At 37.6% G+C, this 130159-nt stretch overlaps 5 protein-coding genes and 1 long non-coding RNA gene across 12 annotated transcripts; 2 read left to right on the top strand and 4 right to left on the bottom strand.

The window, feature by feature from the left end:
- Nucleotides 1-5507: 5507 nt before the first annotated feature.
- On the top strand, nucleotides 5508-9141 carry LOC136251912 (neural cell adhesion molecule 1-A-like). Its single transcript, XM_066044306.1, has 8 exons — nucleotides 5508-5647; nucleotides 5735-5911; nucleotides 6003-6116; nucleotides 6272-6553; nucleotides 6649-6909; nucleotides 7086-7412; nucleotides 8643-8774; nucleotides 8845-9141. Exons 1-8 carry the CDS (start codon nucleotides 5614-5616, stop codon nucleotides 8970-8972), a joined length of 1455 nt encoding a protein of 484 aa, XP_065900378.1. The 5' UTR covers nucleotides 5508-5613; the 3' UTR covers nucleotides 8973-9141.
- Nucleotides 9142-11988: 2847 nt separating this feature from the next.
- Nucleotides 11989-69012, top strand: LOC136250748 (uncharacterized). Its single transcript, XM_066043021.1, has 9 exons — nucleotides 11989-12164; nucleotides 17918-17996; nucleotides 28247-28555; nucleotides 28882-28997; nucleotides 38685-38761; nucleotides 44146-44262; nucleotides 46298-46943; nucleotides 56543-56819; nucleotides 68612-69012. The coding sequence occupies exons 2-9, from the start codon at nucleotides 17924-17926 to the stop codon at nucleotides 68827-68829; spliced, it is 1833 nt and encodes a 610-aa protein (XP_065899093.1). The 5' UTR covers nucleotides 11989-12164; nucleotides 17918-17923; the 3' UTR covers nucleotides 68830-69012.
- Nucleotides 24529-26829, bottom strand: LOC136250749 (uncharacterized). 2 transcript variants are annotated; one of them, XR_010698705.1, is made up of 6 exons: nucleotides 26178-26829; nucleotides 26050-26127; nucleotides 25923-25996; nucleotides 24863-24963; nucleotides 24734-24802; nucleotides 24529-24676 (listed from the first exon to the last, which is right to left on the bottom strand). It is a non-coding gene; the product is annotated as an uncharacterized lncRNA (long non-coding RNA). The 2 variants fall into 2 exon arrangements; XR_010698704.1 differs by having other exon boundaries at nucleotides 26050-26132.
- A 2420-nt stretch (nucleotides 69013-71432) lies between the features above and the next one.
- On the bottom strand, nucleotides 71433-87475 carry LOC136250753 (uncharacterized). 3 transcript variants are annotated; one of them, XM_066043029.1, is made up of 11 exons: nucleotides 86818-87475; nucleotides 86672-86763; nucleotides 85422-85648; nucleotides 85052-85374; nucleotides 83680-84068; nucleotides 81182-81334; nucleotides 80903-81026; nucleotides 71968-72043; nucleotides 71887-71912; nucleotides 71781-71833; nucleotides 71433-71726 (listed from the first exon to the last, which is right to left on the bottom strand). In XM_066043029.1, the coding sequence occupies exons 2-11, from the start codon at nucleotides 86711-86713 to the stop codon at nucleotides 71499-71501; spliced, it is 1641 nt and encodes a 546-aa protein (XP_065899101.1). In that variant the 5' UTR covers nucleotides 86714-86763; nucleotides 86818-87475; the 3' UTR covers nucleotides 71433-71498. The 3 variants fall into 3 exon arrangements, with proteins under 3 accessions (XP_065899101.1, XP_065899102.1, XP_065899100.1); XM_066043030.1 differs by lacking the exon at nucleotides 86672-86763 and having other exon boundaries at nucleotides 85422-85670; nucleotides 86818-87473; XM_066043028.1 differs by lacking the exon at nucleotides 86672-86763 and having other exon boundaries at nucleotides 86818-87471.
- Nucleotides 87476-88687: 1212 nt separating this feature from the next.
- LOC136250750 (uncharacterized) lies at nucleotides 88688-107928 on the bottom strand. Of its 4 annotated transcripts, XM_066043022.1 has the most exons (22): nucleotides 107772-107927; nucleotides 104955-105406; nucleotides 104120-104869; nucleotides 103827-103938; nucleotides 103611-103765; nucleotides 103363-103495; nucleotides 103023-103165; nucleotides 102697-102796; nucleotides 102315-102422; nucleotides 100695-100835; nucleotides 100503-100643; nucleotides 100285-100447; nucleotides 98766-98804; nucleotides 98415-98516; nucleotides 97996-98084; nucleotides 97857-97913; nucleotides 97167-97315; nucleotides 96972-97113; nucleotides 96771-96908; nucleotides 89533-89661; nucleotides 89135-89469; nucleotides 88688-88960 (listed from the first exon to the last, which is right to left on the bottom strand). In XM_066043022.1, the coding sequence occupies exons 1-22, from the start codon at nucleotides 107841-107843 to the stop codon at nucleotides 88828-88830; spliced, it is 3783 nt and encodes a 1260-aa protein (XP_065899094.1). In that variant the 5' UTR covers nucleotides 107844-107927; the 3' UTR covers nucleotides 88688-88827. The 4 variants fall into 4 exon arrangements, with proteins under 4 accessions (XP_065899094.1, XP_065899097.1, XP_065899095.1 ...); XM_066043025.1 differs by lacking the exon at nucleotides 89135-89469 and having other exon boundaries at nucleotides 107772-107928; XM_066043023.1 differs by lacking the exon at nucleotides 98766-98804.
- A 4475-nt stretch (nucleotides 107929-112403) lies between these two features.
- On the bottom strand, nucleotides 112404-119169 carry LOC136250752 (NACHT, LRR and PYD domains-containing protein 3-like). Its single transcript, XM_066043026.1, has 3 exons — nucleotides 119063-119169; nucleotides 118748-119014; nucleotides 112404-114706 (listed from the first exon to the last, which is right to left on the bottom strand). The coding sequence occupies exons 1-3, from the start codon at nucleotides 119103-119105 to the stop codon at nucleotides 112476-112478; spliced, it is 2541 nt and encodes an 846-aa protein (XP_065899098.1). The 5' UTR covers nucleotides 119106-119169; the 3' UTR covers nucleotides 112404-112475.
- Nucleotides 119170-130159: the final 10990 nt, after the last annotated feature.

Below are 130159 nucleotides of genomic sequence, written 5' to 3' on the forward strand. Positions count from 1 at the left end.
TACTGAGTCACAGCCCAACTAGGCTACAACTAGCTATATGAGACTAATTTCTTACACATGCAAAATACGTGCACATCTATATATAGTTGTTTTCGTTTTACTCGTAATTTTGTACATATATATATATATATATATATGTAGAGCTATAAGTAGAGCTAAGATAGCTAGCTAATTTTGTACATAAGTAATCTATAGTAGGCATTCCAGTATCCGAGATTTTTTAATAAAAAAATTCTCCGTATATTCCCCAATAGAACCCTGGCACAAAATGACAACTCGTGTTTAACTTGGGATTGCTCCGTCGTCCGAGCTCCAATGAGGGTGAAAATCGCTGTGGGGTTTGTCCACACGCTGATCATCATGAAAATCTTAGTTTTATCGTGCGCGTTACATATAAGTAAGTTTTGTGTTGTTTTGTAATCTTTTCAAGCCTTGTAATGTATGTAGAATACTTTAAAACTTTAAAAAACGTACGGTCGGGTGGAAGGTAGTCACTGGCGCTTACTTTAAAGTGCGTAGTTACTTCGCTCGGGTTAGCGATTTTCAGCTCCAGAGCAATTTTCTGATGGTTGTGTCATCAACTCAAAAGTATAAACCACTTCAAAGTCGGCATAACAATGCCATTATTGAAACCACAACTCCACCTTAGGTATTGTTGCATCATTGTAGCACCTCCACTTTAGTTGTTTACCTTTATAAGTTGTTAACTTGATCTTTTTACCAACTTGAGATAGCCACTTGCCTATGGGCATACACCATTGTATTGAGAAGTGTGCAGTAGGTGAAACATATTTGCTCACCACAAAGCATACAAAGATCGCTGAGATCCAATAAGACCTGAAGTTACTCTCATTACATGTACAAACTTGCAGCTAGAAGCAACTGCAGTTTCAAGATAGTCCAGATTGCTAGATGGCTTCCTGATTCAATTGTGCCATTTTCCCCTGTAAAATGTATGGGGAGCCCTGGAGAAAAAATGTACCTTTTTTCAGTTTTTAAGCACTGTGCATGCCAAAGTAGCTAATTCCAACCCAACAAACTATATATTTCTGAGATCAGCAATCAATACTCTATCTATTGAGCATATAAAAATCCTGTTTTTCCAAAATTTTAAGATCAGTCTGGAATGCCTATCTATAGGCTATAAATGCACTGGTAGTCACACACTCCTGGTCTAGCTAGCTATAACTAGCACTCTCTATAATTGAACACCATGCACATGTACATTAATTATTCAGCATGATTAGACTAGCTACATTTTTATATTTTTCCATTTTATAAAAAAAGAGATTAATAACATGAGCTAAAGCTGCAGATAGACAGTATAGTGGTCCATGCTTGAGAAGTGTGCATGCTATATACACCAAATCCATATGGGACCAACTGTTCTCTTCTATATTATGCATATATCCAAGCATATACATATTACATGCATATACAATTATAGTTATGAACCCACCTTGTAGAGGGTATGTATATAGCTTCTCTATAGTGCCCAAGACACTACACAAATAACAATATCCTGCATGTGTCAGATCAATTTTTCTGCATAAACACAGATTTGTATGCGAGTGAATGCTTAAATGTGTTACAATGTACATGTTTTACAATGTACATGTTTAACTATATTTAGACACAATTTAGAAACCAAGTTTGTCAGAAATGTGATGTAATGTAGCTAAATGCACTCAATAGCATGTTATTGCAATTCCTAAACAAATCATCTTTAGTGTACATTGTGGTTTTCACATCTTCACGTAATGTTATTGTAATGTGTAATTAACCATTAACATGTTTGATCTTCTTTAAATAAACATTCATCTGTAGAATTGTGTTAACTAAGCACATACTAAGTGGTTACATGGAGTGCAATGAAAATGCTGCACCCAGCTGCATCTGTATATATGTATCTATGGGCATATGTATCTGTGTAGTGGATATATGCATGTATACTGCACAAATGTAGCTATACAAAATACGTATACTGAATGACTTTCATTGCAGCACTTGTGCTATAAAGCCTTAATAAATGAATAAATAAAATATAAAAAAGACTATAAACATGCTATATTCTGTATGTACATATGTGACTGGGCCTGTGAAAATAGGGCATGTGGACACATGACTTTTGCCTACTTTTTCAACCTTTCGTCACTCATAACTTTTAGTATCATTATGCTATGGCAATACCATTTTCAGCTCTTAGTAAGCATTTAATTGGCTTTATGATGCAAGTAACAGAATACAAATATTCTGTTCCATTACTGCGATATGGCCTGTAGAGTGACAGGGCATAGTTTGTGCTCACATGCCCTGTTTTTGCAGGTCTGGTCACATATATAGACACATGTGTACATCTATTTAAATAATGCCACATGTTTATACATAAAATACCAATAATAAACATTTTTACAAAGTAAACATTTACCTTTCATTACACAGCTGTTTATTGAGTTGTTTACTTATTTTGTGGTAAAGTTATAGGTCATAAAACTACAATCATGCATTTCTGGTTTCTTGTCAGGTCATTAGATGTTGTGTCAGCAGTGAAAGTTAAAAGTGTGGTCATAACCTACTGCTGCAACATTTTAAACATGCAGGACTTTTGCTATGTTGAGATGTACAAACTTTCTATATCAACTACTTTTGCTTAACATTCCATGCCCTACAATTTGATGCCAAGTAAAGTGCACCAATAAAAAAAGAATAGAAGTTAATTGGTTACCAGGTCAATTTTGGGAAGTTGAATGGTAGGACCAGAAACATAACTTAGCTAGAGTATACTGAGTAAAAATGTTGTAGTTAAACCACACCATGAGTATGATATTGTTATCAATTATGCAACCTGCTGAGGTGTTGATAACAAAGATGTCCTACAAGTGTAGGCGCAGTTTATTCTACACTTAGAAAATGGTATGCATAAAATCCTTTGATCTTTGGGAGATAATGAGATCCTTAAAATCACTAAGAGACCTCTGGAGAGGTTCTCTAAAATGGTTAGAGACTTATATAGCAGATAGGTATCTTCATATCTCCAGTTGAGGGAGTCAACACACAGAATACCTGACTAATGATCACTGATGTGCTGCGTGGCATTGCAGATCTCATATATAGCAGATCAGGGAGCTTTCTTTTATAGATAGCAATGTGGAAAGTGATTGTGGGTTTATATATTTGTGCAAGATATGATGACATGATTATGTTTAACTCAACCCACAATCAATCAATCTATATATCTACTAGCATAAATACACCCACCATTTTCTAAGTCAGTTAAGGACTGAAAAATAAGAGACTACCCACTCATGCATGGCTTTTAAAAATTCAGGATTTGCCTTGGGTTTTTTAAATCATGAAGGTAGGTCTCCAGCTATTACTTTGAAGCACTTGACTTCATAAACAACGTGACAATTGCTGAAACTGAGATGCTGAATATACAATGTGACAATGTGGTTAGATAAACAAGTAAGCTGTGTATGGTTTCAATTTTTGCTGTTTAGAGTATAATTTGCCTTTGATCTAAATGAATTTGTGTAAATCATGTTACATTTCATCTAATGTTTAATTTCCATTCCTGAAGTTATCAACTATCCATTTTATTTATTTATTTAAAAAAAGATTTTGCTGCAGTTACAGTATGTACATACACACATCAAAGTAAACAATGTAGGAGTATATGGTAGTTAAACCTAACAGTGTGCAATATGGTTCAACTACTTTTTCCAGAAGCCTCTTTCCAGTACACGTGGTCACAACTTAAGATGCAGGCAAGTCTCTACCTGAATTGACACACACCTTCATTCCTACCTACCCTCAGCCATCCGGCTATGGAATTTACTACCTCCCGATGTTATACACTCACAATCTTTAACTGATATTAAGAACAATCTATATAATATACACTATACTCAGTAAATGATTACCTCAAATTAAATTAAACATCTATGCAGCCAGTTTTGGAAATTTTTTTCACTAAAACAGCTTCTGTGTAGTGTGCAGCTGGAATTACATTAACAAGTATGTATATCATACAGTAGGCTGCAAAAAAAGTTTACATTTCATAATTGTAATTACGTTGTAGTAGCGTAATTAAAAAAGTGTAATTACGAATTATAAATTATGAATATATTGTAAATATGGCTGGTGAAAAACCACTTTTTTGCATAATTATGGATTATGGTCATAATTTAATTACAGTACAAACATGCGTAATTACTTAGTAATTACACTGTAATTACATAGTAATTACAATTAATTACAATTACAAAACGTAAACTTTATTTTGCAACCTACTGTATGTCATTCTTATGCTAAATCTGTACAGCGGTGCATGTATGGATGTATGAAATGTTGTTAGACAGTAGCATATAATCTTCTTGAACTATTGTTATAGTGATACATGATTAGCTACATGTGTACACATGTTGTCGTTGTGTTGCTTATGATATGCAGCAAAAACATAGCCATGTTCCTAGTTACATGAAGTTAAAAACTGTTGACATGTTGCAATATAAATGAAACATGTGTGTTCATACATATATGCAATATACAGAATAAAAACAAACAGTTAATGCATACCACTGATATAAGAATTGTATGCTTAAGGGATAACACTGTTTGTGAACATCTGGGTGGTTACATCAAATTAAGCTACCTTATCACACAAGACTGATCATGATTATTAATAAAGATCTTCATATAATTACACCTTATCATATCACAGTAGCTCCCTTCAATGGTGTGCATGCTTATGAGTAGTAAGTATGAAAGTGATAAGGGAGTAATAATATCATTATTGATAACCCTATATAAACACTTAGTCATGCAAGATTATACTACATATGTTTGTATTTCTGCAGAATATTGCGTGAGTCACTCCACATTCAGAAATTAAAGTGGCTGTTAATGCAAGATGCAGTATATGCACCAATTTGTGTACTTCAAGATGTGCACAAACTTTCCATACAAATGTGTAAGGAATCAATTCAAATTAATTATTCATGAATCATGTTTACATCAGTATGTATACATATACAATTTTAATCTGTAAATGGATCCCAATGGATAACACACTACAGTTGTTATTCACTGCAGACACATATTTTAGTGATCCATGACTTACATGCATGGTAGCTATACGGTTAAGTCTAAATCAGTGAGTAAATTATTACTTTAACTCTCCATACTAATCAACCACGCTTACATAATTGCAACAATATACTGTACGCTTTAAAATTCTTCCTAAGGTTGAAAATCTGACATGTTGTTATGCTTATTCATAAACATGTGTATATGTATATGCATCCATGTACAACTTCAGTAGGAATGTACATGTATATTGCAATGTTATGAATGAAAATGAAAGTCTGTAATGGTACACAGGCTTTCATAGCAGTAAACAGGTTATATATGTACTCCATATAGATTTGTATTAATTTAATAAATTAATATTTGCGCATAAGCAACACACAGTCACACACATATATAAAACTGCCAAAATAGTATAATTGTACATCTGAGACTCTACATTTATCTTGCTACATTTGAGACTCCCCCTCCATCCTACTTTCAGTAGTAGAAGCTGTCTGGTCAACTGATATAGTGACTACCATCATGTTTTACAAGTATATCATCTTCACTATACTAGGTTAGTTTTATTTGCAAGCTACGTACAGTGTTTGGGTTAACTACGACTACATACCCTATAACATATACATGTATAATGCTCACATAGGATGCTTTGTAAACACTACCTGCTCGCTAACAATAATACCACATGTCACACATGTGATGTGCAGTTTTCCTACTAACTGTGGTAAGATGAATTTAGTGTGCATTAGTGAAAATCTGGTGGAATGGCTCAATCCTATCTCTGAAGTGATTAGTGCAAATAATAAAGAAAGAATTCATGGTAAGTTATTTTAACAGTTCCATGTTTTATATATGCTATGACTATAAGTGCCTCATCTCCTGGTCTTTTTATATCCACTGTACTTTCACAGTTCAGCACACATCACTAATATTCCACAATCGTTCAAAAATGGACGAGGGAATGTATACATGCAGAAGTATGAGTAATCATAGTATTAAAGATGAAGTGATGATAAAAGTTAATGGTATGTATGTATATGCCATAAATTATGCAATACTGTACATCATTTGCTGTACATCAACATTCACCAGTGCATATCTATGTATGTATGTATATTTTATATGTAATTAACTATCATTTAATCATGCACCATACAATTTTTATTTCTGGATTTTACAGATGAACCAAGATTCATCTACACCAGTGCATTCAATTATTACTATGAAGAAGTGGCACTGTGGCATCGGAATAAATTCATTAACTGTTCAGTTAAATCAGATGGTGTAAAAATACATTGGGAACACAATGGTGAACTGCTGTGGGCAAACCATCACCCAAAATACAGTCAGAATAATTCAGGATTGTTAATTCACAACGTCACTACAGACGATCAAGGACAATACAGCTGTTTGGTTGGCAATGTGAACCCACTGAATGCTACAGTAAAATTGAATGTTGTCTGTAAGATATAATATAATACATATCTAACTGGTTGAGTATAATTTCTGCAGTTTGCAAAACTTTGTTAAACCTTGCATCTGGTAATTTTATTTTAGGGCCTCCAGAGTTGCTGTCTTCACAAAACCAAACAGTGTTGGTGAATGTCAGTGAACAAGTGGTACTCAATTGTACTGTGTCATCTTCACCAGGTCCAGTGTACAACTGGTCCATCCCAGACACTTGTTCGTCTTGTCCACACACCAACAAAGATAGTGTTATGATCTTTACTGCTGATAGTACTGATAGTGGGGAATATGTCTGTGAAGCTGGAAACCAATATGGAAGTGTTTATCACAAGTTTACTGTCCTTGTAACCTGTAAGTAGTAAGTAATTGCATGATTTGCATCATGAACAGATGAAAAAAGCTGAAAAGCGCAATAATGCAATGAAACTAACACATGCACTGCCATTATAAGAACAAAGATATAACCAACTAAATAATTATGATTATCACAATACATTGTCCTTTATATGCATGTACTTTAAACACAGCAAAGCCTTTAACTACTGGCAATATTACCACAATCATCAAGGAAAATGATAGGAAGAACAACAATGTGGTGCTCAGCTGTGGTGTGTACTATGCTCATCCAATCATTACTTGGACTATTATGACTGAGTCATCCAGTGTGTATCACAGTGTAGCAGAAAGTTCCACTGGACAGTACACTGTACATAAGAATGGAAGTCTTGAAGTTTTCCATCACTTTATATTGGAAAGTGATCATTTGATTTGTATGTGCACATGTACAGGAGATAATATTTATGGATCTGTTGAACAAACATTCCATCTCTGGGATCACAATATCTTCTATCAAGGTTTGCAATGCAAGTACATAAACAATTCATTGTAGAAACTGTAGATGTAGGGTGTATGAATTCACTATTACTAACATTGAACGAGCTTCCCAACTATATAAAAACACAGCCATGAGTACAATATTAATTTTTCCTTTATATTTTGCATGAACTTTGTCATTTAATGCTCACTCTTTTCTTCAACAATGATGTATAATATAACAATCTGTGGCACGAGCAATTTGGGTATAGCTGTGCCACGGTTCATAATTAAACCATAGCCAGTGAGAGCAAAGACTTTAAAAAACTTTTCACAGAAAGCTTCAGTCAATGTTAAGTTGAATACTATTCCATACATATATTAATTTCATTGTTATTGCTTGTCATAGGCGGATCTGAGGGGGGGCCAAGGGGTGCTGTGCCCCCCCTGGCCCTTCCCTTGCCCCCCTTGGACTCACAGTACTATATTGATACCAGAAACTGGAATCATGCATTCACACTGTATTCAGAAGTATAGAAAGCCAATGGGCAAATAGAAGACAACAGTTATAAATGTACTTTACAGTTATACTGTACACTGTAAAGAAAGTAAGTTTAAGTTTTTGTGCCAAGATCGAGATACTCTAATAGAGCAGTCACTACTCTAATAGAACAGTCACAATTCTAATGTCATAACAATACTAGCTACACCTTTATATTTTGATTTATTACACTTTACCATCAAACAGGTTTTATCTCAGATAGGCTAACTAATCTTTATATAAATTGCAAGCATACACTTTTAAGCTAAATGTTACCAAAAATGCTCCCAAATTCAAACCTAGGAGGTCTAATTTTTAAAAATTTTCTCTAACTACGATCTTAAAATTGTATGTCTATTATTCATCCAGCTATACTGAATATAGTTATACAACTGAATATAACCTGTGTACTATAATTCCTCTTAGTGGAATAGATGCTGTTGTACACTAAAACTTCTTGCCCCCCCCTTGGCCCCCCCTGACAGTGCCTCCTAGATCCGCCTATGTTGCTTGTCTTATTCATACATATCATAGAAATCCAAACAATCTTGTTTTAGAAAATTTATTAGTCTAAGCTATATTATTGAGTCTATCTGTAGTAAGTGAAGGTGAATCTAAATTCATAATGTACCTGAAAATTTCTCTTATGTAGAGCAATCATAATTATGTAGTTCAGACTTGTGGAAAACCATACGTATGTTTACAAATCTGTGTCTTGTATTATACTTAGTCTGCACAATACAATCAGTGAGAATCAACGTTAAAACAGTTGGACAAAATGCAACAGTTACATTTTCTGTTATTCCACCTCATCCCGATGTACAGTTTCATTGCAAGATTGACAACAGCAGATACACACCTTGTAAGTAGCAGTGATAGCATGTTTATAATTAGTCATTATACTGCTTTTGTGTAATGTATTGCATGCGTAGGTTCAAGTCCACTCACTTACTACAAGTTATCCATAAAAAGTCATCATGTTATTTTACAAGCTGCTTGTCTTGGTCAATTGTCATGGCAAAGGAGGAAAGTGAGATTTAGAATTGGTGATGGAAAATAATGACTGTATAATGATCCTTGTGTTAATGACAGCTGTATTTCATGTGTAGCTCTAGCTGGACTTCAAAACATTTTTTTGCAAACAATTTTCACTATCATGTAAACAAATGATAGCTACTGTATACAAGTATTGTTTTGACTTTTTTGTTATTGATTTCAGTATATGTGCAGGCTAGTCAATTGTTACGGAAGCAGCCAGCCATATGTTTAGCCCCACATATGCCACCTTGCAACATTAGACTTTTAATAGTACTTGTAAAAGGCATGCTATAGCTAGTAGTATATAGTAGTATAGTAAGAGCATATAGCTATATGATAATGCTCATCTTGTGCACCACCTGGTGAAAATGTATGCAGAGTATGTAATAAATTGTTATTTATGGGTTGCATATTTATTCCGATGATAATTAGTGAAATAATTTTCATAATTTGATAAGTGAAATGATTTTTATAATTTGGCCTAGCTCATGTGTGTTCATGTATTACAATAGTTCATGGGTAAGTACTAAATTACTGATGGTCAATTTTGCGCAACTTGTAAGTCATAATGGTACTAATGGTGTTCAGCTGTACATGTAGCACTTCCCATTGTAAGTTCTCGGTAGAGTATGCAGGCAAGCCAGTGTTGTACAAACAAAGGTGACATAGCTGTAACATTATCAGCCTCTGCTTTCATAAACATACTCAGCAGCGCCTTGTTGTTGCTCTTTCCGGCGGCATTATCCACAATCGAAATTCACATGGCCCCATATAAATGCATCCGCAAAGCATTCCTGCAGTTTCCATGTACACTTGCAGGTGAGTCACCCAAGTGGAATATATTAGTTGTAACATTGGCACTTGTGATTTGCCTGAAATATATGCACTCGCACTCAGGCTGCGCCCTTGCGCTCGTGCGTATGTTTCAGGCAAATCACTCATGCCCATGTTACAACTACTACATATATTATCACAATAATGTGGGAAGCTGAGGAAACTCTGCATGGAGATCACTGGGTAAGAGGTCTACACCCTGCTGTGATATAAGCAACAAGAATAAGTATGGTGGTCTTGAGTGAGCTGTATGGATAAGGATGCATGGCTTATCTTGTAGTAACATCCCATGCAAGTATAGCTACTTTGCCGATCATAGAATAATGAATCAAGGGTGGTCACCTACACCTCCAGGTATACCAGTGGACATTTAATTCTTACTTCAGTCATATGTATACATGTTTCATTGCTTTTCAAATTCAAATTTTTTGGATTTTTCCCTTATACGTACTTGTTTGTTTACTTTTTGTAATTACCGGTGAGCCATGCAGTGCATACAGCAACAAGGAAGAATAATGCCAGATGTATTATAAGAATTAATTGGTTGAGTGAACGCATGCCTCAACTATCAATTACTGAATAGCAAAGTAGCCATTCTGCTTTAGTTTCAGCATAGATAATAGACACCCCATACTATGGTTTCAGCTATGTTCCACCTGTGCAGTATCAAAGAACAGTATGAGTATATAGCACCTCTGCAATCAATGCAGTCACACTATGAAAGTATATAGCACTGAAGCCTTGAGGTGTTACCATCAACACCTACACAGTCAGTGAAAGCCCCTCAATATCACCAGCACTAGTCCAATCAGCTACATATATACCTCATCAGAGTTTCATAATGAATCTACCTCCTTCAACCAGTTTTCTTTCTTATAATCAGGTTAACAATCCATATGGTCATCTTCTTTCTACTCAACTCAGCCATCTTACTAACTAAATCTGGTCTGGCCATATTACTACAGTAAAGTAATACTTCCTGTCAGAGACACTGAATCGCACTAACATCATGTACAGCTTATTTGTAGATTTTTTTGACATACATGCACAAAATAATGTTGCCAGAGCAGCAACTAACTTTTCTTTTCCAACCACACCCCTCCCCTCCCAAACCTTTCCATACTACTTATAGTGGTACCATAGAACATTAAATTTTTGCTTTGTATGTATATTAAATTAATATTTAAATTAACTTATGTTACTGTTATGCTGACTTTGAAGTGCTTTATAGCTAGCTAGCTAGCTACTTATGAGTTAGTGACACAACTTCAGACAGAAAATTGTTGTGTAGCTGAATATCGCCATGCAAAATATAATCAACCCACCTTAAAGTAAACATTATAGTGAATATCAGGGGTGGGTGCACAGGGCACAAGTGAACCCCTCCTACAATGCCTAATAGAGATTGATGTTCAGCCAGTGGTGTACTTAAAGATAGGGGGAGGGCAGAAGGGGAATCAAAGACGGGGGAGGATACAAGGGAATGTGCCCACTTCCCACCTGCCCATGAATCCTCAAGCCAAAAAATATATATTTGAAATCCGAGATACTCTAGTCTAATAGAACAGTCAAATACTCCAATAGAACATTCATCGCATCCAATTACACCAAGTGTTCAAGTTCCCATTTGTAAAATTATCTAGGGAGCTATTTAGTAAAATGTGCCCATGACAGTGCTGCAAATGATGTCACACTGAGTATTGACTGTCTTTTAGATGCCATGACTGTACAACAAAACACTTTAGTGTCACTGTGATGCTGTTAACTACTCATGATATCAGCACTAGTCCTCATGCAGTATTATGGCTACACTGCCGGAATTCACGTTTAAAGACCATTCAGAATCTGCAAGTTACAGAAAAAAACTATCCTGCACAAAAAAATATATAATAATTTGATAATATAAGTTACCTATAGTTTCTAGGGGGGGGGGGGGGGGGGGGGGGGTTGTTTCCCCATACCCTCTGGCTTATGCTGGGCCCTTGTGCTCCCTCTCTTTCCATACCTTGGATCCGCCTGAGTATAGCTACGCGTTCCGGCTAGCTACAAGTCTTGAAAAGATTACAAAACGACGCGGAACGTGTGCGATGCAGACGATGTTGCCCGGTTGGGTTCAACGTTCAGATGACGGCTTTTTGCCATGGAAATTTACGGAGAATTTTAAAATTAAAATCTCGGATACTGGAACACCTTAACGGGGAATTTTCCGAAAAGTCGAGGGGGCGTTTGACTGTGACCAAATTGAAACCGAATGTATATCGAGTGGATATCGAGGTGGATATAGACAATTTTTTCTCCACACTGCGCTAGACAACGCCCTATTAGTGTTCTGAGACTAAGGAGTACTCGAAGAAGTGTACTGTCCAAGCCATATAGAGCCGTGAGTAATAATTTACGTAGTCGTATTAAATTGTGTGTAATCAGCAGAAGCCGAGGGGTTCGACATTTCACAACAAAGTGTCGGACCCCTCGGCAGAAGCCCAAGTTTCACGGATGTAGCAGGTCCGTATAAAACGACCCGGTATAAAATTATAAATCATGTGACCCCTTAAAAAGACAAGGCAACAGGCAGCCACTTAAGATATGAGTTGTGGTAGGTCGTGCACACCAGCCCACAAAGGGAGCATTTTGCATCACATTGAATATGCCAACGTTGCGAGTTCACAGCAGTCGACACTATCCAAGTTTTACATTGCCTGGCTTCAGAGAGTTTTTAGCCGCACAGCCAAGTGGCATCTGTATTTATGCAGATTTACCAGCTATAGCCAGTCTCTGCAGGGTACCATTCCACCATCTTTAATAATTTCTCCTTACCATCCTGACATCGTCATCTACTTGTAATTCAGTGGCATTATTGGAGTTAACTTGTCCACTGGACACCTTCGAGTCTGCGAGAAACTGCAAAACAATCTAAGGAAGAATATCTCCAAATCTTGATAGTATTAGATCGCCTAGGAATCCCATCACATTATGACGCCATTGAGCTTAGTGTTCTGGGCCACTATTTACTATCATCATTAGCAGCACTTTATAAAACCTTGAATTTCTTTGATCAGTTAATCTCAAAGTCACAATGTGGGAAGCTTCTTGATGGAGCTGCCATCTCAACATCAAGGAAGGTATTTCTAATAATTAATTTTATTCTTTTTTATTGTAATTTTCCTTGCCACACCCATTTTTGGCATTTGCCATATGTGGTTGTGTGAGTCCGAGGACACATCACGTGCATTATTTATTTTTGTTTTTAGGTGTACCGTTCATGCCTTATACATCAAATAATGATGGTTTTTCTCTTTCTGACTTCCTGTGCCACAGGCTAACTTGTTACCTCCCCGCAGGTCCCTAGAGGGATGATAAACCCTAATGAAAAAATGAGAAGTCATGATTATTAAGTACTGGCTGAATGCACATGTAATCCTAGATCTCAGGCTGTGTGGCTCCTCAGGCACTTGCCTAGACTGCAAGCTGTCTGTGGATCAAGTCACCACCTGGGCTGGGATTTTTTTCTGGATTCATCATAGTTTTCAGGTTCAGGTTTCTGACTCCCTGTGCCACAGGCTACCTCCCTACAGGTCCCTAGATGGATAGTTGAACAATGAATGATACATTTGGCCGAATGGGCGGTTCATATCATTCATGTATGTAAGCCTGGAGAAAGAACTTAACAACTGCAAGCCCATATCACTAGTTTTATCCAATGCATGAGAAACTTGTGTCAGATGATTAAACAATCAACTTTGTTTTTAAGTCTACTTGTTTTGGTGCACTCAAGGGCAGACCAACTGCCTTTGTTAGCTGGTTTCTCACCGTCCACTTCCTTAATTTTGATGCAGGTGGGTGGTCATTTTTCATTATTAATTATTAAAGAAAGTGCCAAAATCACAGCAACAGCAGCACTACAAGGATTATCAAAAGCTTTCTTAAAGCTTATTCTTACACTTTGCCACCTTTCTGAAACAGGAAGAAACATTTTTCTTAGATGTCTAGTTCGTCTAATTGTATAATTACTAGCATGCACAATCAATTATAGCAGTATTGAATTTAGAGGCGGCAGGGTGGAAGGTGATGCGGGCGGCTGATAAATCAATTTTGCCTGGCCTTATTAGAATTTTTGGACTATGTTTACAATAACTCTGACAAGCAAGTTGATGTATCATTTACTGAGATACAAAGAAAGCATTTGACAGCATTCCCCATAATGAGTTAGCTTCTAGTAAGCTTTACAGTTGTGGTATTCAAGGAAATTTGTGAAGTGGTTTAGGAGCTACTTGTCTGGTACAATCAAGCAGTCATTATCTACTCCCTTGCCAGTCCTATCTGTAGAGTGCGCATGCATTTTGGGGCCCTTACTTTTTATTTACATGAATGATTTACCATCCGTGCTACCATCTGTAAAACTCTATTATTCATTGAAGACTGGGTACTGCTCCATGATATTACTGCCCTCAAAATGATTTAAATACAGCGACTTTGTGGAGTAAGAGATGGGATATGTGCTTTAATCCTAAGAAGACCGCACACCTTAGCGTTAATGCAAAGGTCATGACCAAGTGTGAAATAGCTGATACTGAGATCTTAACAAACAGTATATATAAGGTCCTCAGCATTATAATATCATCAGACCTGTCTTGGGATCATGCAGCACTACACAAAAATATAATTCCTAAGACCTATAGAATGTTTGGGTTGCTCTGTCACAGCTTTAGCTGGTATCAAATATTGTCAGTCAAGAGATCATTGTACCTATCTTTTGTGAGATCACAAGTCAATGATATGGAGACCAAACCTTATCAAGAATATTACTTATTGAACAGATCCAAAGGAGAGCAACAAAATTTATTTTAAATGATTACATCTCCAATTATTTTGATAGACTCAAAAAACTTTAATTTGCTACCCTTTAGTGTGTACTTTTGAACTTAACGATATTAGTCACTTAAGTATCTCTCTCCTTCCTTCAATGTCACAAACTACATCACCTTTGCTAATAAAACTACTAGGTCTTCTACAAGTGGTAGAATGAATATGTTTGTAACAGTAGTACTATAAGTAGACATTTCTTCTATTTCTCCTTCAATAGAATCACTCAATTCTGGAATGCCCTATATATCCCCAATTGATTTATCTATCAAGACTATTTTTTTAGTATGGACACATCTAACTTTAGACATGACAACCCATATGTTTATACCATTTTGTATGCCCATTCATTAGATGTTCCAATACTCCCCGACCCCTTTAAATCTAATTTTCATAAGTAAGTAAGTTAAATATTGTAAGTATGTTTTCTTTTTATAGCCACTAGCCCAAGCTAGTGCACCTTCAGTACTGTACGCCCAATACCATTGATTGTAATTGTTGTGTACCTGTATGGAATACTGTAAAGTCATAAACAAATCAAGCAACAAAGTGAAGGGAAATTCAGGGACATATAGTTTTCCCACTTCATTTCATAAAGACTTCAGCTCCTGCATTTGTAAAGATTGAGATACTAATAGAGCAGTCATATATACTCTGCTAAGTCATATTCCAGAATATTTATATTTTATTTACTTTTCAACCTGCCGGGTCACTTGTAGAGGGTAAATAATCCATGAAACATCTGATTAATTTGGAGTGACTTGAAGAGTATCACCAGTGTTGTAACGCGTTACATAATATTATTACTTTTGTGGTAACTAAGTAATATTATATAGTTATACAACGGCCTTCAACTTATAGCTGGCCTGTCCCCCCCACTCTTTATTAGCCTGCTCCACCGCCCCTGAGTATATCTTACTCAACTTCCACAGAAAATGTGGTGCTTTTATCACAAAGTGAACGATTTCATCAAAATTTGTTGCATAGCCACTCTACTATATAAGAGTGTCTAAATTTTGGCACACTAATTATAGTCGGTTTGTGTTTACCTGAGCCCTCGTTTCTTGTTAATAACTCTTGTTACATGGGCTAGCTGCCCAACGTATGGTAGCACTGTGATACCCTTTAAGCACCTGAAATGTTCATCAAAAAAGAGCTTTGATACAGGCAAGAACAAGTGAGTTACGAGGCTTTAAAAATATCCCATACATTTAGTATGGATGATTCAGGCGCGCAAGCATGTTTAAAACATGAAAACATGCTTGTTCCAGTACAAAAGCATTGCACATGTTTACCTCTTGATATTACTGTATTTGGTGGGGCTCAGGTGAACGTGTACGAACTATAGCATGATAATTTTATTTACCATGTTTTTCAGGTTTTTGGTTAAAATCAAAGCATTAATGTGATCAAACATGTGATCCGTGCTTTGAACTAACAAGGCTTACATAGCTTGCAGCATACTAGCAATACTTGAACATGTACAATGATCGGCAAAAGGTTCAAATATTCACTTTAAATGTCTTGCAAGTTCGAGATATTTGAAGTGCTGGAGAGGATTATTTTCAATAAATTTTATGAGTTGTTGGAGTCTCATCAAGTTCTTTGTGATGCTCAGTTTGGGTTTTGTAAAATGCGCTCCACTACCTCATTGCTGCTGTCTGCCGCTAATGATTAAGCATCTAACTTAAGTAATCGACTGTATTTTCATTGACTTTGCTAAGGCTTTTGACTCTGTGCCTCATCAACACCTTTTACTGAAGCTTAAAGCTTACGGTGTTTGCAAATCTATGCTAAAGTGGTTCTCATCATTTCTTATGACTAGGCAGCAATGTGTAGTGATCAATGGTTGTGCTTCAGACTGGTCCAATGTCCTATCCAGAGTACCGCAAGGCTCTCCACCTTTGCTCTTTATCTTATATATCAATGATCTCCCATCAGTTGTCTCATCTCCTATAAAGATTTTTGCAGATAATGTTGCAATTTACTGCCCAGTGGGTTCTACAGCTGACTGTAAAGATTTACAAAAAGATCTGGATTTAATATCATATTGGTGTTCCGCATGGCAAAAGAGGCTGAATCCTTCAAAATGTGAGTTTTTTATGTATTTCTAATAAACGTTCACCTATCCATCATTCTTACTACCTGAACAACCATCTTCTTCAGTGTTCGTCATCTGTCAAGTATCTAGGAGTTATTGTAGACTCTAAACTATCTTGGAATAAACATGTCTCACATGTTTCATTGAAAGCTTCTCGAACTTTAAATTTGCTGTGTCGTAACATGTACACATGTAATCCTTCAGCCAAGAGGAAGGCATTCAGAGCACTTGTCCTACCAGTTTTAGATTATGCAAGTACCGTTTGGAATTCTCACTCTCAGAAAAACATTTCTGCTCTGGAGAAAATCCAAAATCGTGGGGCTCGTTGGGTGTGTGGCAGCAGGTACAACTGTCATAGTCACATGTGGTCAAAGTCATTTAGTGAATGTTGTCACGAGCTTCACTGGCCATCTCTTTCTACTCGTCAGAAGTATCTTACAATAGTTACCATTTATGATATTTATCACTGCCACATTTCCTTACCTTTTTCAAGCTCCTTTTCATTTACCAATTCTTGTACAAGATCTCACTCCCTTTTGTTACAGTGTAAGCAGTCATCAATAAACTCTTATAGGTTTTCTTTTTTTTGTTAATGGTATCTTTTTATGGAATTCTGTCCCACATGATATTCTCTCTCTTCCTCATCAGTCTCACTTTAGGCAAGAGTTGCATAAATTATTATAACACTTTAGTTTTTGTTTTTTTTCCGTCTTGCTACAGTATTTAGTTATTTGTTCTGTATTGTACTAATGTGCTTGTAATGTTTGTTGTTCTCTGTTTTTGTATCTTGTGTTTTTGTAGGTGTTACTCCTATAGGCATTTGCCTTTTGTAATTACCTTAGTAACCCTTATGGTTAACAAATAAAAATAAATAAATAAATTACAGGTCACATGTTTGATCACATTTATGCTTTGATTTTGCAAGAAACCTGAAAAACACAGTAGTATTTCTAATTTTGTGGCTTTGCTAATATGGTTTTTTATAATGCATAGTTCGTGCTTGCTGTATGATATTTGTTCAAAGGTATCAATAGATCCCAGATGGTGTATATGTTTTATATCAACATACCAAATTCCACGAGTCGCTAAAATCAATCCATTATACTGGAAATTATCTACATATTAATAAAGATAAACATACATATGTACGTACTGGATGGTTTTGTTTTCAGGCTGAGATGTTACTTTTGCTATTACTACTAAGCCTTTGTTCCTCAAGTTGGCAAGTGACGAACAGCAATGGCACTTTTCGTAAGTTGTGGGTTTACTACTTAATTTAGGCTTACATTTTCTTTTACAAGTTATGCATAATGATACATTTATATATTGTGTATGTTCGTAATATTACAATATGTGTAATGTTACTGTAGGAGATTAAGATGTTTGTGTATGCATATAGTTTGTAGCTGATTTCATTTGAATTCCTAGTAAGTGATCATTGCTTTCATGCATTATAGTAGTCTCTGTAGTAGGGATCATAAAAATTTCTTTGTGATTACTGCAAAAATTATTGATTAGAAATTGGCCTCACAGTGCCTTGGCAGCACTGGAGTAGTGGAGTAGTGGAGTAGTGTACAATATTAGGGTAAATTGTGTACTTTGTGATAAAGTATGAAGCCTTCCATAATAGGTAGTACACCTCGCGACATGAAATTTTATAGGTGGAGCCATGCAAATCTGATCCTTGGTGACCTTGTAGCTCATTTTATAGTGACCTTTACTACCACCCACATCACCATTTTTATTATTTTTGTACCATTGGTGGCTGAGTGAAGCCATCCAGCATCTTGTAAAGTTGGTAGCTATTTAAGGAAACTGCTTTCCGAGTAATTTTAGCTAGATTCAGCTATCCAATTAACAAAAAAGAAAATACATGTCTGCCCTCCTGCAATACTAGAGGACGAGGAACTAATAATTAAGTTCATGTGGCTTAAAATAGTGAGGTGAACATCCAAGATAGCAGTGGCTCAGTGGTTAAGGATCTGTGTGTTAGTTCAGTGGTTTAAACCTTTGTAAGATTGTTTTGGACTTATTTGTGTGCAGTTTTTATCCAGCAGTGACTGCTCTATTAGAGTATCTTGACCCTGCCATTGTAAATGGCTGGCATGATTTTATTAAATTTGCTGTGTGATCTGTCCTACCTGGTGGAGTGCTATAATTGTACTTACACTTGTTATAACTCTGTAGCATTGTTTTTCAAAGCATCAAAAGGCACTGCACTGCTATGATGATTGACCTATGTAGACACCAAATTGCAAGTTATTCCCATACGTAGTTTATACCCTGTAGCTGACAAAAAAATTTTTACATGAATAAATGTTCATAGCGTAAGTGACCGATTATCGAACAAAGTTTATACTTTACTTCATAAACATCTCCAGGAAAGTAGTATCAACCTTGACTTTTCACCAGGAGGTAGCGCCTTTCTTGTAGAATACCTCACGTAAGTTTGAGTAATAGTATCCGATTAGTGTCCGTGTTATGAGTGGATTTCTGCATGCCGTAAAATATGAATTATCGAACACCGATACCTATTATCAAACGCCCATTAATTTGCGTTAATCAATTATCGAACGTTTTGCACCTTTTCTACTGTGGCAACTTCAGTGCACCCTACACACTCTTAATTATTATATCAACGTGTTATCTGAAGTACCATGATACTGTAACTGAAGTATAGTTCTGATACAAGCATGCACTTGTGAGTTACAACAGCGAATCGTTTAGTGTAAAATGCGTACAGTGAAAAATCAGCACATTACAACCAATAACAGTCTTATTATCCTTGTTTACAACAACCCCTTCTGTACAGTCTTCGTGGATACATCTTTTACTCAGGTAAATGACAAACAGTCAGCCCAATTCTGCCACCAAAGTTACGCTCGAGTTGCACTTCTTTTACGGCGATTCCTGTGTTCTTTTTCTTCATTTCTTCGTCAGTGGTGATGAGTATCAAGACTGCTGTGACGTCCACACATAAACTCTAAAGGATGGAAAGCTCATTAAGAATAGGCTACACTATTGGAATTCTCCATATAAACACCTTACGAGTATGCGGAATAAAATTGTAAACTTCCAAATACGTTACGTGATTTTTATGTTCGATAATAGGTACCGTTCGATAATAGGTCACTTACGCTACCACCGTGTATATTTATCAGATTCATAGCAAATTAGTATGTGAATTCACCTTTTCATTTGTACCCAAATCAAGTTATACACCTTTGTGTTTTTAGCAATTTTTGCACAAAGTGTGTGAAAAGAATTAAATTAAAATAATGAAAAAAGTATGTGAACACCCTAGAGCTATGCATTTTTATCTTTTTGCTTCCTGTGAATATACGTATATATACACAGTATGATGTGCCTACTTTCTTGACCACACGACACACTACCATGTATCTCAAACCCACCAGAGTCTAACATTGAATTTGATAGATGTTATATAGATTAGATTAGTGCAGTACATAAGCCCTTAAAATCGACATAATCGTTCACTTTTTGATAAAAGCACCCATTTTTTTACAAAGTATATGGAGTGTGCACTAAGTGTTTTAAGAAGGGGAGGCATGTAAAAAGTCCTCAGGAACACCCTTTTTTGCACCCTGACAAGAAACTATTTGTTACTATTAAAAATCAATCATGTTTCTATCAAGTTAACTGCTGGGCCTAGTATCATAGTAGTACAAAGCATACAGCTGGAACACAATAGCGTATTAGTAATCTATAAAAAAACAAATGGTTTTCTCACCTAGGCAGTAAACAAAATCACTAAAATTTCCATTTGCAGGGATTCTGTTAAAGTTTTGGACCTTCAATGCTGACGATTGTGTAGTGCTATGTACAAGGATCATCCTGATGTGTATCGTTTCTTTATTAAAGAGGTATAACAAAAGTTATTTAATGCTAAAGTTTAAATAGGTCACGGGTGGATATCTCAACAGAAAACCATGAACTACAGCAGTTCAATTATCAAGCACAGAGCTCGAACAAAAGGTCCCTTGTCCTTATACTGGGCACCATATGAATGGTAATTAAATTTTTAGTTTGATGAAGGCAGTTGCAAGTTGTTTCAACATCTTGTTCTCAAGTTACAGCGCTTTCAATTCAGTGTAATATAGCATAAGCAAGAAAAGCACACGGATGGGTATTAAGGTATTTCTTAGTGCAGTGATAATGCTCAAAATAAGCATAAAGGAGCTGGATTCCAATGAAGTGAGATTTTGAGCACTAAGAAGTACCTTATGACACATCCTTGTAAAACACTTAATACAACCAGAGCTGTGAATGGATGCTTGGGAGGTATGAGATAGGGGAATCTGTCAGAGGTGCATTATGGATCCGGCCTCCACACCTGATAATACCTTCTTTGTCGAGAAATAGACAGAGCTGTATTACTAGTAGTAGTAGTAGTCATTTCTTGTTCTTTGAGGCGCTTGTAAGACTGGATAGTTATTGCTTTCTGACGATACCTTACCCATGCTGTCCTGGTATTGTTAATTTCAGTGGCTGTGAGGGGACCAGTTTGCTTGCGTCCTGAGTTGAAAATGAATCTACAAACATATGCTGTGGTTGCAAGAAGCCAACTTAAAGCGCCGTGTTTAGACACACCGATGATCTGATGTAAACTAATTGTGAATAGTGATTTTTCTTGGGGTTGAAATTCATCACTGATAGCTGCTACAGCATGTAGGTGTGAAACTGAGGAATGATGCCATGTGGGCCACTGTTGTTGGTCATGTATCCAAGTCGGACCATGCATCCAGAGGTTGATATTAGCACTGAATTGTTCATTTGTGAGTCCTCTAGTAAGGAGGTCAGCTGGATTGTCACTGGTCGGACAATATTTCCATGATGTTGATGGAGCTGATTGCTGGATTTCTGTTACACAATGAGATACAAACTGCGGTAAATGTTTTGAGTTATGAGTCCAGTGTAGAACTATTTGGCTATCTGCCACATGTGGATGGGTGTCTCAGACCAGAGGGGTGACAGTGAATCTAGTATAAATTTGAGTAGTCTGGTGCCAATCACTGCTGCCATGAGTTCCAGCTTCAGTAGAGTCAACTCTTTAATAGGTGCAACACGGGTCTTTGACATGATGAAGGATGACTGTCCATCTAAGCAAAGATAAGTGACAGCATCATAGCCTTTCTTGCTGGCATCCACAAACACGTGCAATTGTCTAGAAACAGCATCTGGATTGAGATAGTGTCTGGCAATAGAAAGCTTGTAGCACGATTGAAAATTACTAGCAATAGTCAGCCACTGTTCTCTGAGGTCATCAGGTAGGGGTTCTTCCCAGTGGAGTTTGTGTTGCCACAGCTCTTGTAAAAAACTTTAAATAACATTGTGATAGGTGTAACAAATCCAAGGGGATCAAACAGTCTGGATACATTCTTAAGAACATTTCTCTTTGTAATCAAGGTGTGCTGTGTAGATGTTGACTCCTTTGGATTAAGGGATAACGTGTCTGTGTCTGTGGTCCACAATAAGCCTAATACATTAACAGTGGTACGGTTGTCTGCAATCCTGTCTTGCTGAGCTAGAGTAGTTGTGGTTGGATGCGCAGCTGTGTAAATTGAATCTGGCTGCTGACATAATCTTATGCAACTTATGGTAGTAGTCTGTGGCAGCATCTGCATTTGAGAAACCTGAGACAACGTTGTCACCATAAATGTTCTGCAGGATATCCTTTGCAACTGCTGAGCCATCTGTAAGAAGCAACAAGCATGAATGGGGAATTCACTGACCCAAACAGTACAACTCTGAAATGATAAACAATCAACTCACATTCTGGGTCATTGGGCTGGGATAGCCAAACAAAGTATGTGAAATGTCCATCCTTCTCAGCAAGGTGTACATGGAGAAACGCCTTCTCAATATCAGTGACAATGTCAATACTGTGAGCACGGAATCTGATGAGGATTGCGCATAGGTCATTGATAAAGAGTGGACCTGCTTGAAGGCAGTCATTCAGACTTGGTTGTGTTTGAGATTGATGACAACTGCGGTCGTAGCCAATGCTCAAGGGTGTCGTGGTAGAGTCTTTCTTTATAGGATGGTGAGGAATCTTCCGGGATGTGGGATACTTCAACTTGTTCAATAAAGCCACGGTTGATCAGCTATTATGTCCCCATACAGTGTCATTAGGTCTGGAGTGTGGCTAAGCTTGTGAGCTAGGGATCGAGCTCGACCTTCGCGTACATTGCTGTTAGAAGGTATTGTCCTTTCACGGGAACTTAACAACAAAGGAACCACCTGGTGTGTGACTGATAGAGGACTTGAGATACGAAGTGAAAAGTGAATTGACTGGTATTGGCTTTGGTGATGGCAATGTACCTGCTGATTCAACATCCCAGAATTGTGAAATCCTGAAACTGTCTTCAATGGCTGTATGAAACACTTGAAGATCTCTGGTATTCTCAGATGATGGTATAGGGCCAGAGAGTAGATAACCTAGCTTCGACCGGACTGCAGTTGAGTGTACTAAGACTTGGGGCCCCTCCAAATGATTTTTATTGCTGTTGTGACACTTCCTTTTGAGCGGATGTTCAATTGGTCAGCTAGCTCTTGAGAAATAAATGACTGTTGTGCACCCTCATCAAATAATATGTTAGCGCTGCATTGACTATGACCAGCCTGCACATCTGCAATAGCTGTCTTCAGTAAGCATTTGGTGGCACTTGGTGACATCAGACTATGTGTGGAGGTGTTGTCTAGAGGTGTGACAGGAGTTATGAGGGAAGCTATTGTGTCTGTCCCAGTAGCAGTAGTATTGGCTGATTCTGGAGGTTTGTCTGATGGTGATTCTTGTTTTAAGTGTGGTCTTGGTATCACAAAGGGTGGTATGGTGTTTCCGTTTACAGGACTTGCACCGATATTTGGATTGGCACTGTGATATCTTATGATGGCCTAGGCAATTGAAACAAAGATTCTCTTTCCTGACCACCTCAATCCATTTCTGTGTATCCGTTACTACATCACATCTTGTTGTCAAGTGGCAAGGTGATTTGCAAAATGTGCAAGGCTTCGAGAACTGTGCTACTTGTATGACTGTCGTTGGTCTACATTAGTTAGAAATGCACCAGTTGTGGTGTAAAGGTACTGGAGTAGTCTGCTCCCATTTTACAATTCTTGAACTCTGTAGTTCAGTCAATGTCCACGTCTCTGTTCCATGAGATCTGGCAAGGTTCCTGCGTACTTCAGCTGGTAGTTTCCTTAGAATGATGGGAACAAGCATGGATCCATACATTTCTTGTGGGGTTCCCAGGGACTGCAGACTTCGGATATGACTCTGGACAGAATCATAAAACAGCTGGAGTGATGATAAGTTGTTGCTTAACTCCACCAGTGCCTGCATGTGTGCATCAGTAAGCTTGTGATTTCACTGTACCTTTCTTTGAGAAGTGCTACTGAACGGTTGTAATTCTCAATAGTTAGGGGAAGTCCAGCAATGACTCTAAGTGCTGCTCTTTGCAACTGTGCTTGTAGGTAATTCAATTTCTGGACACCAGTAATCGAAGGCACTACAAAAAAGAATTGATTTCCTTACCTTTAAGAGACTATGGAAAGGTATGGAAATGTCAGATTTCCACAATATTACCTAACCTTTCCTTTTGTCAGGAACAATCATATTTCCTCAACTTTCCTGAAAAGATTCAGCCGTCTTTTGTATCTTTCCTTACCACTTAAAGGCTAGGAAAGGTAATTTTTCCCAACAGTAAATGTAAGGAAATGTCACATTTTTTTACCCCCGTCCCACCCCTATATTCTGTATAAATTGGTTTAAATGCAAAATCAACAAAACGTCATCCATCCATATACAAAGTACACCAGTCAAAGTACAAAAATGTCTGTCATTGGTGTTCATCAATAAAGTTGTTGATCTTGACAAATGGCAGACTCCTTGCCCTAACGTTTTCTGTGCACTGTAAATGGAAAGAAATAGATGTAATGCCAAAACATCATACAGTACGATTAAATACCTGTTAGTATTGTATCTTTCTCCAAACAACGTTCCACCTCTTAAAGTCGTATCCTTCTAATAGTCATACCTAACAAAAATATTATAATCTTTATTACTGTACTATAAAATTATCCTTCAAGAAACTTACTAGGAAATAATCAATCTAGATGCCACAACAGCTTGTCCTGGGCAGCAATCAATACCTGAACAATAATTTATTACATGCTGAATGGTCTGATGCAGAGAATGCTATTGAAAAGAAGATACGCATGTGAACTACTGCCGGTAATAGAAAAAACACATCATAATACAACAGTACACAACATTTATAGCTATATGAAGTGATGAACTAGGAATCCTCCTTGTACTTTGATATTCTATTGTTGTAGCAATAAGGGTTCACCTAACTACCATAGTCAACCTAGTAAATGCAACTGTCTCATGAAAACCTACCTAATTCGTACAATTCCTGAAGTTCTTTTGATTTTCTCAGCATTGAAAATTTTAATAAAACATATAAAGTGAGTATGAATATATAAGCATAGAACTGCATACAGTAGTACTACACAAAAGCAACCTAAAATACCTGCCTTTTTAACATTGGACTACAGTAGTGTACATTTTTGTGTAGGCTAATGGCAATAAGGATAATTTTATCTGATGTTTAGTAAAAAATGATATGTATGCAACTAGCTCAGTTTCTGAAACCACCTTACGAATTTTTTTTTGGTGGATAATATAGATAGCTGCTATTTTCACGTCACTGTATCCACAAGCAATCAAGCCGAATGTCACAGTATGGTGAATGCTACACAAACCATTAGCATCAGAAATGTCAAACAATTATGCTGCATCCTAAACTTCTAAAGGTCAAGCAAAATAAAATCACTATATTTCTATAAACACTCTGGTTGGTGGTAAGCACCTCATACAATCTGTACCTTCTGTGTTTACACTTGAGCCATGGGTATGTGTTATTACAGATTTTTTGGATCAAGAATTGGATTACCGGATAGATACACAATACTTAGAGGAGACACTCACATTCCACACTAACAACCAATACAGGTTTTTGGATCAAGAATTGGATTAGAGGATACAGATACACAAATTTAAAGTGCCACATCATTTACACTTAGAGGAGACACACTTATTGACATACATTCCACACTAACAACCAATAATCACATTAATAAAAAACCACTAACCTGAAACTTTAAAAGTTCTCATGTGGTTAGCCCATTCTTTGTCTTGTATATATCTCCCCGAGATATCTCCATCCCTAAAAAAATCAATGCAAAGGAGTACGTGCAATATCTGATACATAAAACTTACCTCCAGCATTACCCTCAATGTCATTTGCTCAGTAAAACTGCAGTTGGCTAACTCTCATCTCACGATCTGTGTTGCTAGCTACACTAAAGCAAACTATAACAAACAAACACTGGCAAATTAATACTTGCCTCTATTGTACTTGGGTGTCAAAAGGCGGCACAGCGGTACTGAAAGTCGGGAAACAGAGTCGGTACAAGGTAATGGCACCACAGTAGTCTGAAGGCAATGGCAGAATTTCGGGTCGGCAAGCCGCAATCTTTCTTCTCCATCCGTGCACGCCACCATCACGCCACTTCATCGTTCAGCCTGAGCGTTAACTGCTCTACCTGTATCATACATCACCCGACACCATCAGCAGCTTCGTTACAACTTCCGTAAACTATAATAAACTAACATTTCCAAGAAACATTAGCACAATGATGCGCTGCTGCAAGTTTTTGAGGTGAGGCTAAGTTACTCTGCGATGGCGATAACGACTTCAACTAGATTACCTCGTGATAATAGCCGAATAGGTAGACTAGATCTAACTCAGAGTGGCCCTGCAGAGCGCCCTGTACCAGTAATCCTTGGCATGGCTGCTTGTCGCGATCATCTAGCAGTCTAGCTAGCTCGCGCGTTGTAGTCTCATTCAGTAGTATCCATCAGTAATGAAATTCTTAGCTAAATAACTTCCATTGCATACATTTTAAAAACTTAACAACTTTACATATGTTTACTGTACAATGTAAATATATGGAAAGTTAGAGGGCTTTGAAAGATCGTCTTTCCATGAGTTTCCTGAAACAAGGAAATATACGTAAATCCGATCCGATCCATTTTTGTAGTGAGGGTTACGATGCACTGCAGCATCAAAGCAGTCCCAAAAGTACTGCCATTCTAGTGTGTCCCTTGCAAATGTTGGAATGCTGAGCTTAGGAAGTCTTGTTATATCATGACTTACTGAGATTACTGCAAGTGACACAACATGGGTAACTGAATCACTTGGAGGGGGTTACTCAACATTTGTGTGCTCAGCACTTGTGGGGTCTGCAGTTGGAGGCTTGACTAACATTTGTGTTGTACCGGTGTCAGATCGAGTACTTATTGGATTGGGCTCACTAACAGTAGCAGAGAGTATATCAATGATATGCGTGACATGAGCAATGCTAGTTAAGATGGATTCTTTGATGTCTTCTACATCACTAACCTCCATTACTAGCTCTTCTTCCTCATTAGTATGTCTTTAATATTTCAGAGTCCAAAGCAAAGATGAGTTCATCTTTCCTTTGAAGTTGATCATGAAGGTCACTTATTTCAGTAACGGAGGGCAAATCAGATTCTGATAGTTTGTCATGATGATGCTCAATCAGGTCGGCAGCCTTCTAAAGGAGTTTCTTCAGATGTATCTGAAAGCCCTTGCATGAGTTTGCAAGTTTCTTGAATTCTTCCATCTCCTACGTGTGATAACGAAACAAACAATAATTCTATAACACAGGATATTGATTGCCTTTTGTGGTACCATTAAGAGTAATGCCATGGTCCATGACTTCTAAGTGATTGGTTAGAAAAAATCAGGAGACAAGCGAATATCTTGGTCACAGCACCAGAAAATGTAGGGATGGAGGAAGGAGGCTGCGATGAGAGCCAGGATCACCAAACAGTGGAGCAATACAATCACACCAGATATAACAATATAATGCGCACTACTCAAAGTCTCACATGAACTACAACAATATTAGCCTAAGCATGTGATGTGTGTGCATATTTAAGTATTCAGCATTCTACTTCATGACAGGTTGTACAATTATAGCCTTGTTCATCTGGCACTGTTCAGTCTTTCCTTTGATGCAATGCTGTAAAGTTTGCTAATGAAGAGTTATGTTACAAAAGTTAACTAACAAGTATAATAAGCTAGTATAGACAATGGCAACATAATCCAAATTAAATAAGAAATCATAATTTAGGGGTAAAGTGCTGGAAGGGATTTTACACTTATGTAGGAAACATGGTTCCTACACGTGTAGAGCTTTATTGAGAATTTTTGTAGTAAATATTCTCACACTGTTGAATTTTGTAAGAGAGATTCCTACACATGGCACAAAGTGTAAGACATCTTCTTGCAGTGTAGAAATAATTCCTACAAGTGTAGAAATTATTCCCCTTGGGCAAATTATAGTTTGAGTAATTAATATTTTTGTTCATATGTTTATTGCTACAGGATTTTTAACATCAGCAAGTGGTCCACATCGTGTCTGTAAAAATAACAATGCAAAGTTTCACTGCATTGTCACACTTGTACTTGATAATGGCTCAGCTATTTTGCAGGATGCAGTTTGGAAAAAAAATGGAATAAAATTATTTCCAGGGACACCTGGTCATTCCTTTATAAGAAGTTCTAAATCTCCAAGGCGAATAATAGGGGTGGAGGTTATAAAAGTACAATTAAGTGATAATGGAACTGTGTACACTTGTACAGCTGAACAGTCTCCTACTGATTTCACTTCTAATGCAACATTGAATGTTACAGGTATTAACTATTAAGAGGATTGTGTCTAATGACATTAACACCAATTAATTACATTGGAGACCATTGCACTTCTAATATACTGCTCCTATGATTTACAAAATTATTGTACATGTGTGTAACTACGCCTACCAATCCGATTGTGACAATTATGAATGGATTACACAAGTAGTTTTGCAACAGTTTTCACAATGGCAATAGCATGGCAAGCACCGATCAAGAACACTCATTTAAAGAATGTAACTAAGTTCATGCAATATAAACTTATAAAACATCTGTGTAAATGTTTCTCTTGACAGTAATTAGTGCTATATTTTGTTGCTATTCAGGTTCTGGTTGTAAAAAAAGTGATGAACTTCAGACTGCTGCAACAATCATTGGAATAGTAACTTTTGTTGCATTTGCTGCAATATTTATTGTTGTTGCATTCATTCTGTTGTTTAAGGTAAGCAATATCCAGTTTATATTAGACCTGTAACTATTAAGTCTATCTATCCATTAAAGATAAAGGAGAAATTGTAGGGTCCATGCCACCAATATGTCTCTTCAGAAAGTAAATAAATCATATGTCGCATACCAAAAGATACTTCTGATCAAGATTATATCAAGAGTTCATAATATTGATATGGGGGAGAGTGTCTAACTTCATTGCACACATCAAACAAGTAATGCCCTTGGCCTGTTATCAGAATGAAGGCCTGCCCTCATCAACACCAATCAACATTTTTCTATCACCAGTAGAGGTGTTAATTTGATCAAAAGGGAACTCTACACTCTCCAAACCATACTGACAGTTAGACACTCCCCATTAATATTAATTATACTATATATGAATTACTGAACTGGTAAAAATGCATTAACTAGCTTAAAATTATGGTGAATGATTAATATCAGGACACACAATAGTGTGTCGTGCAGCCAAGTACAGCTAGTGTAGAAGCGTGACAGACAAGTGTGTATTTCAAGAAAACACTATTTTCATGCATTTGTAGCTCAATAGTGCGCGAACAGAAATTAACCGGTTTTGCTGTGGAACTCCCTCAGGGTAGGGCACCTCCTATGCCAAATTTGAGTTGAATTTACCCAGCCATCACTGAGATATGCGCCTTCAAAGTTCATCTTATTTTCCTCATATTTTTCTTCGTCTTCTGCTGTTATTTTCTTCTTTTTGCTCCACTTGCTATAACTTGCACATGCTTTAGTTGATTGACTTCAAATTTGGAGGGCAATAAGAGAATAATGCAGTACATTTACAGCCAAATTGTCATAGGGATCGAATTAAGAACAACGAAATTATGAGCAATTTTGAAAATTGCAAAAGCGATTAAATTTTGTTGTCACATCTACAGGGTAATCTGCTTGACAAAATAACTTGAAAATCGGTCTTTACATGAAGTTACTATCGTAGTGTAAGCCTTTTATGGTTTGAAACCACTGAGACTATTAGGCATGTTAGGTAAGGAAAAGCGTGTTCGAAATACTCTAATAGAACAGTCACAGAATGTAAAAAAAGGTGCACAAAAAATGTTGGAAAAAATTGTCCAGGTTTTGAACCAGGGACCTCCACACCTATATACCCAAGCCCTTACTACTACTGTCAGTTGCTCACTTCATTTAATTTCTACCATATAAATGAAAGTTCTGGTTTAGTACACTAGAATGATAACTCGTAGTTCTATCAGTGGAAATTCTAGAACATTCTGTATACATTGTATTGAAGTGCTCAGAAAAAATGTGTGCTCTACTAGAGTACTACAAAAGTTATGAAAATTTTTTATCAAGTGTGTCATGCGTCCAAGTACAGCTGGTGCGGGCAAGCAACATATACTCGTTTATAGATCAATAGCGCTTGAGGGAATTAATCATTTCTGCTGTGGAAACTTAGGGCATTTCCCATGATTTGCAGCTATCTTCGTGCCTTCGTAAATACATATAAGCTAGCCATGCAGTCTTCGACAATTAGTTACTGTAGTAAAGGGGAAAAAGTTCAAAGGTGAGTAAAAAGGAAGTGCCAAGGCCAACCATATAGGCTGGCTTTGGAACTTGCAATTACAAAAAGAAGTGATATCCACACAAAAACAGCCAAGCTGTGAAAAAAGATGTGGCCTTAAAAAGCCTGGGTAAAAAAGTTGTGAAACAAGTCAAAAGTAGCGGCCAAGAAATGGCTGCAATGATGTTAATGCTAATTAATTTTAACAATGCAGTGTTAAAAGTTATTAGCATTAGCATCATTGCAGCCATTTCTGCAGTGTTAAAATTAATTAGCATTAACATCATTGCAGCCATTTCTTGGCCGCCACTTTTGATATCACAACTTTTTACCTAGGCTTTTTAAGGCCACACCTTTTTTTCACAGCTTGGTTATTTTTGTGTGAATGGATTATTACAAAATTGGGAATCAGTGTGATGTCTCTTTAAAGTACTAATCTTATGTGAAAAAACTGAAATACTCAAATTGAATAAACAATTCCCTGGCAAATCTACTTTGTAATACTAAAAGTCATACAAAGTTCCTGGATACCTAACCCTGTAGTAAGGGTTTCTGAAAGATGGCTGACTACATAATTTGACACACTTGACAATCAATAATTATTTTACTTTCCAGCAAAAGCAGCTTTCCTGCCTAATTAATACAACTACATTCATTGCCCTAAAGCCCCACCGAAGACCGCGATCACAAAGCAGAAAAAAATGCTAAGCATTTGGTCTGCTGACTGATTAACTGCCGTACAGCATTCAGGCAAGTGCAACTCAATAACGGCTAGAGTAAGGGCTTGATTTTTTTCTGTGATAGAGTTCACTTCAGCCCAATAGGTATCTTTTAGCATACTGCAGTACATACAATGCACACATCGTGAACTTCAAACTGAACATAGCTGTAAACAAAGTGTGTCTGCTGCCATTCTTTCTTTTGATGCTGATGAAGTGGTCTATAGATTGGCAAAAGTCATTTGTCTCCAAATTACGAATAAAATTAATCACATATTATCTGCTTACTACTTATGCACCTATCAATGTATTGCCCCACCACCCCCCCCCCCCCCCCCCCCCTCGGGTGTAAGTAGGGCTTTACAGGGGGAATTGACATGAAACTGTTGCCCCACTATGGGGCATTTGACGATCGTTCAGTAAGCACCCAAGTATTTTTTGTTGTAACTTCCTTCGCTTTGTCAAATCCAGAGTAAATCCCGCCTTGCAACTGGGGCCAACGGTGGGGATTTGACACAATAGGTTTGCCCTACTATGGGGCATTTGACATTTGGCTGTGTCAAATCCCCACTATAGCCTCATATATGCCCGAGGGGGGGGGGGGTAGTGGGGCAACACATTGATAGGTGCATTGCACTAGTATATTTAATTTGAAAATGAAGTAGGAATTCAAGCGATAAAAGTAGTGAAACAAGAGATGAACAATGGTATTACAGCATAACTCAGTGGGTGTCGAGATGAACTAGTAACATTTATTATTGTTAGTAGTAATTATAGAATACGTAATGTAAGTTATTTATAGATTGTAATCACGTGATTATGCCACGCTTATACATGTGATCAATAAGAGTTGTAGTGTGATATTTGTATCGTCTTCCTCCCGAGTAATCCTACACGTATCGAGCGAACCAGTGTTCTTATCGTGACATTCCCTCACATTTTTTGGTGCTGTGAGCAGTCCGCTACACATTCAACAGTTTGTTCATGGAGGAACTCAAGAAACTTTGCGCCTCTCGTCACGCACACCGATCACATCTTACGAAGACTCTCACAAGTGTCACAGAAGTACTAGAGAAGGGCAGTAGTGAGCCACTAACAGACCTTCAAGCGATCACTTTGACCACCACGTTGGAAGGTTTACAACGCAGGAAAGAAATTTTGATGAACCTCGATGGAAAAATAACAGTGCTGATTGAACAAGAAGAAGAATTAGAGACAGATATCTACGAGTGCGAAGAAATTCAAACCAATATCGTCAAAAAGATTGTTCAACTTCAGTTTCTACTTCACTCTCAAACAACTCGTCCTTCAAAACCAGTATCGCCTGCAGTTACAGATGTTTCGACGACCTCAATACTGCCAGTCACCCCTCAACCTACAAACACTAGTTCACAGTCTGCCACTGAACAAGGAGACTTAACTCACATAGAAGACACTTCACAACAGCCACCCACTGATTCAACAGCCACTACACCTCCACAGAACTCAGTCTCTGGATACAATGTGAGTCGTCTACCTAAGCTTAACATTCCAATGTTTACCGGAGACCCCCTAATGTGGCAACCATTTTGGGACAGTTTTGATGCGGCCATCAACTCAAACCCTGTATTAAGCAATGTACAGAAACTGAATTATCTCAGAGCTCAATTACAAGGGGACGCGGCCAGAGTGATATCAGGTTTTCCTCTCACCAATAACAATTATTTACAATCAGTTGAACTGCTTCGTAGTCGATTTGCTCAACCTCACAAGTTGGTCAATGCTCATATGCAGGCACTCATCGACCTACCAAGCCCTAGTAACTCTCTCACTAGCCTGCAACAGTTTCACGATTCTATTGAGAGCCACACCAGAAGCCTTACTGCACTTGGAAAGAACAGTGACTCCTACGGTGATTTACTTGTGCCCATCACTCTTGGGAAACTGCCTACTGAGATTAAGAGAAACCTAGCCAGAGAGCGGCAAAGTGAAGAATGGACACTTGGTGAGCTACAATGAGCACTACTTGTGAAAATTCGTATTCTAGAAACCACTACGTCTACTTCCCACAAGTATCCTACTGCTTCTTTCCTTGCTAACGCCCATAACACTAGTAACCCAGAGATCAAGAGAAAGTATCCGTGTGTTTATTGTTCTGGTTCTCACCCCCCATCCAATTGTGTAGCCATTACTGACCCTAAGAAACATTTGAAGATAGTCAAACAACAACGACTGTGCTTTAACTGCCTAGCTCATCACAAGGGCTCACAGTGCCAATCGAAGAACCGGTGCCGCAACTGCAAGCGTAAGCACCACACAAGTCTTTGCACAGCTGTTGATAGTGAGATAAGTTCCAAGCAACGACAATCACCACCAACTGTAGTACCACCTCCTACCACTGAGACTACCACACAGAATCCAGTTTTGCCAAGCACTGCAGTTACCACTATTTCCTCTACCTCACAAGAGACAATTCTTCACTCTAACAACAGAAACTTATGTTTACTCAAAACTGCTGTTGCCACTGTTTCCAGTTCTAATTGTCGTGCCGAAGCAAATGTTTATTTGATGAAGGCTCACAATGATCTTTCATGTCACAGTCTCTGGCGAACACTTTACAGTTACAGTTACAGCCACTCAAGAAAGAGATGATTTATCTATCAGCATTTGCGTCACAGACACCATCACCTCAACATTTGGAAGTAGCAAAAATCTATCTTGAAACTAAGACTGGCATCAAGCTACCATTATCTGTTCTGATCGTACCAACCATTGCTGCCCCTCTTCAGAACGCTGTTCAAATCGTAACTTACCCAGTTACCATACCTACAAGGGCTTACACTTGCCCACCCAGTTACCTCTGAGAATGAATTTGAGCTGTCATTATTTATTGGAGCAGATCTTTACTGGGATGTCATTGAGGATCACATCATCCGAGGAAATGGACCCACAGTCATGAAATCGAAATTAGGATATGTACTTTCAGGGCCACTCCCACAATCTGTTGACACAACCACAAGTGGTCTCCGCATTGCTGCTCTACAGACCAACTAATAAAACTTGCAAAGGTTCTGGGCTATTGAGGCATCTGGTACATCACCTTCCTGTATCACTGACAATGAACCCATACAGTCCTACATTGACTCTTGTATTTCGAGAAATGATGATGGATCAAATACTGCAAGATTTCCGTGGAAGGAAAATCATCCTCCCTTACCAAGTAACAGATCTATATGTGAGAAAAGAACATGCTCCTTCATCAACAAGTTGGTGCAAACTCCTAAACTGTTACATGTTTATGACAGCATCCTGAACGAACAAGAACAACGAGGTTTTATTGAACAAGTACCAACACCAACGTTCACCAAGAATTGTCACTACATACCACATCATGCAGTCAGAAAGGACTCAACTACAACGCCAATAAGAATCGTTTATGACTGCAGCTGTCTTGAATCCAAGGACTCACCAAGCTTAAATGACTGTTTAGAGGTTGGCCCACCATTTCTTACTGACATGTGTTCTGTTCTCCTTAGGTTCAGAGGTCACAGTTTTGGTATCTCAGCAGACATTGAGAAGGCCTTCCTTCACGTCCAGCTCCACCCCCATGACAGGGACTTCACAAGATTCCTATGGCTGTCAGATGTAACCAACCCCAACAGTGAGTTCAAGGTGTACCGTTTCAAAGTAGTATTGCTTGGTGCAACTAGTTCACCATTTATGTTACATGCTGTACTGTTTCACCACCTACAACAGTCACACACTCTAACAGCAGCTAACATGCTAAGAAATCTGTATGTTGATAACATAATCACAGGATGTACTACACCACAGCAAGCTACTCAGTTTTATCGTGAATCTAGATCCATCATGTCTGAGGCAAGATTTAATCTTCGAGCTTAGGCATCCAATTGTACCCAACTCAACACTCTAGCACAACAGGAGAACGTGGCTGATAGCACTACTTTAGTCAATGTACTTGGCTTGCAGTGGGACACCGTTACTGATAAACTTCACTTTATCCCAAAGATGATCCTTCCTCAGAACCACACTACCATTGTAATCACAAAGCGTCAGGTACTCCAGCAATCATCAAGAGTGTTTGATCCCTTAGGTTACTTGGCTCCAGTCACAGTCCAGGCTAAACTGTTCCTTAAGAAACTCTGGCAACACAAGATCAGTTGGGATGACACCACAAGAACTGTATCATGCCAAGATGAAATGGGTAAAGAGCTGTCAACTTCAAGTGTACAGAAAAGAGATATCCAGTCTCATGTCCACCTCCCAAAGAAGCAAACAATTGACATTGCTGCGACAGTTACGTCTTTTCCTTGATGATGATGGTTTTATCCGATGTGGAGGGAGGATTCATAATGCACCGCTGAGTCAACTTACCAAGTTTCTGTACCTATTACCACCTAAACACCATCTTACCGCCCTCATCGTACTCAATACTCACATCAAACTGTACCACACTGGTGTCAATAGCACAGTTACTGCTATAAGACAAGAGTATTGGATTCCCACAGCAAGACAATATGTTAAGAGCTTACTGCGCTGCTGTACCATATGTAAGAGACATCAGGGAAAGCCATACATGGCACCAGATCCAGCACCTCTTCCACAATCTAGAACACAAGATTTACCCCCATTTACAGTATCTGGAGTAGACTTTGCTGGGGCACTCTATGTCCAACAAGGCAGAGATGAGGTGAAAGTTTATATCTGCTTATTTACGTGTGCCACAACCAGAGCTATACACCTGGAAGTAGTCACCGATCTGTCAACTGAAACATTTTTACTTGCTTTTCGCAGATTTACCAGTCGCAAGGGTTTACCTCAAATTGTTATTTCCGACAATGCATCCACTTATCTGTCGGCTGCAGAGGAATTAACTGAGCTGTTCAATTCAGTAGATCTAGCAAACACTCTGAGTAAACAAGGAATAACCTGGAAGTTCATACCAAAGAGGGCCCCCTGGTATGGGGGGTTCTGGGAGAGGTTGATCGGGCTAACGAAGAGCTGTCTTAAGAAAGTCTTGGGTAGAGCACACATTAATCTCCTAACCCTACAAACTCTAGTGGTAGAAATTGAAGCCATTCTAAATGACCGACCGCTCACCTATGTCTCAAGTGATGCCCAGGACCCAGATCCATTAACACCAGCTGATTTACTTTATGGAAGACATATCACCTCTCTACCCTACAGACATGTTGAGGAAGATGAGCTGACAGATCCTACTATTGGAGATGAAGCACAGATCCAGAAGAGAGCTAAGAAACAGTCACTGATCATAGAACATTTTCGTTCCAGATGGAAGCACGAATATCTGACATCGTTAAGAGAATCCCATAAGACTTCTGGCAACAACCAACAGAAGGTCAAGACAGGTGACATTGTGCTAATACATGATGATAAACCCCGTGTGGACTGGAGATTAGCTGTCATTGAAGAGTTAATACCTGGTGGTGATGGACTGATTCGTGCAGCAAACTTACGCACCTCAACCGGTAAAACAAACAGACCGATCACTAAGTTATACCCACTAGAAGTCAACACTAATGTGGATTCTACTGTACCTGAAATTACCAATGCAGAATCTGATGATCCTACTTCTAGCAACAAGAGATGTACTACCGACTCCTCCACTTTACCTGATAGTCGTCCTCAGAGAGTTGCAGCCAGAAGGGAAGAATGTGAATTTCAGAGTGGAACAAAATTCTACGTGCCCCCCCCGGAGGATGTCGAGATGAACTAGTAACATTTATTATTATTAATAGTAATTATAGAATACGTAATGTAAGTTATTTATAGATTGTAATCACGTGATTATGCCACGCTTGTATGTGTGATCAATAAGAGTTGTAGTGTGATATTTGTATCGTCTTCCTCCTGAGTAATCCTACGCATATCGAGCGAACCAGTGTTCTTATCGTGACATTCCCTCACAGTGGGAAATCCCTGCATATTATTACTTTTTGTTGCCTAAGTAGGGATTTTCCCACCGAGCTATGCTGTAATACCATCATTCATCTCTTGTTTCACTACTTATTATCATTTGGATCCCTACTTCATTTTTAAGTAACAATTTTAAAATATATACTAGCTTTCTTGTTATAGCAATAGCATACAGCTATACACATGTGACTGTTCTATTAGGGTTACTGCTGTATTAGAGTATCTCAAGTCAGCCTTTCACCTACCAGGGGTGTGTTACTATTTTATAGTTTCACTATGCTAGCATTATAAAATACAGCTAAACCAATAATAAAGGGGTGTGGTCATCGTGATTTAGTAAAATATATTGTTATGAGGTATGGTCTTTGCACTTGATCATTATTAATCAACCAAGATCGGTAATGGGCGTGATCTCAAACCTACCATGAAATTACAGGTATCTACTGGATGTCCAGTATCTCCTACAGTAGTGTAACTACCTTAAGTAATTTTGTGGCATCTAAATATGCTGCTCAAGAAAGTGTTGAGATAAAAGTGTTAAAATCATTCACAGATGGAAAACATCAGATATTATCACATGATCACTGCATGCTGTAGGTGAAGTACATCCTGGCCTGTCACATAGTCTCACAATTTGTACAACATCTTCAATAAATATGCACCAACCATGGTTGTGTGCTAGATCAAAGCATCTTATCTAAGGCCAAATAGTGTATATTTAAAAGACTATGCTTAAATGTTTCAAGACATTTCACTTAATGAGCCTGTTTGCCAATGTTGGTGTGCGGTTTGATGACTATACTTTCCCTATGATCCCTATCTACTTTCCATATTGCAGTAACCTCTCAAACTGTCACAATCACCATAGGGTAATAACTCACTCATAGAGTTTAATTTCAATTTTGTTACAATTTCTGTATAATTATGTGTTATAATGCAGTATGTTTATCATGAAATGTCCATGTACACATTATCCCAGTAAGTAAATCATTGCAGATTATTGCATGATAGTTATGTGATCATGAGAAATGTTTGTTTTGAAAGAAGACTACAGTGAAACCCCTCGAAAACGGTATCCTCAAATCCTTGATAATCAGAAGACGTATCCATTTGTACACATGCTGTATACTGAGTCTCCTGAAATCAGAACACTTCACCAACAATGATTTGAATAAGAGCCTATAATGCTGAGCATTGCTAAAAGTCTAGCCTGTTATGCTCAAAATTATAGGGATCAAACTAGTAGAGATGATAAAATAAAATTTGGGAGATTTTCACCTGAAGTGTCCCTACACTTTGGTCAATATGAATAGCTTAAAACAAGAACTAATAATGTAAGGCTAAGGGTAGGGATTAGATTTATGATTATGATTTAAGCTCTTTTTACTGTGAATTTTCTATACAATTGATGATATGGTTATGACATACAGGCTGTATATGCAACTGTTAGTTTCATTGCCATTGTTTTTATTATTGTTGATTACAGTTGGGTTTGTTGCCAAAATGTAAAGCTCGCAGAGGACGATATCATCGTCTTCATTCAGGAGATGCTGGTACACAAAGGTAAATTGGTAGTTTGTGGTATTGCTTTTGGAAAAGTCAAGTATAGAACAAAAATTCTCTGAATGTTTAGTTACAATGTTTGAAACTCACCAAGGCTACTAAAATGTGACAAGCCCTTGGATTTATTTGTTTCACCAACAGTCAATAGTTCCTAATTTACAAAGCTGAGTATTTGAGCTAGATCATCCTTTGGTTTCTAGAAGAAAGAAATGTAACCCATCATAAAGAATTCAATTATATACATAATTGTATAAATGTCACTTCTACCGTACTGTTTGATTATATTCACAGCTAACTGTGTGATATCTTGAGATATATACACTACCTTAACTGCCTTAACAGATATGCACCTTAATGCAGTGTGCCTTGCCCAGTATGTGTGTATGTACGTATGTATGTAATAGATATTAAACCACATACCCTGCCTGGTATATATGCACTTGCCCTGGGGCCTGTAGGCCTTAGGAAAATGCATAGTATGTAATTATTTATACCATGGGCACTTGTGCTTTCCCAGTATATATGCACTTTACCAGGCAAAGCATGAGTGCCTGTGGTATAACTAATATATGCCACATGGGTTAATCACCTACATGTATGGGAAACTGCTGGCATGCTTCACAAGCTTATTGATGTTGGGTTTGATATTGGACACTGAAAATAATGTAAGAATAATGACAAGGCATTGCAGCTGTGCTAAGAGTTCAGATGTACGTGTAATGACACAAGCATACAAAAAGTTTGATTGTGGGTTTATACAGTGAGCAAAGAGATGTAGGATATCTTGATAGTGATGGTTTAATGCTGTTATAAGTGCTGCCAGGTAGTCACTATAATATCCATGGATAAAATTGCAGTCATGCATGAATACCAATTCTTCACTAATGGCTCAATCTATTTAGCGTGTTATGTAACACTAAGACAGGTGCTAGAACTTATCAAAACAGAATTTATTAGAAATAGCCAAGCTGTAAAGTAAGCATGTGGTCATCATAGTGTCAAAACAATATTAAATCGAAGGGCAAGAACCAAGAAATGGCTGCAAAGATATTAACTCTCTAATCATCATAATCGCCATAATTATGGCAGATCGACCTAATAACTTACGCGCTGAGTACAATTTTGACTTCGCTACAGCTTGTTTGTGCACACTCACCATCTGCAGTAGCTATGTATAGTACATATATCACAGACTTACCTTTGTGTCCCATTTTTCTCCACTGCTCATTTTTAACACTGTGTAATGGATAGAACATACTGTAGTTGAAATTGAAGATAAATGGCTACATACTTTGTGTTTCAATAATTGATAGTTAGGGCACAAAATTACTTGTTCACTTGTAATTTCTGTAGTGGCTGAGTTGATTACAGAGGTGCTTCTCATGCAACAAGTACAAAAAAATTAGGAATTTTCAACTAGAGTAGGGACCATAGCACATCAATAAAAAGTACTGAAATAAGCTGGAGTAGTGCACGATATTTAATCACAGTAAAACAATAAAAAGTGCTACCATACAGCGTGTTATTTTCGAAACAGAAATTTTCGCACAAGAAGCTAAATCTGAATTTCGAAAGATTTTAATTTCGAAAGATCTTAATTTCGAAGAGTGCCATATTTCGAAGTCCGGATGGATTTCAAATAAACGGAAATTCGTGTCACAAACTATGAAGATGCGTGAATGTTTTCCGAAAATTGACTTACTGATGGAATAATCCCCATTCCTGTGCACTGGAGAGAAAACTGAGGGAATCTCGGGTGGAGTGAATTCACTGGCACGATCACGCTCGATCATAGCTAGCTATCCTACCATAGAGCAGACGGCATCAATTCCCATTCTGGATCACCTATTTTCTGGTTATTGGTACAGTAATGATACAGTTTACCCATTATCATCAGCAATACTGAGCTAAAACTCGAGGAATACACGAACGAATCGCCGAAAGTTGGACGATTGCTTTCACTTGTGGGAATTTATTTTACGAAAACAACCGGACATGGGAATTTATTTTTGAAGAGAAGGGCCTCTTCGAAATATCCGAAAATAAAACCTTTCGAAAATTACCAGCTATACGGTATATCTCTGCTGTGCATTTCCGCTAGCACGGTAGGGATATAATACTTCTTATTGTTTTACTGTGATCTAATATCGTGCACTATTCCAGCTTGTTTCAGTACTTTTTATTGATGTGCTATGGTCCCTACTCTAGTCAAAAATTCCTAATTTTTGTGTACTTGTTTGTTAGCTTATTTTGTAAAATAGAATTGTTATGACTGGTGAACCCATGCATACCGCATCAAAAGAACTAAATGGTGCTGCGCACCCCAGCTACCTATTATTATCTGAAAAGTGAAGTATCCATTACACTTCATTGTAAGCTATGTTCAACTGATTACACAGCATTACGAATCAAGAACTGTTAGAAAAGCACCTCTGCAATCAAAGTAGCCACAATGAAAAATACAGACGATTTCCGTTATGAAGGGAAGCCATCATGTGCTACCGCCACATCGACACTTTTCGCTGTCAGCAAAGATGAATGGGATACAAAGGAGGACACTGGTAAGTCCATGAAGAATGCATTGTACATACTGTGGTATGCGAAAAAGCACCTCTCTGGCCAAAATGACATCAAATAGTGAAAAAATCAAGCCCGTAGCCTTAGCCGTTATCAAAGTTTGCTTGTCTGAAGGCATCAGTCAGTCAGTTATTCTTCAGTCAGTAGAAAATTCATGTAATAATTTTTTTTAATTCCGTAGCAATTTGTTGAAAGCATTTAGGGTTGATCTAAAGACTTGTTTGAGCTTAGTTTTATGTAATCAATACTGCTTCATCATCATTAGGGGAAAAAGAGGCTGGTTTTTTGGGTGATGTTTTTTCATGGGCCATTCCCACACCTTTGTGTTCCCTACTATACAGCACCATCATGCTGTATGATAACTATATAGCAGGTTGAAGATGAAGCAGAATAGCCACTTCGTGTTTCAATAATTGATAGTTGGGGCACTTGTTCAGTCATACCATAAAGTCGGGTTGTTAAGCGCATGCACTTATAATTTTCGGAGGAAACTTTTGTAAAAATAATCTATCTGTTAGGTGCATACGCCTAAGTAATAATCACGGTGTGTTTAACACTGAATCACTAGAGTAGTTTGTGATCACCACACCAGTGTTTAAGGATATTTGACTCCATTTCTGGGTGAAATCCTTCGTGATGAACAAGAATATTGCAATCCAGAAGGCTGATTTGCTGTATACATAGCGAAGGGAGACCTCAAGGAAGATATAAGCACTTGAGGAGACATTAATTTTCCAGTATTTTCAGCTTTTCTTCCCGTGCATAGCTTTGTCGTGCGTAAGGGACTATGTGTGCTTATCAGCCATGGTTAGTCACAAGAAATATATATGCGCTTAACAAATAATATGCGCTTAATAGACACATGCGCTTAACAACCCAACTCTACAGTAATTTCTGTAGTGACTGCAGAGGTGCTTCTCGTTCTGTTCTTCACTTTTAATACATTAACTATATAGCAGGTTGAAGATGAAACAGAAGGCCACTTCGTGTTTCAGTAAGATTAGTTGCACAATTGATTTTTACAATGAATCTGGCACCTTTCTTTCCTTTGATAAAGTATGCAATGGTTCACCAGTCATACAAAAAAGTAAAAAAACTAGTGTAAAGAAAAATAACTTTATATAGGGATCATAGAAATAAAAAGTAATGAAACAAGGAAGGTCAAACTATAGCTACTAGACTTACTAGTGGACATTTAATCCCTACTTCATTCATGGCTATACAATGTGACTGAAGTAGGGTTTAGCTGCAGGTGTAGATGATCCCTATTCAAATTACAGTTGTTAGTGTAGCAATAGAGTTGTGGTAATAAAATGGATCTAACTTTTTTGTAACCTGAGGTCTCTCACGTCTGGTCTAGTTACTGATTTCTTTTTGTTACTTTCCATTTATCCATGTAACACAATGAAATTAGGTTAGGTAATCCTAAGGCTGCAGCACATGTTGCTGTCAGACCTTCAGTGCTGGTCACTGTAAAGTGCTAATAATAAATACTTTAGGTTACTGGATGAAGACTGAGTGTGGCCCCGACTAGACATTGGGTGACCTGCAGTTCGAATCCTGGGGTTGGAGGAATTTTTTCCTTACTTTGACCACTTTTCTGTTACATCTTATCAGTCAGTAAGTCAAGTCATTAGGTCTAAGTCCCTCAAATTAGGTTAGGTAATTCTAAGGCTGCAGCACATGTTGCTGTCAGACCTTCAGTGCTAGTCACTGTAAAGTGCTAATTATACAACCAAGTAATAAAGATAATGCGAAATGCGGTTAAAATTACATTATAACTAAATAAATAATACTGAATAATAATAAATTAATAATTAATGTTCTCGAAAACTACGAGGCCTAGAGACATGAACCAACCGGGGATAGATTCACCTGTGAATGAAGGCACAAACGCACCCTTTTGTGCTGATGACCTGACCATACATGTAATTCTATATAACGCCCAGTACCGCACCCTTGCTTATTTACAGATTGCGCGAAGGAGAAGATTAGCGATGTCCGTGGAGTGACATAAACAAGAAGATTACAAGTAAGTTTTTATGTTTGTAACATCTCAAGTCTCCATGCCAGCTGCCAGTGGATTCATTCACACAATTAAACAATGCAAGAAAACATTAAAACATATGCCACGCTCTTTACAATACAGTTACATATAAAATACAAGTAAACAACCTTGTCTTGTGCAGCTGGCATGGTGAACTTCCTTTGTATTGATGTCAGACAATTCAATACGTGCTTAATCTTTTTTGCCTTCACCTGGCTTAGCTACTAGGCTCTGGCTGGCTTGGCTGTCTTCCTTTATCTGGTTCATCAGGCTTGCATACTCCTACAGTATTGTGTAGCTATTTCCTGCAAGTTGTGTATGCATAATTATAGTGTGTCACCCATCACTAGCTGTACCATTGCTACACCACTGATGAACCTTATTTAGCTCTAGTTGATGTTGATATACTGTGCTGTATATTGGCTAATAATTTTTATCTGGTGATGTTGCCTATAATGTATTGCTGCATACAATACTGCAATACTCTCCTGTATGTTTTGTATACATATACTGTGTACACATCACTGTGCCATTACCACACCAATGATGTACTGGCACTTAGCTACTGGTGGCCTTTAGTTACGATGCCACTACTGTGTTATATCTGTCACTACTGTGACATATTCAGTTGATTTGGGGATCATGTCTTCACCACCTAATAGCCTCACCAGGGGCTGTCACGTTGGTGTATGTACTTGGTTGTATGTGACGCGGTCCTAGTAATAATAATAATAACAATCTTACCTCATTATATACTCAGAGATGATAATGATGATGTGGCAACCCAAGATTCACAAAATGATGCAGAGTTAGCCAAAAATTCTGAAACTGAGAGCACATGTAGCCAAAACTCAGAATCTGCAAGCCTCCAAGCAAGGTTAGCTGCAATACCCATAATACTATGGATGTATGAATTATATGAAATAAGTATGCTTAGTGGTATGTATTATTATATACTTGATTGTTTAGACAACATAAGTTAGTCTTGGTGCTTTGTATGCAAAAGTGTTCTTCACTTGCAAATATGGAAACATGAGGAGTGCTCTGAGGCATTGGAAGGTTGATTATTGGTCTTGTACCTTCCATAATCTTCCTCCTCTATTTTTGTACTACATGTACAGTGGAACCTGTGTTAACGGTCACCTGGATTAAGCAGTCACCTCTATAAAACAGCCATTGTCACGAGGTCCCAAACACTTACCAATACAAACGTATGCATTGTGGTCTGTGTTAAGCAGTCACCTGTCTAACGTGTATAATGGCCATAGCTTCAACTCTTATATGGTGGTCGCTGCCTTATAAAGAACAGTTGGTGGTTTGTTCGCCCATAAACTGCCACCATGATGACAATTGGCATTGTTTAAATAAACTCACAATTATCACACTTCCTGCCTTTCAGTGAATATTATATAATCTGTTTGGCTTCATTGTTTAAAAGTATTCAGTGGCCAAGAGCCATATCTGAAATTACATCACAGACATAAAAATGGCCGCTGTAGTGTGGGGACGCTCGTAAAATTTGTATGTGTGACTATGGGGAGAAAATTTTTGAATGTCAATATCTCAGCCAAGACAAAAGATATCGAGCTCTAACCAACAGGTATGGTGATAAATTAGCTGAAAAATAGGGAATCTAGCATTGTTTTGAAAATCAACTGAAAATCGCTTTTACGTACTTATTGTACCTGCTAGTTAGAATTCAATATCTTCCTTCTTGGCTGAGATATTGCTGTTCAAAATTTTCTTCCCATAGTCACCCATACAAATTTTACGAACATCCCCACACTACAGCAGCCACTTTTATGTCTGTGACGTAATTTCGGATAAGGCTCATTAGCAACATTCACAACAACACCAACAAGCTCACCTTGCCATTTTTCTTTACTGATCAGCAAAATGGAATATTACGGTTCTTAATGATAATTACAACAGTCATAGCCACTAAAATCCTGCTGACTGCCTTATGCAGGTTTTTCTCTATAACAGCCACCTGTATATAAAGGAGCGTTGGAGCTTGATTTGTTCCAGAACTGACAAAAAACACATTAAAATTCGTCGTGCCAAACTCTATGTTAAAGGCCAAATTTATAGTGAAGTCATTAATTCAACTTTCATACCTAAACCCAGAACTGAATCACTGAATTCTTCCAGCGACAATTCTACTATGGAAATTGGAGATGGATCCACATCCAACAATGATACACCTGCATTTTATGTCCAACCATTTACTAACAAATATCGGATGTACAAACCCTAAATGTCAAACAGTGTCAAGAATATAAACTCTTTTTCCTTCACTGTAAATTTATGACACTTGGCTAATGTTTTGTAATTATGATTAATATCTGTGCGTTACAATCTTTTGTAGACTTCTGCACAGTACCTATAATAATAAAGGCCAACACTTCCTGGTCCAATGGTGACCGTTATACACAGGTTCCACTGTATTTATTTCCGATCCATAACTCTTACCAGCTATGTGGTTTTTGTGCTTGGAAGTTCACATATCACATCAATCCCAGTATAGAAAGACTGCTATGAACCTGCACATGAAATGTGAAATATAAAATATTTTTCAGATGCTTTCACTGACACAAACTAAAACCAGTGAAGAGTGATTCCAAATACAAAAGTTTTAATAAATCAGTAACATCATTTTAACAACTAAGTCTTCCAAAGCAGGTTATTTTAGAACTCTTATAGAGTTGTTTGTTTGAGTATTGAAAACTCACACAAGTTTGAGTGAGTGAGTGCTTGATTCAAGCCAGCACTTGTGCTCAAAGGAAATGTTGAGTAGAGGAGAATGGTGCATTTGTATGGACTCACATGTAAGGGGGACATTATTGCATAATATCTGTACCTTACAATATAGTCGTAAATTTTTTTGTAATTTTTTAATGTTTTTGTGTTAGTGAGAGAATTGGTGAAACAGTTGGTAGCTCAACCACTTTTCAGCCACAACTTAATCGACTTCAGTTGATGTTTAGCTCACAGTTTTCAGAGATTCAAATATTTGCTATCTTTAATCTTACCAATCATGAAATTTATAAAGCCATTGAGTGCCTATCATCAGGTCCTACACTAGAAAAAATGATGAAATTAATTTTGGAAAAGTCTAAAAACCTTAAAACAAAGTTTGTTGATATCCGTGAGCACAATGCCTTTTCTAAGCTACTGTCATTTTACAAGTCATTCAGAGTGGATATTTCAAGTTGCCAAACAGTGATTCGACTGAATAAGCAGATGCCCACTGATGTGCGGAGTTTAAGACACCAAATATACACTAGAGTATTGGAGCAGTGTGCTGAAAATAAGCGTGACCACTACTTTGATGGCCCAAATGCACATTTACAACCACATTTCAGTGCAAAAACTGCATCTTCTAGAGTGTTTAAAGCTTTGGGTAGAATGGTAGGACATAGTATTGTACAGAATGGAATTGGATTTCCTTACTTCAGTTCACTCTGCTATTGGTATATTGCTGGAAATGAAAGCATAGCTGCAAAATTTATATCTGAGGTACATGTGGACATTGACTGCTGTGATGATGTCAAGAATGTAAGTTTCCTATGTATGTATATGTTAGTGAGTCATGCAGCCAAGAAAGTAAAACGTAAACTTCTCCAATAAATAAGCGCAAGCCACTACTCTGAGTTATTTACATGCAGCAACGATTTCAGAATCCTCACCACAACTCATGGTTGTATGCAGAGTTGGGGAAGTTACTTCATGAAAGTAATATCTAATCAAACACAGCCAAGCTGTAAAAAAAGTGCGGCCCCTAAAAGGCCATGGTGAAAAAGATGTGAAATCCAAGGTGGCGACCAAGAAATGGCTGTGATGGTAGGTTGACGGTAAAAATTTTAATAACAACAATTCATGTGAATTTGTTGCCGAAGCTTGGCTGTTTTTGATTAGATATAACTTCTTTTTGTATTTGTATACCCCAAAGCTGGCCACAGGCCAGCTTTGGGGCATTTTAAACCTATCTTTTTTCTTTACCACGGGAAGAACAAAAAGACAAAGCAGATTTTTAATACTTCAACTGTTTTTGATTTTATCAGTAATTATACAAATTATATACATATATTTGTTACACGTCTATTATTCCCTACTGGGTAACTTGTTCGCAACTGATCTCTCTACTAAGGGACTTGAAATGTAGCTGAACTCTCTACAGGGTGATTTTCTTGTAGCTGAACTCTACACGGGATTCTTCTAGAGGGTGAATTGTTTCTAGCTGATCTCTTTACAGGGTGATTTGTTTTGTAGCTAAACTCTCTACAGGGTGATTTGTTTCTGCTGATCTCTCTACAGTGTGATTTGTTTGTAGTTGAACTCTCTACAGGGTGATTTGCTTGTAGCTGAACTCTCTATAGGGTGATTTGTTTGTAGCTGAACTCTCCACAGGATGGTTTCTTTGTAACTGGTTTCTACAAGTGACTTCTCCTACTACAGGGTGACTTGTATCTATAGCTGAACTATTTACAGGATGATTTGTTTGTAGCTGAAATCTCTACAGGGTGATTTGTTTGTAGCTGAATTCTCTACAGAATGACTTGTTTCTAGCTGATCTCTCTATAGGGTAACTTGTTTCTAGCTGAACTCTCTACGGAGTGGGTTCTTTGTAGCTGAACTCTCTACAAGGTGACTTCTTCTAGCTGATCTCTCTATAGGGTGACCTGATCTCTCTGCAGTGTGACTTTTATCTTGCTGAACTCTCTGCAGGGTGATTTGCTTGTATCCAAACTATCTACAGGATGATTTTTTTTATACCTGAACTTTCAACAGGATGATTTGTTTGTAGCTGAACTCTCTACAGGGTGATCTGATCTCACTACAGGGAGTGATTTGTTTGTAACTGATATCTCTACAGGGGGTGATTTGTTTGTAACTGATATCTCTACAGGTAGATTAGTTTGTAAGTGAACTCTCTACAAGGTGATTTGTTTGTAGCTGAACTCTCTACAGGGTGATGTGTTTCTAGCTGATCTCTCTACAGGGTGATTTTTGTAGCTTAACTCTCTACACAGTGATTGTTTCTAGCTGATCTCTCTACAGGGTGATTTTTTTTGCAGCTGAACTCCCTACAGGATGATTTGTTTGGAGCTGATCTCTCTATAGGGTGATTTGGTTGTAGCTGATCTCTCTACAGTGGGTGATTTGTTTGCAACTGAAACCTCTACAGGTTGATTTGTTTGTAGCTGAAGTCTCTACAAGGTGTTTTGTTTGTAGCTGATCTCTCTACAGGGTAATTTGTTTGTAGCTGATCTCTCTACTAGGTGATTTGTTTGTAGCTGAACTCTCTACAGGGTGATTTGCTTGTAACTGAATTCCGTATATTGTGTCTAGTTTCTAGCTGATCTCTCTACAGGGTGATTTGTTTGTAGCTGAACTCTCTACAGGGTGATTTGTTTCTAGCTGATCTCTCTACAGGATGGTTTCTTTGTCACTGAACTCTCTACAAGGTGACTTGTTTCTAGCTGATCGCTCTACAAGATGACTTCCTCTATCTGATCTCTCTACAAGGTGACTTGTATCTAGCTAAACTATCTACAGGATGATCTGTTTGTAACTGAAATCTCTACAAGGTGACTTGTTTCTAGCTTATCTCTCTATAGGGTAGCTTGTTTCTAACTGAACTCTGTACACAGTGGGTTCTTTGTAGCTGAACTCTCTAACTTCTTCTAGCTGATCTCTCTATAGGGTGACCTGATCTCTCTGTAGGGTGACTTTTATCTAGTTGAACTCTCTACAGGGTGGTTTGTTTGTAGCTGAACTCTCTACAGGGTAATTTATTTGCAGCTGAACTCTATGCAGGGTGATCTGTTTGTAGCTGAACTCTCTACAGGATGGTTTCTTTGTACTACAAGGTGACTTGCTTCTAGCTGATCTCTCTAGATGGTGACTTCTTCTAGCTGATCTCTCTACAGGGTGTCTTGTATAGCTGAACTCTCTACAGGGTGATTTGTTTGTAGCTGAAATCTTTTGTTTCAAACTGATCTCACTGTAGGGTAACTTGTTTGTAGCTGAACTCTCTACAGGATCTAGGATGGTTTCTTTGTAGCTGAACTCTCTACAGAGTGATTTTTTTTGTAGCTGAACTCTATATAGGGTGATTTGCCTGTACCTTGAACTTTCTATGGGGTGATTTGTTTATAGCTGAATGCTCTGTAGGGTGATTTGTTTGTAGTTGATCTCTCTACAGGGTTTCTTTGCAGCTGAGATCTCTACAGAGTGACTTCTTCTAGCCAGTGGCATAGCCAGACTTTTTGCCATGCCAGGGAACTGGGTGGGCAAGCCCTTCAACCATGCAACACACATAAACATGCCCATCTTCATATGGACATCAATACAGCATTTAAAAACATGTATGCATCGCTACGTATACTTTACCTACACTACTGTACTAATGTACTTTAACCTTACTCTAGGTGAACGCTAGCTATTGGCCTTCTTATTCCATATACACATCTCCGTCTTAATACCAGACTTGGAAGAAACCTTAATTAAAGCATGATGCGCTTTTGGTGTTGTATCATGTGATGACTGTGCTCTGCCAGTGTCACAGCCTAGAAATAAAAAGAGAAAACAATTGCTGACTGAATAAGCATCCCATACCGTTTGAACTGTCACTTAGTAGTATCTATGTGGCTAGGCAGGTGCTAATGCCTTAAATATCTCGCCTCTATTCTCTGATTCAAATTTTGACTGCACCAGTAGTTATACAAGTTAATCCAATTGTTAACTGTCCATCCCACTATACTGGAAGAGTTAATAATAATCCTTGTCCTTCACTCCTTGTCACAATGCTGCATGGTTTTTTTGTAATCACATGATCTCACTTCTATTTATTGCCTCCTATTATCTGTACACAATCGAGTTACTTAAAGGGAAAATCCCTTGGATAATCCCATCTCCGTCCATCGACTACGGAAAGAAAGACATTGGTGAAAATGACACGGTTAGTAAGTTATGCTATCTACTGGTATTCTTGTACAATAATGGAGTAGCTAACTTTAATCCAGCCCACGTCATTAATTGCTTAGGGCTCTGGGTGGCTGATGGTGGGGCAAAATAGTCTAATGCCAGGGCAATGCCCTGGCTTGCCCGGGTTTGGCTACGCCACTGCTTCTATCTGAGCTCTCTCTTGTTTCTAGCTGATCTCTCTACAGAGTAACTTGTTTGTATAGCTGAACTCTTTACAGGGTGGTTTTTTGGTTGCTGAACTCTTTACAGGGTGGTTTTTTGGTTGCTGAACTCTTTGCACAGTGACTTGTTTGTAGCAAATTTCTCTACAGATTGACTTGTATGTAGCTGAATTCTCTACAGAGTGACTTACTTGTAGCCGAACATTGTATAAACTATAAAGTGACTTGTCTGTAGCTGAAATCTCTACAGGGTTACTTGTTTGCAGCTGATCTCTATAGGGTAACTTGTTTGTATAGATGAACTCTGTACAGGGTAGTTTCTTTGTAGCTGAACTCTCTCCATAGTGACTTGTTTGTAGCTGAATTCTCTAGAGAGTGTAGCCGAACTCTCCACAGGGTACATGACTTGTTTATAGCTGAACTCTCTTCAGTGTGACTTGTAATGTTCTGATTCTTCTGAATCACTACAGCGATATATTTGTAGCTGAACTCTCTATAGGGTGACTTGCTTCTTGCTGAACTGTCTATAAGATTAACTGTTTGCAGCTAAACTCCCTACAGAATGACTTGCAATGTAATAGAATTCTATAATGGAGTAATTAAATTAGTTGAATGCTCTATTAGGGTGACTGTTCTATTAGAGTATCTCGATCTCGCATTTGCTACACGGAGTTGGCTTTTGAATCATAACTCAGTGGTTTGTAATCCGATTCTTCTGTACTACTGCAAGGACTTTCTATGAATATTATTCCAACTATATACTGATTTTCAGCTCATTGCTCTAAGCGGTTTGCCTAGTAGGCGTGAAAACTAATACTTTTTTGGTAGAGGCTATTCGTCCGGTTCCGGATGCCGATTTTACCAAGCTATTCGTCCAACTGGGTCCACGTGATCCGGTTCACGTGAAAGGTTCTCAAACAAAAAAATAATCATGACCTCTCCGGGAATCAAACCCGGGACCTTCAGTGTGTGAGGCAAGGATCGTAACCACTATGCTACGTGGCTCCCAGCTACCGACCTCTGTTAGTTTCTATCTTATATACATCACTCAAGAAGAAACCTATATAAGAAGAAATCCCAGTAAAGAAGAAACCAAAGCTGAACTCGACCCTAACCCTAACACTAACGTGACATTTGCCTGTTACGCACAATGATGACTTTCACTGTCTGTATGAAGGTAAGTTTTTGGGTGAGTTCGAGACGAGCTAGGGTTGGCCCAGCTTTGCTGGGATGCTCGCTCCAACCCTAGCAGCCGGGCCAACCCTAGCAGCCGGGCCAACCCTAGCTCGCCTTGAACTCACCCAAAAACTTACCTTCATACAACTAGTGTGTTTGATACTCAAGTTATGGGTGACACTGTGAGACGAATAGTACCGGACGAACAGGACCACGTGATCTGAACCGGATGAATAGCCTGGTTAAATCAGCATCCGGAACCGGACAAATAGCCACTACATACTTTTTTTATTCATAAAACTTTTTATTCATAAAAATCGATCTCGTGATTGTGACACAGGTTGGGTTTTGTGTCATATCTCCATGGTCTTTATCTCGATTCCTTTCAAACCACCAAAAGGTACTCCTACGATGGTTACTTCATCTACATAGCAATTTTCAACTCATTCCATGAAGCGGTTTACCCTGTAGGCATGACAACAAATCGATCTTGTTTTACGTGAATAATTGGTCATAAATCCTGAACCATTCATTGGATTTCCACCAAATTTGATACTAGAATTTGCCTTTGGACTCCCTTACTGTGTGCCAAAGTTCAAGGCGATTGGAGTATGGGTTTGCATTTTATAGCAATTTTTGCAAGTGTGCAAAAAGACGAAGAAGAAAAAAAACAAAGAAATAAAATTGAAACTTTGGAAGCTCGTATCTCGAAAATGGCTAGAGCGATTTCCTTCCAATTTGGAATGTAGACTCCTCTAGCTGGTGGGAAACTCTGTAGTAAATTTGGTTCCAATCGGATAAGGGATCACCGAGATACAAAGGTGTGAAAATCGCATTTACTTTCTTCCTGCTAATACACTCACGGTGTGGCGCACCGGCTTCTTGGGCAGCACAACATACCGTGTGTCTTGATATTACATATTATTACTTTTATATCAGTATAATGCATTACAATTACATATTACTTAGAATAAAGAGTAACTTAATATATTACATATTACTTCATTATATTAGCTACAAATATTAAGTTACTAATTTATATTCATGCTATTATTAAGACAGCTAAGTTAAAGTTAACATATAAACCAAATGCAGTCACGTGATGCACATTAGTCACGTGTACATGCAACACCTGAGCACCATTATAGATGAAAGGTTAATGGATTAAGGTAATTAATTAATAGTAGAATGGATAATTGGCAGTAAAATCCATTTATCATGCATTTACTTATTCATTGTATCTCTTGTTACATCGTGGTAAAGTTACTCGTTACTTTTCATTTCTAGCTACTTGTTATGCAATAATATTTTTTTTTTTTGTTACTAGTAATGAATTATAGTTTCCAAAAGTAACTTAAAGTTATATTACTGCATTTCCAAAAGTAACGCGTTACATTACTCAGAATTGTGAATTGTAATATATTACATAACGCGTTATATTATGTAATGCGTTACCCCATCTCTGGTTGCATGACAAGCTTTCAACTCAAAATCACACACAAGCAATCCATACTAAGTAGGCATAGGGCGAAGTACATTGAAAAGTGTTTAAGTAAAGTACTTGTATACTTAAATACAATGCAAGTACTTTTGATAGTATTTAAGTACAAGTATACATTTAAAGGGAAATTACAATTGAACTACTCTTATCACTTAGTGTTTGATTGTGCATGTACGTGTAGTTTTTACAAACATAAACTGTGCATGATAAGTGGCGTATTTAAAGAGTGAACACCATTGCTATACAGTGGTGTGAAAAATTGATATCGTAATAATTTCACGTTGGTTGTCCATGAAATCCAAAATACACAAATCGTCACACTTATGGAAATGAACTTGTCAGACTACAGTTAGCTGTGCTATTGGCTATACTTTCAAGTATGGAGTGCTTTTACACATTTAGATTTTTTTGGTCAACCAACCTGAAATACTGTAGGTAGTATGATAGTACTGTACAGTAGTGACCACAAAGGTGTGGGAAAAAACATGAAAAAAACATCACCCAGAAAACAGCCTCACTTTTCCCTTGTAATGATGAAGCAGTATCGGTTAGGTAAAACTAAGCCCAAATAAGTCTTCAGATCGACCCGAAATGCTTTCAACAAGTTGCTACAGAATATTTTTTTAAATTATTAACAGAATTTTTACTGAGTGACTGACTGACTGATGCCTTCAGACAAGCGTAACTTGATAACAGCTAAGGCTACAGGCTGGATTTTTTCACTGTTCGATGTTACTTCGTCCTAGAGACCATCGCACATGGATAAAAAGTACTGAAACAAGCTGGAGTAGTGCACGATATTAAAACCTATCCCTACTGTGCTACTTTTTATCAATGTGCTATGGTCCCTACTCTAGTTGAAAATTCCTAATTTTTTGTATACTTGCCTCAGAAGTAGAGGGACTAAGGTCAGTCCTTATTGCACTTTGACCATTAATTCCAATGTCAGCTTCTTCATTTCACATGTATATATACACATATGAAAGGACTTCAAGTACCTTAATTACATTGCTTAGGACTTAAGTATAAGTACAAGTACATCACATTTGTACAAAAAGTATTTAAGTAAAAGTACAAGTACTCTAAAAGGTGTACTTAAGTGAACTTAAGTACAAGTACCAATGTATTTTGCCCCAAGCCTGATACTAAGTCACTCACCTAATCTGAAGCAAGTGTCAAGAAAATAGGGCAGTTATATTACTGTCATCTATGCCCAGCCGGTTAGTACTACCATAGTTTATACTAGGTGTTTTGGCAAGTTTTCCATGAAGTTGGAAATTCATAGTCCACGTACATGCAACAATTGTTTTGAACAAGACTGTACCAGGACATGATTGGCATTGTTATACACTGTAAGAAAATCTGATGATTGAATTCTTAACATGCATACTCTGATAAACTAATAGAGCAGTCAGAAAAGAATATCAGGCTTTTGTAAAGCAGCAACAGTGACACAATGAAATAGTCTACAATAGTTTTTCAGATCAAAAATTTTCCTGAGTCTAGACTCCAAAGAATGACATCTGTCTCTATTGTTCTATTGTGTAACTTTCATTGCCAAAGTTGCCCTTTTATTCACTGTGCCTAGTTCCATCACCTTTGTTTCAGGGTTTTCACTTGAGAACTTCATTGAGAATGAGCTCAAGCCTTGTTACCAATTTGAAAGTGCCTATATTGATGATAATGAAGATAGTTATACAAGTGTATAGTATAGTTAACATTGGTGATTTAAGGGATCTAGCAATAAAAATGAGACAAGATTATATGAATGGTGGTATTGCAACATAGGCCTGTGGGAAAATTCCTAGCACTGTGCAAAAATCCCTACATTGGCATATCGTACCATACCAATTAATGCCAAAGCAGGGATTTTCTCATGGGGTTATGTTACAATACCATCATTCATATAATATTGTCTCACTAGTTTTCTAGATCCCTACTTCATTTTTAAATTAATAATTATTAGTTTTTTGCTATAGCTACAGTACATGTGTGACTATTCTAGCTATTAGAATATCGAACTTGGTTGTTGTATTAGGGTGACTGCTTTATTAGAGTATCTCAAGTGGATCTCGCGAAATTTAGGGGTGTGGTCTTTATGTCTCTTGTTTTTCATTGTGCTACCAACAAGAGGCATGTATTGTATGATCAATCTCTATGAGTACAGCTAGATCATTAAGGGGTGTGACCCTCAATTGTTATTGGTCCAACTAGATGCATGTCGATCAATTGGTATTGGTCCAACTAGTTGTCAAGGCTGAATGTAGAACACAAGTTAATGATGAAAAACCAATCATCAGTCTTTAGTAGTTGTATTTATGTTTATTCATGGCCATGCCAGGTATCAACTTGCCAGCTACTTTTACTTGTGGCTTCCATCTTCGGGCATACATACTACACAATATTGTTGCTCCAACGTATTGGAATACACGTGTTTGAAGTTCAGTGTAGTACTCTCGCTAGCCAGCCTCCTGACCAAATGACAAGAAAAATGTAAGCTGCAGTGAACTGTTCTCCAAGTGCCACCAGGGAATGGCTGCTTTTAGAATGGTATGCACAAAGCATGCAAGGGTGTTAGTGGTTTAGCTAGAGACAATGTCTCAATAAAAACTACTGAAATAAGCTGGATTTGAGCTGTGCATAATGGTATAGTGGCGTAGCCCCCAAAATTAGCCAAATTGTGCAAAAAGTATGAAACTTTCCACATAAATAGTATTCCTCATGACATGTATTTTTTGATATAGTGCCATCAGAGATTTGACCTTTGGTGACCTTTGTGGCCACTTTTGCACATAAATTCGACCATTTCTGTCTTTATCTCCCTGAGGTATTAATTGACATGTTAAAACATGGTACCATAGTAAAGGTCTTGTTGAACAAAACAACTTGGTTTTCATTGAAGTTAATAGGTAATTCCATTTGAAGTTATGATCGCTTTTAGTAGCTGCAAAATTCTTTTGAGTTTGGGGTATAAATTATACACATGGGGAGGTAAATTATCTCAAAATTCATGAGTAATATAAATGATCATAACTTTGAAAAGAAATCACCTATATTAATTTCAAATAAAAACTAATTGGTGCTATACTATAATGTTCAATTATTGTAAAAAAAATAAGAAGTGATGTCCCTACTGTGCATTTCAATTATAGAATCTCCACAGCATAGTAGGGATATTCACTCCTTATTAGTTGAACATTACACACTACTCAAATTCAGCTTAAGTCTTGTCAAAGTACTATAGGATACATCCATTCCTAGTATTCCTACATCAGTAATTATTCTGTATGTGTATGTGTAATTAGACGTAACCATTTATTATTTATCAGGTGGGTGCAAAAGTTTACCAGGTGCCATCAACACTACGACAACAAGAAGAATTTCAGAAAATAAAGATACTCCTAGATCAATTTAAGGAAGGACTGAATCAAACAGGATTGCTTAATTTGGTACAGAGCTTTCCTGATCAGTTTGCTCCATTATTTATGCTAACTAGAGAAATTGATGCTGATGAAATTAAAAGATCATTATGCTTTGAAAATGTCAATGAAAATGAAGCTGTAATAGAATTCCTGCAGCAGTACATTAAAAGCCTATCACCAGAAAGTACGTATTTCACTTGTTATATATGTACATCATGTCATGTTATGTCATGTAGAAATCTTGTGTTACTACTGTGACACAAGTCACTATATATCTGCTCCTAGTGTAGATGATATCTTCATAACTGTATAGCTAAGAATAAATCTAACAAGTGCTATAATACAATACCTAGGGGGAAAAATCAGGCACCTATCTTACATATATTAATTGTCACTAACTATCATTCCTAAACAGCTAAGCTCTGAAAAAAATGTGAGTCTTCTGGGTTTAGACATTGTGAGATTAAGGTGGTGGCTAAGTAATGGCTGCAGTGAAAAGAAAGTGAAACAAAGATTATATATAATACAGGTTGTAGTGGTATGGTGCTACTTGCACACATTTGGCCTCAAGTGTATATGCACATGCGCCTTTGTTACAAATATATGAAAACATTATCTTGGAGATACTTTCAACTATAAAGGTTAGCAATGTTGATAATTGACCGTTGTGAGATTTTACATTTGTTTTCACTTTGGCCAATTTTTGCACATCAGAATGATATAATGGCTTTGTGGTTACTGTTGTATAAATTGAATAATCAAATTCTTTGTTCTATAGTAAGTAATTAATATTTGATATATAGATTTATAGGAGTTTAAAGCACTTGCGTGGGCAAAGATCAAAAATTGCTACTATTAAAATACATAACTGCATACGGAAAATACAGCAGCACTGTTGGTCACGTGCATTACATGTTAAATTGCCTAATTAAGTAGCCAAAACTAGGCTATCTGTTTGTTTTATGACCACAACTGGTACTATATAGACACTTACCGATTGTCTGATGGCTGAAAACTAACACAATTCGACTCTACAAAATGAACACTCCGAACAAAGATGACCAGAATCTACTTTAAACCAGTTAAAGCACCGCCATGTTCATGCAATATGGGAAAAATAGCACTCTGGTGTGGTCTCAAGCTGAATACAGCACTTGGCTTTGTCTCATGCTGTATTAGTCTCTCACTCACGCCCTCGTGCTATTATTTCCCCATATTGACCTTGCGGTAGTGCTTTAACTATTGTATTTTATGGTTTGTAAGCCATAGCAGTTTTAGGTTGGAGCCTCTACAAATTCAGCAGTGAGCCTGTGAGGGGTAATATACAGAAATTACAATCCTTTCTTGGCCACCACCTTTAATATCATGACTTTTTAAACCCAGAAGGCTGCACCTTTTTCACAACTGTTTTGCATAAATATTCGTTTATACAAGCCAGCCTATAGCCAGCTTTGAGATTGTTTTTTACTCATTTTTTTCTTACTCATTTTTTCTTACTTACAGGCACAATGATGATAATAGTTATAAGTAAATAGTATTGCACATTTTATTTTGTTAATGTAATAGTCTAATAGAGTAAAAAAAGTACTATGGAATTACAGTGTAGCACTCAAATGTGACCACCAATCTTTTAGGCCCATAAACAAGTTTTTAAAAAAAATCCAGCACAGAAATGGCTACACCATCTGGCTAACAAGTTTCATACTACCTGTGTCTTAAAGTTACTAGGTCTGCTTTCTGCATGGAGACGAACTGCTGTAAGTTTAGTTTATTAAGCTCACACATTGCTCTAGAGGCCTTGGGAAGACACTGGAGTGGCTGCAGACAATTTTAGTGGCTTTGAGTGGCTGCTAAGTTACACTAATGTCAATTATGTGCATGGTTTGTGCCATTACAGTACATTTGGAGCTCCCAGGCTATATGTAATTTGGCCTGGAGTTTTCCATTTTGACACTCATTCATTTTGATGTTTCCCACCTCCACATCTTTGTGTGGACTCATAATCCAGCAATGCTTGTGAATAAACCTATATAAAATAGCAGGAAACTCTGGATGCTATACTATGAAAGGCTCCATCTGCAGTGAATAGTAGATAGTAGGTTAGTTAGTTACTTAGTTAGTTAGTTAGTAGTTTAGCCAGTAAATTAATAGTAGGTTAGTAGAAAATTGAAAACTTTTAGGGTTTGGGGTTGCTGTGAAGGCATTTTTGGACTTGATTTTATGCCAATCTGATCCTGTCAAGCCAGTGTAAAAAAAGTGAGGGTAGTTTTCGGGTGATTTTTTTAGGCAGGAAAGCCCAAACCTTTGTCCTCCTATTGGACATAGTTAGTTGGAAGTGTTTTGTTATTTGCATGAAATTTTTGTCTGTCTTAGTGCATTTTGCTCAATGACATGTAGGAAGACACTAGGACACTTAATACAGTTTTTTCTAGACTATATACAGCTAGTACAAAACATCTAACCTTCAGTGTTGGGGATAACACATTACTTATGTAATGAGTTACATAATATTACTACTTTTATGGTAACTAAGTAATATAACGAAATATCCTATAATGGCTAGTAAGTTTCTTTACTTACAAATGTAATGCATTACCTAAGTAACGAAATTATTGATCTTGTTACTAATCCACCGAGTAACAACAAAGTAACGAAGCCTACCTTGAATTACTAAATGAAGCTTATTGACCAGTTACTTTCTCTTGAATACAATTATAACCAAGATTTACACATTGTCCAACAATGCAATCATGTCACATGATAAGGTGGTAGTTACAGCGTGACAGCTTAAGGCTGTGAACACAAAGTAATATATGTAATAATGTAATATTATTGTAGTTATTTTATTATATAAACCAAAACAGCCAAGCTGTAAAACAGAGTGTGGCCCCCAAAAAGGCCAAGGTGAAAAAAGATGTGAAATCCAAGGTGGCGGCCAAGAAATGGCTGTGATGGTAGGTTAATGGAAAAAATTTTAATAATGACAATTTAGCTGAATTTGCGTTGCCTCCTCCACGTTTCACTAGGATTCGGCACCAAATTTGCCTGAATTGTCATTATTAAAATTTTTGCCATCAACTTACCATCACTGCCATTTCTTGGCCACCACCTTGGATTTCACATCTTTTTTCACCCTGGCCTTTTTGAGGGCCGCACTCTTTTTTTACAGCTTGGCTGTTTTGGTTTAGATATCACTTCTTTTTGTATTGCAAGCCACAAAGCTGGCCATCAACTGGCTTTGGTGCTTCCTTTTAACTTGCTTTTTTTCTTCACTGCAGGAATTGTAGAACAAAAGTTAGAAGCAATTATGTGTATACCTTTTTGTCTGATTAAATATTTGTATATTTTGCAATGAATGATATCACATATGTAATAAGGCGATTTCTTACATAACTGAACTGTAGTTGAAACTCTCATTGTTTGTAGTTTGAACTCTTTTCAGGGTGACTTGTTTCTAGCTGAACTCTCTACATGGTGATCTGTTTCTAGCACATATTTCTAAAGGGTGATTTGTTTGTAGCTGATCACTCTATATAGGGTAACTTGTTTCTAGTTGATATCTCTACACAGTGACTTGTTTCCAGCTGATCCTTCTACAGGGTGATTTGTTTGTAGCTGATCTCTCTACAGGGTGACTTGTTTCTAGCTGAACTCTCTACTGGGTGACTTGTTCCTAACTGATCTCTCTACATGATGATTTGTTTCCAACACATATTTCTACTGGGTTATTTGTTTGTAGCTGATCTCTATACAGGTTACTTCTTTCTATCTGATCTCTATTCAGGGTGAATGCTTTATTAGGATGACTGCTCTATTAGAGTATCTCGATCTCGCACTTCCTACACTAAGTTGCGGGATTTTGTGTTATAACTCTGTGGCTTTAAGTCTGATTCTTCTACATCATTGAAGAGCCTTTCTAGGATGATTACTCCGTCTGTACATAGATTTTCAAAGTATTACTCCAAGTGGTTTTTCTAGCAGTCGTGGCAAGTAGTTGTTTTTTTATTAGCTAATCTCGATTGCAAAATTGCTACACACTGTTGGTCTTTTCACTCTATCTTCGTGGTTTTTTGCTCGATTTCTTTCAAACCACAAAAGGTTTGAAGTTAAATAGTGAACCTATTCACGCACCGATTTTCAGCTTCTTCCCATAAGCGGTTTACCCTGTAGGCGTGACAACATATTGGTGTTATTTTTCGTGAATAATTGATAATAACTCCTTGACTGTTTACTGTATTCCAGCCAAACGTGGTACCAAGATGCGCCTTTATACTCCCCTTCTATGTGCCAAATTGCAAGTAAATCGGATAATGCATTCGCGTTTTATGGCAGTTTTTGTAAGTGTGCGAAAACTAAGGGGAAGAAAACTAATAAGAAAAAAAACAACGAAGAAACTAAGCCAATTTTTGACTCGGGAACACTTGAAGCGATTTCGCTCAAATTTGGAATGTGGAGTACTGAAGTTGGCAGGCATGTCCACAGCAAATATCGTCTTGTTTCGTCAAGGCAGCACAAAACTACGGAGGTGCAAAAATTGCGTTTTCTTTCTTCCTGTCAATATACTCACGGGTGTTGCACGCTGGCTTCTTGGGCCGCACGACATACTACCGTGTGTCTTGATATGGGTAATATGCAACTGTAACTAAATAGTTTTAGTTACAAGTAATAGCTAGTAACATGTAATGAGTTAGTTTTAAAAAGTAATTGCCCCAACACTGCTAATCTTGTTTGCATGTTTCAAGATAGGTTCATTATAGTTGCATAATTCATGAAAAGTATATCTAATCCAAAACAGCCAAGCTGTAAAAAAAAACAGTGCAGCCCTCAAAAAGGCTATGGTGAAAAAAGATGAGAAATCCAAGGTGGCGGCCAAGAAATGGCTGTGATGGTAGGTTAATGGTAAAAATTTTAATAACGACAATTCAGGTGAATTTTTGTGCCACTTGGTCTTGGAAAAAAATTCACCTAAATTGCCGTTATTAACATTTTTACCATCACAGCCATTTCTTGGCCGCCACCTTGGATGTCACATCTTTTTTCACCATAGCCTTTTTGAGGGCCTCACTGTTTTTTTACAGCTTGGCTGTTGTGGATTAGATTTCATTTCTTTCTGTATTTGTATACCACAAAGCCGGCCTATGGCCGGCTTTGGGGCTTTTTTAACCTGTCTTTTTCTTTACCACAGGAAGAAGAAAAGATGAAGCAGATGTACTTTAAATATTTCTGATTTTATCAGTAAATGTACAAATTATATATATAATACATAATTATATTTATTACAGAACTCTCCATGGTGGTTTCTTTGTAACTGAACACTCTACATGGTGACTTCTTCTTGCTGCTCTCTCTACAGGGTGAATTGTTTGTAGCTGAACAATCTACAAGGTAACTTCTTCTAGCTGATCTCTCTACAGGGTGATTTGTTTGTAGCTGAGCTATCTACAAGGTAACTTCTTCTAGCTGACCTCTCTACAGGGTGATTTGTTTGTAGCTGAATTCTGTGCAGGTGATTTGTTTGCAGCTGAGCTCTTTACAGAATGGTTTCTTTGTAGCTGAACTCTCTACAAGGTAACTTCTTCTAACTGATCTTTCTATAGGGCAATTTGTTTGTGGCTGAATTTTCTACAGGGTGATTTCTTTGAAGCTGAACGCTCTACATAGTGGTTTCTTTGTAACTGAACTCTCTACAAGGTAATTTCTTCTAGCTGATCTCTCTACAGGGTGATTTCTTTGCAGCTGAACTCTCTACATGATGGTTTCTTTGTAGCTGAACTCTCCACAAGGTAACTTCTTTTAGCTGATCTTTCTACAGGGACATTTGTTTGTAGCTTAACTCTCTACAGGTGATTTGTTTGCAGCTGATGAACTCTCTACATGATGGTTCTTTGTAGCTGAACTCTCTACAAGGTAACTTCTTCTAGCTGATCTCTCTACAGGGAAATTTGTTTGTAGCTGAACTCTCTACAGGTGATTTGTTTGCAGCTGAACTCTCTATATGATGGTTCTTTGTAGCTGAACTCTGTACAAGGTAACTTCTTCTAGCTGATCTTTCTATAGGGAGATTTGTTTGTAGCTTAACTCTCTACAGGTGATTTGTTTGCAGCTGATGAACTCTCTAAATGATGGTTCTTTGTAGCTGAACTCTCTACAAGGTAACTTCTTCTAGCTGATCTCTCTACAGGGAGATTTGTTTGTAGCTGAACTCTCTACAGGTGATTTGTTTGCAGCTGAACTCTCTACATGATGGTTTCTTTGAAGCTGAACTCTCCACAAGATAACTTCTTCTAGCTGATCTCTCTACAGGGTGATTTGTTTGTAGCTGAACTCTCTTCAGGTGATTTGTTTGCAGCTGAACTCTCTACATGATGGTTTCTTTGTAACTGAACTCTCTACAAGGTAACTTCTTCTAGCTGATCTCTCTACAGGGAGATTTGTTTGTAGCTGAACTCTCTACAGGTGATTTGTTTGCAGCTGAACTCTCTACATGATGGTTTCTTTGTAGCAGAACTCTCTATATAGTGGTTTCTTTGTAACTGAACTCTCTACAAGGTGACTTCTTCTAGCTGATCTTTCTAGAGGGTGATTTGTTTGTAGCTGAACTCTCTACAAGGAAACTTCTTCTAGCTGATCTCTCTACAGGGAGATTTGTTTGTAACTGAACTCTCTACAGGTGATTTGTTTGCAGCTGAACTCTCTACATGATGGTTTCTTTGAAGCTGAACTCTCCACAAGGTAACTTCTTCTAGCTGATCTCTCTACAGGGAGATTTGTTTGTAGCTGAACTCTCTTCAGGTGATTTGTTTGCAGCTGAACTTTGTAGCTGAACTCTGTACAAGGTAATTTATTTTAGCTGATGTCTCTACAAGGTCACTAGTTCGTAGCTGAACTCTATACATGATGGTTTCTTTGTAGCTGAACTCTCTACAAGGAAACTTCTTCTAGCTGATCTCTCTACAGGGAGATTTGTTTGTAACTGAACTCTCTACAGGTGTTTTGTTTGCAGCTGAATTCTCTACATGATGGTTTCTTTGTAGCTGAACTCTCTATAAGGTAATTTCTTCTAGCTGATCTTTCTACAGGGTGATTTGTTTGTAGCTGAACTCTCTACAAGGAAACTTCTTCTAGCTGATCTCTCTACAGGGAGATTTGTTTCTAGCTGATCTCTCTACAGGGAGATTTGTTTGTAGCTGAACTCTCTACAGGTGTTTTGTTTGCAGCTGAACTCTCTACATGATGGTTTCTTTGTAACTGAACTCTCCACAAGTTAACTTCTTCTAGCTGATCTTTCTACAGGGTGATTTGTTTGTAGCTGAACTCTCTCAAGGAAACTTCTAGCTGATCTCTCTACAGGGAGATTTGTTTGTAGCTGAACTCTCTACAGGTGATTTGTTTGCAGCTGAACTCTCTACATGATGGTTTCTTTGTAACTGAACTCTCTACAAGGTGACTTCTTCTAGCTGATCTTTCTACAGGGAGATTTGTTTATAGCTGAACTCTCTGCAGGTGATTTGTTTTCAGCTGAACTCTCTATATGATGGTTTCTTTGTAGCAGAACTCTCTACAAGGTAACTGATGTCTCTTCAAGGTCACTAGTTTGTAGCTGAACTCTCTATATGGTGGTTTCTTTATAACTGAACTCTCTACAAGGTGACTTCTTCTAGCTGATCTTTCTACAGAGTGATTTGTTTGTAGCTGAACTCTCTACATGATGGTTTCTTTGTAGCTGAACTCTCCACAAGGTAACTTCTTTTAGCTGATCTTTCTACAGGGACATTTGTTTGTAGCTTAACTCTCTACAGGTGATTTGTTTGCAGCTGATGAACTCTCTACATGATGGTTCTTTGTAGCTGAACTCTCTACAAGGTAACTTCTTCTAGCTGATCTCTCTACAGGGAAATTTGTTTGTAGCTGAACTCTCTACAGGTGATTTGTTTGCAGCTGATGAACTCTCTACATGATGGTTCTTTGTAGCTGAACTCTCTACAAGGTAACTTCTTCTAGCTGATCTCTCTACAGGGAAATTTGTTTGTAGCTGAACTCTCTACAGGTGATTTGTTTGCAGCTGAACTCTCTATATGATGGTTCTTTGTAGCTGAACTCTGTACAAGGTAACTTCTTCTAGCTGATCTTTCTATAGGGAGATTTGTTTGTAGCTTAACTCTCTACAGGTGATTTGTTTGCAGCTGATGAACTCTCTAAATGATGGTTCTTTGTAGCTGAACTCTCTACAAGGTAACTTCTTCTAGCTGATCTCTCTACAGGGAGATTTGTTTGTAGCTGAACTCTCTACAGGTGATTTGTTTGCAGCTGAACTCTCTACATGATGGTTTCTTTGAAGCTGAACTCTCCACAAGATAACTTCTTCTAGCTGATCTCTCTACAGGGTGATTTGTTTGTAGCTGAACTCTCTTCAGGTGATTTGTTTGCAGCTGAACTCTCTACATGATGGTTTCTTTGTAACTGAACTCTCTACAAGGTAACTTCTTCTAGCTGATCTCTCTACAGGGAGATTTGTTTGTAGCTGAACTCTCTACAGGTGATTTGTTTGCAGCTGAACTCTCTACATGATGGTTTCTTTGTAGCAGAACTCTCTATATAGTGGTTTCTTTGTAACTGAACTCTCTACAAGGTGACTTCTTCTAGCTGATCTTTCTAGAGGGTGATTTGTTTGTAGCTGAACTCTCTACAAGGAAACTTCTTCTAGCTGATCTCTCTACAGGGAGATTTGTTTGTAACTGAACTCTCTACAGGTGATTTGTTTGCAGCTGAACTCTCTACATGATGGTTTCTTTGAAGCTGAACTCTCCACAAGGTAACTTCTTCTAGCTGATCTCTCTACAGGGAGATTTGTTTGTAGCTGAACTCTCTTCAGGTGATTTGTTTGCAGCTGAACTTTGTAGCTGAACTCTGTACAAGGTAATTTATTTTAGCTGATGTCTCTACAAGGTCACTAGTTCGTAGCTGAACTCTATACATGATGGTTTCTTTGTAGCTGAACTCTCTACAAGGAAACTTCTTCTAGCTGATCTCTCTACAGGGAGATTTGTTTGTAGCTGAACTCTCTACAGGTGTTTTGTTTGCAGCTGAATTCTCTACATGATGGTTTCTTTGTAGCTGAACTCTCTATAAGGTAATTTCTTCTAGCTGATCTTTCTACAGGGTGATTTGTTTGTAGCTGAACTCTCTACAAGGAAACTTCTTCTAGCTGATCTCTCTACAGGGAGATTTGTTTCTAGCTGATCTCTCTACAGGGAGATTTGTTTGTAGCTGAACTCTCTACAGGTGTTTTGTTTGCAGCTGAACTCTCTACATGATGGTTTCTTTGTAACTGAACTCTCCACAAGTTAACTTCTTCTAGCTGATCTTTCTACAGGGTGATTTGTTTGTAGCTGAACTCTCTCAAGGAAACTTCTAGCTGATCTCTCTACAGGGAGATTTGTTTGTAGCTGAACTCTCTACAGGTGATTTGTTTGCAGCTGAACTCTCTACATGATGGTTTCTTTGTAACTGAACTCTCTACAAGGTGACTTCTTCTAGCTGATCTTTCTACAGGGAGATTTGTTTATAGCTGAACTCTCTGCAGGTGATTTGTTTTCAGCTGAACTCTCTATATGATGGTTTCTTTGTAGCAGAACTCTCTACAAGGTAACTGATGTCTCTTCAAGGTCACTAGTTTGTAGCTGAACTCTCTATGTGGTGGTTTCTTTATAACTGAACTCTCTACAAGGTGACTTCTTCTAGCTGATCTTTCTACAGAGTGATTTGTTTGTAGCTGAACTCTCTACAAGGAAACTTCTTCTAGCTGATCTCTCTACAGGGAGATTTGTTTGTAACTGAACTCTCTACAGGTGATTTGTTTGCAGCTGAACTCTCTACATGATGGTTTCTTTGAAGCTGAACTCTCCACAAGGTATCTTCTTCTAGCTGATCTCTCTACAGGGAGATTTGTTTGTAGCTGAACTCTCTATAGGTGATGTGTTTGCAGCTGAACTCTCTACATGATGGTTTTTTTGAAGCTGAACTCTCCACAAGGTAACTTCTTCTAGCTGATCTCTCTACAGGGAGATTTGTTTGTAGCTGAACTCTCTACAGGTGATTTGTTTGCAGCTGAACTCTCTACATGATGGTTTCTTTGTAGCTGAACTCTCTACAAGGTAATTTATTTTAGCTGATGTCTCTACAGGTGATTTGTTTGCAGCTAAACTCTCTACATGATGGTTTCTTTGTAGCTGAACTCTCTACAAGGAAACTTCTTCTATTGATCTCTCTACAGGGCGATTTGTTTGTAGTTGAACTCTCTACATGGTAGTTTCTTTGTAGCTGAACTCTACAAGGTGCTTTCTTCTAGCTGAACTATCCCTTTCCATAATTGCATGAACTCCCTATAAGGTAAATTTTTCTAGCTGATCTCTCTACAGGGTGAATTGTTTGTAGCTGATTTCTCTACAGGGTGACTTGTTTCTAGCTGATCTCTATACAGGTTACTTGTTTCTAGCTGATCTCTTGAATTCTTTTCCGGGTGACTGCTCTATTAGGATGACTGCTCTATTAGAGTATCTCGATCTCGCACTTGCTGCACCAAGTTGGATTTCGTGTTATAAGGCCCCTATTTGGTGATTATTAGTTTCTCATCCACCGCCCACATCCTTCTTAAGCTACCGCATGGTACGCCATTATTACTCTGCGCATGCACAGAAGAACACGTGATACCAAACTGTTCTAATTTTTGTTGATGAACGCTACAATGCACTATATATCACCAGGAGAACTGTTGTTTTCCTTAGCAAATTGCTGCAGTGCCAGTTGCAATCGTGCTCTATTGACTTCATCAAAGCAGGCTATCAGTTGACTGTCGAAAAACAGTTGGCGATTACGAAAAGTAGAATCAGCTGATGAAGGAAATGTTTGTAGTAAGAAAGAAAGACAATTTGGACAAGGCCTGTACATCAGTGTGCTAATATTATAAAATAATGGCATAATGGTAATACCCTCCCGCCCGCATCGTAATAATTAGAAAGGCTGGATGAGAAACTAATAATCACCGAATAGGGGCCTAACTCCGTGGCTTTGAGTCTGATTCTTCTACACCATTGAAGAGCCTTTCTAAGATGATTACTCCTTCTATACAGCGATTTTCAAAGCAATCGCCTTAGCAGTTTATCTGGTAGGCGTGGCAAGTAGTCGTTTTTTATTAGCTAATCTCGATTGCATAATTGTTACACACTGTTTTTTTTTTTTCGTTGTATCTTCCTGGTTTTTAGCTCGATTTCTTTCAAACCACAAAAGGTTTGAGGTTCAATAGTTAACCTATTCACCCACCGATTTTCAGCTTCTTCCCATATGCGGTTTACCCTGTAGGCGTGACAACATATTGGTGTTATTTTTCGTGAATAATCGATCATAACTCTTTTCCGGTTTATCATATCCTAGCCAAAGTTAGTACAGAGATGCGCCTTTATACCCCGCTTCTGTGTGCCAAATTTCAAGGCAATCGGATATAGCGTTCGTGTTTTATAGCAGTTTTTGTAAGTGTGTGAAAAGAGGAAGAAAAATAAGGAAAAAAACGAAGAAACTAAGCCAATTTTTGAAGTTGCATATCTTGGGAACGCTTGAAGCGATTTCGCTCTAATTTGGAATGTGGAGTGCTGAAGGCGGAGGGAGTGTCCACAGCAAAAATCGTCTTGTTTCATCAAGGAAGCACAGAGCTACTAAGGTGCGAAAATTGCATTTTCTTTCTTCCTGTCAATATACTCACGGGTGTTACACGCCAGCTTCTTGGGCCGCACGACACACTACCGTGTGTCTTGATGTCAAAGGCACTGCCTGTATACCGGGTCAATACAGAATTTTTACAATCATAAGATGGCTATACAATAATAAATCTAGAATTAGCTATTCTAAGTGAGAATCTAATAATGAATCCTGAATTAAATTCTTTTCTCTGTAAGTATATATTACCCACATTTTCTCCTGTAGAACTTAAACACCTCATGGTGAGTATTACTGGAGGATTTATAGTGCCAGAAGAAAAGGTTATAGTGAAGTTTGCAACTGACAACATTAATGTTGTTAAAGTCAGTCCACACTTCAGAGAAATCTATTTTCCAGTTGGGGCATTTAAGGAGAATGACTATGGAAAATTCAAGAAAGTTATGGATGCTGTTGTTTATGACATTGGATATATTCATGTGTAGTGTTGTACTTTTGATGTTTGTATTTCAATGTTAAGTATTTTTGTTGGTTTTTACTTATATAGATATAATATATTCGTACATATACTTTCTAGGCTATGAATGCTATGTACTGTTTATTCCTCAAGTGCATGTGTGTGTTTCATATGCTGTGCTTTTTTAATAAATTTAAGACTCTTGTATATACGTGTGTATGTGACCTTGTAAGGAAAGAAAAATAGACATATAGATAACATTTGCTGTAATTATTCATTAGTGAGCATCATTACTTGTTAAAATTAGCAGTAGAAGTTTGTATACATCTAATTTGTGAACAGAGTTGATATTGAAACTAAGTAGTATTGTTCTAATACTAAAATTTTTAGTATGGCATATAAATATCATCAATCCTTATAATATTATAGTTATGCAGCCAAGTAAAGACACAAGCTCTAAACAGTGAATGATGCAACCATTACACATGAGGATTTTATAAGAACAAACATTGTACAAATTTGCTATACCTCTAACTCACTTGTCAGTAATGCTATCCCTTTTAAACTCGTCACATCACTAGTAACTATCAACACAAACAATGAAGCAAATCCATGTGTAGCTGACATCACAGGGACGGTATCATTTTAAACTATCATTATTATATTTCTAATTGCCAAAAACTCGTTTGTATGAGTGTTGTGCAATGTCATAACAAATTAATAGAAGTGTCAATCGTCGCTGCTCTTGCAACTAAATTAGCTGGTATATAAATTGTTCCATTTTGGGGATGTAAAACAAAAGCTATACTTATAAGCATCAATTCTTGAAAATAGAATGGACAGCATGATCATGACCTCTGGTATTACGAGGTAGACGTATGTATTTCAAGTAAGTTATGTATAGGATCTTAAACAACATCGTTAATTAACTTTAATATGTTCCTTCTGTGATGTAGTGTTTCCAGTTCAACATAGTAGTGACTGCCATAAGTTCAAAAAGTCTGACATTACAAATAACATTGCCTGCTCGGCATTGGATAGCTTCAAGCTATTGATACGTCTGGGTGTGCGGAGCCCACAACATACTCTAGGATGGATCTTTTGATTATAAGCATGTATTCTAACCTTTCTCTGGCTATGTAGATTACGTTTAAGGAATTAGTACTAACAACATTTTCACAAATCACATTAAAGTTTTAACAGTATTTGTACCACTTCACGTTTATCTACATGAAAAAATAATTAACCATTTTCTTTCCCACATTTTCACATTGTAGCAATCCTGCTGCAATGCTTTGTAGTCGTTGTCAGTTTCTATTCTCCTATATACAATCGTTACTGCAAGAAGGTATGTGATACAGTCTGGTAATTTGTTTATATAGAACAGCAGGTCACTCCTGTGGTACACCACTAGAGTGACATTCGATTCACTGGATCAGAGGTACTTCCAATTGTAATCACAGATACATGCTTTGCACAGTGTGATTTCCAAACATTCTTACTAACCATCGGCTCAGTATTCCTTAAGATTCACACAATCAACTTCACCATGTATCATTGCCCTATAGTGTTTTTTTAGAGTTGCAATTATGAAAAACCAACTTGTTTTCTATAAAACTCATTAATTCTAATTTAGTACAATTAGCAATATGTCCTGAAATTATTCTGAATGTTTCATGAAGAATATTAGATATACAATATAAGAAATTTGGATTCATTGTCCCTACATAGCTGACTGGAGGCATAGCTTGTAGACATGTTAAAGATTGGCTATTATGTTCATATAAATTAATATGAGTGTTATTGAACAGTGCTCAGTAATCACCTGTTATGCTTTTGAGAAATGTTCATTATTTCCACACTTATGCCACCATCATTGTCCATGCAACAATGTTAGTTAAATGGTGTATTCAGTAGACTTCAAAATTAATAGTCTTTTATTGCAATTGGTTGCCACATTAGAGAGTAGAATTTCTGATTGCTCTATTGAAGTCAATTTTTTTAAATGAAATTGTACTGTTTAAGTGACCTACCACAAGGATCTTTGTGGATTTAAAAAACCAAAAATCAGAGGGCGTGATCTCTTACCAACTTAGTGTTGTAAATGGACATATAGTCATTGTAGGATTTTAAAGACCTTATTATCTCCTAAAGATCAAAGCATTTTATGTATACCATTTTCTAAGCTTTATAGTTGCTTCAAATGAGAGCATAATTCCCAATTCTTACACATCTATATTGAAATTATGCCAGCATAATCACTGCATTCCTATGCCTATGTAGCTATACAAGTGCACACTTAACTCCTACTTTACTGTACACAGAGCCACACTGCTCCACATATATTTGCAGATTCATGCAGTAACTAAGCTTCAAGGAACACATTCCAATCCATATATGCTGGCTATCATATTTGACTTTGGATGCACAAACAAGTACAATTCATACACTTTTCTGCATTACTGCATGGACGCAAAGTGGTTACTTATCCAGCAAGTTAATGAGATATAGAACACACCTTTACCATTATTTATGTTTGTCTATTATGTACTCCTTGTTGTGCCATCCTTTTGCACATCAACACTCATACTTTCTATATGCAATGTGCATGCATGCAAAGTCGTAAACATATCAGAAGTATTATTGACACATTAAAAACACTTGATAGCAATAATTGCTACAATTCACAACAGTATTTTAGTTTTGCAACTTTTTTACAGCTAGCTGCAAGCTACGCTGCATAAATGCTGGACTAATCATTTCTACTAAATTCTCTAGATCCTCTGTATGGTCAGCCATGGGTGCCTGATGTCTACTCACCAGGGCCAGTAATAGTTTGCCAAAACGAAGGTTGCCAGTCATATAACCAGCAACATGTAGTAGTGTTTGAAGTGTGTCCCTCAACAATGACTGATCTAGTTCCACCTGTGTACATCATTGTATGAACGAATTGAGACTAAAATTGCAGCTACTACTAACTTTTGCATCAAGTAAGGTCTGGGCTAATGAAATCACATGGTCATTCCAACAAGCTAAAGTAGTAATATATAAGTGTTGCACAACTACAAAGATTACACGTACGTACCCTGGGATTTCACATCAACAAGAAGTCTGTATAATAAATAAACATATATACATGTAAAGTGCACAGTAATGTTATACACACCTCCACAGTGCAGTTACATGATCTCCTAAGTCTCCTCCTCGGATTATCCCAGAAATAAGATCTGCATGAGCAGAACCTGCAGCAATGAAGTAACTTATACTGTAATTAGTACACATTCATACAGCTACAAACTATTTTATATACTGCACATTTATAAAGGGAATAGTCATGTACTATGGAATATCAAGTCTATTTCCAAAGATGCAACTTCCACAAAAAAAATTAATATACAAAAATTGTATTATTCTCAACATGCATGTGACATGTAGCACAAGTACTAATCACTTCCAGCATTCATTGTTTCCCTTCACTTACAGATAATGTAGGCATTTCAGTTAGATCCAGATCTAACCTGGTTTAAACAGAGCTATGTGCTAACACCTACCTCACAGGTACTATTATGTTATAACAAAAGAGTAAAAGGTAAACGAGTATAATCAAGCTATTTAACAGTAACACAAACAAGCTTTATTCATAATTAAGTGCTCTCACATACAAAACTGGGCGTGGCTACAACTAGACATTTTTCATGCTGTATTAACACTTCACCAATGAGGGATCAGTGAAAAGATATGATATTAGTTTATGCTCTATACTTTTGAAGTGTGTTACCCAAGCATTGAATGATTGAAACATTAACGGACAGTCAAGGCTCTAACAGAGCAGTCAAACTGCTCCCATCTCTGCTTCCTTACTTCTTCAAAACACACTTGTCAGCAACAATTCATTTCAAGGATTTACACTTTCATCATACCATCACTATAATCAATGCATGATCCAAATAATAACCCACAATCCACCCAGATAATTTATCCGACAAGCTATATAAAAAGGTGTGGCTTTAAAAAAGCCTGGGTGAAAAGTTGTGAAATAAAAGGTGGAAGCCGTGAAATGGTTGCAATGATGTGGATGACAATAAGCCTTATCCAAATGACGTCACAAAATATAAATGGCCACTCTATTTGGGGGACTCTAATATTTTCGCTGTATGTTTTCATAGTGGAATCCCTTGCGACCGCCTTGTATAATCGGCTTGAATAAGTTGATCTCATTTCAGTGTCAATCAGGGAATGTAGCTATGCTGCCTTTTGCTAAATCTGTCTGATTATTGCTATTTTTTAAACAGGACCATCCGATCATGGTGTCTAGCAAAGCATCTAGCAAAGCGTCTAGACTCGCAGGAGGACAATCGGAGCCAGGAATTAAGAGTGATTTCGAGTTGTTAAGCGAACACGATATCCCCGGGCATCTTTGGATGGTAAAAACCTAGCGAATTGAATGTTGTACAGCTGAAGAGATGGTTAGCTTGCCGTGGAGCACCAGCGAGTGGGAAGAAACCTCAGTTGATAAAAAGGTTAGCAAGTTAAATTGTTTGCTCATGCTACATTTTTGTGTAGGGTGGAATGCTATATTGAATATGGGTGGGATCAATATCTCACTGATCCTGAATGAGGGATAAACTGCCTGCAGAAGCTGGCATCAGTGCACTTATCTGGCTCAGAGTCTCAAAGACTCCTTCAGCATTTACCATCTCGAGATGGTGTCCAATGGACCAAGCAGTTACACTGTATACCAACTGTCACATTTAGCTCAATATACGATTTTCTTGTCAGTCGTAAAGTTGCAGTTAAGAAAGTGAGGCACGTCGAGAATGTTGTGGATAACCGTGAAGAAAATGGTGAAGATGCTAGTGATGAGTCATGGTATGAATCTGTTGAATATACTTGCACCTTAGATAAAGCATACCGCTTCTTTAAGGATGGTCATGTTCAAGATCTCAGATACCATTCCTGCATGGACAAGCCAATCAGATGTCATTTGTGTGACAGCTACAGTTTTTCCTTCTATGAGAAAGGATCAGGTTTATAATGTTACCATTATAATAAGAGAGTCCAATGCTCGTGTTGTCACTGCTTACTGTACTTGCCCTGCTGGATTGTCTGGGTGCTGCAACTGTACAACGGCAACACTGTATTGCCTTGGAGATCATGTGCCTTGGGTCTAAGAGAAGAGGAAAAGCTGGGCTATACTGAAAGACTACAGAAGTGGAATCAGCCCAAGAAGCGCAATGTTGAGCCACGCCAAACTTTAATGTAAGGCCACACAAGACCATGTATGGCAAGGAGAAGCGTTCAAAACTCCAGCATGTAAATAACTGGGATTGTCGGCTGAGCACAAGAAGGATAATTGATCCTAACAAGGTAAGAATGCTACGAGAAAGCTTGTATATTATAGAAAAAAAAGATTAATGCTGCAGACTTTTTTTATCTGTACTGCTACTGTTGACAGAGACAGGAAGCAGGCACTTGAGAAAAAGAGTATGCTGACCAGTTATGGTATATCACGCTTTGTACAAATTTTGGATGAAGAGCTTACCCCATTAGAGAACCAAAAGGAAGAGATGAGGAAAGAGAGAATTGCATGAGCAGAGATGCAGAAGGAACAATTAATGCAGCATTTAGCTGCTTTGCAATCATCTGCTGTGCATGATCATGATTACACTTGCAAGGCTGATGATCCCTTACCAAAGCAAATTGTCGATGAATCGAATGTCCAGCAGAAGTTGATAGATGACCTTTACACTCATCATGTATACGTCAATGCTACTAGAATACATGAGCTGGAAGCATCAACATGAGGGCAGCATGAATCTGAGAAGTGGCACAGTGAACGCAAACTACGCATAACTGCCTCTGTAATAAGTTTGTTGTAATCGACTGACCACAAGTTGTGTAGCATTTGTCAAACGAAAATTATCTTGTAAGTCTAACACTAACAATATGTTATGGAAGGAAGCACGAAAAGGCAACTATTGTCAGTTATGTAAAACACCAAAACATGAATGGGAAAGTTGTAAACGTAGAATCATGTGGGCTATTGGTTGATCACTAGATGCCTTAGCTAGCAGCAAGCCCAGATGCTATTGTATCTGATTTCAGTGAGCAAATACACAAGAGAGGGTGCTTAGAAGTTAAATGTCCTTATGTGTGTGAAACACAATCCATTGAGGATGCATGTAAGACAGTGAAAGAATTTTGCTTGAGAAACATAGAAGGACGAATTCAGCTGTCAAAGTCGCATTTGTGTTTTTATTAAGTTCAAACACAAATGCATGTTATTAACCTTCAATGGTGTGATTTTGTTGTTTGGTTTCTCATGGAAGAACCGTTTGTTCAGAGAATCAATTACGATTCAACCTTTATAAGTGACAATCTCTTGAAAGCTCATGCTTTTTATTTCAAAAAGTTTTTGCCGTCAGTTGCACCTCACCTGATAGTATCTCCTACTGAATACAGCTTGGACTTGACAAAATCTATGCAATACTCTCTGATGGGTTGTAGAGAAAGGAATGGAACTTCTAAGGAGCCTGACTGCCTCAAACTAGTGCATGGCCACTTGGACCCTAGGACCAATGCTGACGAGCAAAAAGGCAATTAATTTTGGAGAAGCAAGACTACAAGAGTAGTAGTGGAGAGGAACCAAAATATTCATCAACAGAGAAATTAGACCCTAAAGCAAACCAGCAAGAAGTGATGGTAGAGAAGCCACTTTACAGCAGCACCAAGAAGGGACAGGTGTTACGTGACAGGATTCGGTGTGGCACGAAGGATACACACGAACATCCACAGTAGCCAAACTCAGCGGTTTACTCTTATTACAGCCCCCTCCACGCCGCATATGCACCATACCATAACACTCCCCCCCTACAGGAAACAAGCTCAAAATATTACAGCTGAAATGAGAAATGATCCAGCAGTAAAAAGTAAGGAAACAAGATTAGATCATCAAATTAGCCAAAAGTAAGGATTAAAGTGTGTCTCATTTTAGCAAGTAGTCGTCTAATCTTGTTTCCTTACTTTTTACTGCTGGATCATTTCTCATTTCAGCTGTAACATTTTGAGCTTGTTTCCTTACTTTTTGTAGCATGTATATTATATCAACCCCTACTTCCTTTTGAAATTTGTAATTTTTAAATAGCTAGTTATTATAAATTATCATGATTTGCGATATTACAATTACATATGCATATCATGTAATCAGCATAATACAATTTTGTAGTTAACATACCAACGGAGGGCTAAAGTTACATAGCATGGCACAAGTTCATTGGTATAGATGGTAGCTGGAATGACTGGGTGGAAAATACGACATTCTTTGATACGGATTATCGCTCTCTCGACATGAATTCTTAATTTTGCAACTTTCTTAGTACGTAACATATCATCAGTAGAAAACTGACTGCCTGACTTCGAATGTTCAACCTCACCCCAAGTGGTGCAAGCAAATCCTGGATACCAAAGCCTTTGTCAGCCATGATTTCATCGTCAACTTCAAGCTTCACTGAATTCAACCAATTTTTTTTGTCCGATATGGATCCTTCATATGTAGGAGATATAAAAACAATTGCTCCACTTGGCATTATGCCTATTAGAACCTTTACAGTATTTCTGTTCTTGTAGGCTGAAAAAGTAGTGGACTGTGAGACCAATGAAGAAGGACGCTCAATCCCTATTTCAGTAGCATCAATTATTAGTCTAGTATTAGGATACTGCTCCTTGGATGCTTCGGGCATATACTTTTTAACTATAGGCCATGGAGGATACCGCTCCAAGCTTTTCAAACTGTGGTATAACAGGTTAATCCATGTTGCTGTGATTCTAGAACTGGCGACTGAGATATACTAAATCTGTTGGATAAATCTCAGTCCTTGACGTAGCCTAACCAGTGTCAGAAAAAACTGCTCAAGCAAAGGAAGTTTGCAGCTTCTGCCACTCTTTATTTCTGCGTATGTCTCCTTTGATTGCCTTCCACTCCACTGTCTCATAACCATTGCATCTGATTCTAAAATGTTTTTGTAAAAGTAGAACAGAGTGTCATAGTCTGGAAAACCAGTGTAAAATTTCACCTCGTCATCATGATGTTTATATTTGCCAGTCGAAACAATGACTTTTCATATTTAGCTTGCAGCTCAGTCACTTGCAATGATAATACAACAGCTTTAGCTCGTAAAGATTCCATTGAATCACAACCAGGACACTCAATATCTTCGACAGTTTGTTCACTTATATTAAAATCATCTGTTGAAACTGAACACTGTTGAGCAACCTGCTCATTGACTTCTACTTCTGTCCTTGCTTTATGAGAAGTTTGAGTTGTGCGCTGCGATGACTTGGTATTGCTCCATGAAAACACTGATGGAACTGCTGTTTTCTTCAGTACACGCCTAGCAGCATGTACATCTGTACCACCACAGGAAAAATCTTCTGGGGTGAAGTGATCAGAGCATGCCTTTGTGTTACTATTGATTTCAAAATCTGGACCAGGATATCTCCTAATCTCTGCAAACCATTTCATAGCTCTCTCCTTATCTGTAGTAAAGTTAGGAAAAGAATGAAACGAAACCCGTCCATATCCTAAACTCTTTCTCTCTGCTTGGGCCCCTGACGCACTATGACACAGTGAAACACAGCAATACTGGCCCTTCCAATATGTACCATGGCATCTTCTTCTTCTGTAAACTTCCTCAGCAACCACCACTTTCGTATCACAGTCTGGCTCCGCTTTTCTTTCTCCCTCGAGTTCAGATGATTCGTTCTCGGATTTGCTAGATGCCACGATCGGATGGTCTTGTTTAAAAAACAGCAATAATCAGACAGATTTAGCAAAAGGTAGCATAGCTATGTTCCCTGATGAACGCTGAAATGTACTGATGATTTACCTTAGAGATTAACTTATTCAAGTCGATTATGCAAGGCAGTCACAAAGGATTCCACTATCATAACATACAGTGAAAATATTAGAGTCTCCCAAATAGGGCGGCCATTTATATTTCGTGACATCATTTCGAATAAGGCTTATAAATTTTAATCATGGCCTTTGTACATTAATAAAATTTGTTAACATCAACATCATTGAAATGGCTTCCACCTTTGATTTCACAACTTTTTCATCAGGCTTTTGAAGGCTGCACCATTTTTATACAGCTTGGCTGTTTTTGCGTGGAGTTGATTTCTTTTTGTATTTTACATATATTTGTATCATGGGGCATGGGCAGATCAAAGGATTCTCTGCCATACCACTAGTTGGTAATTAGATCATGAATGGCTGGCAGTTTAGAACATGGACAAAGAGGTGTCAATAGCAGTCTATTAACACCTTAACAAACAAATGAAAGCTAGGTAAGCAAATGTATTTGGCTTCTTATGTAGTGTTTTAGGTGGATATGGTATTCCATCTCCTCTTCTAGCTTCAGATATGAAAAGCTTAAAGCACTCACACAGAATAACACAGCGCTTGTTTTGCTGTTGGATCCATTCATTGAATACCTAGACTACCGTGACAAAGTATTCTTGGTGGTATTTTTGGGAATGAAAATTTAGCCCCCTTTTCAGTAACAGTATTGTTATAGCTAGACGAAGATGGTATTACTTTCGATACTGACAGCCTTTTCTCCTTGGGTTCTGGTGAAGAACAAGCATTTTCTAAAATTCCATAGCAGTTGTAGTCCCTTTTCTTCGGTTCTGATGAACAAAGATATGCTGAAGTTCCACAGTGGTTGTAGTCAGACATTCCAAGGCACAATCGAGAATTACTAAGTTGTCTTTTGTCTTCAGCCATCTATTCAACCTTACTGGACTTAAAATAGTTGTGTGGCTTCAGTGAAATGTGCTAATTTCAGTTTCTTTGATGGTACAAGCCAGTTATATCACGTTTAATTGTATTACAGGGGGGGGGGAACATGAATTGTGTAAGAAGTGATCATATGTATATCATAGTTATTAACACTCGTCCTCCTGCTTCGCTTCGCCTCTCAGACTCATATAATAACTATGATATCATACTACAACTAGAACATATACCCAAAGCCAACCCCAACCATAAACTGATTTATTTTTACACAAATCATCAATCTTCTTATTTACAGATGCAATGAAGATGATATAAGACAAAATAGTGCTTACCGATCTGATACCAAAGCCAACTGATACTGACATAATTTTGTGCTTGCTTGTTCATTAATATGTAGTGCCTGCATTTATTCGCAATAACAAAGTAAATTCCTTCCAAGTTAGGTATACCATTTTGTCTATTAAGTGACTATTCTATTAGAGTATCTCAATTTTTCATGCTCAATTTTTACAAAGTACCTTTTATGCTAGAATACAATTTCCAGCCTGTTGTCACAAGTTTTATTAGCATAGCACTTATTACGATGATTATGATGATGATGATGATTGGTGCGAGTAGTAGTGTACTACACCACCGATCTGTACCAAAATGGCTATAGTATTGGCTTTGATTCAATGGAATACTAGAGAAATTGTAATAGCATTGTATTGCAGGGTTTACTTGATTACTTTTGTAATTCTCTAATAGAGCACACATTTTTGAGGATCTCACACATAGAAATGTTCTAGAACAATCTAGATTTTCCATTGGTAGATCTACGAAATTATGAACTTTTACTATTGAGTAGATTTTAGCTAAAATTTTCATTTATAAAGTATAAATTAAGTGAGATGATCAGCTGTGATAGCAGCGGGTTGGTGTTAAACGATTTGGATGTTTGGTATGGAGGTCCCTGGTTCGGATGCTGGTAAGTTCTTTTTCCATGCCACCCCATGGTGACTGTTCTATTAGAGTGTTTCGATCCCAGTTGTTTGGTTTTTGCCTTGTAACTCTATAGCTGTCAATGCAATTTCTTTTAACCAGAAAAGGTTTGAGCTATGATGGTTACCCTATAAGCATACTGATTTTAAGTTATTCCATAGGCGGTTTACTTTGTAGGTGTAACAACAAGTCGGCCTTTTATAACATCCATAGCTCTATGACTACTATCGTAAAGCGGGTTATTTTCAAAACAGAAAATTTTGCACAAGAAGCAAAATCTGAATTTCGAAGGATTTTAATTTCAAAGAGTGCATATTTCGAAGTCCGGATGGATTTCAAATAAAAGGAAATTCGTGTCACAAAATATGAAGATGCGTGAATGTTTGCCAAAAACTGACTTACTGATGGAATAATCCCCATCCCTGTGCACTGGAGAGAAGACTGAGGGAGTCTCGAGTGGAGTAAATTCGCTGGCTCGATTGCGCTCGATTAGATAGCTAGCTATCTACGGCCCGGCATAGATTCTGGCATCAATTCCCATTCTGGATCACCTGTTTTCTGGTTATTGGCACAGTAATGATACAGTTTACCCATATCATCAGTAATACTGAGCTAAAACTCAAGGAATACACAAACAAATTGCCAAAAGTTGGATCGTGGCTTTAACTTGTGGGAATTTATTTTCAAAGAACAACTGGACGTGGGAATTTATTTTCGAACAGAAGGGCCTCTTCGATATATCCGAAAATAAAAACCTTTCAAAAATTACCAGCTATACGGTAATCAGATTTGCACCAAACTCGGTATGTGATAGTGCCACAATACGTTGTTAAAGTGTACCAAAGCTCAAGAAATTCGAGCTATGTATTTGCATTTTATAATGGAGAATAATCCAAGTCCCCCCTCCCCCCTAAATGAAGAAATTAAGACGATTTTTGAAGGCTTATTTATATTTCACGATTGCATTGGTCTTGCTCAAATTTGCTATGTGGGGTGCTGAAGGTAGAGGGCATTTGCAGTATAAAAATGATTAAGGGAGCATGGAACTACTATGGGTGAAAATCGCGTTTTGTTTCTTCCTGTAAATACACTCATGGTGTGGCATGCTGGTTATCTTGGCCGCATGACACACTACCGTGTGTCTTGATCTGGGCCTGACCTGTTTGACCCATGACCTGGGCAGTTGACCCAACCTGGTTTCAACCCTGACTTGTGTGGCTATGCAAAACTAAGAGATGCTAGCTTGTGTATGCCACTACTACAACTTATACCATGGCCATACAATTATGTGCACAGAACTTTAATACTACTGTCTTTTACCTACCAAACTGGTTTTGTTGAAGAGTTGAAGCAATCAAAGATCTGATGCAAATTGTTGGCTGTTTCTTAAAAGCACAACTATAAGCAGCTACAGCATTCCTCGAAGCTGGTTGGTGCATTTCTAATAGCTGAAAAAACACACAGTACACACAAAGCATACACTGTGATACAACCAAATGCAAACTACAGTGCGATGTGTCGAAAGTGGTCACCTTCAGGCCAGGAGAGGTAGCAGTATAACTCAATATTCATAATTCTACATTACTAGAATGTATTGACTCACATAAGGTAGTACAGTCATAGCACAAAGATTCTCTCCCATACGGCCACCAATGGTAACTGGCATTGCTGAAATGAAGTGGAGCATATTGATAATGCTGTCTTCAGTTAATAGACTTTTCTTGTCAACAAGAATAATCTGCAAACTCTGTATCATCTGCACAACAAACAGAACAGAAACACTACTGTATACTATAAAGTGTATCAGAGGGGTATGAATTGATAAGCAAATATGTACAAGTAAAAGCATACACATATATGACCTAGTCTGGGAAAACCATTCTTATTACCTATTTAAAAGTATCCAGTTTTAAGTATTCAGTGTGTTGTAGCTTGTCAATGGTTGGAGCAAATTTTTATGTTTTACACCAATCCCTTACCTTTAAGAGTGTCCACCGTAAAAGTAGCCAACACTTAAGTTTCCCACCTTTTAGATAGTTTTTAAATCTATGTTGACTGTACCAGGTAAGCTCCAAAAGGGGTGCGTGGCAGAGGCCCGGAGAAGGGTAAGATGCTGTTTAAAAAATTAAAGAAGAAGGCGTAGGGATGAATTACTGTAGGCCATGTTATGGGCCATTCAGGTCTCAAAACTGGCTAAAATCAAAGGACATTTACAGCACAGGTCTTTATTCAACACCAGGGAGCTGTACAGCCACCCATAGGCTGGCCAGAGTTCCAATATGGTGCCAGACTGCTCGTAAGCATTGCCACTGTGCTTGGGAAAAGCAGACCACTGAAATCTAGCTGATTTTGATTCTGAAATTTGTAATAGAGCTTTGCGTTCTTAGTAAAATATAAATAAATCAAATCTGCTATCATGGGCAATAAGACCAGCTTTTCCAGACCCAGTTGCATAACTTTTACTTCAATGATGTGGTTGCATTTACTGTAAGATACTCTATCAGAGAGTTAGAGAGCACAAACTGGAAACAAAATGTTCTAACTGTCTATTCAGTAGTATTATAACATGTCGTTACAATATGGCGTATGTAATAAGTTGCTAAAATAAAACAGTTTTTCTTGGAATTAAAGAAATCCTGCAGATAGTGTATGTTCTATTAAATAAATGTATGTTCTATTAGAGTATTTAATGTATATAAATCAGTAGGCTTCAGCTATTCAAACAAATTCACTCATTTGAACACTTTTGTCTAACTTTAGGAAAGGAACAAAGGTGTTCAGGTGACACTGCATATTTTTGCAAGAACAAAGAAATGAAAAATAAATCAGCTAAATAATAAGTTAAAATTATGCTAAACCATGTTTCAGATAATATACATACATGCTCATACAAAAGCCACATTTGAATAAGGCCACAGTCTCAATTATAAGCCGGGGGGTTCCAGCACATTGTGAAAATAAACGCTTGGTATCAAATAGAGGCCTGGACTATTTTACTGTTAGTGGCTTGTGTTATCAACATTAAGTATAGAGCCATCTGAGGAGTGAAGGTGCTACGAGTAATCACATGAGTGGTCGGTGCAAGTCTATATGCATGCAGATATGCATTATGCAACTGTGTCCAATTGTTTTAGGCCTTCACTACACTTGTAATAACACACAAATATTCTCTATGCTTATGGTGTCACTCAAATGCAATGTCGTCTCGCATGAGTGCAAGCATTGTTAAGTAAAGGGCACAGCACCTGTTTCACTCGTGAGTATTTATCCAGTTTCATTTGGGATGAATACTCGCAAGTAAAATGGGTTCCACGTCCTTTAATTAGTGAGCTTTTTAATCACTTGCAATTGTGTAAGATGACATTGAATTTGAGCAGTACCATAGCTTACATAAATAATGGCATAAGATCAATTAGAATTTGATCAAATTCCAGGTGTCACTTGCGCCTATCCACACCCTGGTCTTGAATAAAGGGCCTATTCATTTACAGGCCAGCAGGGCTGGGAGATTATATCGACTATGGGATTAATCATGATTGTGTCTGAACATCGTGATGTTGATATGTATTATATGAACATCGTGATGTTGTGACATCACATATAAATAAATTCAAAATGGTGACACATACTATTGTAGAAGAGCTTGATCTGGAAAATAAGCCTTCTGAGACAGTTCATTGTATGAATAAATCTTACTACTGAAAAAGCTTACCTGTTACAAACCATTGAATTTCTAAGGACACTATACTGTTTGTATTGAACTATAACTGGTCTGATCAGCTGTACACAATTTCACCTTGTTTTGTAATTTATACAAAGTTGCATATATGATAGTTTGATGCATGTAAAGATATAATATCATGATTGTTATCATAATCATGATATGTTGCATTCTACAATCGTGAAGGTAGCAAAATTTCATAATCGCTCAGCCCTACAGGCCAGGTGAAAAATGCTGGGAAAGAGGGAAAGAAATAAAAGCCCAGGTTTTCTTATGAGGAAAAAGGGTACATTGTTGATCCAAGAAATGAATAGTTTAAAAGGACAAGAACATGTCTAAAGAAACCAGCATCACAAATATATGCCAAAAACACAGTATACCTGATCAGCACTGATAGAATTAAACTCCTCCCACAACTGCTCAACTTCTTTGCCATCCAGAGTTGTAGACTGATTACAAAACTCCATTACTTTGGTAACCAATGACAGGCAATCTGTCAATGACTTTGATTTTGTTGTTGTGGTTTGTTCCTTGTCAACATTATCATCGTTCATCAACAAGCTAGTACCAGGCACTTCTTCATCATCAGCAGTAATATATTCCTCATGTTCATCTATTAGAACAGGTAATGAGATAATGTGATCCTCACACTGGTCAGTTTTGGCCCTTTTCCCTGGTGGATTATGTGATGTATCTGAATGATCATGTGACCTCTTGATGGGTACTGTATCATCTTTCTCCACAGCAGAACACCAACTCAATAATGATCCTATAACAAGTGTGGTGCTACATAATAATATTATTTATGTTGAGTGCATGCATGTACAAAAGTCAATGGTGTATAACACTGATATTGTTGAAACAACAACTATATATGCAAATTCTAAATAATGCTTGATGTGATACAATGTGTACAAATTTTACCTTGCTCAAGACCACGAATGGTATTTATTTAATACAGGTAAATGGATACTCCTTGTAAATTAACCAACGGGTTTTGCAGCAGAGCTTTCCATGGGGTTGTATTAGCCAAGGATATTCACTTAGTAATTACAGTATATACCACAATGCTCCCTATGGAGTAAGGAACTCAATCTAGTCATTTTTGTTTACATAGTGGTAACCCCAAGATTAGTATTAAACAATAAAACAATAAAATCAGTTTAAAACACAATCCTATCTCTACCAAACTAACGGAGAGTATACAATACTGCTTATACTACTGTTCTATTGTGTTTACTCATGAAGCGATTCCAGTTTCTTCGAGTTTTCCATCGTCACTCTCAACGTGCATGCATGTGTAAAGAAAATACATGGGAACCTGAGAAAGTGTCCCCAGTGTTTCAGATTATTTCCTCTCATTCCCTCTTACTGATAGATGCAATAACAACTTGAACAACTAACAAAGACAAATAAGACATTTTCTGTGATTATGTAATTCTTACATAATAATCCACAAGGGACCTGTTTACTTCAGTAACAGGGATCCTGCGGGTGTGAGGACTTCAGGATAAGCGCAAAACATTACACATTATTAAACACACAAAATTGTAGCAAAATTGAAATTGTATTCAGCATATAAGTTATCAGATCAACCCACCATATGGTAGTTGTGACAATGGCCAGAAGGGTTAATAAATATTTCTTTTGATTCAAGAAGCCAAGATCCATACTACACTGTGGTTATGGGATGAACACAGTTTTAAAACACATGTATATACATTTTCTACAGTATGGTAGCATTGTACACACCTGCCATTCCATCTGTTGTCTTGTTAAGCTCACCTAACCATTCCCTCTTGATCAGTTCAATAGTATTATCAGACAAATGAACAACAGTGGTCAATTTCTGTGTGTGATTCATTACTCCTGGTAAAGGTGACATTGGTGCTACCAACTCCTCTAGTCTACCTAACAAGTTGTCCTCCCAACTGTGCTGACTTGTGATCACTTCACTTTTAACAGTCTTAACAAACCTCTCCAGTTCTCTGTGACCAATAATGATATGCTGGCGCAGCAAAAGAGTCAATAAATTAACTCTAACATTATAAGGCAAATCAGCATAGTTCGTTCTTCTACAAAATAATGACTGTGAATAATTTATATAATATCCCACACTCACTCAATCACATCATGATCATGAGTAACTACAACTTTACGTGATGCAAGTTTTCTTAAGAAACATGGCCAATGAAAGCAGTCTTTTCCATTGTCATCTTTAGTTGTTCTCTGTAATGATTTTTCTGTGAGTTCAACACCTCTCTGTACTGATAAAGTAGCCAGCAAATTTGCCCAGCTGGGACTGAAATCCTTTGACAATTCTTTTTCCATACCATGGCAACTCATATACTGTAAATGTGCACAATGTTAGCTATGCATTGTTAAAACAAAATGTGCATTATAACACCATACAATGTATACAAATATGGTAAAAATTATTCAACACAATAGGCACTAGAACACAAATGGATTGGAAATACAACACAATCTTTAGTTTTGACAGTCCTACAAAAACAAGTAACAGTGTTATAGAGAACTTTACAAACGTTAAACCATCACTATGCATTAAATTAACGGCAGTGGTTACTGAAACGAGTCGGTTTAATAAGCCGGACTCGCTATTGAACCGACAGTAAAACTTAGACAAAAACGGGTCACTAAATGAAAAAAAACCCTACAAAACTCAGCCAGGGCTCGAACCCTGGACTACTGTAACTGTAAGCAGCGTGCTAACCACTATACTACCACTGCTAGCTACCCCCTAGCTACCCCCTACCCCTACTTTTCTACATTATAAATGTTACTCACGTAGTAGTCTACTATATATAGTAAGGTGAAGAAGAAACCAAAGCTGAACCCGACCCTAACCCTCCTTTTCGTGTCCCCTAAAGTTGAATGCTCAGGGGAAACTACTAGATACGAAAATAAAAACCTTTCAGTTCAGTAACCACTTCCTTAATTATAAACCTACGCCACTCCAAATAAATTCTGTTTCCCATCCACCACCCACATCTAGCTACTGTCAGCTCTAAATATTCCATTATTCCGTATTCTTTCCATTATTTTCCGGTTATACTGACAGACTCAGTAAAAGGCCATTTTGAAACAGTGTCAACAGTGCTATCAAGTCCGCACAAACTTCACGTTTGTGCTATTATTGCAACTTAGAAACAAGCTTAAGCATGCTTTTATGCCAGGCAAATAATGGCTTGAAAAGCTGCCAATCTTATAAAGAAATGAATCGCCCGCCCGCATGCAAATATCCTTGAGTCCAGGACGGGAACGAAACACTTACAGAAGCATGCAGTGACTATTCGCCACATATATAACAGTATAATTATAGAGTAACACTGTGCAAAATTCAAGTCATACTTGAAAGTCCACAGCGAGGTCCACCACAAAGCTACAACACATCACATCTTTAATACACAACCTAGTGCTCGAATCGGTGGCTCGAATGAGGTCTAATATGAGCCCAGCGATTCACTACACAACAGTTATCTCGAAATTTAGCTCACTTTTATTGAGGTGTGCACTGTAGTCTGCGAGGCATAGTATAGTTCATTTGTGCACGCTAATCTTAATAATGCACACCTACTTAAATAATGCGCACCATAATTAGGACCATTACTGAAGAAAATCAAAGAGCAAGTTACACAGTGAAAGATGACCTGGCAGTATTTTATTGATATATGAGTTTGAGGATACGTACATATGTACATGTATAGCTAGCTAGCCAGGAGCAAGTTACTCCGAGTCCTGGCTAGCTAGCTGTACATGCAACCAAGAATCTTGCAAGACTGACTTTCAAACAACTTGTGCAAGAGCCTTGCAAGTCTTACACATCATTTCTCTCTGGGATAGCATATCTAGTGTACATGCAGTGTGTGTTCACGTAAAGGCTACTATCCGCTAGCTGTATGTGTGTAGCTACACACACTAGACATGAGGCAAGTAGCTAATCAGATCCGAAATGCTGGTGCTTACAAAACAGCTAGGATTAAGTCTATTATGTTCCAAAATCTTCCAATTATTCTTTCTGGAAGTTCTTTTTTTATTCCGGCACCTATTATTCTCAAAAATTATTAGGCTCCATCTACCTATTATTCCCAAAATTACTCGGATTCCTGAAATTAGTGCCAGATATGAGTTCCAGGAATAATTGATACAAAATTATAAGTTTTCCTTGTAGCCTGATGTAAAAATCTTTTGAATAAGTGTATATTATTTATGAATTCATATAACTGACTGTTATAATAGAATTATGGGCTCAAAGTTGACTGCTCTATTAGAGTAAGTGACTGCTCTACTAGAGTATTTCGATCTTTTCAACCGTTTTTATGCTTGCACTGTTTCAGTGGTGTATTCAAAAGATTTTTACATCAGGCTACAAGGAAAACCGCCTATAATTTTGTACCAATTATTTCTGGAAGTCATCCGATTATTCTGATTCCGGAATATTCCCTAATTCTTCCAACCACCTATTATTCCCGAAATTATGCCGGTATAATAGACGCATATAATTAAAACAGCCACTCATGTATTTATGTACATGAAGGCCCAAGAACAAATGACTAGGTGAAGGCCCAAGCACAAATGGCTAGGTGCTAGTTTAGGTACAAAAGAAGTATCGATTTTACTTTATGAGTTTGCAAGCAATCTACCTTATAGCTATACACCTGTTAGAACCTGCTGACTATAGCTAGCCCATCTTGTAATGCAATCAGTCTTGAGAATATCACCAGGAAAATGTAAATTGAAGCTTGAAAGCACCCTCAAGTGCTTTGCACTGGTAGTTTTAGACTCTTTCTTCAACTCAGCAATTATTAGCAAATTGCCAAATGTATACCTATTTGAAAAGTTGACTCACCATGAAAATCATAAACATGTGTGAAGGCTCGTTTTTTGCCTACCAAACAACCCATTTGATAGATCAGTAGGTCGGAGTTTAAAAAAAATTATACTGCACTGTCTGCGACATGTCAAATGGCTTGTTGTTACATTTCACTTAGCTATAGATAACTATTTTAATGGGTATAAACACAGCTACTAAGAGTAGTTACGTATGAAGCTCAATAAGATATACATATAGCTGACACTATATACACGTGCTATATAGGGATAGAGGAACAATGGTTTTAAGGGATCTATGCCAACAGATACATTACTTTTCAGAATTTTACCCACTGATCGTTCTATTAGAGTGTATCGATCATTTTTGCAACAATTGCAAATTAATTTCAAGGTGTCACGTGATCTTATTATTACATAACTCAAATCTGTGCAAAAGTTAGACTGCATGCTGCCTGTTATGGAATATTGCGAACACTTCCCTTAGGTGCCAGTAATAGTAGAAAAGAACAGTCCCAAGGCATGCTTGACAGCATATACTCAAAATAAATTCTAATGGTATAAACAATCACAATTATGTAAATAATTGCATTTTTAAATGTGGCATATTATGGTACAAGACTATAAAATAAACCATGTTAGAAATTGTCTGCGCTTCTCACAGTTCTATACCAGTTTTACTGTATTTGACTCATTGTTACAGTACCATCACTTTCCACTTGTATATAAACACTGCCAACCCTATCATTCCGTGTTGGCTCAAACAAAGGGATATCATCTTCAGTCCTGTAATAGTTTTTCATCTGAATTCTGTGGATACAAGCAAGTCATTATTAGAATACACGATTCATGACATGACATTCGTAAATGTTCCATTCATTGCGTAGCTGATTCTTACTATGCATTTGAATGAAATATGTACACTTCTAAATGTGCACTGCAATACACAAAAGTAGTTAGCTATGTAACTATGAGCATACACACTTTCTCATATCCATCCACTTTGCAAGTGATCTACCAACTCGTAGCACCAAGGGATATAATGGTACAATTAAGATTGGCATGTAGTACAGCACAAGAAGTAGTAAAGTTAATTTTGTCAGTACTTGACTGTTCTGACAACTGTCTATGCTTATCGGATCAATAGTTTCCTCCAGTGATCTCTGAATGTATCTAGTTGATTTTAGTGCTAGCATTACAATAATATTTCCAATTAGGATTGTCTCAAAATATAAAGTGGTTCTTGATAATTGGTTGTTTTCTGATAAGAAGTACAAATAGATACTAAATATCAACATCATAATCAGTAAAGGAGGAATCTATACAAATAAAATTAAGTCAGATTGAAAATATTGTAGAACAGATAACTAACGTATACGTACCTCCTTCCCTGGAAATGGTAACAATACAACAAGAATCAATATTCTTCTGAAAAGTTCAACACTTGGCCACCATTTACACTGAGAATTGTTTGCATTCCTTACAGCAATAGTAAAATTCCTCAGTTGTTCCTGTTAGTATATAATAGAAGTAGGTATTAAGTATGTGTATATATAGCGCACTATACCGACCATATCCTCAACACAAAGTCCATTGAAACTACCAATACTGTATTTATCGATATAATAAACCAATACATGCATAGGCTGCCGGGTACTTCATTACAATGTAGCAATACACCTATAGCACAGTATGTACATGTTGAGCTGGATCCTCAAAAAAACAACAAAAAAACTCATGGATGAAAATTAATTACACATGATCTTGAAATTTGGCTCATTTGTAGTACTGCTTGACCCACTAAAAATATTTCAAATTTTTTTTTGTTCAAATGCCTGATATCAAGACACACGGTAGTGTGTTGTGTGGCCCAAGAAGCCAGCACGCAACACCCATGAGTACATTGACAGGAAGAATGAAATGCAATTTTCGCACCTCCGTAGCTCTTCTTCTTATTTTTCTTCCTCTTTTCACACACTTACAAAAACTGCTATAAAACGCGAACGCCATATCCAATTGCCTTGAAATGTGGCACACAAAAGGGGGGTATAAAGGCGCATCTAGGTACCAACTTTGGCTGGAATACGATAAACAGGCAAAGAGTTATTAGCAATTATTCACGAAAAAATAACACCAATATGTTGTCACGCCTACAGGGTAAACCGCTTATGGGAAGAAGCTGAAAATCCGTGGGTGAATAGGTTAACTATTTAACCTCAAACCTTTTGGGTTTGAAAGAAATCGAGCTAAAAACCAGGAAGATACAACGAAAAAACCAACAGTGTGTAACAATTAGGCCACTCCAATTTGTTTTTATGTTTCTGGTCATTTGAAGTTTAGTTTTAGATGCGGGCGGGCGGAATTCAGCAACAAAGCAACAATGAAGTGACTGCTCAATTAGAGTATTTTTGTGATTTACTGACTGTTCTATTAGAGTATATCGATCTGTACTATGCACTATGCACATTTCTTGCAGGTTTTCACTAATAAAAGGCATACTTAAGCAGTCAGTTTGATTTAGCACCTTTGTTGCAGCCCAATATTTGTTTCTAAAATCTTGCTTTTTAAAAAATCTGATGCGGGCATTTTCCCCATGTATTTCTGAAATTTGACATTCTCCAAAAAAGGATGCGGGCGGTGGACCAGAAACATAACTATACCAATAGGAGTGGCCTTATGCAATCGAGATTAGCTAATAAAAAACGATTACTTGCCAGGCCTACCAGAAAAACCGCTTGGGGTAATGTTTTGAAAATCGCTGTAAAGATGGAGTAATCATCTTAGAAAGGCTATTCAATGGTGTAGAAGAATCAGACTTAAAGTCATAGAGTTATAACACGAAATCCAACTTGGTGTAGCTGCAGCTAGGTGCGAGATCGAGATACCCTAATAGAGCAGTCACCCTGAAGAGAATTCAAGAGATCAGCTAGAAACAAATCACTCTGTAGAGATTTCAGCTACAAACAGATAATCCTGTAGATATTTCAGCTAGATACAAGTCACCCTGTAGAGAGATCAGCTAGAAGAAGTCACCTTATAGAGAGTTCAGCTACAAACAATTCACCCTGTACAGAGATCAGCTAGAAGAAGTTACCTTGTAGAGAGTTCAGCTGCAAACAAATCATCCTACAGAGAGTTCAGCTATACAAACAAATCACCCTGTAGAGAGATCAGCTGGAAGAAGTCAAGAGTTCAATTACAAAGAAACCACCATGTAGGGAGTTCAGCTACAAACTAGTGACTTGTAGAGGCATCAGCTAGAAGAAGTTACCTTGTAGAGAGTTCAGCTACAAACAAATCACCCTGTAGATAGTTCAGCTACAAACAAATCACCCTGTAGAGAGATCAGCTTGAAGAAGTTACCTTGTAGAGAGTTCAGTTACAAAGAAACCATTCTGTAAAGAGCTCAGCTGCAAACAAATCACCTGTACAGAATTCAGCTACAAACAAATCACCTTGTATAGAGAGATCAGCTAGAAAAAGTTACCTTGTAGATAGTTCAGCTACAAACAGTTCACCCTGTAGAGAGGTCAGCTAGAAGAAGTCACCTTGTATAGAGTGTTCAGTTACAAAGAAACCACTATGTAGAGAGTTCTGAAATAAATATATGTATTATATATATAATTTGTACATTTAATGATAAAATTATAAATATTTAAAGTATTTAACATCTGCTTCATCTTTTCTTCTTCCTGTGAGAAAGAAAAAAAGATAGGTTAAAAAAGCCCAAAATGGGGTATACAAATACAAAAAGAAGTGAAATCTAATCCAAAACAGCCAAGCTGTAAAAAAAGAGTGCATGCAGCCCTCAAAAAGGCTAAAGCGGCACAAAATTCACCTGAATTGTCGTTATTAAAATTTTTACCATTAACCTACTATCACAGCCATTTCTTGCCCGCCACCTTGGATTTCACATCTTTTTTCACCATAGCCTTTTTGAGGGCCGCACTCTTTTTTACAGCTTGGCTGTTTTGGATTAGATCAAGACACACGATAGTGTGTCGTGCGGCCCAAGAAGCCGGCGCGCCACACCGTGAGTATATTAACAGGAAGAAAGAAAACGCAATTTTCACACCTATGTAGCTCTGTGATCCCTTATCCGATTGGAACCAAATTTGCTGGAGACGTTCCGCCCAGTTAGGGTAGTCTACATACCAAATTTGAAGAAAATCGCTCCAGCCATTTCCGAGATACGAGCGAACAAACTTTCGTTTTAATTTCTTCGTTTTTTTCTTCTTCTTCATCATCTTCATTTCGCACACTTCGCAAAATTCGCCATAAAACACGAATGCGTGCTCGGATTTGGCTGAAATTTGGCACACTTAAAGGGCTCATTAAGGCGGATCTCCGTACCAACCTTGGTAGGAATCCGATGAACATTCACGGAGTTATGACCAATTATTTGCGTAAAATAAGGTCGAAGGTCTGTCACGCCTACAGGGTAAACGCCTTGGAGGAATCAGTTGAAAATTGATATGTAGATGGAGCAACCATCGCAGGAGTGCCTTTTTGTGATTTGAAAGGAATCGAGATAAAGACCATGGAGATATGACACGAAACCCAACCTGTGTCAAAATTACGCGATCGATTTTTATGAATAAAAAAACTATTAGTTTTCGTATCTACCAGGCAAACCGCTTAGAGCAACGAGCTGAAAATCAGTATGTAGCTGGAATAATCATCATAGAAAGTCCTTGCAGTAGTACAGAAGAATCGGATTACAAATCACTGAGTTATGATTCGAAAGGCAACTAGGTGCAGCAAATGCGAGATCGAGATACTCTAATAGAACAGTCACCCTAATAAAGCATTCAGCTGCATTTATAATTTACTCAGTTATATTACATTGTAAGTTATTCTGTAGGGAATTCAGCTACAAACAAGTCACCCTGTAGTCAGATCAGCTAGAAGAAGGTACCTAATAGAGAGTTCAGCTACAAATAAGCCATCATGTAGAAAGTTCAGCTCAAATAAATCACCCTGTAGAGAATTCAGCTACAAACAAATTGCCCTGTAGAGAGATCAGCTAGAAGAAGTTACCTTGTAGAGAGTTCAGTTACAAAGAAACAATCATGCAAAGAGTTTAGCTGCAAACAAATCACCCAGTAAAAAGTTCCGCTATGAACAGATCACACTGTAGAGAGTTCAGTTAGAAACAAGTCATCCTGTAGAGAGATCAGCTAGAAGAAGTCACCTTGTAGAGAGTTCAGTTACAAAGAAACAATCATGCAAAGAGTTTAGCTGCAAACAAATCACCTGTAGAGAATTCAACTACAAACAAATCACCCTGTAGAAAGATCAGCTAGAAGAAGTTACCTTGTAGAGAGTTCAGCTACAAACAAATCACCCTGTAGAAAGTTCAGCTACAAACAAGTCACCCTGTAGAGAGATCAGCTAGAAACAAGTCATCCTGTAGAGAGTTCAGCTAGAAGAAGTTACATTGTAGAGAGTTCAGCTACAAAGAAACTACCATGTAGAGAATTCAGCTACAAACAAATCACCCTATAGAAAGGTCAGCTAGAAGAAGTTACCTTGTAGAGAGTTCAGCTACAAACAAATCACCCTGTAGAGAGTTCAGCTACAAACAAGTCACCATGTAGAGAGTTCAGCTAGAAGAAGTTACGTTGTACAGAGTTCAGCTACAAAGAAACTACCATGTAGAGAGTTCAGCTGCAAATAAATCGCCCTGTAGAGAATTCAGCTACAAACAAATCACCCTGTAGAAAGATCAGCTAGAAGAAGTTACCTTGTAGAGAGTTCAGCTACAAACAAATCACCCTGTAGAGAGTTCAGCTACAAAGAAACTACCATATAGAGAGTTCAGCTGCAAACAAATCGCCCTGTAGAGAATTCAGCTACAAACAAATCACCCTGTAGAAAAGTAGATCAGCTAGAAGAAGTTACCTTGTAGAGAGTTCAGCTACAAACAAATCACCCTGTAGAGAGTTCAGCTAGAAACAAGTCACCCTGTAGAGAGATCAGCTAGAAACAAGCCACCCGTCGAGAGTTCAGCTAGAAGAAGTTACATTGTAGAGAGTTCAGCTACAAAGAAGCTACCATGTAGAGAGTTCAGCTGCAAACAAATTGCCCTGTAGAGAATTCAGCTACAAACAAATCACCCTGTAGAAAGGTCAGCTAGAAGAAGTTACCTTGTAGAGAGTTCAGCTACAAACAAATCACCCTGTAGAGAGTTCAGCTATAAACAAGTCACCCTGTAGAGAGATCAGCTAGAAACAAGTCATCCTGTAGAGAGTTCAGCTAGAAGAAGTTACATTGTAGAGAGTTCAGCTACAAACAAGTCACCATGTAGAGAGTTCAGCTAGAAGAAGTTACCTTGTAGAGAGTTCAGCTACAAACAAATCACCCTGTAGAGAGTTCAGCTACAAACAAGTCACCCTGTAGAGAGATCAGCTAGAAACAAGTCATCCTGTAGAGAGTTCAGCTAGAAGAAGTTACCTTGTAGAGAGTACAGCTACAAACAAATCACCCTGTAGAGAGTTCAGCTACAAACAAGTCACCCTGTAGAGAGATCAGCTAGAAACAAGTCATCCTGTAGAGAGTTCAGCTAGAAGAAGTTACATTGTAGAGAGTTCAGCTACAAAGAAACTACCATGTAGAGAATTCAGTTAGAAGAAGTCACATAGTAGAGAGTTCAGCTACAAAGAAACTACCATGTAGAGAATTCAGCTACAAACAAATCACCCTATAGAAAGGTCAGCTAGAAGAAGTTACCTTGTAGAGAGTTCAGCTACAAACAAATCACCCTGTAGAGAGTTCAGCTACAAACAAGTCACCATGTAGAGAGTTCAGCTAGAAGAAGTCACATTGTAGAGAGTTCAGCTACAAAGAAACTACCATGTAGAGAATTCAGCTACAAACAAATCACCCTATAGAAAGGTCAGCTAGAAGAAGTTACCTTGTAGAGAGTTCAGCTACAAACAAATCACCCTGTAGAGAGTTCAGCTACAAACAAGTCACCATGTAGAGAGTTCAGCTAGAAGAAGTTACATTGTAGAGATTCAGCTACAAAGAAACTACCATGTAGAGAGTTCAGCTGCAAACAAATCGCCCTGTAGAGAATTCAGCTACAAACAAATTACCCTGTAAAAAGATCAGCTAGAAGAAGTTACCTTGTAGAGAGTTCAGCTACAAACAAATCACCCTGTAGAGAATTCAGCTACAAACAAATCACCCTGTAGAAAGATCAGCTAGAAGAAGTTACCTTGTAGAGAGTTCAGCTACAAACAAGTCACCCTGTAGAGAGATCAGCTAGAAACAAGCCACCCGTAGAGAGTTTAGCTAGAAGAAGTTACATTGTAGAGAGTTCAGCAGTTTAGCTGCAAACAAATCGCCCTGTAGAGAATTCAGCTACAAACAAATCACCCTGTAGAAAGATCAGCTAGAAGAAGTTACCTTGTAGAGAGTTCAGCTACAAACAAATCACCCTGTAGAGAGTTCAGCTACAAACAAGTCATCCGGTAGAGGGATCAACTAGAAGGATCACCTTGCAGAGAGGTCAGCTACAAAGAAATCACCCTGCTTCATCTTTTCTTCTTCCTGTAGTAAAGAAAAAAATGACAGGTTAAAAAGCCCTAAAGCCGGCCATAGGCCGGCTTTGGGGTATACAAATGCAAAAAGAAGTGAAATCTAATCCAAAACAGCCAAGCTGTAAAAAAAGTGTGCGGCCCTGAGAAAGGCTATGGTGAAAAAAGATGTGAAATCCAAGGTGGCGGCCAAGAAATGGCTGTGATGGTAGGTTAATGGTAAAAATTTTAATAACAACAATTCAGGTGAATTTGGTGCCGCTTGGTCTTGGCACAAAATTCACCTGAATTGTCGTTATTAATTTTTTTACCATTAACCTACCATCACAGCCATTTCTTGGCCGCCACCTTGGATTTCACATCTTTTTTCACCATAGCCTTTCTCAGGGCCGCACACTTTTTTTACAGCTTGGCTGTTTTGGATTAGATAATACTTACAACCAATCAAAATTTTCACATTACATTTCCTATGAAGAAGCCATAAAAGTGTGGTGTCCGTTGTGGCTTTTTTTTTTCAAACTTGTGATGAAGCCAAGCAATACGTGTCTGTTGTTGACACCTTTGCTGTCACCAGTATGCAGCTGGTTGGCTGAAATGTTAACTTTCTTGAGAAAAAATCAATTTTTAATTTTTAGCTGTTTTTCAGGATATTATAGCTGGGGTTTGCTTGAACACTGGACCGCTAAAGACAGTGCTATAAATGTTGGAGCCATATGCTACAGTTATATAAGTATAAGCCGGACATACAGTGTATGTGTGTTCTTACTGTTTTCCAGTTGCAAGTAAAGAGCATAATGTAAGTTGATTATATATAAACATTGTCACTGCCATTTTAATATTTACCACTGCACCTATGGACCTTAAGAAATATACAATTGATTAAACGTTGGGTCCAAAACCATACTATGGCTTCTATATGGACAGATTAAAAAGTACACTAAACTTAGCAAATGAGTACAAATGCCACTTTGTTGTTTTGTTTCCATGCTTAAACGATGGTGATCACAAAGTAAAATGAAGGCTTACCAATGATGCAGTGATAACATTGCAGTCATGTGCAGCAGTAACATATATACCTTGAAGATTGCTTCACTGCAGGCAAGGCCAACAAATATCACCAATGAACCTGCCAGAGCTAAAACAACAATAGCAATCACTCCAATGATGGCATGTGTCCCGTGAAAGCATTTTGTGGTAGCATCAATGTACCATTTCTATAGTATAAAAAGTAATAAACTACATTAATATACCATACATACATTGCTATCTGTACTTACTCCTGCGTCATCTCCTTGTGTAACAGGTATGACAGGACAGTTCAATATGGACATTGATGTGTACACGACATGACTGTATTGGAGTATTATTAAAGTCCACACACCATCCCAAGAAAACTTCCACTTTCTTATTAAACATATCCTAATTCAAATAAGGAATATAAATACATTAATGTACTGTTACGATTCACTAACTTGTTTATACTGAAGAGAAGTACAGTTACTATTCCAGTTGTGCTAATGGGAATATATCTTAACCCGTATGCTAACACTGCATCCATTTCATGAAATAGACAAAAGTCATATGGAAAGTAAAAGCTTAGCAAGCTACCCAAGAAGTAAAGCTGTTGAGTAGATAAAGAAATGTAAAACAGATATCATACACACGAAACTGGATCTGCAAAAAAAAATTATTCCAAGTATTTCAAACTGATAGTTTTATACATAATACACCCCTGTATATAGTCAGGATTCAGTGTTTACAAACTCCTGAGGTAGCTAAGGGAATGCTTAGCTATCTGAAGCTTCAGCCTGTTAAGTAGAAACTACAAAGTACAATAGACAAAGTAATTTGCACAGCAATAGACATTTAATTTTAATGACTTGTACTAATCACATTCACTGTAGTAAATTCATTGCTTCAAGAGTAATATATATTAATATTATGAACTCTTGATTGCTGGGTGTGAGTATTGGTTCATATGTCCTTGCATGTCAGTATGCAAGGTACAGCCTGGTACCTCAGTTACTTTTTGAATAAATGAAAAGTTAAAATGTATGGAAGAAGTTTCTAACAAACTACTATACTCTAATAGAACAATCATCATGGTGCTTACTAAAATTATAATCCAGACAACTAATGTTTTACCATATGTACATACTTACGTATCTGTGTCCCTGAGAAAAAGTAAAAGTTAAATTTTCCATTATGTATGGTGTGATCTGCAGAATAAGTAAGAGGATAAGAACAACATCAAGGAATGCAATAGAAGATTAAAACATTGTACAAATACTTAACACTGACCTGAGTGTAAAATAGAAAAGGCAACAGCCATGATGGAATTTTTATTGCAAATACTATGACAAGTGCTGCCACGCTAGCATCAACCACAACTATAGGATGACACAAACAAATTTGTACCACCATGTGAGCACCAGCATGTCTATATTGAGATTGGTATAAGTGTGTGTATACAGGTACACAAATTACTAACATACACATATGCATGCACAATGGAGTCCCAGTTAATACAAACCACTGGGAAACACCTGACGCTCAAAAATTTATGAAATGATCAAACTTGCACTTTAATTTACAAAAAATTTGTAGGCAATCTAACAGATTGTTTAACTACTCTAATAGAACAATATTATTGTTGTTGGAAGTGTGTTTGGATAACTGAGTTTCTGCTGTATAAAAGTGTGCACATGTAAAGTAATCACCTAAGATAACAATCAGTAGCCATCCTACACCAATACAAGATGTACACCTATTCAGTAGTGTGGTGACACCTTTTCCTTCTTTGCATCTTCCACATAATAAACCTTCAAAATAAATTTATGAAATCACATGCTAAAATAATGTGATACGTAACATTTTTGCACATTCATTCATTGTACTGTATTTTTAAAAACTGTTTTCTATTTGAACTAACATCCTACCCACTGCATCCTACCCACTGCATATACAACATTTGTTATAATATATAAATGTTAGATTGGTAAGTCTCATATTTGATTGCTGTTGCAATCACAACAAGGTAACTAATTAAAACCATAAGTTGTGGTACAAACCTTGGAAGTATCTGGTGATAACGCTGTATACAGCAATTTCTTGATTTTCATGTAAAAAAACATGATAAAAATTTTTGTGCAAAAACATTATTGTATGATTTACATATGACTGCACTCTCATTCTTTCACAAAAATTTTGTGTAAGAAATTTTCATATAATTTTTGGATATGAAAATTATTTTATAACAAAAAAAAGGAGCAAATTACGGTATTGCATATATATACTACAGCGTTGAAACCGGGTCGGGTCATCCGAGTCATCCGGGTAAACCGGGTCACATTTTCTCCAGGTCATCTGGGTCCGACCCGGTTTAAACGCTATCGCGTAGTTCTTTAATAAATTATAAACGCTATCGCGTAGCTCTTTAATAAACTTATAAACACTATCGCGTAGCTCTTTCGTGAGCCACGCCCACTTATCGCATTACCAACATATGCTCAGCTACGCCCATTTATTAGTAAGTGCAATATGTAGCACGAACCTGAGGGTATCTATGGTGAGGGGTAGCTATTGTTAGTAGGTGATGACCTTTTATTTTTTATTTTTTTTGGTCTTCAACCTACAGCTAGGCTGAAGTTGCAATATTTACTCAACACGAATCGAACGCTCAAAACGTAGTCTCGCTCGCTCGAGACCAGCCGAAACATAGCTCTTATTGCACGCCTCGGCTTTAATTAATCCGGGTCACATCCGGGTCAAATCCGGGTCTGACCCGGATTGCTATCCGGGTCAGTGGGTCATCCGGGTCAGCAGTAGTGACCCGGTTTCAACGTTGATATACTATATGTACATAAAAGCCATGCACACTTAGTCCTTGTACTTGTGATGAATTGCATTAAAGGTGATTAAAGACCAGTTGTTTTTGCACATTCCTTAAATTGCTTCTCTGTTATCTATAGCAACAAGGGAGTGGACAGCCAAAGTTTCAGTCTTTTGTGAAGAATAGTCTTGGAGTTATAGCAGTAGACAGTTGGAACAACAATCGATTTGATTTGTATAGTAACAAAATCACAGGCGCATATTTAATCACCATCATAACTCACAACTGAAACAAGCTAGACTTGGCTCAATCTGTTCATCATGAACTAGCAAATCCATCATGGTGTAGTGTTTTCCCTGTACTTCTCTGTGTGGACAAAGGCCAGAAACCCTTATTTCTACTGCAATGTATATAAGTGTCCAGAACTCAAGAACCTTTTGCTGTATGAACACAAAACAAAGATTTTTCTTACTCTCCATGAACAGGTGAATCTGATGGTGTACAGGTTTTGTTGATTAGAGATTTGTTTATGAAGGGATTAAAATGTGCATAAAATTTTTGTAGCATGTGTATTTTTACCCAGTTTATATATACACCTGTAGTAAAGTAGAAGTTTGCAGAAATGACCGGTTTCATGTGTACATGAACACATGCGTGTGTGTGCACACACACACACACGCACACACACATACATGTGTATCACACATACATACATGTGTATCAGTTATAGTGCTATATAGTACAGTCACAATCCTCACCTTCCCTGTTACAGTCACACTGCAAACTCTCATTATTAGCAGTGTATATAGAGAGGCAGTCATGTTGACTGAACCCACTACCACCACGATGACACTGACAGTAGCCAGGTGGACACTGATACAAGAACAACTCAGACCCAGTGTAATGTGCCCATAATCCATACTGTAGAGAAAACCATAATACATACTGTATTGTGAACCATCTGATCATAACTTACTCTAAGAATAATATCATCCTCTATGCATGTCTCAATAAGTATGCCATCATCACATTTACACGTAAATCCAGCACTTGAATTTTGCAAGGTATAACCAGGACGGCACACTTGGGTGTACAATAGAAAGGACTGTTCTGAGACCTACACAATCATAATTATATGTACAGATAACAATTTACCCTTCACGCTTACCCTGCTAACTGCATCAGAAGTAACAAGTACAGTATAAGATTTCTCAGGCCTGAATGACGTCAAAGTGTATCTTAAAGTGATCCCAGTATCAACAGGCTGATACAACTGTGCTGATGGATTAAACTGTATGTTATTCATTCTCTGCAGAAAATAACAAAGGGAAAACAGTGCCAATTAAATATTCTATAAAAGCAGTATTTAAATCCAGGTGATACCATGCAGTAATATTAATAATACAGGGCCGGAGGAGGAAAAATTGAGTTGGTCAGGCCATTGACTATAATGTTGAAATTGCTACTATGTACATGCCAATGAGAGAGGAGTTGCTGCACACTGTGCGAAGTGCGAAGCATGAGCATTCTAGGGGCATGCCCCCACAGGAAATTTTGAAATATTTAGACACTCAGATATGCAATATTTCACTGCTAGCTAGCTATATAAAAATGCTCAAGCCTATATCTGTTGTTCTTCATACTTTCTATACTATGTATAATTGTAGACCTGACATACAGGGGACACAGCATGAAACTTGCTGTATGCATGCATTTAGTTATAGCAATTAGAAGTTTAAGGGGAGTCTGGGGGTGCAACCCCCAGGAGCTGCAGAATGTTTACAATTTAAAGGCTTGAAAATGCCTTAAATTTTAAAATTGATGCTAAATTTTAAAGTAAAACTAGCTAGCAACTTGCAATTTTCCTCCCAAATTTCACAGGGAACCCATGCAGCATGGCCCCTTTAGCTAGGATATAATTAATCAACTAGGCAGTTAGCTGTAGTTATACAGTGAAATTCACACAGCTACAATAAAAAGCTATACAGCTACAAAAATGCAGTATACTACTATACCTGTTTGTATGAAGCGAATGGATCATCACGTAAATATACTGGTGGACAGTCACGAGACCAATCAGTATTTGAAAATGGCGTGATGTGGGTGAGGCTGAGAGTTTGCTCAGTATCTCGACAGGACGAGTGTGTAGTTGAAGAGGAGTGATTTCTACTCAAAATCTCATCCAGATGGCCGCCATGTAATGTATGGGTGTACAGCTTCTTGCCACAGAATGAGTCACCTGGTTTGTCACTGCCAGCCCTTCGCCCAGTAAAAGAAGCCAAGAGAGACAAGCCAAGGAATGCTAATGATTATTTTATGAAGATTGAATTATGATATAAGTGTGCTGGTTTAGAATCAAAGAAGGCACCTGCCTTACATGTGATAAATGCCAACTGTCAGCACACGTGATGCTGTACATAGAACCCACAATCATTTCTGTACAAAACGATACGAATGCTATGCTGTACTGTAAGGTAATTGGAGGTACCATACGTGTAGTTTTGTGCTTTAGTTAGGCTGAGAAACTAGGTAACTACTCATGTCATACATTTTCAATAACATCTGTAAAATGTACGTTGCTACATGTAGATATGATCGTCCAAAGATTGCATGAGAGTAATATAGTTCGAGCTGGGCAGCTAGTTGGTTCAGCTCCAGATTATTGGTCCAGCTCAGGCCTGACCAACCGGACCGTCTCCTCCGGCCTTGTTAATAGCAATAATAACGTATTTAACTCTATATCACACCACACATATATGCTTATTAACATACACATACTGTTGTTAACCTTATTGGTATCATTAGCACCAAAACGGAATATAGCAGCAGTGGGATGATTTAGTTCATCATAGGCTTTTAGTTGTAGTACTTTATCACGTCCGGGATATGATGAGATCTACATCAGACACACATTATGATTATGTATATGCACATTGTGATTACTGGTGTATGTTCTTTGTTGATAGTATGGTAAATACTAAGAAATTCTCATACACATATAGTGGTTTGTATTGTTGAGGTTGTGTCTGTTGAAAAGTTATTCTATTATACATTTACTACTCTAATAGAGCAGCCATTTCAGCATGATTCACCATAGTAACAGGAAGTTACAATCCATGGAATTGATAGACTGTACTGCATACATGCTTGTATATTTCGTTAGCACTTACATTACTCATATTATTCAAAGAAAATGTAATGGGAGGAGTTTGTAGATCCAACAGTGTATCATCAGTATCATTATCATGTCCAAAATTTCTGTTACTAGAACTAAATGCACCAAACACAATAATTTCCATCATGCCAATAATGCATTTGTATCACAATGTCCATATCATTTACGTAAGTATAAAGAGTGTGACAATTTTCTTACAGTAACACATGATACCCAATAGACAGTTACAAAAAAATGGCAATGCTTGACAAATAATATTTATGTGTATGCACAGCTTACTATATACATAAACTGCATCAATACAAATGGTAAAATATATACCTGTAATCCATAAACGACCATCTGAAAGTTTCATTTAATGAAAAGAATGGAGGAGCTGCAGAGTTCCATGAACAGTAGCTCAATCTGTCTATGAAAAAAGCTGATCCGACAAAAGCACTGTTTCCTCTGAATCTAAAAGTCACCTAAAATTAAAAATACTAATAAAATTTAGTGTAAGTTTATCATGTAAAGGGACCTATGAAAACCTAGCATAAATATAAGGTAGGAAACATGTATTGAGTTTAGTACTTGTCCATAGACAGATACGTGTAATGCTAGCACTCCAACTGGTCAATATTATAATCACACAAACTGTTAGTATGTAGACTAGTGCACTAACATTTTCCCATTCTTCTGGTAGTATAGTATCCTCCACTTGTCGGTCAAACTGAAGGAAACACAGTCGGTTATAGTAACTCCTTGAGAACAATGATGGCACAGGCTGTGTTTCAACTACCACTGAAGCACCAATGCTACATATACAAACATATACACATAAATTATAAGTAAGAAACAAACACATACTGTATAAGCATAACAGAAGGCAAGTACATGCACACGCACGCACGCGCACACGCACACACACACCTTCCTGTGTTATTGATGAAATCAAATGTACTCCCTTGGAAGAGAATCACCTGTGTGTAAGAGGTCAAGTACATTGCTCCACCACTTAGACCTTCAGCATTGTTGCCTAAGAATGTTAAGTGTGCACCTCTCACAGTGACCCTTGATCCAACCGCCTGTTCAAAAAATAATCATACATTTTAATCAAACGGTTAAGTACAGTGTATAGATGCTTACCCTAAATGCTGGTCCTGTGTTATTGACAAACGTGACATTTCCCTTAAATATTATTGGGAAATATGCAATACTAAGAGTTCCACCTCGACCTCCACCATTGCCAATGAACTCACTACAAAGAGAAGGTGCATTTAGTATGCAAAGATAAGGTACATGTGTATGTATACTGTAAACATATGACTGCATTTCTGTGAAACCATATGGCTCAACAACACTGTTACAATCAATACATTTACATACCATACACTATTATAATACCATACTGTATATACATGTATGCATGCTCTTCATACCAGTTATTAACTTCCAAAGGAGCAACATTAGTTTTAGGACTTAAGAAGTTTGCATGAAACAAACCAACAGCAGCGCCATACTGGTCACCTATATTGTTGTAAAATTTACTGTCAAGGATACGGAGAAAGTTTGTCAACCCTTCTGTGTATGTCAATGCAAATGAGACACTTCCAACAAATCCATCATGGTTATCAATGAATGAACAATTGTTTATGATAATTTCACTTATATCAATTGGGGAAATTGAACTTAAGTAACCAAAAAATATTGCAGCAGCACCAAATCTAGCTGTGTTTGACAAGAATAGATTGTTGTTAATGTTAAAATACTGATTTACACTAATTCCATCTATCAAGATAAACAAACCACCTCCAAATCCATTGGCATGGTTCCTTTCAAACACTGTCTCTTCAATCACAACAGTAACATTATTTCTTGTGTTATACACTAAAGCAATTCCACCACCTCTTCCTGTAAATGTCCGTGTTTCAAGAGCATCAGTGCTCGGGTTGAAGCCCCTCACTCTTCCTTGGGCAGAATTATTATAAAATGTACAATTGTATATAAGCACATTTGATGTCAGTGGACAATCCATTAATGCATCATTCCAACCATAAGATAGGCTGCCAGCATTTCCTTCATAAGAACGGAATATATGACGGGCAGATGAAGTGTTGTTAACAAACATACAGTTGACAACTAACAATGACGGAGAATTGAACAGATATATGGGAACTTCTGTAAACTGACTATAAATGGTGGAAATAATAAAAATTAAGTTAATTTCCAATATGTACAGCAGTTAAGAATATACATTCAGTCAAACCAACGTACCTGAAACTGCTAGCATTAATTTCAACAGATGAAATGTTTTCAAAGAGAACAAATGTTGTAGGACATGACACAAAAGAAATAGATCTGATGCCAAAATATTGCACATTATTAACACTAATAATTCCTCGATAATTAAAAGAACTGAAAATACACTTGACAGTGGTACCTCTGCCTTCTAATATCATATTTGATGAAATATTAAATGTTTGAGTCGAGGACAGTGATAGTTCCAGTGTACCAGAATCAAACAAAACAAGGTAGCAGCTGTTGTTGTCTATTGGAGACCTTTGCACTTCCAATAAAGTGTTTGTAAACTCTGAGCTAGAGTCAACATTTCTCTCAACAATATTATCACAAGGTTGACAGAGTACACTTCTATTACTTGCTAGTAACATCAACAGCACTAGCAGATGACTAGTCATGATGGCCACTCCTACATGTATCGACTGTAGCTAGAGAAAGAGAAACATAGTTATACCCTATTCACATATAGATCTACAGATGGCCCACATTATTGCTTGTAGCCTAATATGTAAAAGTGTAATTTGATATGGAATGGCTTATTGGTACAACACAAGCCATGAGGGGATTTAATTCAACAATAGAACAATAATATCATGTCACCATCTTCTGATAACTGTGCATGCAGTGATACCACAATAAAGCCTTAAAGTGTTTAAATGTAAATTGTTGGACTGCAGTCACTGTACAATACAATATACTACACATGTAGTACTCTAGTACATGGCTGTGTCTTTTTACTTTCTTACATGCTTAATTAGTTGCTTCATAGACCAATATACACTAACAGTAAAGTTGATCAATAAACAACTATAGCCAGAATACGAGCATGAGCCTCATGTTCTTTACACAGTGACAATTCTAGACCTGACATATAGCTACAGGGAAGGGCACAATATATGAATGTTGTTTTATGACTATAGAATTTCAGGGGGTCTGGGGGTGCAACCTCCAGAAGCTACAGAATTTATAGGCTTGAAATTGATAATAAAAAGATGAAAAATTCCAAAACAATCTATACCACAGGACTTTTTGAAACTTATTTTGGGGGGTATAACCCCTTTAGAATTGCAGATATACACATTTACTGTTATAGCTACCAATTAATGTTTTGTCAGTGAAACACCTAATCAAGTTGAAGCCATAATAGACCATGCGCTAGAGCATGCAGGCCCTCTATAAAATCATGTGTACACAGTAATGCACATAGTAAGATGCCATATTTGACGGGGGGGAAATCATGTGCTCTATGCTGGGAAAATTTAAATCCTGTTATAATAGTAAATTAGCTACTAGCTGTATATACAAGATATTCTGGGTTTTGCAATAGAATGTTTAATACTTTTTGCCCGTACTTTTCCCATAAAACATCATGAACTTAGCAACTTTATGTGAGACTACGTACACACCCTCAGGATCACACGGCTTATAGTGACCTATTTTTTATCCATTTACCATCATTGTACCAAAATCCAGTGATACTTGATGCAGTATAAGAGAATGGTGAAGTTTGGATACACAACAGCCAAGAAATTAGTTTACCAAAATAGACCTGTCTTGTAGTGGCCCTGCCACCTGTATAGAAAGGCCTGCAACTCTCTAAAAGGACTTGCAAGGCAACAGACCTTAAACTTAATTCCCAAAATGCATGAGACTGAAACTATATGCTAACCCACTTTTCTACAGCAACCACTTCCCTTAATAACAGTCTTAATTGTGTGGCCAGACCACTTTTTTTCCATGTATTGGGTAGGGAAAATAGGGTCTGGTGCAACTCCAATAGCTGTTTACTTCTGAGCCATCCCCAGACTCTGGGGATGTTAATTGAATAAAATTAGCCACAAAGGAGGCGCCATGACATCAGTAAAAATATTCGTACACTCCTGCTCTGGTTGTGAGTCTTGTTAGGGGGCATCTCCAAACTGATTTTGCATGGTACGCTTAACATCACAATGACGCTAACTTTAGACCCCCCCCCCCCTCCTTAGCGTCACACTATGAAAACAATGCATTGGCAATAGAAGCACAAAACGTTACATTCTTTACCTGAAAACATAGTACAAACAGAATTGCTGCTTAATCACATCACTTTCTCTGTTCCTAGCTGTTTACACTATATAACTGCTTTAATAACAATGTATAACATCATGGGCTGAACACCCCTAACGTCATTATGACGTTATAAGTGTACCAAATCAGTTTGGAGATTCCCCCTTACACGAGGATGAACTTTCAAGAGGCTATAAAAGAGACATCGGAGCAAATTAAGATTCGTTTAAAGGATAAACAGATAGAAGCCATCTCGAGTTAACTAACTGACGTCATCGGCGCCTCCTTTGCGGCCAATGTTATTCAAATAGCGTCTGGCTCAGAAGTAAACAGCTATTCGTGTTTATTTATTTTCCAAGAAATGTGTTGCACCAGACCCTTTTTTCCCCACTCCATACACGGCGGTCTGGCCACGCGAGACTACCTCAATACTGAAGGCCAAGAAATCTTGGCGCGAAGCCTGGTACATTGAATCAATATGTGCTGAGGGCCGTGTACCATATATGACACTTAGCTACAGATCACGCCGTGAATCACGCCGGCAATTATACTGATCACTCCCACATGTAGCTACACTGAATTGTTTAAAACTTTGATCTCCGGGATATTACATAGCGGTTGGTCATCAAGCCGGCCTCGCATGACTGCCGAGCTGACCCGGCAGAGTCCGGACTGGAATTGAATAAGCTTAGACTACTTATAATTGAACAAATGAGTCACTAACTACTTGATATCTAAACAACTCACAGATAGACACACAGTACAGTCCGCCGGCGCTTTGGCAACGTATTCACTGTGACTGCCGGATACGAATTCCATCCACTAAATAATTTGAAATACGTACGCACACAACCTGGAAATCCGGCATACCATAGAAAGGTATTCTAGTATTCTAAAGAAAACAGTATTATAGCATTTTTTTTTAACAGTATAATCGAGCGCCGGATCGAATTACGTAACCGGCGCCATGGGCGTACGCGTATTAATAGCTAAAAATAAATGATTACTGATGCCGAGTACTGAAAAGTATATTAACAAACTGATATATTCAGGGGGGGGGGGGGGGGAGTTTACAAATCACAAAATAAATGTCTAATTATAATTTACCCAACAATAATTACTTGGTGTCATAATGTGATGTCATCATGGTGTCCTTGGACTCACGCGACCACATAATTATGGCAAATGCCAAAAACGAGCATGGAAACTGAGGAGATTTCAAATTAATTGCTAGTCCAGTCCCTATATCCAAAAATACTCTTCTTTGACATTGAGATTGCAGTCCCTACAGCTTCGTCAAGAAGCTTCCTAACTACTGTAGTGACACTTTGAGATTAACAATCAAAGAAATTCATGGTGATATCATACAGTGGTGTTAATGATGATGGTAAATAGTGGCCCAGAACATGGCTAAGTTCAATGGTGTCAAAACATGATGTGATGAGATGCCTAAGCGATCTAATTCTGACAAGATTTGGAGATATTCTGCCTTATAGATTGTTTGCCAGTCTTCAAGATGATGAAAGGTGTCCAGTGGACAAATTATAAACAAGTACTCCTTCAGTAATATCGTAATCAAAATCATGGAACTCTTTGTCACACCACCCAGCTATGCCACATTGTCAAATGCACCACAGCAGAATCTTTCAAATTATCACTGAAACTATTACTATGCATGGACTTCACATTTTTAAAGTTTTCACAGTATTGATAAATAATAATAATAATGCCACTGAATTACATGTTTTATTGTAGATACGATGCAGACCTTCAGTGCCGGTCACTGTAAAGTGTTAACAACAATAATAATAATAATACCGATGTCAGGGCGGTAAGGAGAATGATTGATTGATTGATTGATTTATTGATCATTCACAGTACTTGACAAAGTTCTGGAGTACAAAACACATATATACATAGCAACACCATATATACAAAACTACACACAGCACACATATACTAAAAACTATATTATCAGGACAAATAATTAAGGTGCTGGAGCAGACCATCACAAAAATTACTTAAATTATCAAATAAACTAGATGGCAAAGAGTTCCACCACATTGTAGCTTGGTATCAAAATTAGCGCTGGAGAAATTATTAAAGATGGTGGAATATTACCCAGTGGAAACTCACTAGTTCACATCCCTGGTAAATCTGCATAAATACAGATGGCACTTTGGCTGTGCTAAAATAAAAACTCAGAAATTCCTGAAGCCAGACAATGTAAAACTTGGATCGTGTCAATATGTGAGGCATTCTTGGGACAAGGAAACAGGGCAGCCACTCAAGATATGAGCTGTATAGTAGGACATACTCAGGCCTCCATGTCCCCCCGGCCACTTATACTTATAGTCTCGTGTGACTATGCAGACCACTCAAAAAAAAAACAGTCTGGCAGTAATAGTTTAGTATGTTTTAGTAGTGACCTTCAATGCTTTTATTGTGTTTACCAGACTAGGATATTAAACAGAGGGGGTTTCTGTGAGGTTTACAGAATCATATAATTTTAGCTATGTAGCTAGGCCTAGGTTGCATCACAAAAAGTCCAGATTGGAAACCAGCTATTAAATTTCTTGGAGCCATTCATGTTATTGAAGTACGTTACTGCATGATTCTAACATAGTAAACAAAACTGGTAGTTGACTTGTTTCTCCTAGCAACATAATAATGCTATAGCTAGCCATCTGGCTACTGAGCTACCTAGAGAAATTAATCAACTAAGCACTTGCCAACTCATATCCTGACTCATAAACAATATTCTTGCTTCCTAATTATGGGTCACTGTGACATGTGCATATAACTTGCAAAATTAATTATATATGTATACATGACATAAGCGCATGATCACTTACATGTATATGTAATACACTTATTTATACTCAATATTTGTAGTTGATATCAATATAACCATGCATGCATGGGTGCATGTGTGTTTGCAAAAGAACTTTACCATTTTCCTATTACAAATGGCTAGTTGAGACTTTGGACTAGAGATTAAGCCATCATTAATATACAAATTAAGTAGCTAACAACAAAATTATAAGCATACACATGAGTCCTCAAACAACAAGCAATTGCAAAAAAATTACTAAATAAACTTATGAGCTGCAATATTAAGTGCACTATTTACTGAATTTGGTGGTCCACTCACTATAGTCTTGTCAGAAATATTCACAGAAATACTAGCAGGGGCAGCATCATACAAACATTCTTGACAAAAGACTTTCTTCAATATACTCAATTCACAGAGAACAAATTTAATAAATTTAGCAGATTCTTAACAGTAGTTACTCAGTAGTGGCCTTCCCAGCTTGTGTTACAGAAGCTAGCCAGCTGTGTAAAAAAGGTTGAGAAGCAAGTTAGTATATCTCATTCAATAGTTTGCTCTTATTAAATGTAAATAGAGTTAAATGTGATGCATGTGTCTGTATACAGATCTTCACTTCCAGCTTGACACCATCATGGTTATATACCTAACAATCATATAGATTGTAGAGGCCATATATTGTTCAAACCCACTATAGCTTTAGTCTATGAGCAAATGCACTCCGATATCCATGAGGTCATGTACCTGACTTGTGGCAGGATAAAAGTTACACAAGAAACAACTAGAAAATGTTGAACATAAGGACCAGCAAACCACACACGCACGCACGCACGCACGCACGCACGCACGCACGCACGCACGCACGCACGCACGCACCCACACACACACACACACACACACACACACACACGGTCATGGCATTCCAAACTACACAGCATTTCTATAGATGACAGAAAGCTTATCTATGCATGGAATTCAGGGGGGGGATTTATAAGATTCACAATATCTGCATGTTGTTTATGCAGTAGACATCAATTGTCTGACTGTTGTGCATGAATTATTTATTTCTTAATTGCCAGGGTTCCAGTTGTCTAGCATCTGCATAACCCCTAAGTACAGACCCGATCATCACATTTCTTCAAAATTTGGCTTTTCAAGGTTCTGCCTTAAATTAATATAAAGATCCTTTTATGTTTAAAAGAGTTACATCTTGTATGGTGTTTCACTGATCGTACATTTTAAAGAGGCTTGCATGGACGGGTGTTACTGAAATGCAGTGTCAAGGACATGAGACTATCCAAGTTTACAACTAAGATTTGTTATATCACATAAATTATACATGTACGGCTTCTCTGGGTTGCACCCACATGTTCAACTGCTGTTTTACTTCATGCTTCAAGTTATATGCTACATGTACTTTCCCTGTCATGCTTTATATTTGCAATTTTATATCTTCTCTCATCTAATCAATTACAGTATGTTTTTATATGACGTTCACCCTCTACATAGGGAAACTGAGAAGTTGGAAATCAGTTACCAAAATTTCTTGAGCCATCTACTGTGTATGGAACTATGGGTTTAATTTCTTAGCCCCTCCCTGTGAGACTTGGACAGCATTCCTGCGGGATACTAACATCATGTAATGCCAGTAATAATATTTATGATTATAGAGGCTTGCAGTTGACTTAAATTTAACTTTTCTCACTTTACAGGGGCCTCAGTGCATGTTCTCCCAATGACTATATATAGATGCACACGAAGGTATAAGTTAAAATCAATATCTACCGAACAAGCTGTATCCTACTGTTTGTAGTCAAACCCCAAGAGAATTTGTCTGCACAGAGACTTTAGTGCCTGAGTTGTAACCCAGTGCTGGCTTGTTGGGTGGCAATAGCTGCGTGTATTCCACACAGCTGTGAAATGCTTTGCTTGCTTTGTGTATGTGTGTGTGTTTGTGTATGTGTGTGTGCTGGTGAGAGATGGGAGATTATTGCTCTGAAAAAGTTTGCTGTGTAAAAATGGAGCCATTTTCCAATGTAGCAGCATAGATAATATAATAATCTTAGTTGTATTCTAAGGACAAATGGGCAAATACATTATTTAACAGGATAAATATCGTGGACCTACGTGAATTCAATCATGTAGCATCTGAATATATATAATACAGTATTTGGCCTAAGAAGACAAAAAGGAAATTGAAACTAGCTAGATCATCAAATGCTTCAAGACTAAATCTAGGATGCAAGCATGCATATGTATAGATACCCAATAGAAGTATTGTCTCCAATTTGCAAGTATCTAACAGCAACAATAAAGTAGTACATACGTACAAATACCCAAGAGAATACAGACAATAATGCGTTACAACTTGCAAAGCAATTATGATTGCAAAAAAGACAAAAATACCCTACACGTGTAATCACAAATAAATTAGTTTAGTCATTTAACTATACAAAATAATAGTGATTTCTGGGTATGCTATTGCTTGTTATAATGTATACAGATACTCTGGTAAATGTGCTTATAGATATGGGGCTTTCAAAGTCATCACCAATGCAGGATTATTTATCTATTCTATCAAAAACATAAAGGCAAACAACATAATTTAGTACAAAACTATACTAACAATCAATATCCAGGTTTGTTTGACATCCTCTACTTTCCCTGTTTTTAATAATTTCTTCTTGCATATACTTAATTCTTTTCTTAATATCTTCAGGGTAACGGGGTAACCATAACTTTTCCAATGTGTTATTAAAATGGAGTGCTTGAACAAGACTTATTGCAGCTTCTGCACTGATCTTGTTATCAAACAGCCACAGCCAAGCTAGTGAAGTATTCTCCTTTAATGTGTTCACAATAGCCTCACAAGCATCATCAGTAATTTCATTGTGTCTAATCCAAAGCTGTTGCAGTTTGCTCCCTTTTACTATTGCAGTAAACAGGTAAAATGCTGCACTTGATGATAAGCCAGTACTCTCCATGTATAGTCCAACAAGTCTAGAGGAGGAACTGGATAATACATTGTAAAGTATGTGGCCCTCTCCAATAGTGTGATTACGACCAATCCATAGTTCTTCTACTCTGCAGTGTAAGGCAAGGTCACAGATAGCTGCAGATGATAAATGGGTGAGACCATTGCAAATTAAAAGCATTGCTTTAATCGTGACATCACTGCTAATCAGTCCATGATGTAGCACACGAAGGCCATGATCTCGGATTTTGCAATCAAACAAATCAAGTTTCACCCACTCATTATGTGGTGAAGAGGTTAGAAACAGTGCAAGGCATTCCACATCATAAGGTACTGACAGTCTAGTTCCAGTAAGATCAATTACTTTATCAGTAAAGATCTTAGCTTTTTGTATAGCCTTACACATAGCTTTGTCACCAGTCTCACTAAAAGCATGAAAGAGACGAAGACATGTCAATTTATCCTTTAGGAAAATTTCTGATATCATGATTGTGCTGTCTCCACATGAGAGAAATTGCTTTAAAGCAGAATTTTGCCCCCTAGTAAGCCAGGTATACATTACAAACACATTAGAATGCAGCTCAAGGTTGTTCCAGAATCTTGCTTTAAGCACTTGTAACTCTTCATGCTGTGGAAGTTGAGTTATACAGTAAGCTGCCAAGTATTCCTGAATAGAAAAGTGGATAAAATTAAATGTTTTTGTTTGCCCAGTTAGACCAAAGTGCTGCACTGCATGAAGGAGACCAAAACCATTAATTGCTCCAGGTACACTATCAATATTAGGACAAGCTCTTTTCACTTCCTCCCAAGTAAAGATTAACTTATTGCTTTTAAGTGCCTCCAGAGATAGCTTAGAAAGCTGCTTAACTATTGAGCTACAAGGTTCTGGTAGATCAGTAAGATTTATGATCGTATTGTCAAGAGAATGACCAGACTTTGCAAGATGTCGACAGATGTTAAAACAGATAAAGTGATTGTATAATTCCACAGAATTACTAGGAAGAGGAGTTCCCTGTTTGTGCAGATAAATCAAGACCACTAAATTGAAGGGAATAAAGCACAAACTGTCGATATTCTTATTACTTTCGAGGTATTTGGTGATAACACTGATGTCATGTGGATGCGCCTTTAGCAACTGTTCAATAAATAGCTTGCGTTCCTCTTGAGCAAACCCCAAGATTTCAATTTTAACAGTAGCTTGCTCTCGAAATACCACTGAGACATGTGGACGAGATGACACTACTAAACCACAACAAGATAATATCTGTCGTTTTAGAATACTAGCAATTAAGCTGTCTTTCTGTAGATATTCTGGGAATTCATCAAGGCCATCAAACAAGAAAACAATATCTTTACCTTTGTTATTAAAGAAGTAGTCACTGCATGCGGTAGCAATTTCTGGGGCTTTTGCATCTCCTTTACAAACTAATTGGAAAAGATCAGTAATGTTTGAAATCTGCTGCACTGCAGGATTACGTAGTTCCACAAGGACAACTGCTTTATATTTTTGTAACAGCTTTCCCGTTCCCCACTCATAAGCAATTTCTTGCAACAACAGAGATTTTCCAATACCTGGCAACCCTTCTACTAAAATAAACTGTACAACATCACTGTCTTGTAATGGAGCTAAGACATCTACTAGTTGTTTAGTCATCTTACTGTTATCAGGCAAGTAGTACTTAAAATCAGTACCATCTGCTCTAGCAAATTGCAATGTGACTGCCTGTTTTAAAGAGTAGTGGCTTTGATGGTGTATGAAAAGAAGTGGTGTATACTCCTTTGGCTTGACTGGTGGCCAAGAGTTTTCATCAATGGCAAAGCGTGTTGCTATGCATAGCTCGCATAGCCTTTTTGATAATACGTTAACTGCACTAATACCTAGAGATATTTAAAAACACATTACTAATGTTACACATATAAAACTGCTCATTTTCATGCATTCCTCAAATTCCATTTTATTGCTTCTCTAGTAACTACAGTACAAAGAAGTGGACAGCCAAAGTTTTAGCTTTTTGTGATAAATAGTTTTGGAGTTACAGTACAGTCCATTTATAACTTCACACACGCGTGTCATTTTTGGCTTGGCACCATGCAACTTTTCCTGTGGCAAAAGCAAAAGTTACGTGTGGGACTGGTCATTGCCACGCCGTGGCACAAGGCATTACCATGCATGGAAAAAGAGATTGCCATGCCATGACATTGCAACGCATGGAGTCCTCTGATTGCCACATGTGGAACCATTGCCACGCATGGCTAATAATAGCCAATGCCCTTCTTAAGTTTTATCTTTCTAATACTATTTAGTTTGTAAGCATTTGGAAAATGAATAGCAGCAGTACTGAATGATGCAATCAATCGATTGCAAATGGATGTGTCCACTATACTGCAATCATGCATAGGCAAACATCAACTAATGACTAAAAGGATGTTTTTCATGGATTATCTATCACTTTATAAGGTATTCTAGGGCTAAAACTACAATAGCAAGCTAAACGTCGATGGTTCAGAAGTGAGTGTGGCACACAAAGATCGATCACGAAAAGATAAACTTTGATACTTTTATAATTCAAAGTATACTTAACCTCAAACCCACAAAACATTCAAAGCTTCGTTCCAGCTCTGTACAGCATTGTAAATGTAACTACTATAGAGTTTGTGGTTTACACATATGCGTGGTAGACAGTGAGGGCTACACGTGGTGTGGCATGTGCCACGCAGCAAACATGGCATGGGCCATGCAACAATGTTTCGTGGCAAGTGCCGTGGTGCTGCGCAGCGCCATGCCAAAAATGCCACGCGTGTGTGAAGTTACAAATGGACTGTACTGTATAACGCTAGACAGTTGGAACTTTGATTTGTACTGCAACAATACGGCAAATATATTATATGTGCTAATTTAATCGATCATAACACAAACTACAAAGACAGGACTTGGCTCAGTCTGTTTCACCATCATGAACTGGCAAATCAAGGTATAGTGTTTTCCCTGTAAGGCTTCTTGTTGACAAAGAAGAAGGCCATTCCATCAAAGAAATGACAACAGTAAACTTTATTTCTACTACATCGTAAACAAGTGCCCATAACTCATGTGCCTTATGCTGTATGAACACAATTTCTTATATACCCTCCATAAACAGGTGAGTCCAATGGTGCATAGGTTTTATTGATTCAAGCTTTGTTTCAGTGCATACTGAAGTGTTTAAATTTGCATAAAATTTTTATGTAGCATACACATTTTTACCCAGTTTATGTCAGATCAATATGTCAATGTGTTTTTGAATTCTGCAAAAACGGCTGGCTTTTGCTCATCAGGTCACATATCTATGTGTATACTAACTGGGAAGCACATGTACATACATAATAGAGGATTTGCAGATGCTACTGCCATTTAGCTTGTCATTGATTCCTTGAAAAAAAAGCATTCAGGTTTAGCCTCACAGCGGCACCTAAGACTCTTGCTACATAGGGAGAGACGTACAAGAAACACCAGTTGTATATGCATGCTTTAAGATAATTATAAGGCTAACTGTAATACGTATGTGACCCACTAAGGTGTTGTTTTTGAGATAAATTTCATTGAAATACATTAGGTAAAATGTGCTACATAAATAACTTAATGTTCATTGTTTCACTTCTGTACCATGAGGTAAACACGAGTTACCTGATTATGTGCGTTTCTTTACATTGCATTAATGTCTGTCAGTACCCAAAGCTGCTTGTTGGAGGAAGGTCCCAGATTGCATGACATTATAATTCCCTTTTCAGTTGTACATATCAGCAATTAGCACCTTAGTTAGCACTTACCAGACATTATACTTCACTACTATGTACAGATATCAAACACTTACTTCTGTACCATCATGTCTGGGGGTAAACAGGAGACCCTCAGGGGGCTCCCTGACCCGGGACCTTGTCACGTCTAGAGCTACTTTCCTAGACAGAATTCATCATGGAATGGGTGGGTGGACACACGCTTGGCTGGTGAGAAGGTAAGATTGGCCTGTGCATGTGCTGGATATTCTAATATAAGCACACCATATATTATCCGTGACCTTCCTCCATTAACTCCGGTTAATTACATTAACCTTCATTATATTGTCGCCGTTTCTATAAGCTTGAACATCCAGCCTTCTTGTTTGGTAGTATTTAAGCCATAAACTATACGTTGATGAATGCCCCAGTTCACGGTATACAGAATTACACAAGTCCCAACTCCATAGTCCATTCCACTCGAGACTTATGATTGAATTAAACAAGTGCCTGTAATTTTTTTCTGTATAGGTACTGTACTAATCAACTGTTTTGCTCCTATTGTTGTCTATCACTATAACTCTGAAAGCTCTTACCAAGTAAGGCTGAAACTTTAACAGCTCATTGGTATTTCCCTCTAGACAACAAAAAAAAGTCATAAATGAAATTCAAATACACTAAGATCCGAGGGCGTGGTCTCTGACCGATTTAGAAAATGTGTGCATTATATATGGGCATATATATGAGTTATTGTGGGATTGCATTATATGTCGTATTGAAATTGTCGCGCAATGTTAAAATAATCATGTGAACGTGCTTTTGTTGAAGTGTTGAAAAAATCGAAGCTTGCACCACTTCCCTTTGCAATTGGATATGGCACAGCTGGGAAATGGCAGTGATCGATAATGTTGAGCCAGGTTAGCGGTAGCCAGTGCCTATGGCATCACAGCAGTGTAAAGAGCACGTGTGTCGAAGAAGCAGCTTGTGTGGATTTATACAATGGAAACGAATTGTAACAAGTTGTGCTTTCAGTGGCACCACAGTAGCATGAAGAACAGGCATGGTTTCTAGTATGAACCACACCCACATTACACGTAGCAAAAAATAACGTTCTACAAGGAAGCTTACCCAGTTAGGTCTTGGTAAAGTCCATCCATAGTTTAATAGAAGACAAAAACAGCCATAAAACAGTCTAGAAAACAGATGGACGTTAAACAGAATTTTCCGTGATATTTTTGGACTTCTCCGTTCATCGTAACAAACGTACGTACAACATTAGATTGTACCTCCCATAATCAAATTCTTTTAGGTATGCCTATAAAATGAATAGAGTGGTTAACCACATGTTGGCCTGGGTGGCTGGTCACCCACTACAGGCTATCAGCCTGATTATGCTTGGAGAGAGCATTACAAATCAATAATAAAAAGGGAATTTTGTGATGCTTGAGGTCTTTTCTGATAGCAGGTTTCTAACCATTAAAAAAAACCTGCTAGCAGGTCTCCTAGTGGATTTTAAAGACCTCATCATCCTCCAAAGATTGCATATTAAGTCAGGTTTTTGCTCAGTGGATCATATATTTTACTTTTTATTGAATTTCTAACCAACTGATTCCAATCTACATTTGAAATCTGCAGGAGTAGCAGCCTAATAAAGCTTATAGACAAGTTTAACAAGAAGGCGTGGCACTATATTACATCATTTTTACATGACACAATTCACGTTTGTGTAGAGCAAAATGATTGGTAAAATCAATGCAGGAAAACACTTTTTGAAGTTTTTCTACTTACCATATTACTGCACCAATTAATCACTACCCAAAATAGAAACCTTAAGCTTGTTGTTGTACTTTATCAATACTCGGGCTTTGCAGAGAAAGAATAATGGGATGACTTTTCTGTAGTGGTGTTTTATGAATGCAAAGTTTATAATCACCTCTCAAACTTACTTTTATCGTCTGAAAAGTAGCTGATTATTCTATGCCCAAGCTTAATAAGGGTTTCATATACCTACTTTTATCGTTGTTTAATAGGTTATAGTTGACATTAGCTTTTTTGCCCTACAAAAATGGCTGGTAATTTGCACATGTGGCCGGCACATTTTTATGACCACACCTCTTCAATAAACATGTCTATGATCCTCAGTTGTTTTACATTAAGCTGTGTACATACCTAATTTGTTATTAAGGACTTGATCACTGACCACTGCACTTGACTCAATCACTGTAATCAACTTCTCCCAACTTGCAGAAGGGTCTACTTCAAGCCACTTCTTCAACATGGCATTGCAGCAGAGAGAAGCTTCATCCCGGTTGTCATATTTGATTATGTCAAGTCTTCCACTGGGTAGGTCCAACTGTGTTCCTATTTCTCTCCAACGAGCAGCGTAATGCGGGGTGATGTGATTTACGAGATCTTTCATGAGAGGAACACTGGTCACTGTGTAACCAACATCGTAACTGTATTTGACAGAAGTTCAACGCTTACCCATTCCAGGTTGTCTAAAATCCTTTAATAATTCTTTATCCATATTGAGCGGTGTGTTGACAGTTGACCTTCCCCCGGCTACTTAGTCTCGTGCTCTTTTCACTCGCCCACACAAAAAGTGTGCACGAGATTACAGATTTTTTATTTATTTTTATTAATGCTTTAGAATAGATTAATTTAAACTTGCTATGCGAGGAGTGTCTTACCAGTACAATCAAGGTAACATCTCAGCTCAGCTCACATTCTCATACTTTGCTCCGTTACGAATTACATTAACTTACTGTGACTGGTGCGCCGGCGCGCTTTTCAGGGTCACTGGATCTTGCTGCTGCTAGCTGCTGCTGTTGCTAGCTGCTGCTGCTAGCTGCTGCTGTTGCTAGCTGCTGCTGCTAGTTGCTGTTGCTGCTAGCTGCTGCTGCTATAGCTGCTGCCACAACAGTTTCATGATTTAATATTTCCTATCAAATCTTTGAACACTCCAACAGATAATTTTGACATCAAAAGTAGACTTTCTAAATTTTCTGTTGCATGCATGCACACTTAAATCTAGGAGGGTCTTGGGGCATGCTCCCCAGGAAATTTTTATGCTCAGGCAGGGCCGCCCAGAGAAATTAAGGGGCCCAGGGCAAAGAGTTAAAGTGGGGCCCTTGACCCAAGTTGTAAGGTGAAGACCAAAAAAGGTCACAACCTGCTGGCAATGACAATAACTACCCATCACCAACCATATCTCCTTATCTATAAATAAGCTTGCTACACTGCTCCTCTGAAGAATACTGTGACTGCTCTATTAGAGTATTTAGATCTGACTGCTCTATTAGAGTATATCGATCTTTTAAACAGGTATTCAGGGGGCCCGGCTTTCAGGCTGGGGCCCGGGGCAAAATGCCCCAGTTCCCCCCTCCCCCCCTCCCCCCCTGTGGGCGGCCCTGAGCTCAGGGCAGATCTAGGTTTTCCCGGGGGGGAGGGGGTGCTAAACAAGGATCTTTATTTTTTTATATTCATTGTTAATTACTATAGGCAGGCTGGTTTGCCTAATTACGCGTACATATATATTAACTATGTTACAATTACAAATTATACTATGACAATACTATATTATATAGATTACAGATACTAATTAGGCCACTCCAAGTCATACCTTAGTTTCTGGTCATTCCCAAGCCTACGTGACAAATGGATGCGGGCGGGCGGATGATCAGGACTTCAGTTCAGGACTATAGACTCTACTGTGACAATATACTGTATGGTATTATTATTTGCTCAATTTAGCAAATTCATGTTGATTTTATACTTAACCAACAACATAAGTAGTTGTGCTTCGGCAAAAAATGCACTAGGAAAGTTGTTGATGGATCATGGCTAGCTATGCACTGATGTATAGCATTTAAGTATATATTTATTTATTTATTTAGAATATACTATAGGAAATGTTTTGCTCATGTAGCTACTTATGCTTTCCAAGTGAAATAAATGTCTCATTAGCTATGTCAGGAAAGTATTACTATGACTTATAGCTAAGTTGTTCAAATGATCATGATACACAATGAAATTTAACTTCTATTTTCACATCAGAAATTCTTCATTCAAATGTAAAGTCTTAGCCCACTAGCTATGTGTTTCCAGCCTTCTATTCAGTAACCTTGAGAAAAGTAACTGTCAAAGTTTTGAGTCATTGAGTGCTCCAGACTACTGTTTTTTTAGTGATCATCTGGGAATGTTTAAACTATAAGGGTTTCTACTTGCCAATCTAATTTTAGTTATGGAAAAGTTTAAGTTTAAGCTCACCGAATGTTGCCGGCTTTCCATACCCCTGTAGTGTTCAGTGATAAGGAATTAGACTAATCATTAGAGGACTACATTTGAATTATAAAGTTAAAGCTATGGCCCATCTGCATGGACTAGTAGTTAATGCTACTGAAATTACTTTGGTTACAGAAGCATTAGTAACAGTTATAATCTGAACAGCTATATAATCAAGGACAAAACTAGCTATAGTTAGAAACATTTTATTAGTGTGGCATATATACCTAATATATACCTAATATTAGAGTTAAGAGTAGTGTGACTGCTCTATTGGAACTCCTGAATGCTCTATTAGAGTATATCGATCTTTTGCAGTAAAAAATAAGTGTCTTGCTGGGTCACGTGCACTTAAGCACCTGTAATATTAATAATAGTCCTCATAAACTAGGGTTTCAGGTTTACCATGCGGGCGGGTGACCAGAAACTAAGGTTTGACTTGGTGTGGCCTTATACACAATCAATAAATTACATAATTGATAAGAGAAACTATTTACAGTGCTTGCGTTGATGGCAGAAATAGGTAATGAGTTTCAATCATGCACAGTTTTTGGAAAATAGCTATTATGATAGTAATTGGTTTGTTAAGATGAAAAGGATGCTGAAATCTTGTTAAGTGGGCCGTGGTGGTGGTTGTTATATTATAGATAGGTATTTCCAATGTAATTAAATCATGTAGTCCTTTGTATAGTATTGTAACTTGAGATGGTTCTGTGAATATGTAATGCTGGCCACTGCAGCTCAGAAAGCATGCATACTTGACACAACCATGCATGCAGTTATAGTTTGATATCACCCATCTTGCTGCTATTCTTTGTACTCTTTCAATAGCATTGATGTCTTTTGATAGGTGCGGATCCCAATCTGCAGATGCATACTCTAATTTTGGGCAAGCCAATCCAAGGTAAGCAGCAGATTTTACAGATTCATCACATTTATTCAGATTACGCCTCACAAAGTTTAGTGACTTTGTGTGCTATGTTGTTAATATGTGTTGAGAATGGAATAGACTCCAAGATAAAGTACTGACTTGTTGCGATTTAGCATTGTATTGTCAATGTTGTAATGATATTCAGGTGGAGAGGTATGACACATTTATCGATGTTTAGGCTCATTTTCCAGTGTCTAGTCCATTAAATAATATGATTAAAATCCTGGTGATGATCCTGTTCAGTTTGAATAACACGCAAATAATCTGATGCAAGAAGAAATATTACAAGTAATGTCATTGAAGTATAATAGAAATATTGGCGGGCCAAGCACTGTTCCTTGAGGAACACCAGAATCAACATGAACATAAGTTGAACTGTGACCTTTGACGACAACCCATTGTGTTCTTTTGGTAAGCCAGCTGGATATCCAGTTATAGACATTTCCTTGAATTCCATAGTAGTGTAATTTCTTAAGCAAATATTGATGTGGTGCTGTATCAAACGCTTTGCGAAAGTCAATAAAATTAATACTAAGTCGACTGAAATATGATGGTTGATGTATGGTAGGTGTTTTGCTATTTTATGATAGAGGATATATGTTCCAACAGTTAACAACGTATGAATGTTAAAGAAATAGGTTGATAATTGGTAGGGGTAGCTCTGTCTCCTTTATTGAATATTAGTGTTACATTGACTTATAGCTATAATCTTCTGGTAAATTAAGATTGAGTAAATATTACTGTTAAAACTGGAGCTATTTTATTACAACAGTACTTAAGTATACGATCGTCAGGACCACATAATTTAGATGAGTCTAGCAACTTTTTAACTCCATAACTGAGATTGTGACATTGTGCAGCGGTGGTATGTGAGGACCACAGTATTTGGGAACATTATAGACAAGTTTTCTTTGGTAAATACAGATTGGAATTGTTTATTGAGCACCTCATCCCGGCCTTCAGAGTGGTATACGAAGGAATTTTCTATTTTTAGTGGAGCTATTCCATGGGTATCTCTATGAATAGTTTTAACATGTCTCCAGAACTTCTTGTAGTCTATTCCACCATTATCAGAAAACATCTTGTTTTGATGCTTTTTGTGGGACTCACAGATAAGTGTTGTGATAATGTTCTTAATTTGTGGTAGTCCTGCCATGTTTCTCTGTTTGTAAATGTTCTGCTTTATTATATAACTTCTTGCGCTGTTTCATCTGTCTCTTGATGTGACATTTTATCCAAGGTAATTCTCTGGTATTTTAGACATTGTTTGTGGTATATTTTTATTTATTGCATCATTTATAGCTTGCTAAACTTTTCTAGTTTACTTCTACGGTATTGGAATATGCATTGGTCTGAGGAAAGAAATTCAATTTGGAAAGCTGATAAATCAGTCTTAAGTTGGATCATATTACTCCTGTCATACAAAAATATTGGATGTTCAGTATCATCTGATTCAGGTCTGTTGTTGAGTGTTAATTTACAGTACACAGCTTCATGATCTGACATTCCAGGGATTACTTCATGTTCTTTATTGACTCAGGGTGACAGGAGAAAATTAGGTCGTGGATATTTCCTTCCCAAGTAGGTTCTATAACCAAAAGGATCTATAGTGTGCACTAAGAAAAGTGGAAACTGGTTGATACAACTAGTAGTTAGCTATATAGTACAGTGCATGGTGTGCAAAACACACACAGCATGCTGCTTCAGTAGGAGGTTGGGGAGGAGAGGGGTAGGCATGCCTCCATGTAAAGTTTTGCAAATTTAACCTTCTGAAATAATAATTTTGACTGAACTTATTGAATAAGTATAAGCAATTAGAAGAAGAGTTTTAATGATGAATGTTCTATTAAAGTATAGTTGACTGTTCTATTAGAGTATTTGATTTTAAGCAGATTTTTCTGAAATTTAATGTTTACTCCTCTTGTTGATTCCTAGAAGATATTAGCTCTTCCTTTCTTGCTCTTTCCATCTTTCATTCCCCTGTGTGTACTTAAGATGCAATTGCACCTAGTATACCTGTACTGTAGATTCCACTGGCTCTTTCTAGCACATCATAAAACTTTAATTTGCATGGAGGTAGGGTACTTCAGTATCCCATGTACCCCCCATCAATCCACCCTTGATGCTGAGATCGATTTCACCATTAAACTTTTTAAACATATGTTAGGAAATGATTGATATAGACTGCTTCTGCTGGCATAGTATAAGGAGCAGGCTAAAGAGTCAACAGGTGTAGTAGCTATGTAAGTTTGAAACATACAACAGATATAACTAACAGATATAGACACTCATTTTGTTTGTAAACACTATTTTTTCTCTGGAATAAGATTCATGAATCTACACTATTTTATGTATATCCAATCGTAATCATTTTAAACATCAGCTATATATATATAGATAGTCACCTGATATTAATTGTAGTTCTGTTTTGTTTTATCGTTGTATTTTGTCTTGTACTGTTCTATTTGTGTGTTGTGCTTTGTATTGTCTTTTATTTTTGTTCAGGTTGTACTCCTATAGGTATATCCTTCCGTATGACCTTGTCTCATGACTAACTAAATTGATAAAAAACAAATAAAATAAACAAATAAAATATGGAATGCCATTCTAGAGATATGCCCCCAAGAAAATTTTTAACAGTAATTAACACTCTGAGATATGATTTTAGATTATTTTTACTGTGTTGGTACAGGTAAACTAAGTAATTTTTAAAAAATATATAAAATGTAACTGTTCTTTAGGGTAGTCGACTGCTACATTAGATATTTTGATCTGATCCTTTGGTATCTTTGCAAATCAATTTTCAAAATCAAATTTAATTACCTAAATGTACTTGACTATAGTTTTGTAAACTTCTTTCCTGGATCTGTCCTTGCTAACCTGACCCCAGACAGTATCTGCTACTCACCATCACTTTTATTTCAATCACATTGTAAAACTTTACCCATGCAAATCATGAGTATATGGCCATGCAGGTATGCAACTTGTTATGTTGCTGTGCAAAGTGAAAACGAACAGTGCATACATTTAAAAAATAAGTATTTTTATTAAAGCTTTACAGTACAAGTGCTGAAGGTCTGTAGGACAGACACCTGGTCCCACAGCCTACATGATGTCATTCAGGTTAATATATAGCTACATATATACATGCAGTTTTTTAATTGCATTATTAATGTACTACATGTATAGCAGATTTACAAATTCTGATGACACCTAGCAGATACACCAACAGGATATGCATGGCTTTCTTTCTGCATTTAGCAGGCTGGTTTCAATTTTGCTGACATTTTTAGCATAATAGCCATTAGGCTAACAAAAGCATCAAGCATTACACTTAAGTAATGGGTGGTTTCAAGAGCTATAATTAGAAAGTGCAGTGACTGGATTTAGGAAAATCAGTCTTAATGTCATGCATGAAATACATAGAAATCTATGTCACCATTAATACACTTATAGCTACAATTGTTAAAACAATTTGTTGTAATTCAAGACAGCTACTGACTAATGATTCTAATCATTATTTTTAGTTTGGAATGTCTTATTTTGATCATAAATATTTGAGTTGTAAGATTTGACATTAAGGCTGGTTTTCCAAAGTCTGGTCACATGCATATACACCCTAAGAAAGCAAGTAATGGAATTATAACACTTATCAACACTTTGTATGCATAAACAAGAATGAGATATACTCTAATAGAGCAATCACCTACTCTAATACAACAGTCAGGAAATATGCTGATTTACTCCAGTCATCATTTCAGACTCACTATTAGCTATACTATTTAAAACACAACAGCTTATAGCTAGTTAATTAACAGTTATGTACTGATTGCATGATGCTCTACTGATATTGCACATGATGCATATAGCTAATGTTAGCGATTCTGGGAGAATTTTAAAATTAATGGGAATAGTTTTTATTTAGCTCAGTCTTGTGCAGTACTCTCTGAAGATCTCAAGTTTTAAAAACCCATAGTACATGGACCACAGTGCAACCTTACTTGCAACACCCTCTGAATAAAGGTCACCTCCATAGAAGGTCACTATAGCTACATAAATAGTTGTATGCATTTAACATCTATATGGATGGCAAAACAGCATATGGTGGAGTGCAAACACTCTGTACCAGTCACCTCCACCTAAAAATACAACATGCATGCAAAACAAGGAGTTTTATTGTTGATTTATAGCTGCTTAGTTATATGATTACTTTCTTAACATATACAGCTCCTTGACAGCTACCAAAATGGTGCACCAAAGAGTCTGAGATAAGCTACTTGTGGTCCAAATTCAATGACTTTTAGCACAGTAATATTGAAAACTACATGGAGGTCATTCGTTAGGAACAGCACCAATTGATCTTATCCAGGTTGAGACTAAATTGCCAGCTTTCTAAATGGTGCGGACTGTCATATAGTGTTTGTTCTTGTTTTTCTCTTTGTATTTTAATTTTATTCATTTGTTTATTGTGAATTGTTTGCCATTGCAAACTCGTCGAGAAAAAAAAAACAACTAGACTACATGGACAAAAATGTTCACTATGGTGTAACTAACATGTAAAGAGAACATAACATTGTGGTGGCTAGTTAATTATAATTCGCCCACACAAACATATTTGTAGCAGAAAACTAACTGCACCATCGTATTCCTTGCACCCAGAAGCTTCACAAAAGTGGTCCAATTGTACTTGTACGGAAGCGAATCGATTGCAGTGTGCCAATTCTCCAATCACACAGAAATTTTTATGCAAAATTTACGGAATTCCGGAATCGCTATTATATGCATGATTGCGAGGGGTCGCCAACGCCCACGCAAAATCCCTAAATTGTGTACTGGAGTCCCAATATTTAAGTATTTCAAAGTATTTATAAATACATTATAATTCTAATTTCGAAGATGTTTTTACCTCGAGTTTTTGCTAATTATTGTGCAGGAAACACCTAAGAGAGTAACTGACAGGAGATCAGAGGAACTTCAGAAGAGACAGGTGTACTTAATTGCACTGTCTGTTGAAGCGTTCGAGGGCGGAATCGTTGTCCTTGCTCGATAAGTGACTCAAGGGGCTTAAAGTGACTACTCCTCGGACTACCCAGTGCTATCAAGTGGTTTCTATCGAGCATTGTTGCTACATTCTCTGCAACGATTAAATTTACCTTTGTCACCGGCTAGCTAGCTATACTGAGCTAGCTCGCCTCTGTACTAGTACACCCGAATTCCGGCTGACCAATTTGCATTGTGAGCAGCCGGGCTCGAGGAGGGGCGAGCAAAGGCAGCATCATCAATAATGTCATTATGTGTATTGTGCAGTTATTATTATATTTATATCCATACTAATAATATTCACAAATCAATAGATATCTACAAATTTGGATAAAATCTTCACTTAGCTTCGACAATCTTTACAGTACCATACAGAGTTCTTTTCCTTGACATCAACACAGCTACCCAAATGGTACCATCCTTTACATGGTCCATCACATGAAATCATCACAAGATTTTCAGTGCATCTGCAGTAACAATAAACTTTAACTGTTACTAATTTCTGAGGTAATGGACGTCTGTCTCTGATAACTGGAAAATGAGTAATTCTTTTTTGTTCAAATGATGCTAGCAGGTGGCTCCTCATTTCACTTTGTTCAAAAACACAACAGAAAGGATCTCGGAAGTTCCTCATCAAGTAGTTGTGGAAAATCTTCTGGAGAATCAAATAACGTGATGTTGGACGTGGAGGATGGCTCTCGGCCAAGCATTACACTTGTACGTGCAGACTCTGTGGAACTTGAAGGTGACAATCCTGTAGAGTGAGCTGTAGAGTCACCTGTAGGCGATACATCTCTAGCTAGATCCTGAGAAACATCCATTATGATCGGTTCTCCATTCTCGGTTGATCTAGTAGTCCAGTCATTTTATGAAAAAAAAGGGGTCAACCTTTAACTAATTGCAACACAAATGGTTTCAATAGTTTCTAGCACAGAAAAATGTGCTCTATAACATATCAAAAGTCCCGGAAAATCCCATAAGGGGAAAGTGACCTTTTGCATGACCTTTTTTGCCATTTTTAGCAAAAAATTAGGATTTGTGCTTCTATTTCAGCTATACATTATCCAAACTATTTATATTTGGTATCAAATGATTACCATGGAAACCGAGAAATAGCATAGCTTTATATACAATTCGGTTGTTTTCATTCTCCATTGTCATGAAGATGGATTTAATTGTTTACAACTCGAAACCTGACATTGTACAAGTTAAGTTAGGTACATACACAATGACACGCGTTAACCATGGCCGTGGTAGGGGAAAATCTATTCCCTTGTGTATATAAATGGTAAGTTTCGCTTTCATTCAGTGTTGGTATCTGTATCATCTTCTTCATGGATTGAGGTGTCTGAGTTGGTGCAGCCTGTTCCCTTGCAGTTGCCACAAACAGAAGAGCATTTCACCTTGTATTTCTTGCAAGTGCATCTCATGCTGCTGCAGTCAGTGTGACAGTTACATCTAATCATTTTCAACAGCTTATCTGGAGCAGGTAATAGATTAGTTAGCACAGGCATCAGTTTTCCATCATGGTCTTTCTACCCCCATGCAGTTGGCTGCATTTCACTGGCATCACCTTTCCACTCTTGTGTTAGGAATTATACATGGAAACTGTGATATTTAGCAGCAGCTGGCAAAGTTTGTGGAAGAACAACTGTAGTGTTTTTAGCTACCTATTCACAAAAACACTTGTATTGGAGAGAGTTTAATCCTTCCTTTGGACTTCCACTGTATAAATCCACTAGTGCTTGCTCTCCTGCAGCCACGATGTCATTTGGTGTAGATGCTACTGCACTGAACACTTTGGCCTGCATTTGAAAGTATTTACTGGACTTTACCTTTCCCAATGTCATATAGCTGTAGTGTTGTGTCACATCCAAGTATTGCATGCAGGAAGAGAACATCGTAGCATATTTCAAAGCCAAGTTTCTCTTTGACAGCAGTTATGTTCCACACCCTAGGTTTCATAGTGGCTCTGGTTTGAAAAATATGTTGTGTGATTCCAAGCAGGCATGATAGCACAACAATACAAGAAGATCGGTGTCATCGCCAACTAGCACAGTGTCTGCTACTCTGGCTAATTCTACTGCTTTTTGACAATCATCACATCAGCATCTCCTGAAGCATGGTACACTTTACAATTTCTTTCCAAGAAGCAGCTAAGCATATTAATGAACTGCTACCTGTTGGTGCTGTTCAATAAAAAAGTACCCTTCTTCATGTTCAGCTTCGTATCTTTGGTGAATGACACAGCCACTCCGGAGTACCCTTTGGCCCTCCTCAGATGTACCATATCTTTTGTTGATGACCTCTCACATGTCATTCACCAAAGATACGAAGCTGAACATAAAGAAGGGTACTTTTTTGAACAGCACCAACAAGTAGCTGTTCATTAATATGCTTAGCTGCTTCTTGGAAAGAAATTGTAAAGTATACCATGCTTCAGGAGATGCTGATGTGATGATTGTACATTACAAAAAAGCAGTAGAATTAGCCAGAGTAGCAGACACTGTGCTAGTTGGTGATGACACCGATCTTCTTGTATTGTTGTGTTATCATGCCTGCTTGGAATCATACAACACATTTTTCAATCAGAGCCAAAAAAGCCACTATGAATTATGAAACCCAGGCTGTGGAACATAACTGCTGTCAAAGAGAAACTTGGCTTTGAAATATGCTATATACAACATTCTCTTCCTACATGCAATACTTGGATGTGGCACAACACCACAGCTATATGACATTGGGAAAGGTAAAGTCCAGTAAATACTTTCAAATGCAGGCCAAAGTGTTCAGTGCAGTAGCATCTACACCAAATGACATCGTGGCTGCAGGAGAGCAAGCACTAGTGGATTTATACAGTGGAAGTCCAAAGGAAGGATTAAACTCTCTCCAATACAAACGTTTTTGTGAATAAGTACTACAGTTGTTCTTCCACAAACTTTGCCACCTACTTTAGCTGCTGCTAAATATCACAGTTTCCGTGTATAATTCCAAACACAAGAGTGGAAAGGTGATGCCAGTGAAATGCAGTCAACTACATGGGGGTAGAAAGACTATGATGGTAAACTGATGCCTTTGCTAACTGATCTATCACCTGCTCCAGATGAGTTGTTGAAAATGATTAGGTGTAACTGTCACACTGACTGCAGCAGCATGAGATGCACTTGCAAGAAATACAAGGTGAAATGCTCTTCTGTTTGTGGCAACTGCAAGGGAACAGGCTGCACCAACTCAGACACCTCAATCCATGAAGAAGATGATACAGATACCAACACTGAATGAAAGCGAAACTTACCATTTATATACACAAGGGAATAGATTTTCTC

The sequence above is a fragment of the Dysidea avara genome, chromosome 3 (genome assembly GCF_963678975.1).
Source record: "Dysidea avara chromosome 3, odDysAvar1.4, whole genome shotgun sequence".
NCBI lineage: Eukaryota > Metazoa > Porifera > Demospongiae > Dictyoceratida > Dysideidae > Dysidea > Dysidea avara.

Coding starts and splice junctions, on each gene's coding strand:
- LOC136251912 (XM_066044306.1), top strand. CDS start 5,614: ATGTTTTACAAGTATATCATCTTCACTATACTAG. Junction 5,912..6,002: donor TAATAAAGAAAGAATTCATG/GTAAGTTATTTT, acceptor GTACTTTCACAG/TTCAGCACACATCACTAATA. Junction 6,554..6,648: donor AGTAAAATTGAATGTTGTCT/GTAAGATATAAT, acceptor ATTTTATTTTAG/GGCCTCCAGAGTTGCTGTCT.
- LOC136250748 (XM_066043021.1), top strand. CDS start 17,924: ATGTTACTTTTGCTATTACTACTAAGCCTTTGTTCCTCAAGTTGGCAA. Junction 28,556..28,881: donor TGCAACATTGAATGTTACAG/GTATTAACTATT, acceptor GTTGCTATTCAG/GTTCTGGTTGTAAAAAAAGT. Junction 44,263..46,297: donor TCTGCAAGCCTCCAAGCAAG/GTTAGCTGCAAT, acceptor TTTTTGTGTTAG/TGAGAGAATTGGTGAAACAG.
- LOC136250753 (XM_066043028.1), bottom strand. CDS start 87,021: ATGTACATATGTACGTATCCTCAAACTCATATATCAATAAAATACTGC. Junction 85,649..86,817: donor CAGTGCACACCTCAATAAAA/GTGAGCTAAATT, acceptor GCACATTTACAG/TATATGAGTTGCCATGGTAT. Junction 71,727..71,780: donor AGACCTTACTTGATGCAAAA/GTTAGTAGTAGC, acceptor TGATGTACACAG/GTGGAACTAGATCAGTCATT.
- LOC136250750 (XM_066043022.1), bottom strand. CDS start 107,843: ATGGAATTCGTATCCGGCAGTCACAGTGAATACGTTGCCAAAGCGCCG. Junction 98,085..98,414: donor GCTACTGATTGTTATCTTAG/GTGATTACTTTA, acceptor GTCATCCTATAG/TTGTGGTTGATGCTAGCGTG. Junction 97,114..97,166: donor CTTCTCTTCAGTATAAACAA/GTTAGTGAATCG, acceptor TATTTGAATTAG/GATATGTTTAATAAGAAAGT.
- LOC136250752 (XM_066043026.1), bottom strand. CDS start 119,105: ATGGATAAAGAATTATTAAAGGATTTTAGACAACCTGGAATGG. Junction 119,015..119,062: donor TTTTAGACAACCTGGAATGG/GTAAGCGTTGAA, acceptor TTGGTTACACAG/TGACCAGTGTTCCTCTCATG. Junction 114,707..118,747: donor AGTCCTTAATAACAAATTAG/GTATGTACACAG, acceptor AAATATCTCTAG/GTATTAGTGCAGTTAACGTA.